We start from the raw sequence: 104,284 nt of genomic DNA, 5'->3' as shown, positions 1-104,284 counted from the left end.
AAAGGCAAAGGAAGGTTGCATAAGACTGCCATCTCTGGGTTGAGAAATTCCTGGAGATCTGGAGGTGAACCTTGGGGAGGGGAGGAGCTCAGCTAGGATGTAATGTCATAGAGTCTGCAATAAAGTCCACCATCCAAAGCAGCCATTTCTTTCAGGGGAACCAAACACTGTAGTTTAGAAATCAGTTTAATTCCAGGAGAACACCAGGCCCCACCTGGAGGATAGCAATCCACAGCCAACATACCACCTGTGCAGTCATAGGTTTTTGTTTCAAGATTTAGTGAGAATGCTGTTTCTCTTCAAAGCAGAACAAATTCAGTTGTGTAGACCAACATTCAAGCCTATTTCAGCCGGTAAACAGCTTGCAAAATCAGTTTTAACTCAGCATTACTAGTAGATTAGCCAAGTAGTCAAGCTTTAAACATCATCATCATCGATTAAACGATTAAATATGCTGGATGTGCTAAAAGTAGCTTTTATGTCCCTCTGCTTGTCTTATGCCTAAAGTATTATTATGTGTGTGCTGGTCATAAAGCCATTGTCTTATGCACATACAGATCACATATCTATTATATAATGTGGCTCACTGGATTTTTAAAAACCTTTTGCATCATGTAAACATACAACTGCTGTTAGTATAATATACTGTAATTGCAAACATAATGCAAATGTTTCTAATAAAGGAGTAGAGTGGGATGAGGGGCTAGAAATGAAAAGGGGTGGTGAATAGATTTACTAATTAGCTTGTTTGGACTTCATTAGCTCTTAGACAACAACTGATAATTCCACTTATAAAACCATGGATCCCATTAGGGAAGGTAAGAAATATCTGAATAATTATTTGAACTCTCTTTTATTCTCTCATGTTTTACTTAAAGCGACAAAACTGCTAAATATTTTCTGAGAGTAGAAACTCTGCCACGATTGGATTTATTTATGAATATATATGCTGCTTCATATAATTTGTTCATTATAGCTCAGAATCCCAACTGGATCAGATTGTTCTGTTCAAGGATTGCCAACCTCCAAGTGGGGCCTGGATATTTTATGGAATTCTGACTGATCTCCAGATGTCAAAGAACCTTTTCCCTGGATAAAATGGTTGCTTTGGGGATTGCACTCCATGCAATTATACCCCCCCCCTTCCCAAATGCCACACTCCCCAGGAATCTCCAGGTATGTCCCAACTCGGAGCTGGCAATGCTATTTTGCACTGACTATCGTTTGTGACAGTGGAGCCCCTTGAGAATCAAGGCTATATCATTCAACTATGATAATATTTCGTTCTATAACACTTTATACTGGCAGATAGTTGCCATCTTTGTGTTATACTTAGGCAGGCTACACTTGCAGCTGAAATATGTTATAACTTACCTTGATAAGAGTTAGCAAAGACAGCAAATAGCTTTAGAAAAACACATATTGTTCTGCAATGCTAAACATGCAGCACAAATGTAGATCAGTTGTAGAACCCGGCCTGCTGAGAAGCTTAGCTTTCATTTTTAATTTTTAGCCTGGAAAAAAATCAGGAAACGTCCATTGTACCTTTCATCTTTGTAAATAACACTTTTCCCTGTAGACAGGCAGCTAGATAGACAGATAGACAGGTGGGTGGGTCTAGTTGGTACATTCTAGATATAAAATTTCTACATTCACATTTCCCTGACATTTTCAGACCATTCCATCAAAATCTATATAAAAGATGTCAAAAACACATAAAAGTGATCTAAGACTAGGGATGGGCACGAACTACAAAAATGCAGTTTGATTCGTGCAAGGGTGGAATTCTAGCAGGAGCTCCTATGCATATTAGGCCACACACCCCTGAAAGCCTTGTAAGCTCTTGGAGGATTGGCTACATCAGGGGTGTGTGGCCTAATATGCAAAGGAGCTCCTGCTACAATTCCACCCCTGGGGTCATGGTATGCACGATTTGCAAACTATGAACTGTCACTAACATTTTGATGTTAGATGAACTGGTGAGGTTTGTGAAGTTTGTGAGATGTAGGGGGAGGGGGAACATGTGCTAGAGACACCAGACTTGCAGGAAATTTCTGACTGACTTTCCTCTACCTGCCCTCCAAGTTTGGTGACAATTGGATTTACAGGTTCTGAGTTACAGCCCCCCAAAGAAGATGCCCCCATCTGCCACTGTTTTCAATGGAGGGGGGAAAACAGCAAAAAGAAAAAGCAAGGGCAATAGAAGACCCACAGAAAAGGTCCAGCCCTTGAATCAGGGGAATGATTTACCCCATGCTGGCTATATGGGCATAGAGCCCGTCAGTGGGGCCCTGGAAGGGCTTGAGGATACACATCATTTGGGAGAGGATCAGCCAGTTATTGGAGCTGATACTGAGCTCCTCTTCCCTATGAGGATGGTCATGGAGGAGGTGACATCCTGCACCACACTCTTTTGCTCCGTCCAATGCACAATCATGACATAGGTGGAGTTCCAGTGGGTAGGTAAGTCCAGGATGAGCCAGCATTCAAGTTCATCCCTCTCCCCCTGCCTCTCACATGGCAGATGGGCAGATTTGATGCTGCACGAGAAGTAGGCAGCCAAACACTGGCAAGTCTCCAGCTAGGCCCACAGCTCAAGGGTGGCAGCTGACAGTGGTGGCGCTGACAGTGCTGCCTAGCCCCAGAGCATCCACCACCCTGGAGGCAGAAGCAGAAACAGGGAGTTGTGTGCAAAGGGAGGGTGTGTCCCCCCCCCCCCCCAGTCACTGCAGTCAGAGATTTCTCCAAAGAGTGTTAGCAAGTGCTGGTCTTTGGGTAGTACTAACAACTCTTTGTCCTCTGTGGAGAGTCCCAGGAACGGATCAAGGGAAGGAGGTGGCGAGATCTCTAGTGATGCCATCATAGGGATGTGCTCAGTGGGCTGGCAGGATGGGACTGGTGCCCAGGGACAGGGGCCTGGGATACGCAGGGGGTGGGTGGTGGATAGTTTGTAAACAGTTTGAGAGCGGACTATCTGGAAAATGTATCCATTCATGAACTGCCACAAATGGCATAAATGTTTGTGAAATGTTCGTGGCAGGCGCTCTTCCACAAACATTGCTTCATGGACCAGCCAAAATTCGTGGCAAACTTTACTTTGTGAGTCAATTTGTGTGAGAACATCTCAGCATTTTGTGTCTCTTTTGAATTATGCCATCTGTGAGGTCTTCTGCAATTAATTACCTGCTTCATAGAAGGCTGAGAAAGTATGTGGCCTTTTAAAGCTGACAGTCAACTAGCTGAAAGTCAAAGATGGACATGTGGTTAAATGGAAAAAGCTTCACATGCTGAACATCTAACAGTCACACAGTTATTCCAGACACAGGATTCCCACAGAAAGGGGGGAAATGGAGTTAAGTCCTATCTATCTAGTATATTTTTATCCCAAGGAGCTCAGAGCCATGTACACAGTTTTCCTTCCTCATTACAATCCTGTGAGATACGTTATGCAGACAGTGACATAGGGCTGCCAGCTCTGGGTTGGAAAATGCCTGGAAATTTTGTGGGTGGAGCCTGAGCTGGGGAGGAATATCAGCAGGGTTTAATGCCGTATTGCCAAAGCAGCTGTTTGATAGAAGGAAACTGATGTCTGTCCTCTGGAAATCAGTTGTAATTAATTCTGGGAGTTCTCAATGCCCTACCTGGAAGCTGGCAATGTTGAACGTGACACCTTATAGTGGATGTGTCTAGTCTATGCATATGCATATACCAACACGTTTCATACTGGATTTAAATCACATGTTCAGGTTTTTGTCCACTGAATGCAGGGCTTTTTCTGAGCAGGAATGCTCAAGAACGCAGTTCCGGCTGTCTTGGTGTCAGGGGTGTGGCCTAATATGCAAATAAGTCCCTGCTGGGCTTTTTCTACAAAAAAAGCCCTGTGTGAAACAAGGGTGATGTCAGGGGATGTGGCTTAATATGAAAAAGAGTTCCTGCTGGGCTTTTTCTACAAAAAAACGCCCTGACTGAATGTAAGACTGACTTAATACCCCTGCAAAGAAAAATCAGTCGTACACTGTACTGTCTCTATGTAATATGTGTAGAGGCCTCCTAATCAGTCTATGGCTACTTAGCAGGTTTCATGGCCGTGCAAAGTTGTTTATTCCTAAATCAGAACAAAGTTTGAGTCCAGTGGCACCTTTAAGATCAACAAAGTTTATGCAAGGTGTGTGCATACACATCTCTTCAGATACATTGAAATGGAAGTTATCAGTCCGCTCTACTCAAAACAGTTCAATGCATCATCAGTGACTTGCAGCCTCTAGTGAATAATGACAGCTCTCTTTCCTTGTGAAAGCACTGTGGGGGGCATGAACCGTTTCTTGCACACAGACAGCCTCTCAGTCTAAAACAACTTCTCATCCATAATAAGACATCATCCGATTTGAAGATGGACACTGGCACCAGCACTTGCAATAAACCTAAATACTAACTTTGCTGTAGCTGCATACACCCAGACAACAGAATCACTGAACCTAACATCAACTGCACCATCTCAGGCTCATTCACTTGCACATCTTCCAACTTTGTGTATGCCATTAAATGCCCACAATGCCCTTTGGTTCTCTACATAGGGCAAACAGGTCAAACCCTACACCAAAGGATAAATGGATACAAATCTGACATGAAGAATAGCAAGACTGAGAAACTTGTAGGAGAACACTTCTGCCTTCCAGCACATTCAGTGGGTGACCTCAGTAGTAGTGATTTTATTGCCAAGTAACTTCAGGAACAAACTAGAAAGGAAAATTGCTGAGTTACAAGTTATTACAAGACTCTGAACAATGGAATCCCCAGGACTTAACAGGGATATAGGTTTCTTGCCACATATGCTAACAGAACAAAGCAGGAGTCAAGTAGCACCTTTAAGACCAACAAAGTCTTATTCAGAATGTAAGCTTTTGTGTGCTAGAAGCACACTTCATCAGACAATAGGGTGGAAAGGCAAGCAGTCCTAAATATAGAGAAACTGGGCAGGGAATTAGTATGCAAAATCATGAAAATGTTTTTTAGCAGATTAAGAAGGCAATATAAGTCGGAATAGCAGGTTGATGTCCATGTCACCAGGTGTGTAGTGCAAGAAATAAGTCTGTTGCTATTCCAACTTATATTGCCTTCTTGTTGTTTCAGCCCAGTCAACACAATTACCAGACCTCAACTTGTGATTCTTTTAGTCTGCTAAAAAAAATTTCCATGATTTTGCATACTAATTCACTGCCCACTTTCTCTATATTTAGGACAGCTTGCCATTCCACCTTGTTATCTGATGAAGTGTACTTCTGAATAAAACTGTTGGTCTTAAAGGTGTGACTTGACTCCTGCTTTGTTCTACTGCTTCAGACCAACACGGCTGCCCACCTGGATCTACATATGCTAATATAATTTAGTCCTTTTATCTGTATTCTCACCAGTCCCCTAGAAGGGCTATGTATCCTCTTTATTTCTTAATTGGAATAGTGGACTGGAATAGTAGATTGTAATGTGATGAATGGTAGAATGGAATGTATTTCTCTGGTCTAAGGACAGCTAATCACGTCACCTCAAAGAAAAAGATGCTACACTATTGCCTCCACACTTGAGAGAAGGATAGATCTGATACCAGGGTCTCAGGTAATTACTCTCAACATACTACAGATTAGAAGGGTACATCTGTCCATCAATCTGGGATGTTGATATATTTATTTCCTTCGTTATGTTCCCCCCTGGAATTAAACCCAAACAAATGGTGACCATATAAATCGAGCTTGTTATTCCAGTTTGGTCCTTGCATCTGTTAAACACCTTTAATTTGCTGCACGCTAATTTGCTGCTCCCTTACTACCAATATGTATCGATTGAAAACTTCCATTTGAATGCATCTGAAGAAGTGTGCCTGCACATGAAACCTTATTATACCTCAAATAAAATGTGTCTGGTCTGGAACATGCCACTGGGTTCCAGTTTTCTTCTGGTGCTTCAGACCAACGTGGCTACCCACCGTTACGAGTACCTGCCATTAATCACAGTGAAGCTGCACAGGAACGTGCTACCCAGCGGCAAGTCTATTCCCACATGTCGGGAGACAGTCAATTGCATGCAACTCAGTGGGATTTACATCGGAGTAAACATTTAATTGTAATTTTTGGATTTATATCCCGCCGTATCTACCCCACAAGCTCGGGAATGGGTTTCCTGCGTGCGAGAGTCTGCCCCTTTCCTTAAGAATACTACTCCACGACTGAGTAGGAAAGCTGTTCGGCGAATGCAGTGTCTGCAAAGCCGAGGCCGCTTTAAGTCTCCAGCGAAAGCGGAACCTTGGTGCCAGGGCTCCGAGGCTGTGGGGAGAGACTTCACCGGCGGCCCTCGTAAAGGATGAGAAAGACGAGGCCTGCCGGGGGTTGTTGCTGAAGCCGCTTCCTTTTCCTTTCCGGTCGCTCCTACAGGCGGGTCGGGGTGAGTATCCGCACTGTCCTTCTCCCTCCTCGGCACCACTGTCTTCACAAAGCGTGCCGCCCGCTTCTAGAGGCCTTCTTTTGTGGCAGTGCAGGAGGGGTGGCAGGAAGAGGGAGAAGGTCACCGGGCAGCATTCCCGGCAAGCGGCCTCTTTCGCTTTCACATTCCCCGCTGGAGCTCATGTGGTGATCGCAGGGCGGCCTGATTGTCCCTCTTTTCCCGCGCAGCCCTTTGCACAGGCCTCAGAATCATGTGGCCTGGGACATGGAAAGCTGAATCTCTATAGGCCCTCCCCCTTATTCTTGCTTTGCGCGGTGTTTATCAGTCGCAGTTCTCGTCTCCTTTTCCCCTCAGAGGCAGGAGAAGTCATAGGCGTCCTTCCTTCGAGCAAGGCTGTGGCTAAGATCTCACCCTGTCGGTTTCGATTCTCTCCCCAAATCTTCCACAGAACTTCCCTTTGTAAGTATGCTGGTAACCCTCGCTTGCTGATAGTGTTGAAATATTTTGCTGTGATGTGCATATGCATTACGTCGGAGGTGGAAGACTGAAGCTGAGATTGAACGGGGCTTCTCTGAGGGTCATTTGATAAGTTAGTGACAAATGGAGGATTGAACAGGAGACTTCTTGGTTCAGAGCTGTGATCAGGAGGGTTCCCTCCACAGCTGTTTTAAGAGCAGTATGGTGTCGTTTCTCGGTTTGCCATTATTTGAATTAGATTTTCCTTATGTTTTCCTTAAGCATACTATGGTTAAAGAAAGCATAAGCCTTCTGCCATCTCAGACTGGAAGAACTTTCCTTGCACTTTTAGTTTTGCATTATAGGATTAAACTGAAAGTACATGAAGGTACACTTGCCCCACAGCAAAGCAGAAGGGAGGGATTAATGTGATCAAATGCAGTGCGAAGTTAGATGTGTACGGAATAGAACAGTACTAAAGATATTTTCTTGTGTATGTGGGTGGAATTAGATCACTGACCACATAACAGCAGTTCTGACCATGCCGTACTTTAGCCTATGGCCACATGTTAATCATGCCTACATCCCTTTTTCTTTAGATTTAGTTTGTCCGAGCTTTGTGCCTTCAGTTGAATAGAAGCTAATGGTTACCTGTCTAAGAAGCCAGATCCATTACAAAATTTTAAAAATTGCCACAATCTTAATGGTAGTTTGATTCTACCCATTAAATCAAGTGTATAAGAGGAATCTCATAAAGTAACTAGGGAAAGAAACAGGAACCCATATTGTCTACAGAACTAGTATATCAGGATTTCAAGACATTAGGAATTTATGAGATACACGGAGTGCTTGATAAGCCTTATTTTTGCAACCTCAAGTAGGTTATAAGATCAGTGACTTCACTAAGCAACTGCAGTATGTGGCTGGCGTTCCTTGTGAGGTACAAGGACTACAGTTCTGACAAACTTGAGGTCACAAGAGGGTTCATCAAGCACTCAGGTGAATATCTGGAAATCTGTTTAGATGACTTGCATTCTCTAATTGCGTCATGAGATTCCTCTTAAGTACTTTAAGTTTGCAGGTAATGCCAAACTGTGTATTGCTGTAAATCAGGGGAAGGAGGGATTGTGTAAACAAGCCAGAAAACTTCCAGGTTCGTTAATATACTGCCAAACCACAGTTTTGTGTTATATCTAAACCAAGCCTTACAGATAAGTTGTAAGTTTGATTAGAAATGTGAAAATCTGGAAATTGTGAAGCCATTAAAACAAAATGCCAGTTTGGTGGAGAATTATAATATATACAATACTAACTTGCTCATCAACTCTGCATTTATTTTGTTGCTTTAAAATAGAAATGCATTGGTTTTCTACAAGCAAAATTGTACAAATAACCAGTATTAGAAATAGGACTGCAAATTTCTCTGTTCTGTGCTACCTTAGAATATGTACCTTATTCTCTTCTATCTCTCAGGGAGCAAATAACTAAAAGTTGAAAAATATAAACACAAATTTTGTAGTAAACAAAGGAAAATGTAGAATTTCTCACAATAGGATGAGTGACATAATTTATTATAAAGTTGATAACGTTGAACTGTTCAATAGAGATGTTGTTTCTGTCATCCTAACCCACCTCACAGAGTTGTAGTAAGGATTAAGTGGAAGAGTGGAGACTGATGTATGCCACTTGAGTTCATTGGTGGAAGAACAGGATAACAATATACTGAATAAACTATTATTAGCGGTGGACAGAATTATTTTCATATGAATAAACATTTGCTAAAACAAATATGTCTACATAAGAATTATTCTTTAATGCTGTAGGTTGTCATGCATAACAATCTTCATAATACATGTTTTGTGCGATTAATACCTTGTCAAAATAATATAGCATGTTCTGAAAGAAAAAAAATATTGAAGTGTTTTAGTGCTCCCCCAAAACTTCAGTTCCCCCCCTCATTTGTAATAGTTTTAAAAAGACCCCCCCCTCCCCCGGGCTGCCTTTAGTCTCTAGAATTGATTTGTAAAAATAACAGAAATGTTCTTTAAATTTTATTTTCTCCCCAATATCCTTGGTATGGCCTGTGAGGCTCTTCAGGAAAAAAATACTCTTAATTGACAAAGCTATTTTTAATATTAGAACTTTTGTTTATAGTAAATTAAGCAACAGTTGAAGGGGAAAGAATGACACATATTCCTAGCTAGTGATTTAAAAAACCCTTATATTTAGTTAGCACAGTTTTGAGTTAAGATTAGGAGCTGTATTTGATCATCAGGAGTTGTGCTCCATATGTGAATGATTCACACTGCTTCAGAATACATGATTATCAATAATCATGTCTAGGTCAGCTGGAGGTAGGTAGGGGTTTCAGAGCTGTGAAGTGTGTAGTCAGTAGAATAATAATTCCTGGTTGCATATCTGATCTATCTACAAGGCAAACAGTGCATATCGCCCAGATGACAGGCTGATCTCTAGTTATGCCATTCATTTGCATTAGGCTGTGGGTTGACCTGGGGCATATGCATCTTTTGGTGACTTCAGCAGGTGTAGGCTGGAAGAAATGGGAAGGTGAGAACAGCCCCACTGTCAATGTCTCTCTTCTTTGTTTCTGCTGCTCTTTATTTTGCTAGTGCTTTCTCCATTTCTGTGCATGAGAGCATGACCTGCAGCTCTTTTTGGATTTCCTAGAGACAAGCAGGTGACCCGGAAGGACTTGCAGATGGCATTTCGTTTTCCCTTGTATTCATCTTCACACATTATTTCCTCTTTCCATGGCAGCCACCATAGCCTGTCTCCTGCTTCCTTTTCTTGAGACCAGCCACCCACCTTTATTTGCCACCCCCAATCTTCAGCTTTCCCTTGTTCCCTCCTCTGATAGCTTCTCCCAGGGAAAAATCTAGCCAGATTACCCAAATTGCATCGTAGCAAGTTCCTTAGGTGAGTTGTATGGTGGTTGCTGCAAGGCCAAGTCATGTGCAATAGCCAGATTACCCAAGTTGCATCGTAGCAAGTTCCTTAGGTGAGTTGTATGGTGGTTGCTGCAAGGCCAAGTCATGTGCAATAGTGATTTGACTGGGTGAATTGCTGGTGGCTGCTGGGCCTGGGTGAGGCATCCAGTGGCCAGGGCTCAGGCGATGTAATGGAGTTGTTCTGGCCTCCCAATTAACCCATGCTCTCTCTCTTTTCCCCACCACTCACTGACCAAGACTTGGCTATATTGTTGTGGTTACTTCACAATCTAAAATGGCCACAGAGATCTCAGAACATAGTCTTACAAGATCTTAGTGGGCATTCATTTGTTAAAGCTACTGGCATTGCTTCTATTATATGGGATGGTTTTAACCTCTCACTGTTTTGTTTTGGGGTCTGTTTTTTTTTGTTTTGTTTGTGGGTTCTTTTCAGATTTTTTTGAAAACCTAGTTTCCCCTCAGGTTTCTAGAACAAATATCTCTTTCATTCTCTGGCTCTATTGTGTAAGGGGGTTTTTTTTAGTCATATTCTATGGCATAGAATTAGATACAATAATGTAATGTTGTCATATGTTTGCAATGTATTGAAGCCATTTCAGAGATCATGTGGATGTAGAAAGTTACATAGTGCTAGGTCCATCCGTCAGACCATTTGCCTGTTCAGCAGAGGTTGGAGTAGGAAGGTCTGAGAAGAAGCATTTGCAAGTTGTCAATTGATTTCTTTGTCATTCCCTGCGCTGACCAGAACTTAGTAGTTGTAAATCTTATCTGGTAATGTACCTTAAAGAGACAATTATTGCAGCTTTCTAAGATCATACATCAGTCTGTAACCTTTTTTCATTTTGCATAGGCAAAACAGGCAAAATGGTACATGCTGAAGCCTTTTCTCGCCCATTGAGCCGAAATGAAGTTGTTGGCTTAATTTTCCGGTTGACAATATTTGGTGCTGTGACCTATTTCACCATTAAATGGATGGTAGATGCAATTGATCCAACCAGGAAACAAAAAGTAGAAGCTCAGAAACAGGTAGGAGCAGACAATTTTTTTTCTTCTGTAACACCAAACTGTGTTGACTGCAGAGTTACTTGGAATTCCAAGCTAGTCATGATTGTGAAGGATGGCAGAAAGCTGTGAGAGAAAGCATGGTTGAGAGCCAGTTTGGTGTAGTGATTAAGTGCGTGGTCTCTTATTGAGAAGAACAGGGTTTGATTCCCCACTCCTCCACTTGCACCTGTTGGAATGGCCTTGGATCAGCCATAGCTTTCATAGGAGTTGTCCTTGAAAGGGCAGCTGCTGTAAGAGCCCTCTCAGCCCCACCTACCTCATAGGGTATCTGTTGTGGAGGGGAGGGGAAAGGTAAAAGATTGTGACCGCTCTGAGATTCAGAGTATAGGGCGGGGTGTAAATCCAGTATCTTCTTACCTCCTATTAGACTGGAGTGATGCTGCACTCAAATTAAGACTGGAATCCTTGGCTGAGAAAGATTTTTATGTTTCCTAACTTACTCCTCCTCTGACAAAGCCTCAGTGCCACTCATCTGATCCCCTGCACCAGTCTTGATTAGTATGACACTGATGTTAGGCCATCATATCTTTATAATATGCTAGTGCAGGGCCTTAGTTCTTAGCCTAAAGTTCTCCAGTTTAGCTCTGTAGGTTTTACTTATTTAATCTCTTGCATAGTTTATCCGTAACAAGATATCTGCATTTTCATTTATAAAGAGGGAAGAGAGAGTCTATGTACAGACAAGCCCAGATTTTGGGATTCTGTTCTTAGAAGTCTTAAATGAAATTTACTGAATATTCACTTTCCCAAGTAACAGCATTCTTTTTAAGAACAAACAGTGTTATGATATGCTTTTTTTTTTTCTTTACAGGCAGAAAAGTTAATGAAGCAAATAGGTGTGAAAAATGTGAAGCTTTCAGAGTATGAAATGAGCATTGCTGCACACCTGGTAGACCCTCTCAGCATGCATGTAAGAGTCTCTCTAACTCATTTTTGCCACAATTTAAAGAAATGGTACTTGGGGGGTAGTAAAGTATAACGTTTTGTATAGATCTTGGCACATGTAACCGCAGTTGTTCTTGTAGGAATTTAATAAACTGAATTAATTTAATTCAGTTTAATTTAATGCACTTTAATAAACTGAAAATCACATAACAGCTTCCTAAGTTAGCAAGATCAAGAGTCCTCTTAGAATATCTTTCCACTAGGAAATTATCTCCTGTGTACCTTGGAACAGAAACAAGTAGAGAAGACTTCCTCAAGGCCAATTTTAGAGTGTATTTATACCTTGAAAACCATCATCTTTAAAATCAACATGAATCACTAATATAACACAACTTCCCTTCCCTTTTAATAATAATATTTAATTTATTTTTATTTTAGTTTTGTATCTCAGAGTAACCGAGCTTCTCTTATTTATTACATCTGCATTTGTATAATTACACCTTTGGCCATAAGCTTCAAAGAGCTCAAAGTAGAGCTTCTTTGGGAATTTGAGAATATGGCCCAATAATGCCTGTGCAATTTTCTTAACACTATATTTGTGCCTCAGGTAACGTGGAGTGATATTGCAGGTTTAGATGATGTTATTACAGACCTGAAGGATACTGTCATTTTGCCAATCAAGAAGAAACATTTGTTCCAGAACTCCAGACTCTTACAGCCACCTAAAGGTAAGGATGGAAATGTCCTAGACCATGTTTTCTGAGAGCCAGTGTTGTGTATTGGTTATAAGCATTGGATGCTAATCTGGAGAACTGGATTTAGACCTGTAGCCAGGATTTCAAGTGTGGTGGGGCACATAGCCAAATGTTTTGTTTGGGGGGGGGCGCAGGGCATCACCCAATTTGGTGCCCAGGGCTCAAGAACGCTGCATGCATTGCAGCATGGTGGCAGGGAGCCCCTCTAGCTGGCTGGCAGTATGTGGTGCACTGGGCACATTCAGTGCCACACTGTTCCACTCTGCTTGCTTGGGGCAGCTCACCCAGACCATGCTGTGCCCTGTGGGTTGGGCAGAGGGAGCAGCCCCATCGGGTCTGGGCCTATTGGGCAGAGCAAGCAGAGAGCAGCCTCGGTGCCGGCTGCATGCCCCAGGCTCGTCCAGAGGGCTTCCCATGTGAGGCCAGCACTGCAGCTGCCCCAGGCAGCTGAGCTTGGGTGGGCAGGCTGCTTGGCGATGGAGCATCTGCTACTTCCCATCCAAAATCCTTGGCCACTACCTCCTTCCCCTGATTTCTCTCCTTCGAGCCCTCTTGCTTGGGCAAGCCCAGGGCAGGGAGAAGAGGGCCTCTTGATTGCAGCAGAGGTTGGGTGGCAACACAAAGCATGAGAAAGTGGCAGTGGCTGCAAGTGGAGGGACAAGGTGCTTTCTAGGAGTAAGGGTGGAGGGGCCGGGACCATCTGAGCCCCACCATAATTGTGGGCCTGACTGGGTTCGATTCCTCACTCCTCTACGTAAAGTCTGCTGGGTGACCTTGAGCCAGTCACAGTTCTCTCAGAACTCTCAGCCCCATCTACCTCACAGGATGACTGTTGTGGGGAGAGGAAGGGAAGGGGATTGTAATAATAATAAGGTTTTTTTAATCCACTTTTAAACCACTTTGAGACTCTTTAAGGTAGGGAAAAATCAATGATTCTTCTGCTGCTGTTGCTATTTCTGAGAGTTTAAAAATATTTTTGAATGTGTGAACCTGCCTTATACTGAATCAGACCATTGGTTCGTCAAGTTTGGTATTGTCTGCTTTGACTGGCAGTGACTCTCTTCACAACAGTAATACCTGACCCTTCTGGTTGAATATATCAGGGATTGAACATGGGATCTTTCACATGCCAAACAGATGCTCTACTACTGAACCATGGTCCCCACAGCAGATTATATCAATGAAAACAACAACACTGAGCCATTCCAAGCTTTCCCTCTCAAGAAAAAAAATAGGGGAAAATCATGTCCTGAAAGTGATGTCATTATGTTCTAGTACCATAGAGTTGTTTCCCCAAATGCTAGAGCATCCCCCATGCAATGTGCCCGGCATGGTGACATCACTTTCAGGTGATGTCATTGTGCTGCATATGTGCTTTGAACACTTGAGATCTATCTCCCAACAGCAGCCAGGTAGAACCTGGCAACTCTAGTTCCCAGTGTCTTTTCTTCTGCCGTCATTGCACTCTTCATATCACCTCGAAAAAGGTGATGCATTTTGTTTTGGTAGATGAAGATATCCTAAACTAAAAAGAAATGTGTAGGATTCATTTGATATGAAAGCCAGGGTGTGTGTTGCAGAACAGTTGTTGCTCTTAAGGACCGTTAACATGCTTATTAATATTTAGATTAGATGTGACTGGAGGGGGGAGTGCTGTCTCTTTGACACTAAGCAGCAATAGAATGATAACATTGTGTTGCTTTTCAGGAGTCCTTCTCTATGGGCCTCCAGGCTGCGGTAAAACCTTGATTGCCAAAGCGACAGCAAAGGAAGCAGGTTGTCGGTTTATTAATCTTCAGCCCTCAACTCTGACAGACAAATGGTATGGGGAGTCCCAGAAGCTGGCAGCTGCTGTTTTTTCCCTCGCTATAAAGCTTCAGCCCTCCATCATCTTTATTGATGAAATAGGTAAAGCAAAGCATTAAGTTACGTGTAGTCATAGGAAAATGTTGCATTAAAACTTTTAAAAACGAGGGCAAACTTGCCATATGTAATAATCATTTATATTAATCCAGACAACTGTGCCAATAATCCCAAACGCTTAATTCAGAATACAAAAATATCACATTTTATACAAGCGCATAAGCATCAAAAAAATTATTCCGACAATTCCGCAAACAATTAAAAATAGAAAGTCCCACATAGAATACATCAATTTCAGTGGATGACTCCGAAGAAAAATTCAATCCTCAAGGGATATGCTCACTCCCGAAATTATTTGCAGAACGGAGTCCATCCACAAGTATCGGCTTCAAAGGAAAATTCACCTAATTCACGTAATTGCCAGCTTAATACCACGTTTCACTGATTACAGCTTCTTCATAAGCCGAACAAATAAACTTGCATAGTCATCCTGACTAACTCTTACACTCTTGGCCCATTTTCAAATTCTCAAATGACGGCCAGTTTTTAATTGTTTGTGGAATTGCCGGAAGAGTTTTTTGATGCTTATGCACTTGTATAAAGTGTGATATTTTTGTATTTTTAATTAAATGTTTGGTATACTTGGCACAGTTGTTTGGATTAATATATATGATTATTACATATGGCAAGTTTGCCCACAGTTGTTTGGACTAATTAATATTTTGTACTGTGCTGCCACTGTTTCTCTCCATATGTAATAATCAGGCATCAATGGGGAGATAGTGTTTTTTTTATACATTTTTGAGTCAGAAATTTAGATTGCTTTGAAAATTGGTAGCACAGTTTACCATCAAGAAGTAGAAAAGCTCTTTTACCAGTCCTTATCCTTACATTTAGTGTTATAAAAATAATATGAATTGCCTCATCTCTTTTTTTTTGAAGCATGGGACAAGAGTTCTTGCTCATCTTCATCCAGTCTAGTTTTGTTTATATGTTATGAAACCACCCCAGTGGGTGTTCAAAATTATCCTGATATGTTTTGCATCTTCTGCCTTTTAAAAATAATGCATGCCCAGTAGGAGCTTTTAAAATATACTTTGGATTGCTGATCTCTGTGGTAGATCACAGGAATGGGTTTTGCTGGTTATTTTTTTAGCTAGAATTATAGCGATCACTGGTGTGTTTAAATTTTCAAATTTGTCCTTAGGATCTCTTCATATCAAAGGCATATCCTGTGTGAAGTGATCTTGAGTAAATACTGGTTAGCTCTCTGAAAACAACCCACATTATTCACATAAAGCATTGTTTTGGTATTGAAATAAAATATCACACTTGTCTAAAGGTCAAACTTTATATGCCCTGCAATATGGTACAGGAAAGCATTTCCACGCCTGGACCATATTGGTACATGTGTTAATTTGCATAGCACTTTTGCACTCTTTATTTTTCAGAGTAGTTTGCATATCTTTTATTCTCATAAAGAGCAGTTTTATTGGTGGAGAAGAACATAAACAATTAGGTACTGTACTACTTAGTAAATATATTGGAGTCCTCATCCTAAGCATGGCCTGAGTTACCTAAGGCAAGATTAATCTTGCACATCTAACATGTGAAACACATGGCCACAACAGTAGGCAAGAAGCCTATCATGCCACAGTGTTTCATAATCTGCACTGGTTAATGTTCTATTAACATAGAGTTCAAAGTTGGGTAGGTATGCCCAGCAGGATTTTTTAAAATATACTTTGGATTGCTGATCTTTTTGCTAGATCATAGGAATGGGTTTAGCTGGTTATTTTTTTAACTATAATTATAGCGATCACTGGTGTGTGTTTAAATTTTCAGATTTGTCCTTAGGATCTCTTCATATCAAAGGCATATCCCATGTGAAGTGATCTTGAGTAAAATTGCTTTCTTTAGAACACAAGTGCCTTTCTGGATCAGGTCCACCTAATCCAGCATCTTTTGTGAGAATTCTGATAATTAGCGGCTACTGCATGCTTGACTGGAAACTGGCCTGTGGCTGCGGAGACTTCCCATCTCTGCTGTACTGGTTCAAAGGTCTCCTCTGTCTCAGAAGTATTGTGACATATGGCTTGGGAGGTTCTGAAATGCCACTTTCCTCATATGTCACCTGAATAATTTTAGTGCGTTTAGCTAGGGTGAGGTCACTGTATTTAGGAAGGTGATCAGTGCTTAAGTGAATTCTGGAATTGTCATTCCTGGTAGTCTGTAATTTTTTCATTGAAATATTCTTTGAAACTCAGATTCTTTTCTGCGAAGCCGTTCCAGTTCTGATCACGAAGCCACAGCTATGATGAAGGCCCAGTTCATGAGTCTTTGGGATGGCCTGGATACTGATTACAACTGTCAAGTAGGTACAGTATTTCAGTGATTAAATACATCCTGCAATATGCAAAAATCAGTAGCTGTCACCACTTACAGGATTATAGATCAACAAGACTCTTGTGATGGGGGAGAGGGGATCTTCCTGGGATACCAAAGTAGAACTCTCTCTCTTTCTCTCCGCTAACCACCCAACTCTTCTGAAAAAAGGAGCATGCATTTTCTTGGAGCTGAGTTAATGTTAGGTAGAATTCCTCCAGGTAAGATTTACTTATACAGATTGGGTTCAGTAACAAATCATGAGGAACATAAAATTGCAGTCAAGGAAATTCACACACATGTATGTATGTCTTTTGATAATAGCCATAGCTGATGTAATAGACAGATTACATCTGATATGTGCGGCTGTAGAAAATTGTCATCAAAATGTAGTTGTTTTAAATCCAAAACCAAAGCCTCCCTGACAACCTAGTAGCAGTAGATGCAATGTGGAAGTCAGACAGTGTAGTTTCTACTAATTCTTAGCTGAAGACAATTAAGACAAAGCTTGGCTGCACATTTATAGGAAATCAGGCTGTGAAATAGAAGTGAGACTCATAACTACCTTAGAAATTCTTCATGGTTACTGGATGTTTAGCAAGGACAAGTCTGGGCTTGTCCTAGTCTCTGCCTATTCAGTACACTCATGCCACTTTTCACCTTAGAAATGGAAGCTAATAGTGGGTTCTGCGCAGCATGTACCACTTTAAACATGTTGTCTTCCCTGACTTCCCCCTATGTAATGTTCTGGTGCATAGAATTGAGAACGCAGTGATTTATATGTATTCATCCCTATACGCAGACTTGTGTGAAGATTCTGTGGCACTGTTTCTTTACATCTCTAGGTGGCAGTGTTACTCTAAAATAGCTGAGAAATATCTTGAACACTGAATCCCACGGCTGCTTTGTACATAACACTTTTCCAATGCTGAGGAAGCTGGTGCAGATCAGGCATGCGCATGTGTCATACTAAATGTGAAGATCATTCAGCTTCTGTGTTACGTGCTTCATGTTATGATGGACACATTTTTTCTGCGCAGAGATCATCTCTGCGTAGGAAAACTGTTTTAAGTTGTGAAGTTGCCCTAAGTTAATGGCATTTATGGGGCAGAGTTTCAAACAAAGATTTAAGAAACAATCTTCGACAAATGTCCGACTTTTATAAATGAACGAATAAACATTAGTGGAGTTCTGTGAAAATTCACTGACAGGACCTAGGAAAGACAGTCTACAGTGACTAAATATGATTTTATTAACAATGCAGATAATAGAGTTTCATTCCTCTTCTGTTTTAACATTTTATGTCTCTCATATCATGTATGCCTTTGAAAATTTATGGCAACTGCATGTTTTTGTGCCAATCAAAACAATAAAGCTAGAGTCAGAATCAAAATGGATGTGCATAGTACCAAGCAGATTAGTTTTGAGGTAGAAGAAGTCTATGAAGCTGCAGTTCGTTAGTGGTTTCTTAAGAGGGTGTATAGTAAATTAGTCTCTATCTTAGAATGGTAGTATCTGTGCCAATAAAGGTTTTGACTGACTAGCATGGTTCATGATTTAGTTTTGGAGATTACTGGTCTATTTTGGTTTATAGTATGTGTGGCCTTTCAAATCACTTGAACTAAAACATCTGGGAAGAATTACCAAGGATGTTCCAGAACATGTTAATTCTTACCCTAAGAAGGGGGGGGGGGGAACACACTTGGGAAAAAACCCACACTATACAAGATTTATTGCCCTCATCTTTCTTACATGGAAGAAGTACTTTAATGGGGCTAAAGCAGATGCAGTTTTGTCTCAGCATTTGCAGGAAGCAGACTTTTGTTGATGCAACACCAGGTGTTTCTCTGCATTTCATCCATACCTTCCCCCAGTTCAGTTCCAGCTCAGAGCTGAAGGCTGGTGATTCGTTTAATGGCTCCAGAGGAGCTGTGTGGTCCCAGAACTTAGCCCATGGGGTACAGAAATCTCTCAAGAGAGAGAGTTGCAGTCTTTGTTTGACCTTATTTCCAATTCTGATAAATCTCCAGGTAATAGTGATGGGAGCTACCAATCGCCCTCAGGATCTTGATTCAGCTATTATGAGAAGAATGCCTACGAGATTTCATATCAACCAACCTGTAAGTCATTAAAGATTAACAGGATTGTGTTCTCTGTATTGTGTATTCTGTATTGAATGTTAACTATTAGCGTCTGTCTCTCAAATGTAAGTACCTTTTTATCTATATAAGTACTTCTTTTGTCCTTTATAATCGGGGACCTGAGTATAATTCCTGTATGAAAGCTTTCTCTTACTGTTCCCGGGATGTTCTGGCACTGTGGAAAGACGATTTATTTATTTATATATCGTCCACCTTTTTCACTGGGGGTCAAGCTGGATTACATAGAGCGAGTCAATACAATCAACAGGATGGACGTTCAGTAAACAATAAAATAGAATTTGGCCTGTAGAACCAACCAGAGGTCTAAATTACAGAACTGAAGCAAGGCAAAGGTGTTGTTAACAAGGTGTTGTGACACACAAAATGATACAAGATTACATACTAGGATTCAGTTTAAGCAAGCTATACACAGTAGTACAGTCCCTAATACATTGTCCAAGTAACTTTATGAATTATTTTGTACAGTGCTATCGTATTGCTTGTGTAGAAAAGCCCTCTTGAATAATTCAGTGTTGCATAGTTTGCAGAAAGCCAGGAGAATGGGAACGTTCCTGACCTCCTCTGGCAGACCATTCCACAAAGGGGGGGTTACAAGGGAGAGGAGGAATGTGTACAAGGAACAGGTTGTATTTTTTTTTGAGAGAGAGAGAGCACATTCCTCTCTGGAAATCTCAGTGACATGAATGGGAACTGTAAAACTGTATCATTACAAGTTGATCGGGAACTTGTTCAGTTCATACTAGAAAAAGATGAATGTGTGAGAATGTTGTCACATCGTTCTTGCTTTATAACAATGCCCTTTTAAAAAAAATTGCAGGCACTGAAGCAGAGAGAAGCAATCTTGAAACTGATTTTGAAAAATGAAAATGTAAGTTAATTGTTCTAACCATTTAGATGGGCGCATGGCATGACTTGGGGCCAAATAAGATGTGATGCAGGGAAATATCAGATTGCATCCCCTAATATGTAACTTAGCTGAAAAAAGCAACTGGTGGGGGCTGATAGGGACTGAGGCTGTGCATTGGGGAAGGGGGGGTTAGATGTCACTTTCCTGATGTGAAATAGCTGCTCTCTATTTCCATGTGCTGCTTTAAACCCTGTGGGGCGGGGGAGACAAAATACTCTTAGTGCAAATCCCCCCCCATTCCCCCCCCCCCCCCGCTAGTCTTAAAAAGTAGATGGATGGTGGGGAGAACAGAGATGCTTCGATTAGGATAGCGTAGTTAACCCTACTTTCCAGCAATGTATAGTGCTTTAAGTGTCAGACTAGGATCTAGAAGACCCAGTCTGCCATGGAAGCTCTTCAGGTGACTTTAGGCTGGTCACTCACATCCTAACTTATCTAATAGAGTTACTTTTTAAAGGAAAAGTTGAGAGAATGATAACAGCCAATCTAGGTTCCCACTGGGGAGAAAAGTGGGGCATAAGTATAAAAAAAACTCAAAACATCCCCAGCTTTCATCCCTGTCAACCCTCCCCCCCTCGGTCAACACACATAGACTTCTTTTTGCAGCTAAGTTACACATCAGGAATCATTTCGTGGACTCGTGTAGTTTGGGTCTTAATATAAGGTAGAGTCATGTGATTCTGGTCCAGCATAATTTAGAACTGTTATGTATTATTCCACTGCTAGAGCTGTGGTACTCCTGTTTGTAGACAAGGGCTCTTGAAAAGGCCGTTATATCCAAGGCCTTGTTTTTTAATGCTCTCCAGCTGGTAACTGTTGGGCTGAAAGGACATAACTTTTACTGGATTGCCCCATAATCTTTTGTAATCTCCCCCATTTTATTCAAAGTTCAGTTTGGAACAGAATCAGTAGCATCAAATTCATAGATTCTGTTCTAGTCTGGGAGTGTTCATTACGACTTAGAGGGAAATGTTGCCATTGTCCTTATCTGTGTTCCTTTTATTCTTTGATAGGTGGACAGGCATGTAGACCTCCTTGAAGTTGCTAGAGAAACTGACGGGTTCTCTGGGAGTGACTTGAAAGAAATGTGCCGTGACGCTGCACTCCTCTGTGTCAGGGAATATGTTAATTCCTCCTATGAAGAAAGGTACCTTTTAAGCTTTGCTGTGTCAGTAAGAATATTTGATACCTAGCAGCCGTTCTTTATGGTCCTTGTTACAGAAACAGGTTTTGAGAATTTCACCATGAGTATCTTTAGATCTAAGTGTGCGTGTATGTGTATGTGAAACAAGAGGAACCGGGAATGACCTTCCTCTACGCCTATAGTAAGATACATGTGTTCCTGGCACAGGGCAGCAGCTCACATTTTGCTCATGGGAGAAGGGAAGTTTGTCAGTTGTCAGAAAAGAGGAAGGTACTCTGGGAACAGGAAGTGAATGTCTGTCATACTACTTTCTGTTCCACATACCCGTATGAATGTCTGTAGCTACTTGGAAAGCCAGAAGCAAAGAACAGGTTGCTTGAATATTTTGTATTTGGAACACACTTAGCAGCTTAGACTTTTTAAAATTGTTTCTCAGCTCAGGGTTTTTTTCCTCTTGAGATATGTCTTTTGTTTAAATTTCTTATACAGCAACCTAAATCATCTTCACTTATTTATTTATTTGAAGCCAAGAAGATGATGAAATACGGCCTGTACAACAGAGAGATCTACACCGGGCAATTGAGAAGATGAGGAAGTCAAAAGATGCAGCAACCCAGAATGTCCTAATGCACGTTAGTTTAGATTAAGGCTGAGGGAAGGGAGTGTGTGTGTGTGTGTGTGCGTGTGCATTCCAATGTGGCCTCATTCAGTGGCTTGCTATGTGATTTAGGTAGCAGAAATGGATTGGAAGCAAAAATAGCCTTTTTAATAAGTGTTTCTGGAATTGTTTTTATATTCTGATATTTAAGTTATTGAAATCTAGTCCTGTTTCAGAACTGGGTATGGCCGCAGTAATAGATCATGGCATGGAAGAATGTGGTCCAGCTCAAAAGCAAAGTCCTGTTTCGTTGTTGCAGCCTTAAAAGCTTTTGGTAGGTTCTGGTGTGGCATACAGTTTCTAGGGGGAGGGGTTTCAGATTCATGTATATATGTATGATTGTGTGTGTGTGTATATGATATGTAAATATATATATATCCACACAGTTTTTATATATATAGACATAATGTGTAGATAATTTGAAAATGAAAAGCCTTTTTTCCCTTTTTTTAAAACTTAATTGCTGGATCAAACTAAATCAGAGGATTAAAAGATTCAATACACATTTACTTATATTTGTCCATTACCTTAATGCAAAAGCAGAATCTGCTTTTGGGTATAATGTTTCTGGAATGGAAATCAGACTCCTTGTTTTGTGTTAACTCATGGAATCTGCTGGTGCCAATCAGTTTAGGTAGAAAAGTTATATAAGACTCATGATTTTTTAATAAATGAATCCTATTACTAGATTTTTTAATACTGTCATAAATGTTCATAGCAGAACATTGCTAAAATTGCATTTCATTATAATTTATTTTTCTGTTTCTCAGTTTTGTGAGTCATTTCCTGTTTAATATATGTTGGGGGACTTTTGTTGTTAAATTTCCTTTAGCACTTGCTTCTTGTATGCCAGTGGTCACAACACAAAATATGATAGTATTGCTGGTGTAAGCTCTTGGGTTGTTTCCTTTCACCCCCTCACTTTGCTCATTTCTGTAGCTCTCCATAGCTCTTCCACTGAATAATAGGAACAATAAAATCTTTTTTTCCAGTGACAAATGTGTAATGGTGAGATACAGAACATTTCAGGTTTAGTTGTAGAAATCCCATTATTATTATTATTAAAACTTTTTTCTCCCTTCACTTATCTTGCAATACTAAATCATGAGCAGGTAGATATGTCTGCATTAATTAAAATGTCCAGCTATTCATTATATTCACAATACTGAAAGTTGGATTCTGCCAGTCCACTCAGTTAAGAGAAGGGCCTTCTTCCTTTATAGAGGGAACCTTTTCCACCCGAAGACTCCATGGTTAGCTGAGCAGAACATTACTCCATGGTTAGCTGAGCATTAGGATCTTAAACTGTGGTGATAACTGAGCCCTTTAAAAAAAAACTGTTCTAATCTCCTTATCCAAATGAAGCATTGGGCAGCCAGTTTGGTGTAGTTCGTTAAGTGTGTTGTAGTGGTTAAATGTGCAGGAGAACTGGCTTTGATTCCCCACTCCTTCACTTGCAGTTGCTGGAATGGCCTTGGGTCAGCTATAACTCTCACAGACCTGTCTTTGAAAAGGCAATTTCTGGGAGAACTCTCTCAGCCCCATCAACCTCACAGGGTGCCTGTTGTGGGGGAGGAAGGTAAAGGAGATTGTAAACTGCTCTGAGATTCAGAGTGAAGAGGGGGGTATAAATAAAATACCATCTTCTTAATGCTATGGATGATTATTTGGAAATAGGTCCCAGTGTAGTGAATTGGCTTTTCAGGTAAATGTGCATAGGAATGCAGCTGTGCATAGGAATGCAGGATGGTAGTGTTCTGTTACTTCTACTTATCAACCATGTCCATTGATACCATTGTTACAGTGTTCGCACATAAGGATGCTTTATATTCTTTTCTGCTTATTTTTTCTGTCCCAAGGCTGAACAATGGGAAGCAGAGGTGATAGAGAGAATCTCTGTCTGGTTTCCTCTCTAAATATAGTGGAGTTTGCCCAACTTTTTTCCTACTTTGAAATGAGAATATATAGATTTAAAAAAAAACTTTTCCAGTTTAAATAGTATGTTGAACCTTTTTCAATGCCTTTTCAGCATTTAGCAATAAATGAATATCATTATCTACCATTATGAGCCTGCCCTGACTGGGAAGGCGGGATATAAATCTAATAAATAAATAAAATTATCAGGATATCTCCGTCAGTGACCTCCCATTCCCTCTGCTCTTTCTATGGAATTCTGTGGTGACTTGGCCTCCATGCTGAGAAGAATGGCTGCCCTACATCTGGAATCATGCCAGCCTGTAGCAGGCTGTCCAGTTGATTGTCATGATGTTGAAAAAGATCTTGATTTGCTCTGATACGATTTGCATTTTATGAGGTTTCGAGAATATATTTGTCATGAACATAATCTGGCTTTAATATAGAAATCAGTGGACAGTATTACAAAAAGAGTATCATTATTTGGTTTCCTAATCATCACCCTTCATGTGTACCTCTGTCGTTTTTCTGTTTGTGTGGGTGGGTGTAGGGAAAGCGTTCTCCAAAAGAGCACTCTATTGTTTTGCTACCCTTTTCCAGTTCTTCTGTACACTTATTTATTTTATATTTTTAGAGGGATCACTCAGAACCTAGACACTCAAGTCATTTTTAAATTCTGATCCAGTGGAAGTTAATCATGCTTTGGCCCCACTGGAATCACCGTGACTTGACAGTTGCAGCTAACTGAATGCAGCCAACTTTGGATGAATTGGGACTCTCATTTGGTGCCATTATATAATGTACTATTTTAATTTTGATCTCGTTCCAAAAATGGAGCCCTGAGAATGTTCTACCTTTTTTCTGATGAAGCAGCTGCTTTTTTATTGTAACCAAGCACTTTCTCTTACAGTTCTACCTAATTCACAACCTAATTCTGATAATATGGATTATTTTTCCTTATGTGCATTTTGGAAGAATCCTTCCAAAGCTCTTTGGCTTGCCTTGAAATCTGATGTCTTGATGTAACCGGGAAAATGGGCTATCTCTCCAGTTGCCCTGCAAGTTCATTTCAGATATTTTCTTGGCAAGCAATCCTTGTTGCATAATGGAGGATGCTTTTGGAGAAACAGTTGCACTCCTCTGCTTTCTACTGTGCAAGTACATAACAGGAACTAGTGCTCTCTGTGGAGGTCTGGTTTCTGCAGCTTTTCCCTGTTAAAAGGATAGGAAACCAGGGCTTTTTTGGTAGCAGGAACTCCTTTGCATATTAGGCGACACACTCCTGATGTAGCCAATCCTCCAAGAGTTGACAGGGCTGTTATTACAGGGCCTACTAAGCTCCAGGAGGATTGGCTACCTCAGGGGTGTGTGGCCTAATATGCAAAGGAGTTCCTGCTACAAAGAAGAGCCCTGTGGGGAACCCTTTGCTTGGGAGCTTCCAACTGTGAATACATTAGTGTGTGTGATGTGTCTGCTTGGTTCTCTATCATATTGAGGATTGCCTATCTGGAATGTGTCTGAAATGTGGACCAATGAACAGTATTCTTGTCAACCTGGTTTTTCCATCTCCATTATGAAAATTGTTAGTGCTCTGCCCTTAACTGCATATCCATAGGAAGACATTTTTCTTTTACTTCAAGGCTTCATCAAGACTTAACAGATCTCACTTTTAACTGATGTGAAATTGGGATGTGTATGAACCTTGACTTGCTGCTAGGCTCATGCACCTCATTCTTCAGTGCTTGTCCCTTCCCTTTTCATGCAGAGACTTACCTGTAACTGTTGAATCCATATGCACCATGACATACAAGTTAACAGGGAGTTGGTCCAACACACACAAACCAGGATTCTAAATCAGAATTTAATCCAGGTTTAGAATCCCACTGTGTTGTAGAAACTTAACCATAGTTGCATGCCTGTATTTGTATGCCATGGGTTCTCTGTGCTAAAAGGAAAGGAGGGAGGAGTGAAGTGTGTGTGCAATTCCAGCAACAGACTAAATTCATACATGTCTTGGTGTAAAGTTGGTTAAAAGTGTTCTCTGAATGCTACCTAAGAGTCTTTGGTCAGGCTGTAAAATATAAGCAACAAATCCTTTGTCACTGGCAAACCTCAGCTGTTACTTAGTACCTTTTTCTTTTTTTTTTGCCATCAAGTTGCAACTGGTTTATGCTGACCCCATATTGCTTTCAAAGCAAGAAACCTTGAAAAAGGTGGTTTGCCCTTGTTTGCTTCTACGTAGAAGCCAAAACTTCCTTGGAGGTCCCCCATCCAAATACTTACCAGGGCTTACCTTGCTTAGCTTCTAAGGTCCGGCTAGCCTGGCCTATCCTGATCATGGCATCTGCTGCTGTTTTTGCACAAAGCGAAATTCCTTGGATTGCAAGAACACAATGACCGCTCTTCTGTAATAATACAATTGTGGCCAATGGTAAAAGACAGCAAAGAGTCCCGCAGGATTTGACTAATGTGATGGGGCTTTGGTTCCATTTAAATACTAGGTGAAGCCATAAATGTTACATGGCTGTAGCAAAACATTAGCAACTGTGCTTTTTTTTCTATGTGCTACTGCTACCTTTTTCCACATGGTTTTTAGGATCAAGCAAAATGATATGTATTATGACCACAATGGCTAAGTGTAAATGGGGAAATAAAATAAACCATCTGGCCTCTTTAGGAGGTCCAACTCTGTCTTTGTATTCTACTTCATTTCCTGAGCAGCGTCTTCACTTTTTTAGGTGAGGTAACTTTTTTCATGTTAGAATTGCTCAGTTTGGGATGTTTAAGTCACAAATATGTGATCATATTTGTTTCCCAGAGACAGGTTCTATTATGGAGTTCTAGATTATACATTTACATTACCCACAAGGTTTTGGTCTTCTCCAAATGAACAGTCGGTCTCTAAAGAGAACCATTTCCCACAAATCTAAGGCAACTAACGTAACCTGTTCGATTTTCTTGTCTACACATGCCATATTTCCCCTATCATAATAAAGATTTATCGTCTCATTAATTACTTATGAAATAAGAGCATTTATCCCAAAAGCATTATAGATACCATGGAAGTTAGACTTCTTCAGTTGTTGAGTGGGTCAACAGGAGTGCAAAAGCAAGTCTGGTTTTTATAGCTTCCTCTTTATATGGAACATGCTCCATGATTAGGCTTATACAAGCTAGTTGTATATGCCCCTTTTGTGATGGAACAACATATGCATATGTAGGGATGTGTGTCTGCAGTTTAGTCATGCCGTATGTTCTTGTGTGGTTGCTGCTGTTTCTTGCTAAGGAGTGAGTGCAAATTCATTCCTACTAAATATTCGTGCTGCTGTGCCAGTTTGGTGTAGTGGTTAAGTGTGCGGACTCTTATCTGGGAGAACCGGGTTTGATTCCCCACTCCTCCACTTGCATCTGCTGGAATGGCCTTGGGTCAGCCGTAGCTCTGGCAGAGGTTGTCCTTGAAAGGGCAGCTGCTGTGAGAGCCCTCTCCAGCCCCACCCACCTCACAGGGTGTCTGTTGTGGGGGAGGAAGGTAAAGGAGATTGTGAGCCGCTCTGAGACTCTTCGGAGTGGAGGGCGGGATATAAATCCAATATCTTCTTCTGTGTAAACTCCCTTGGGGTGGGGATATATATATATATATATGATCAATTATACATTAAATATGGGAAGTTAACAAATACAGAAAATTAGAATGTTTTAGTTTATCATCCAGTATCCTTCATTACAACCCCCATCCCTCAAGGCTTTCATTGATGCAGGTCCCGTGATCCCCGTTATAGCCTTTTTGGAGGTCAAATGGTATACACTTTCCACTCATTTTCAGCAGCAGAAAATCTGGTTGGATCCAACCCATAGGGCTAGATGCTATGGATTCTGTAAGAGAGAAGAAGGTAATCTCCATTCCCCAACCAGCATGACCTTTTATCTGTAAACGTTCCTCATCTCTTGGCCATGCTTTTTCTTGGGCCACAGGGGACTCTTGGGGAAAAGGTAAAACACAAATAAATTTAAACTAGAATTTTACACTAGCTAATAGCACTCTACATCCTCTGTCCTCATTAGGAGCTAGGGAAAAATGTTTCATCTTCCACCCAAACATCTGCTTCTCAGGCACTTACTGCTCTACCCCATCTTCCCTATGGTTTTCATCTGGCCTGGAGAAAAAAAGGCCTGTCCCTTTAGCAGAGGCTTAATGTGTAGAAATTGCCATGATCATAAAACCTCACCTAGTAAACAGCTATCCCATTAAACCTCAAAGATGTAGGGCATTTTTATCAGTTCAGTAGGCAATCCTAATTTCTTGTCATTTTCCTGTAGTCAGTTTGGTGTAGTAGTTAAGTGCAGACTCTTATCTGGGAGAACTGGGTTTGATTCCCCATTACTCCACATGCACCTGCTGATGCGACCTTGAGTCAGTCACAAGTTCTCACAAAGCTGTTCCTCTCACGAGCAGTTTCTGTCAGAGCTCTCTCAGCTCCACCTACTTCACAGGGTGTCTCATCGGGAAGGGAAAGGAGATTGTAAGCCACTCTGAGGCTCCTTCAGGTAGTGAAGGGTGGGGAATAAATTCAGTCTCTCCTAGTCATCCTGTCTCAGTGCTCTAGGTCCTCTTGAGTTTGCTCATGTCTTCTCTGCTCTGCTGCCAATCCTTAGTGTCCTCCTGCACCATGTTTACTGAGCAGCACTGCCTCTTTTCTTCCCACCAAGGGATCATTAAAACCCCATGAAACCTCCATGAGTAAAGGCCCAAAGTGAACCGTTGGTCTCCTCCAAAAGCTATCAAGATTCCAGTATATGCATTATTATCCTTGGCCTGCCAAACTATTATGACTATTCCACGACGTTAGTGGAATAGTGCTGGATTTGAGGTGTTACAAGTGATGGATTTGAGGTGTTACAAGTGATGGCTTTTGACCTTGCATATTATAAGGAAAGAGCAAGAAAATAGTGAAGCAGAAAAATTTATTGCTATTAAAGGTGAGTTGTAGTAGCAGAATGCCAAATTGAAGTCATATGAGGCATGAGATATACCAATTAGATAAGACCTTTCAGTCTCATGTCTGTAATAAATACACAATAAAATATAGGATATATACTTTTAAAAAAAAATTAAAAGGAACAGTACAACATATGGGGTGTGACCATTTGGAAAGATGGTAAGGAACAGAGCACAAGGTTAAAAACAAAGTACATCAGTGCTATTAAAATATTAATTAAAAATTATGCTTATATTCAAGGTCCCTTCCAGAGGGCTTGGGTATAAAAGGCACTATTGCTAGTATACATTAGCTCGTAATGTTACCATCTGTGCAATCTCTCTTTAAATCTGTGCTGCTTACAGGAGATCCAATGCAAGCCTCTTACCTAGAGTGTGGGTTGAGTATAGCAAGAACGCTTCATGTATCTTGCCAAGTGGCTACACATGGGAGGTATAACAACATCAGTTTGGTTCTTTTCTCCAAAGTATAAGAAGTATAAAAAGATGAAAAGGTATATGTAAGGCATTCCCAAACACACTTCTGAAACAGTAAAAATGCCTTTGCTGCATAACTGCAAGAGGGAATTAGAAAATCATAGCAGAATCTTCTAAAGAAAAATAATCACTGGACAAAACTTCTTGATTGGACAGACTTCAGACTATGGGCACTATTCAGCTGGTGCTGTGGGTTCTTTGATGGAGGTTCACTCATCTATCCACACATGAAAAGGAGGCTTACGCAGGGGTGTGTGGGGAGTGGAATTCTGCCATGGAAGCAAAATCCTGGCAGGAAGTTAAAAGGATTGTGGGTGATACTGGATCCTTTTGCATCTGTTATTAATCTGTGAGAGGAATCATCTGCATTAAACTTTCCAGTGTAGACTCAGTAAATCTCAAATACAATATTGGGCAAAAAGCTGATACAGTGTCAATAACTTCAAAAGAATGATATCCGTAGTTCTAGTTGGCAGTGAATTAGGCTGAGAATTTGTGGATATATTGTCTCTAATCAACATATAGGAAATTCACGTTACAAGGGAGTCTCTAGATCCTTTTGCCATGTTCTAAAAGTGTCCACATGACTCTGAAAGGGGGGGGGGGCTGTAAATGGAATGTAAAGTCTAACATCTCTGTATTCTGCATTAATGTTATTTGCATCTGAGTGGAAGAGACTGAGGACATTTTTAGTATCCTATGGAAATACTCTGGCATCAATTTAATAAAAGATAGGAATGTTCAAATTCAGTAACATATAGTGCTATCCTAAGCACATTACATCCTTCTAATGGAGCTTTGGGTAAGACTGTAAGCACCTTTGTTGATTGTAACTACAGCAGTGGGACACAACACAAGGAAGACAACTTAGCATTTCCCCCTAAGCAAAACCCTTTCTAGGAATTTAACATGTAAGTGCACCAATAGATGTGTTGGCACAAAGAGCCACAGCTTTTGTCAACATCCCTGTATTGAATATCAGTTTTCCAAGCTGGGAGTCTGTGGCTGTATGCACATGGAAGGATAAACATAGTGGAATTTTCCTCCAGCACAAGACTGCTGAGCTTTTTGGGGTAGAAGAGCTTTCTGCAAACCTAGCCCTAAACCTCAGCAGTCCAGCTCCATAGTACAATGCAGGGGAAATACACTTTCCCTTCCTTTTCAGTACAATGTATGGGGAAGGTTTTTTAAGGGGAGGGGGATGTGTGCCTCAGGGTTTCCATATACTTTTAGAGGCTTAAGCAAGTGAAGCTCCCCTCGCTCTCTTTTAAACTGATGCTCAGCTACCCTCAACATTCTCCTAGACAGCAATGAGCATGCTCAGTCCTAATCAGCGCATTTCTTTGGAGGTAAGGTGCTTGTTACATACACATTTCAGTATACCTGAGGAGCCTTCAGAGTATGCAGAAACCTTTGGGAAACCCTGCTTCATTTTGTATTGGAGGATTCAAAGTGCTCCATGTTTTTTTTTTTTAAAACACATACAATGACCCTGTAAGCGAAGGCAGTCTTATTTTTCTCCATTTCGCAACCGAGGGCTGAGTGACCTGCCTTCATGACCACCGGCAGAAGTCAGTGCTCAAATGAGATGGGCGATGTCCCAGTTCACAATCACTGCCCTACAGCAGGAAAGTTTCTCATAAGTGCAGAACAAGAAAATGAGCTGAACCATCAACTGTTGTGTTCATAAAACAGCAGTTAATAATCACAAGCTAATTGGCATTCATATTTAAGGGAATAACATTCAGTTAAGTTAAATACAGTTAACTCATACAAAATATCTGCATAGACTGATGCATTTGGATTCATCAGAATTTCAGCTTTTTCCTTGCTAGGAAGTTCACATTCTCATCATGATCGTGTAGGAAAATAAAGATTAAAATACAATAGCCAGTGTAAGATTTAAGGGCTTTTTAAAAAAGAGTAGGATAATTTAGGTGACTCAGGCTAACCCAATTTGATTCGATCCTGGAACCTATGCAGGGTTAGCTTTTAGTACTTGGATGGGAAACCACCAAGGGAGTCCAGGCTGCGATGATGGCAAAGAAAGGGATAACTGTGTTCTACATTGTTCCTCAGCACTTCCCCTTAGGCCTTGGGCAGCCATAGCTCTCACAGAGCTGTCCTTGAACGGGCAGCTTTTGTGAGAGCTCTCTCAGCCCCACCCACCTCACAGGGTGCCTGTTGTGGGGGAGGAAGCTAAAGGAGATTGTGAGCCGCTCTGAGATTCAGAGTGGAAGGTGGGGTATAAATCCAATATAATCATTTTCATCATCTTAGTGCCTTCACTGTGGCATGTCCTATCCTGATTCACATTGCTTGAGACTCTCCGTGACTTGTTTCCTCATGTAGAAAGATTGAATTAGTTGCCAGAGTTATGAGCCGCTTTATTTGGAGAAGACAAAGTGAAAAGAAACGAAATAAGTGACACTTCTTATGCAAACGTTTTGAGGTAACTTCCGACTTCAGTCCTTGCTTTCAACAGAAAGAGATGAATTTGAGAGAAGCCAGAAGTGAGCCAAAAAGATAATTAGGGGTTATTGCCTGGCCTGTCTCAAGTCAGAACACGTGACTGTCAAAACTTGTGTTTTTAAATTTCTTCTTTGAGGGAACCCTTTCCAGTGATCCCACTTGCCACTGGGCTCCTGATTATTGCCCAGGATTCCACGGCATAGTCTAGAATTGTGTTCTCTGTTCATGTGGGTTGGTGGTCATATCTGCAGCACTCACTGTAACACTACTTGGATTGAAAGTGGGCCTTACATCATACCCAACAATCTCTTGACTGGGTTGTGGTAGAAAATGTTTATCCTTCATTGTTAGTTTTATTAATGATGCACTGATAAGCTTTTGAACAACAATTAAAAATCACTGGGCTAAAAAATTGACATTCAAAACGGAAGTGAATTTTGGAACTCGCTGCCAGCACATTCTGACTGGTGAGATGCTAAGAAAAAGTTGTGTGTTATTCTGGTATTTCCTGGTCTCGCTATAAGATATCAATGAGTCAGGATCAGTGTTCCCTCTAAGCAGAGTTAGCGTGAGCTAGCTCACAGATTTTTGTCTTAGCTCAGGAAGGATGACCCTGGGAGCACAATAATTTATGCAGCAGCTCACAACTTGAATGTCAGTAGCTCACAAAGTAGACTTTTTGCTCACAAGACTCTGCAGCTTAGAGGGGACATCAGGATATAATTCCTAATAAAAACAAAAGCCACCATCAGTTGTGTCATCAAGCCCCTGAAAGAAAATGAAGGCCATGGTGGAGTTATGGTAGAAGCTTCTCATTCAATTTGCTGTTTCTCTCAAAAAAGTTGCTTCCCCTCTACTTGGTGAAAGCGACAAGTTAAAATCATGAAGGAAGATTCATGCCCTCTGTATTTTGTTCGTGTGTGTGCCTGGAAGTCATGGTGAATTCTGGCGACTCCTACTGGGGGATGGAAGACATTCAGAGAAGTGGCTTGATACAGCCTGCCTTTGCCTCTGATATTCCAAGGAAATCTCCCATCCAAGTACTTGCCAGGGTCTGCCCTGCTTTGCTTCCAAGATCTGATAAGATCAAGTTTGCCTGAGCTATCAAAGGCTGGGCAGGGCAGTAAGATACATGTCTTGGATGAGCAGTTGTACACTTATGATAGCCTCCCCTCCGAAAGAAGCTAAGTGACCAATTAGAATATCGTTTGGATACTTATCATTGAGATATTGACTTTCATATATACAGTTTAAAAATTCTTATGGCATTGCCCTATAAATAAAGGCCATTTAATAACTTCATTTTTGGGGGGTGGGGGTGGAACCAGGCCAGAATTAGGCCTGGGGGAAAATGCCCACAAATAAAAATAGAAAAATTAAAAGAAGCCAAAGCATAATAGCATATGTATCAATTGACAGAGCTCATTGTTAAACAAAAGCTTTCCAAGGTAAAGCAGAATTAATTAATTTTTCCCAGGGATGTGTAGTATTCTGTCAACACTTTCCAGGCTTTCAGTGCCATGAAGCCATCTGGGGGATTTTCACCTTCACGAGCCAGCTTCCTCATGCGTGTGCCAGAAATGAAGTCAAACTCGTTGTGCCTAGTAAAGAAAGGATAGAGTGTCACACGGTTAGTCCAATGACATTTACACAAAAGCCTGAAATTGATGGATTATATGACTAAACTATAGTTCAAACAATATCTCCAACTAAGTACATTTTTCCCTGTATAGTGTGACATCTGATAACATTCAGAACCAACAAGATGTAGTGGTTACAGTGTTGGACTAGAACAGCGGTGGCCAAACTGCAACTCAGGAGCCACATGTGGCTCTTTTACACATTGTGTGGTTCTCAAAGCCCCCACTGCCCTTTTGGCCAGCTTGGAGAAGGCATTTATCTTTTTAAATCACTTTTCCAAGCCAGCATTTAAAGTTAATTTTGCTTTCTTCCCACTTCTTCCCTTTCCTTCCTTCCTTCCTTCCTTCCTTCCTTCCTTCCTTCCTTCCTTCCTTCCTTCCTTCCTTCCTTCCTTCCTTCCTTCCTTCCTTCCTTCCTTCCTTCCTTCCTTCCTTCCTTCCTTCCTCCCTCCCTCCCTCCCTCCCTCCCTCCCATCTGACTTTCATGTCTTGCAGTTCTCAAACATCTGTTGTTTATTCTATGTGGCTCCTACATTAAGCAAGTTCACATTAAGCAAGTCCACCCCTGGACTAGAATATGGGAGCCCCAGGTTCAAAGCTTGCTGGATGACCTTGAGCCAGTCACACACTGGGAGACCGAGGTTCAAATTCCAGCTCTGCTGTGGAAACTCACCAGGTGACTTTGGCCAACCACACATTCTCAGCCTAACCTACTTCACAATGTTGTTACGAGGATAACATGGAGTAGAACAGAACAATGAAAGCCATTTTGGGTTCCCACTGGGGGAGAAAGGCAAGAGACAGACAGACAGGCAGATAAAATAATAATACCATGAACTGCAAATCACATTTCAGAGTGATGCACTTCATAAGATCATTCAATTGCAAGCCAAGCTCACAAATAATATTTCTATATGGGTCCTTTTAGCACATACACACGGTACAAAAAAAGCCTTACTTGTCTTGGTCATAGAATACCATTGCCTTTTGTAGTTTGTTGTATGCAGCTACTCGGAAGGGAATGATTTCTACAGAGGTGAGTCCCGGAGCCATGCTGAGCACCTTTCCGCCTTGTGTGGGTTCATACAGATCCTTCTTGGTTTCAGGGTGGGGCATCCCTGCTGGATCTCGCCCCACAATATAGAAATTGGCTCCAGCAATCATCCGAGCCCGGCAGTGCCACTGGACCTGAGAAAGTGCCATGCAATTAGAACACTGTTGACAAGGAGCCTCTCCATTAAGAGAGATTTTTAAAAGAACATTTTATACAGATGCAAACTAGCTCCCCAGTAAACATTTTCAATGGTACTATGATATGGCTCTGGATACACAAAAGACATAACTGAAGGGAAAGCTATGACAATAACGATAACTATTTTTGGAGCTACAGCTTTTCATTAACTCCACACAAGCACGCTTTTTAGTATGGCATTGTTTGTTTTGCTTTAATATGATGAAGTATTCATTATTACAGTTCTCAGAAGGACAGAGAGTCCATGTGAAAGAAATAGCTGGTGAATTCTCACATTCCTTCCAGTGATTTCCCACTCCTGGAAAAATGCATTTGGTCCATCAAATAACCATGTTGTTATTACAGGCTGCTGAGGAGAATTTTATGACTCTCCAATTTCCAGGGAGCAGAAGCAGAAACTGGAGAGCATTCTGCTTCACTCCTTGGCAGTAGGGTTACCAGACAGGGGATTCCCGGGTCTGGGAGGCTCCAATCTGCCACCCCTCAGCTGGCCAGTAGGGAAAACCCCACTCCCAAAAAGGGACATCATGGCACAACGTCCCTGACACAATGACATCACTCTGAAGGGCTTTGGGCAAACTCGATGGTTTTGTAACTATACTAAGAAGTAATTTACCACATTGGACATGCAGTCAGTTGGAAACTGGGGACCTGGCAGGAAGTTACAGATCCCCATTTTCCTACCTGACTGCGTGTCCAATGTGGTAAATTACTTCTTAGTATAGTTATCTGTAGTCTACCCATAGGACCCCTGAAGGGTCTTGCCCTCATCAGACCAACACCACTTAGTAGTTCCCATCCTGAAAGACATCTGCCTTGCCTCGACTTTTTCAGGGCTTTTTCAGCCCTGGCTCCAGGCTGGTAGAACTTGTTCCCAATCAAGATCAAATGTATACGTCTAGCAAGTTCTAACAGATGGTAGGATAAAACAGTTCCAGTAACCTTTAACGGCATAATGGATAAAATAGTCAAAATAAACAAATCTCTAATAAACAACTTGTGCAGGTAAGTCTGTAAAATGGAGCTATTCCACTAGGCCTTTGGTTCAGGCAGCAGATGTCAAAAAACATCACCCTCCCCTTAAATCACACTGGCCTCCCATGCTTTAAGTGCCCTACGGTGGTACTTACATATCGGGTGTCAGAAGCAGCATCAGTTCCCACCAGAATGATGGAAACCTCTCCTGGCATGAACTCCCTGCGCGTTGGACCGTAATTACTTGCTGCTACTGCCTTTTGGAAATTTGGATTAATTACTCTAATTTTACTTATCTTCGAATTTAACTTGTTATTTATTGATGTTTTAATTGGATTTTTGCTACGCGCTGCTTTAAAATATGACGTGAGCCACCCTGAGCCTGTTTGTGGAGTAAACAAACAAACTTTCTGTTCTTGCTTATATGCCTGGGCTTCAAAAACAAACGATGTCTCAAGGCCTCAGTATATGTCTAGCAAGTTCAAACAAATGGTATGATAAAACAGTCAAATATCTAATAAACAAATAACTTGCGCAGGTAAGTCTAACTGTTGGACTTACCTGCGCAAGTTATTTATTCCAAGTGTACCTTGGAAACAACTGAACTGAAGTAAGGCTGGAAATAAGAGTGGCCTAAGGCTCAGTAGGATGGAGGAAACTACCTTCAGGGAAATTACCCTGACATAGAAGTCACTTATTTCAGACTCCACAGGAGTCCATGGGGTGGAGACTAGCCTTTCAGGACAGAAGGATTGTGGGGTTGTGATGTATATTTCTCTGCTGGAATTGCCTGCAGTTCCCTCCTCTAACCAGCAGTTCCAGTAGCTCTGTGAACTGCTGTCAAATCTGCAGAGCTCCTGCAACCTGCAACCCTGCATAGCGCATAGCCTGGATCTATCTTTCTCTTCTACTTCCTGTCCCCATCACTCATAGTTTCTTATTTCTTCCCTGTTTCTCAGGCCACTACCGAGCTATCACATCTCTTGACCAACACCCTTGCCACCCTTTGCCCCACACATAGCACACAGCTCTCTCCATCTTGAGCGCACTGCAAGTTCTCTCTCCAATCAGCAACTTTTCCCTCAGTTCCTTGTCCGCCCTCCTCTCTTTTGCAAGTATTGTTCTCCATCTACCTATTTGTCAGGTTCCGTATTCCCAGATCATTGCCTACTCTATGCCCTTCCTATAGTGGGCTCCTCGTGCCTTAGCTTCCCTGTACCTTCTGGAGTTTCTTCCCAATCTTCAGCCCACTGATCTTTTAGTCAAACTGACAGCTCATTCATGAAAAGTGGGTTGTCTTCTTAGCCACTGAACAATCCAAGCCATTATATCAGTTCAGCAAAGTGGAGTCAAAAGCACCTCTGCCTCAAGTGCAATCCATTTAGAATTCTTTGAATCTCAGACCGGGTGAGATTCACAATTGATTCACTTATCCTGGAGCACCAGGCAGGTCACAGATGAAGACAAAGGCCTTATCTGCATGACCAACTTTGACGTTTGCACCAGATTATCTATCATGGTTTTCCCAAAAGGATCCTGGGAACAAAAAGCTGGTGAGAATACTGGAAATGTTATCAGAGTGCTACAGTACTCCTAAGAAACTGCAAGCTCCCAGGGCTTGCTGGGGAATTTAAGTCTCAACCCAAAGAGGCTAGATGTTCCTGCAGTAAGAATGAGCACGGCAATTCCTATTACAATTATAATTTATTATTTTCATATCACTCAAAATAAGCTAAGTACTTCACAGAAATTTTTAAAAAGTTAAATCCTAAACACATTTGCTAGGAAATAAGTCCCACTGAGATAAATGAAATTTACTTTTAAGTATTTCAGTTCAGCAAAGTACAGGCTGGAACATCCCTGCCACAAGTGTTTTGAATTTCATGGCTGATCAGAAGATGCCATTTATATAACCAGGGCTTTATTTGAGCAGGAACACATAGGAATGCAGTTCCAGCTGGCTTGGCATCAGGGGGTGTGGCCTAATATGCAAATGATTTCCTGCTGGGCTTTTTCTACAAGTGGATGGAAAATTTCTTTTAAATTCTTTTAAAACATGAAATTAAAACAGAATATTAGTGGAGGAAAACCAAGAGAAAACATTCAGAATATTTGAATAGAAGAAGAGTAAGAAGTGGGGCAGGAGGCAGAAAGACCCAGAGAGTGCCAGTCATATGAAAACTCACAAGAGGGCAGCATTATGCAAAGTATCCACTTGTTCTTATGGTTATTACCCAGGAAATGCCCTACCTCTGTTGGTCCAGCGTACAACATAGGCGAAGGGAAGATTGCTACAACAGTTGACTTTGGATCTAAGACATGCTCTTCCAGAACTGCGGCATGCTGCTTCATACGCCACTCGAGTGGCACATCATCATCCTTGGTCCAGCCACCAAGGGGATGCAGGAGCAGCACAGGATGCTTGTAGCCCCTTTCAAGCAGACGGCGTTTGGTATCCTGCATTAGCAGAGCATGCCCATTGTGCACTGGATTACGGAGCTGGAAAGCAAATACTGCATCTGAAATAGAAGAGGAGTCAAATGCAGAAATCAGAGCATTCAGAGTGGACTCACTGCACACCAAAGGGGAAACATGACAGACTGTCTGCATTAAATACGACAGAAGAATGTTGGAGTCCAGTAAAAGTTGTATTGGTCTCAAAGGTGTTACTGGACTCCAACTTTCTTCTATTGCTTCAGGCCAACATGGCTGCCCACCTGAATGAAATACAACAGCTTTTAATCTTTACCATCGTGGACATTTGTGTCTCAGCACATAAAAAGATGCACAAATCATGGCAATTGTCAAGCAATTACAAGCAGTGTCATTTTGACTTGAATATCATTTGTTCTCAGGAGGTCTTTCACATGGGTAGTTACTTTAACATGCACACTTTGTGTGTGTTATGAAACAATTATTTACTTAGGACATGATCTATCCAAAGTTAAGTACTACTTGGTTCCAATGGTATCAGTAAAAGAGAGTCAAGCTCTTTTTATTGTTTTAGAAGTGTTATGTCTCGCATTGTTAGCAGCATCTTAATTTTATGCAAAAAGTAATAAGCCATAAGACCTGGAGGAGAGTAGGAGAGCTGTCCACCACCTAACAATTATCATTGCTGACTGGTGGACTCTAGTGGGCCATAAATCCAGCAGGTCTGTTTAATACCTTTCCCCCAGCAGCTGCAAAATTGTCTTAGGAAGTATTCACTGGCCAATTGACTACAAAGAGCCACCACAGAGGAGACCCTGCTTCTTTCTCAACAAGTAAGACAGGTATTTAGCATTACAAAGAATATTCGGTATCACAAATGTGAATACTCACCTGCATTCATTTCCTTAAACTTCTGTCTCAGCTCCAAGGGTGTCAAGCGATATTGGTCCAACCCATCATTCCACTTGATTCTTTCTAGCACCACCAGATCTCCACCAGCTAACCAGTCTCCACTTTCCATAACCATCTATCAAAAGGCATCACCATTAATTAGGTCAAGATGATATAATATTTAAATATAAGAAATGGGTTACAGCCTTTTAGCTGAAGTAAATCTCAAAAATGGTGTCACGGAGATGGCATCCAGAATTATTTGGAGACTGGAGCACCTTTTCTACAAGGCAAAGTTGAAGTTTAGTCAAAGACATTACTATGGTGGGATTTAATGAAGGTTTATACAGCTATGCATGGAGTAGACAAAGTGGACTGAGAACATCTGTTCCTTCTTCAATTTTAGAATTTTAGGTAGTAGTAGTTTTGGAAGAGGCAAAAGAAGGTACTTCTTGGTAGTATGCACAAGTGGCTTGTGGAATTCTATGCCACAGGATGTAGTGATGGCTAAAATGGAGGACACAGCAGGGAATAATGGAGGATATGGCTATCAGTGGCTATTAGCCATGGTGACTGAGGGGAACCACAACATTCAGAGGCACTAATCCTCTGACTCCAAGAGCCAGGTGACAACATCAGGCAAAGGCCTTGACCTCTACGTCCTGTTGTTGACCCTCTAGAGGAACTAGTTGGCCACTGTGTGAGACAGGATACTGAACTAGATGGACTATTAGTCTGATCTAGCAAGATGCTCCTTATGTTCTTACTGGTTACTAGCCATGATGGCTAAATGGAAGCTCCATGTTTAGAGGCATATTCTAGTGAGTGCCTGCTGCATGTAAGCAATAACAGAAGATCTGAGGAAGACCTCCCACGTGCAGGGAACTTAAAGATCACGGGTAAGGGAGGAATGAAGCAGGATACTAGGGACTAGAGAAAAGGAAGAAAGAAGAAATCAAACCAGCTACTCTAAACTTTCACCAAAAATGTTTTACACAGGACAGGAGGGAAGTCTATTACTGTACCTCTTGAGAAAGGCTATTTAACAGACTGGGGGCACTACCAAGGAAGCCCTGCTTCTTGTTGCAGCCAACTTTACATTCTATATGTCAGAACAGCAGAGCAGATAATCTCAGCAGGTGCTATCATGGGTTCATATTACTACTGCAAAAATAAAAGAACATGTCCTGTGCTCACTTACTTTTACGTGTGGATGCTTAGCACAAGTGGTCCCCCAGACTCGCGCACAGCGTTCTTCCTTCCTGTGCTCAAAAAATTCAGGGTTTTTAAGTATTGCCACCCTCCGCCCATTATACTCCAGTGTAAAGGCATTGCAACCTTCCAGACGCTTCTTATCTTCAGAAGATATCGGAAGCACGATGGGAATGCTCAAGTTAATAACGCCATCTGTTAAAAGAACAATGTCATATTTTCAAATTAGATTAAAATATGTTATATTGGGGGCAGGGAGGCAGAAGAAAATTCAGTGGATCAATCTGAAAATACTGTGAAACTAGAAGGTGCTAATCATCAGGCAGTTTTTATCGATGTAGGCTTCTATGGAAACAGTTTCTGGAGGTAACCAGACAGAGGTTATTTGGCAATGCTTCAGAAACTCAGCTGAGCAGAGTAACAACCAAAGCATTGGTTGAACTTTGGAATATCAATCTATGTTAATATGCCTTTACTACCCAAATTACAAAGTTAACTATAATTGTGCCTATGCTAGAGCATACCATAAGGCTAGTTTAGCACATTTAATCTGCACTAATGCTTAACCTTGACCTATGCTGCACATGCATGTAAATGCTGTATTGACATCTTTATGGCAGCAACACTGGTGGTATGAGTGGAACGACTGTTAGTGAGTTATGCCATCCTCATATAAAAAGGTATATTATGTACCTTTCACCTTTGTCGGACCTGAAGTTTTCAATTTTACAGATGCAGTATAGTTTAACTCTTTTCTTCTCAGTATAAAATGTTTGATTCAAATGCTTCAGTAGGGACAGCAAACCATGCCCACTGTACATGCATGTTATTACCCCTGCAGTCTGTTTTCTTCTGGTTATCCTAGCAATATTTATGTGACACTTGCTTCTTCAGCCAGTTACCTGGTTGCTTCAGACACATTAAGGAATCTACTTCCACCTTTTTCCTAGCCTTGGCCTCTCCCTTTAATAGCAGCCCAACATGCTTAAATTAAATAGGTGAGCTTTTTCCCTTGAGTTCACCAGCTTAGACTTCACCTGCTTATGGTTTGTACATCAAACAAGTTATTGAAAGGACAAGATGAGAGTTGGTAAAAAGATTTGCAACTCTCACTACTATTCATAAAAGTAAAACATACAGTAAAAATAAAATTAACTGATCTGTAATAGCCAATACAATCTCATAGCAACTCTACGAATTGTATGAAAGCTGGATTCTTTGATGGAAACTTGGTTTGCTGGATGTGTCCCCGTACCCCCATCTTGTCTATTCTCAACTAAAGGTCTTTGAGTGGTAGTGGGTGGTGGAAATCACAGCCACCATATGGCATGGATAGAGTTACCTTTTGTCAGAAGAAACAATGCCCTGTCCTTTTAATAGAGACTTAATGGGAAGTTATTTACCAGGTTATGTTACTTATTTCCATGCCATGAAAAGAGCCCATTGCTCATTTCCACACATTAAGCCTCTCTTAAAGGGACAGGGTTGGCAGTCCTAGACTTGGATGCCATCAGTGGAAAAGGAAGCAAGGAACTGTAGTTCATCAGAAGAATCTGTTAGTCTACAGCTATGGCACAGGGTCAGAACTGTACTCCCTCCTGCCTCTCTAGCTGTGAGTTGTCTACTCTTTGGGTCAGCAGACAAGAAGAAAAACCACATAAGAGCCCATGAAGATTTGTCTATAGACTGTAGTGTACTCTAAAATGGGGGTAATTTCAAATTTTGATCTTGACACATCACATTTACTAACAAGGCTAAAGAGGAAAAAAACCCTATTCTCTATGCAAAACTTGTTGAACTATATGCATTTTCAAGCGATGAACTTCAGTGCCTGGCCTACTGCCTCAATCTACTTGGCCTCAAATCAAAGAACTTGCCTTTATCATTAAAAATATAAATTTAAAATATTGTAAAATATTTGTTTTCCAATGCAATCAAACTGAACTTACCCAACTTGATTTGCTGTGGGGTTTTCTCTCACTTTTTATTTGTTTGCAAATATAATGAACTATGTTTGACTATTTCAATTCATAATATATAATCACGAACAAATTAATAATAAGTACAGAACCTTTGCTTAACCATTGAATGCAGTTGATTTTCATTATTGATTTGTGAGTCAAATTTAATGGACTGTGATTATTTCTACTATTCTGTACTGTCCCTGAGATTGTCCACTAGATTATCTTGACACTATGGTGTCTTCCACACAGGGACAGGATTGTGGCTTCCTTATTACTGGTGTGGCTGCAGATAAAGCGCAGCAGCAACAGGGTTTCCACACCGCAGTTTCCCCCACACTCTCCCTGTTCCAGTCCCTTGTAAGTGGCTACTCACTGTCCACTGGGCCACTAGGGCTTTTGCAAATTTTTTAAAAAATTGACTCTAGAATATGGTTACATTAATCTACCATTGTACCTAAAGGTGTTAAGAGTTTCTCTGAATTCCCAGCTTTCATTTTTTAAAAAAACAAAATAAATCTTTAGCTTCTTCCTTTGCCTTTTTTTATATCTCTGCAAGGGATGGAACTATAGATTTGGGTTTGTTTTTTTTTAAATGAAAGGTGGGAATAGAATGCAGAAAAACTGTCACACCCATCAATACAACAGTGTATCAATACAGCAATATTATAGTGCCAATTTTTTTAAAAAAATTAAAAGTCCCTCCAATGGCAGGAAATGGCTGCCACATGAGCCAGAAAAGCCAAATTTTTCCACTCACACAACAGCAAGCAACCCAGGATTTACTGCAAACTTTCCCAAAATTTAAGAATAAAGCAGGTTTAAGAAAGACTGTAGAAAAGCCAGAGAAACCCTAGGAGGGGCAGGATTGCACCATACTGTTTTGGGAAAACGGGGAGAAATCTTCCCCAAAGCACTGCACTCGGGGTAAATAACCCATGTGGAAGACACTTATGTACATTCTGCGGCCCTTATTTAAAATTTTATGTTTACATTCACTAAAATGCTACAGGATGTATTGTTCATGAAATGCCTGTTTCAGATTTAATCCATGCACAATCAGCAACTTTTTAAAAGTGGCATATTCATACTGCGATTCAACCAGATAATTTTTTTCTGTACTGAATTTTTTTTGATAGAGTCACTGATCCAAAGCTCCTAGAAATACTTATGTTTTAAACCACAAAATGGTAGGCTACATTTGGTTCAGTGGTTGACAAGATGTTCAGACCTAGTATACACAACAGAATCACTTATAACAGAAGAATGTAACTTTATCATGATCTTCAACATAATCAGGATTGAAACCTGTTATACCCAAAATAGTCCCCTGTCTTCCAGCCAATCAAAACCTGTAGTGAGATCTGAGATAATTTTTTTTTAAACTGGTTGAACCATGAATATACTCATACTGATTCAATTATTCTACTTTGGAATTTTAATTTCCATTGCATGTGTTTTCTAACTTTTAGTGAAATTTTTATTTTATAATAGTAATTACTTTCATACCATTGTGGAAAACAACTGAATACATACCAAGCTGGAATATATCAACTCTACCCCTTCCTGGCAAAATACAAACACAGTTATCAAGCATATTTTAACTGCCACTCTCCCTCAAATAACCTCTATAATATCAATTTGATGACCAGTCCTAAAATGACCCTTCTTCCAAGATGCTTGTGCTGTAGTACATGTGATCCAACCTCTCGAGAGAGATCTACAGCTGATGTAGATACAGATATGCATTTGGTGCACAGCCTCATTTGTATCATAACGTTCATCTGGGACCCAACGGAACTGCCTAGAATTGTTTTGTGAAATATTTAGGGATTGTTGTTCTCATCCAAGGATACTAGTTGTATCACGAGACTAGTTGCAAGGCTGTAGCTGGCTTAGAGCTATGGACTTTCCCCATTTTATCCTATTTTAAGATCCTCTTTTAAGCTGTTTCAGGGTCCATGGTTTATTTGAGGCACCATGGTTCAGCGGCAGGGTAGATGCTTGGCCAGCAGAAAGTCCCAGGTTTAATCCCCAACATCTCCAAGTTAAAGGATTAGGTAGAAGGTGATGTGAAAAACCTCTGCCTAAGACCTTAGAAAGCCACTGAGATGTTAAGTAAACGTGCTGATCTTGATGGAGCAGTGGTTTCACCCATTATAAGGCAGCTTCCGATGTGCAATCTACAAAAATCAGTATTGACTAAATCCCTTTACAAGTAATTGAATGGGTGGTAGGCCTTGAACATACATCCAGAGGAATGGAGAACTGACTCAGTAGAATGGGGTGCAGCACTTCAGACTACATGTGGAGGATCACAGAAGATCACATTTTGGAATATCTCCTGGTATTGAAAACTCCCTGGAAACAGAAAACCAACACATAGTGTCAATTTTCTATTTGCATGGAGGTTTTTATGCAGTCTTAAGTATGGAATCTGCACCTTCAATCTCAAGAAGCACAATTCATTCTAACACTTGAAAGCTTTGTTACTTTGTTCATTCTGATGCTGTATGAAAGAGAAACCACCTATCCTACTTTCATTAGCAGTAAAAAGGTTTTAGAGGTCATACTGTTTCAAACCACCACTACCACTCCCAGCTGCAAGCCACGCTTGACAAGAGAGGACAATGGTACACAAGAAATATGTACAAACCCTACAGGAAGTGAAGCTTTCCACAAGCCACTTTCAGCTCTATTGTCTGTTCCCAACCTAATTTATGTTCCACTTATTTCAATGGGAGTCTGTCATAACTATTGCTAGAATACATCTGGTTAGTGACTCAAGATTACCCAGTGAGATTATAAGTAAATGCACCCTCCCATCCAATTATATTTTATCTGTTACAATATTTTATCTGCACAAAAGACATTTTAAATCCTGAGAATACATCTGGGGATATAATTCAAAGACATTCTCTGAGCATACTGAGCTTTTCTGCATAGTTCCCCCCCCCCCACACAATCAGTTCTGGCCCCATACTGCTTTCGTTTATCCCCCAATTTCTGCTTGCATTTTTCTTCATTTAGTTTTCACTTTGCTTCCCCCCCCCTCCTGTTTTTCTTTTGAAACCACTTTTACCCCTATCTTTTTCTGAAAGCTGATTTTGAGTTGGCTTCTTCTTCATGCGTAACATTTCTGTTGATGTTCTTTGCCCCACCCACTCCCACCCATCTCCATCCCACTTTTCAATTACTGGACTGTCATCATCATCAAACCACTCCCTCTCCTTCCCCTTAAGGTGAGTGGTTCTGTTTTTTTTTTAATGGCCCTAAAATACTGATATAATAATAACAGTGGAATCAACTACCTAGGGAGGTGGTGAGCTCCCCCTCGCCGGCAGACTTTAAGCAGCAGCTGGACACACTTGTCAGAGATGCTCTAGGCTGATCTTGCATTGAGCAGGGGGTTGGACTAGATGGCCTGTATGGTCACAGCACTACCAATGATGATAGCACCCTCTTTTGAAAGTCCTGATTATTTAAACCACATGCGGAATAAAGTAAGCTGATTCCACAACTGTGAAAATGCAGAGGGATAGCTGACATGTGGAAGAACAGTGCCAAAACTAATTCCAATGTTTGCAGATGGACTGCCAAGAAAATCAGGAATAAGTTGAGTGTATGGAAAAGCCCATTAACTGGTGTTTCTCAGTAGTTTTCTGGCAACAGTATCTGGGGCAGCACTGGAAGTTGATTCTCAAAATTATCCTTCATCTGAAGGACAGTTTGCCTGGCAGTATTGGGCTACTCACAAAAAAGAGGGCTAAGAAGCCTCACTGTGCACATGAGTTTCATACTGAAGGTAAGCTTTTCTTGTTTGGTTGTGGATGCATAACATCTAACACAAATGTCTTCATTGTAACCCATATATTATCCATATTTGTTATCAACATTAACATCATTGTATTCATGGGGCTTTTTTAACATAAGGAACTGCACCACATTCAGCTCAACATCTAAGTATTCTAAAGCATACTTCCATAACTGAAGTTCTCAAAATGCTCCTATAGTGGTCATAAGGTCTAAAGACAAACACATAGGAACTAGCAAATCATACCATCTAGTAAGGTGCCAAAATGCATAACTTGCAAGTATTCCTTCTCACGCATAAACCCTTTCAAGGGGGTGGCCCAGCCTTCGCTCAGGACTTGAACCCACTGCAGATCCAGCTGAAAAGGTAAAATAATAGAATTTAACAGAGAGAAGGACTTCATTCCTGTAGCATTTTGTAACAAAAAACCTTATCAGTATTTTCTAATTAACTACAAGAGGTCATCCACATTTCTTAGGACTAAACATACCAATCTCTAAATAATGGAAAACTGCACATTGCTTTAATAAAAGAACATGGTTATAATGCATTTTAGATTGAAAACAAAGACATAAAAACATTTGCTGGGAAATGCCAAGTTTTACAGGCAGGATATACATGGAAGGAAACCTATACACCATGAGACTTCCTAGGATTGTGGTGTGTCCTCACAGCCTATACAGATTTCCCCCAACAAGCTGCCTCTTGATTCGATGTACAGGGCCAATAGAGGCAGAGCAGGAATGAGGCCCCACCCTTGCCTACTATCATTCATGGTGATAAATCCTACAACTTGTAGATGGGAAATCAGTCCAGCATGCTTGCTCACAAGCAGGTTATAGTACCAGTCCACTCACTCCTGCTACTCCTTTATTTGCACTAAGTACATGGACACATATCATGGACATATGGCGTAACAGTGTCAGTGATGGTAGACAGTCAGCCTGTATTCACATAGTATCATCCAAAGTTCTGTTTCTTGGCCCATTTAGAGTGTGACAAAATGCTAGAAGGTTGAGAAGCTAGCTTTTACATATATCAGTATCTTAGGGGTAGTAACCATACCTCTGTTCAATGTCAGAATTAAGAAATACCAAGGAAAAACAGTAAGCCTGCAGAAATCCCACAGAGCATTTATATAAGGAAAAGAACACAACCACTTGCATTCATCCTCTGAGGCTAATAATGGTATCCAAATCCAGGTTTACCTTTACTTCTAGCTCAAGTTAGTTATCACTGCAGGAACTGAGGGGCAGGCGTGTAATATCTGGACCTCCATTTCAAAGGACAGAGCTGTGTAATAATGTGACTGCATCTGCAGATACTAACCAGTAGATGGCAACATGTAATCAGAAACATTCAAAGCACAAGACATTGAGAGGAAAGTGGCCATAAGAAATTTTTAGTGAGCAACATATGAACAACATATGAAGCTGCCTTATACTGAATCAGACCTTTGGTCCATCAAAGTCAGTATTGTCTTCTCAGACTGGCAGCGGCTCTCCAGGGTCTCAAGCTGAGGTTTTTCACACCTATTTGCCTGGACCCTTTTTTGGAGTTGCCAATGATTGAACCTGGGACCTTCTGCTTCCCAAGCAGATGCTCTACCACTGAGCCACCGTCCCTCAGGTTGCAGCCAACTTAAAACCACCATGTGGGTTTTTCTTTATATATATTAAAAATTATTAATTTTTCAAACAAAAAACAAAAAGAAACAGCCAAGAGAAACAGTGCAAGAGAAATGCACAAGGAAAGAAAAAACCTTCTTAATTACAAAACACAGATATGAGGTTACAACCCCCCCCCCCCAATACAAAAGGAACACAGTGTTGAAGCAGAGAATTGACAGATGGCTTAATATTTAACGGATTTTTCAATTCATCTTACAAAATATAAATTATATATGTATATGTACAGGGGTTGTTTTGTCGAAACATAGGTGGTGGAGCTCATCCAGGGATTGTTATACAGCTGCACCTACTATTCAATGGACAAGGTAGGTAGGTGGGGAGGAGGGGGGAACCCTCAGAAAGGTTCAGGAGCTGTGTTCCTGTGAGCTCCTGCTGAATTCATGTATATGTATGTCATCTTGAATTCCAAGAAAGGGAGGTGGGTAATAAATGCAATAAACGAGGAAACAGGTTTCTGCCATTATTATCTAAGAAGAAAACAGTTTCCTGGACCTTTTCCATAGCCAAAGCAGAAATATCCAATTACAGCATCAAGGCAGAAGAGACATGGCAGAGTTCACTAATGAAAAGAGATCCTAATTACACACTGATGATTACATACAGGGCAGAAGGATGAATTACCATCTAAAATATAAGTTTTCTTCTGTGTTCTATTCCTATCTTGCACAGTGGCCTCTAGCCCACAAAATCCTAAGACGCAGTGCGTTTGATCATCTTTAATTTGCCACCGGACTCACTGTTCATCTATTTACCACATTTACAGGTTGCCACTCTGTTAAGTTCTCATGCCAATTAATGAGCTCATATTTAAAAGCCAACCAGGATCACTTTAAAATGCAATACAACCAGAGAAACAGCAATAAAAGTAGTTGTTATTACAAGCCTGAACTAGTTAAAAGAAGCCAGTAAAATCTCCACTTTGAAAACTTTCAAACGAAAACCAAAAGACGCACCAAAGTGCACAGCTAGTAAGGCGACAGTGGTATTCTTTAGTTCTCTGTTAGAATAAAAGTACGTCAAACAAGCAGGTGTAGCAGGAACTCCTTTGCATATTAGGACACAGCCCCCTGATGCAGCTAATCCTCCAAGAGCTTACAGGGCTCTTAGTACAGGGTCTACTGTAAGTTCCAGGAGGACTAGTTACATCAGGGGTGTGCGGCCTAATATGCAAAGGAGTTCCTGCTACAAAAAAAGCCCTTCAAACAAGAATATCACACAGGAGGTCCTGCTACAAAAAAAGGAGTTCCTGCTACAAAAAAGCCCTGCAAACAAGAATATCACACAGGAGGTCTCATCTTTGAGAAGACCTTTGAAACTGTATGTACAGTCACTGTGATCAGTATACTAGGATGATGTAATCTTAGCTGAATCAAAATTTGTTTTAAGTCTCTTGCATATTCTGTTTCAATACCATTTATGAATATGGACATCAAAGCCACATATTTGGGTACATACAAGGTTTTATTGGTACTGTGTGTTTTTGTTTATGTATAATTCCTCATCTTCTTTTTAGTACTTATATGTAGCTTGTAGTCTCTAATTAACATTATTCCATGTACTTTTTTGCAAAAAGGAAAGGAAAAAAAATACAGCTCCTCATAGATAGCCTAAGATATTTCAGTGTCACTCTGAGGCAGAAAATGCAAACGTCACTCCGTCCCTAATAGTAAAAACATAATAATAACTTCACTGACAACAACATGCTACTTTTCAGCTATACCCTCAGACGAGCTACCAAAGCTTTTTAAACTTATTTATGTTTTGTTTATTAAAATATTTATAGCCCACCTTTCCTTTGAGGCTCAACACAGCCCTTACAAGTGGGTCATTGTAAGCAGCGGCGTCACTAGGGCGGGGCCAAGGGGGCCATCGGCCCTCCCCTAGAGCATTCTCATTGGCCCCAGGCACTGACCCATGGTCCCCCCCCAACAGGAAGGGGCTGGCCCTGGGACTAGAATGCTGCTGCTGTGTGTGGGCTGGCCGGGATTCTGAAACCGGGGCCGTGCTGCCGCCGGCTCAGCTAAAAGCGTGTGGGTGAGTGGGGGAAACTTAAATGCTGCAAAACTGGTATCTTGGATTACGGATGAGGGAGGGGCCATGTGAAGTGGGCGGGGTTGTGTGCGGAGGGGGTGACGCAGCCCTCCAAAAGGGGTGATGCCCAATGGGGGGTGTGACTTGAATCAGTTACACCTCAGGGTGCAACCCACCCTAGTGACGCCTCTGATTGTAAGTTCACTATGGCATGCAGTGACTCAAGAAAGTCTACCCTACCACATATTCCGTTGGTCTTCAAGATGCTACTGGAATCTTGCTCTTTTCTGCTGCTACAGAGTGGTAAGCTGCAGTACCGCAGTTCAAGCTCTGTTCACAACCTGAGTTCAGTCCTGGTGGAAGCTGGGTTCAGGTAGCCGGCTCAAGATTGACTCAGCCTTCCATCCTTCTGAGATAGTAAAATGAGTACCCAGCTTGCTTGGGGATAAAGTGTAGATGACTAGGGAAGGCAATTGGAAAATTACCCCATAAAAAAAAGTCTGCCAAGAAAACATCGTGATATCACATCACCCTGTGGGTCGGTAACAACTCAGTGCTTGCACAGGGGGACTACTACGTACAGACAGACTAATGCAGCTACCTGTCTTGATCTATCTCCCTCAACCAAGAAATTGCCTGCAGTTTAATCCCCTCACAAATGAAATGGCCTTATAGAACCTCCAACAGTTTTTAATGAAGGTGCCTTCCTCGCTGAGAGCCCACTTTTGCAAGGTGGGAGCCACTACAGAGAAGGTGCTGTAGGGAATATCAAGCAGGTTTAGGCCGTTCCACAGAGTGAATGCTTCTCTTAAGGATAACCTGCTCTGTACTGTGATGTTACCATGTATGGGCGGGAAAGCTGGATAATGAAGTAAGCTTGCAGGAAGAATGTTTTTTTTTTAAAAAATGTGGTGTAACAAGAGTTTTACAGATACCATGGATCACCATTAAGACAAATGAATGTGTTCTAGATCAAATCAAGCCTAAATTCTTCCTAGGATGCAACTGAATCTATTGTAATTTGGACACAAGGGTCACTGGAAAAAACAACAACAGTCATGCTAGGAAAAGTTGAAGGCAGCAGACAAAGAGGAAGACCCAGCATGAGAGGAACTGACTCAATAAAGGAAGCCATGGCCCTCAGTTTGCAAGACCTGAACAAGGCTGTTAAGGACAGAAGGTTTTGGAAGTCATTACTTCATTGAGTCGCTATAAAATCAGAAGTAACTTGACTGCATTTAACACATATACCGTGATGGACTGTACCTTCCAAAAGGACAGCACTAGAGATAAGTGTTTCGTTCTCAAACCTAAGAGTGTGGGAAAGAATGTATGGGTGAAGGTACTCTGTTTTTTATTTCTGTCTTGTTTGCTCCAGAAACTTTGTCTGTAGGCTCCATCTCCTACCTTGGTAATCTTTGCAGAAGGTAACGTATTGGCTTCTGCCCATGCTTGTTCCAACTTATTTTCTGGTACAAAGAGCTCAAGAACATCCTGGATAGCGGCAGGAGGCACAATGTTCTGGAATAAAAAAAAGCCGATTTAAGACTCAAGTGGAAAAGTTAACTGTGAAGAAAAGATCTAAAAAAAAAAGGCACTCGAATTTTGTGAGGCAAAACCAGAATACCTGTTCCTGCAAGAGATCCACAATCTGCTGAATGCAGTCTGATACTGAAGACACGTTGGTTTTAAGCACAAGCTCTGGCATTTCGGGTTTTTCATACTCTGAATCAATTCCAGTAAATCCTACAGAGAGTTAGCAATTTGTTTAGCTAGGATCATAATATAAAAATGGGCTGGTAACAAAAATCGCAAGTATGTTCTTATTTCAAGCCTTCAGAATGATGTTTATAATAACTATATAAGCTGCTGGAGACCACTGATCAGTTTTATATGCCCACTGTCCATGGAGAAACAGCTATTTCTTGATGCAGCATAACATGCCACATTTACAGTCAATCCTAAGAAGAGTCGTTCCCTTCTAAGTCCACTGAAGTCAGTAGGCTTACATTCCATCATTTGCTATCCAGGGCCATAGACAGGATTTTAAAAGATTGAGGGCTTTTTAAAAAGTTGGGAGACACCCTTTCCAATCCACTGCACTGTTCTTTGGAGAACTGGAGGAGGGAGAGGCAGTCCATATGGGATTAGGTGATGCAGCTCTTATGCGGAGAAGGATCATCTTACCTTTGATTTCTCCAGCTCGTGCTTTTTTGTAAAGGCCTTTCACATCTCTGCTTTCACAGATGTTTAGAGGAGCATCCACAAAGACCTCAAAGAAAGGGAGACCAGCTGTCTCATGAATCTTCCGTGCATTTTCACGGTCCTGTGTAAAGGAAAGGAAAAGTAGCAAATAATATAGTGGCAATAACATCAGGATTCTTTGTTCTGTCTGTCACTCTGCTTCACTTTCCTTATTGGTAAACCCCTTCTCAACACATCCTAGAGAGAGAGCATGTTCAGGAGTTACAAGTAGATTGGTTTAATAATGATTTTTCTTTATTACTCCTGCCTGACTCTCAATTACTACTCCACTTGAAACACTCTGCACCTATTCTGGTAGGCCACTCCAGAGGACTCAGCCTATCACAGAGAAAGCCTGTGACATAGCTGTTGCCATACAATCCTAAAACAGGGCATCACAAGCAGAAAGCTGTCTGAGGAACGTAACTGGCACTGTAACAGTATGCTCTATCAATGAGCCATGGCCTCTCCCTCTCATCTAACTATCCTTCTGTTAACATCTTACTGTTTTAGTTATTTGATATTTAGCTCTTCCTCTCTCAGAGCAACTTGGTTCTCAAGCCCAAACTAGATGTTATGTCTGACACAAGTTTGGTTAGGATTTGCTTGACAGCCAGACATGATGTCAAAGAACTGACATTCCCAAGTGCACTGGAGCTGAATTCAGCTCATGATTAACAGTGCAGGGGAGGAGGGGCTTCAGCCTCCCTCCTTGTGCTGACTTCCTGAACCAAAACAGCCATGGGGTGACATCTGTTTGCCCCACTGCAGTGCTCCACCTACGCTGACTGCATGTAGAAAAGAAGCAGCATAATAAAAAAGTGGGCCAACTCAAAGATAACTGGTCACCGTTAGTCCCTGTTGGGAAAACAAGGGCAGACTAGATAGCCCCCTTTTCATTCATGAACAGATCCCACCCCCACCAATGGTGACAGCATCATGTAGTGGTAGGGTTGTCAGATCCTACCTTGCGACCAGAGGGGGGATCCTGGGTCCTTAAGTGTTGCCACCATTGGGGGGTGATGCTCTAGTTTCTTGGCAAAACTCTTGGGTTTGTAGCTAATTTTACCACAGAGTTTTGCTCAAAAATGAGAGCATCACTGTGTAACGTTGTCAACGTGATGATGTCACTTCTGAGTGATATCATCATATTGTCTTTCAGGCCACTTGGGGATGAGATTTCCCCCCACCAGCCAGGGGGAAGTACCCCATAAAAGCAGAGGTTCCCCCACCCTGGTGGGGATCTGAAAACCCTATGTAGTGGTTAGAGTGTAGAACTAGGATCTGGAAGACCCAGTTCAGAATCCCCAGTCTGCCATGGAAGTTTGCTGCTTGCTCTTGGGCCATTCAGTCTACCTTACCTCACAGGATAGGATAAAATGGAGGAGAGTGACATAAGCTGCTTTGGATTTCCATTGAGGAGAAAGGCGGGGTATAAATGATGTAAATAAACTGTGATTATTGCAATTGTGATACAATTGCAGATGCTATATAAAAGTATATTTTATAACTGATCTCAACATTTGGTTATAATTCAAATTTCTCCTCCTTCATTTTAACACATCATACTGCAAATGCACTACATGGAAAGCAAGGACTGAATTTTATTTCCTAAATGTTGCTGTTTCATAAAGTCATGCGGAGATTGTTTCCTTAAAATGAGTCTCCCTCATTAAAAAAAAAAACCCGTAGAAAACGAAGACTTCTAAAAAGCATGGGAAGATACAGTACCATAAAAGAATTTTCACAACAGGTGTACCTTTGTGAAAGGAGAAATAAAACTAGTGATGCAAACCAGGCCGGCATCTGCAAACAGTCTGGCAACTTCGGCAATACGACGAATGTTCTCTTCTCTATCATCAGCTGAGAAACCGAGATTTTTGTTCAGGCCATGACGGATGTTATCCCCATCAAGGGAGTAGCAAGGAATGCCATGAGATACCAGGTACTCCTCCAGTGCAAACCCAATGGTTGTCTTACCAGCACCAGAAAGACCTATTAATAACAGGCAGCATATAAAACAAATGGAATTTTCCATATAAATAACACCTGAACACCTGAAGCTGTCTTGTCAAAATCAGTATTGCCTACTCTGATTGGCAGCAGTTCTCTAGGGTCTAAGTTAGAGATCCTTCACATCATTCATTTCATTTCATTTATATCCCGCCCTACCCCACCAAAGCGGGCTCAGAGCGGCTCACAACATAAAAATTCTAACAATAAAATTCAAGAATTAAAATACAATAATAATTTACATAATTAAAACAACTAATATCAATACGTCAATCAGTCTCAATGTGCTATCTTATGGTCTTCCGTCAGAATATTTCAATATTTCGATGTTTCAGTGTTTCAATTTAGTACTCGATCCTTTAATCAGAGATGCCAGAGGTTGTTCCTGGGACCCTCTATATGCAAAGCAGATGCTCTACCAAGCCCCAGCCCCTCCCCAAAGTGGGTGGGTCTAATACTAAAGAAGTTCTTGAGGCTGTCTATCCATTTGCCGAAGGCTCAACAACACTTTTATGTTTTTACAATACTTCTATCCCACATTTCTCTAAAACACTCTCCTTGGATATCTAACAACACAAACCTCATGAAAAGTCAGTTTCAGATTGTCTTTAAACAATCCACTACAAATAGTTTTCAGTCTTTTAAAATGAGATTTTGTTAAAACTGGATATTCGCTAACCAGGTGTGGGGTTTTTTTTATCCTTTAACTCGACTTTTTGGTCACTCAATCTGTTGTTATAGGTTGTGTTTGTTTTTGGTCTGAGACAATTTAGAAGAAGAAGAGCAGGAGTTTATACCCTGCTTTTCTCTACTGTAAGGAATCTCAGAATGGTTTACAATTGCCCTTACCTTCCTCTCCGCACAACAAACAGCTTGTGTGAGGAAGGTGGGGCTGAGAAGTTCTGAGAGAACTGTGACCGGCCCAAGGTCGCCCAACAGGCTTCATGTGGAGGAGAGGGGAATCAAACCCTGTTCTCCAGATTAGAGTCCACTGCTCTTAACCACCGCACCATGCTGGGTCTCCATTTACAGTATTTTGATTATTTAAAAGGCATTTTAGAACTTTGTTTGGTTGGTTATACTGAAGTGAATAGTGGAATTTTCTTTTCGCCCTTACATGTGATTTATAATAATGGATTCAATTACATGCTCTTGAGACACTAAATTTATTACAGATTATTAGGAAGGATTATTAGGGGATTGTTAGCAATGGGATTGAAAACGAATCAGCCGTATCATAACGCCCCTGTAAAAATCTATGGTGCAGCCTCATTTGGAATATTGTGTACAGGTCTAGTCACTGCATCTCATAAAAGATTTTATAGCATTGGAAAAACTGCAGAAAAGGGCAACTAAAATGATGAAGGGGTGGAACACCTACCCTTTTAAGAAAGATTGAAGAGATTAGAGCTCTTTAGCTTGGAGAAGTGACAACTGAGGGGTAATGATAGAGGTTCACAAAATTATGCATGGGTAGAGAAGGTAGAGAAAGAAGTACTTTTCTCCCTTTCTCAAAATATAAGAACTAGTGGGCACTCAATGAAATTAATGAGCAGTATATAAAGGAAGAACAAATAAAAGGAAGTAGACCAAATAAAAGGAAGTACTTCTTCACTCAAAGAGTAATTAACATGTGGAATTCATTGCCTCAGGAAGTGGTGGCAGCTACAAGCACAGACAGTTTCAAGAGGGGACTGGATAAGCATACAGAGCAATGGTCCATCAGTGAGAGGGCTTCTATAGTTTTGGCCCTGCTGGTGAATTTCCTGATGGTACCTGGGTTTTGGCCACTGTGTGACACAGTGTTGGACTGGATGGACCATTAATCTGATCCAACATGGCTTCTCTTATGTTATGTTTTATGTCTGCAATTTTCATTTCCCCCCCAGTGCAAATGTAATGGCAAGAAAGAACTCTGTCCAGTGTTAGTTTACTAAATTAATCAGGAATGCAATACCTGTTAGCCACACCGTACAGCCTCTGAAGCCACCTCTTGTTCCCACAACTTGTCCTCTCTTGCTTCTGCTAACATGATGGGCTTGGTACACCACATTAGTTGATTTCTGAAGATTCTAAAGGTACATACAAAAACAGGAGAAAACTATTTATTGATGTGATTGACAATAACCAAAAATAAATTCAAGCAAGACATTTGGAAATCTCCCCTTTCCCCAAATCTCCCTCTCATGAATTCTGTAAATTCTAAGGGACTTGAGCAGGCCAATTTTGCACTGTCCTCCTTAAGTGACTCTCAGCTGTTTATTACACTCTGCATCCTGGACTGTGCACAGTCAGACTGCTTTGGGGGACCACCACCCCCATCATAATTTACAGAGTTATGTTTTTTTCCTGTATACTGAGGGAGTCAATCAATTTCCCTTCTGGGTTTTGTTGCAATAAAGTCTGATTGGAGAACTATTAACTTCCCTTCCAAATTTATCACAAATTGTCTAGATAATCCCAAGGCAGACATGATACCCTCTGTAGACTAAACTATGATAGCACAACTAGGAGACTTATTAATCAGGAAGTCCAGGGGTGGAATTCTAGCAGGAGCTGCTTTGCATATTAGGCCATACCCCCCTAATGTAGCCAAACCTCCAAGAGCTTACAAAAAAGAGCCTTGTAAGCTCTTGGAGGATTGGCTACATCAGGGGTGTGTGGTCTAATATGCAAAGGAGTTCCTGCTAGAATTCCACCCCTGAGGAAGTCCATTCACAGACTAAGGTTCAAGTCTGTCAGTTTCAAGTGACAATCTAGCTTCTCTACTCACGATTGCATCTACTTATTTATTTATTATAATATATCACCTTTCTGCCTAACAACCACACAAAGCAACTCACAATAAAACCTATACATACACGAACACTTATATACATTCACACACAATATAAAACATAAATATTAAACTAAAAACTATAACAGCAACATTTAAAGTTAAGCCCCAGTCAGTGTTACCTCTAAGCTGAGTATTGGCCCCGGTATTGTCACAAGAGACTGATTTTTCCATTGATTCAATTGAATTGAGAACAATTTTTAAGTTCCTAAGTTTGCCCCCCTCCATGATTCCATTTTACAGTAAATTTTTACAGGCAAGTTGGAGTTATTGGGACCTATTATTAGCACAGAAAATCTCTTGATAAAATCTGAGGAAGTGGCAAAGCACGTAAAATTCGGAAAGCTGGAGAGTTGGGGACCTGCTCAGCAAAAACTCAAACAGATCAGACCTTTCCTGGTTTCTAAAAGATACCAAAGACGGTACCGGGCAAGCATTCCCTGAGAGGGAGCAGCAAAAGGCCCCAGTCTGCCCCAGCTAGTGGCAGGATAGTATGGCACGTGCATGAACACATTAAGCTCCCTTGTACTGAATCAGATCATTGGTCCAACAAGGTCAGCAGGACTTTTTTTTCCGGCGGAGCCCACAGGAGCAGAGCTCCACCTGGACTGGCCAGGGCTCCAGCTGGCCCGACCCACCATGTGGCAGCCACATACTCCCAGGCCAGGTGGTGTGGCCTAATATGAGCTTCTGCTGGACTTTTTTTACAAAATAAGCACTGAAGGTCAATATTTTCTACTCAGACTATCAGCAGCACTCTAGAGTCTCAGGGAGAGGCCTTTCACATCACCTACTGCCCAGTCCTTTTAACTGGAGATGCCAAAGATTGACCCTGAGTTCTTTTGCATGTTAGACAGAACCAATTCACAGAACCACAACGCCTCCCCTTAGGAGCAGATCTTCAGGTTGCTGAGGTGTGCAGATTGGAAGTTTAAACCACTGATGGCAATGTTAGTTTGATTAGCTGGAAGAGGAGGAAAACCAACAGGGCAAAGAAAAGATGCGGTTTTTTTTATTAAAACAATTTTTATTGGTAACATATGGTAATAAATCTATATCTTACATCTTTAAAAACTTCTTTTATCTATCCCATACATTACTTTCTACCCACCCTTCCCCCTGTTACTTGACCCCCGCCAGTGTTATTTACTCAAAAAGCAAATATTTAAAGGTACCCTTAACTATTAAAACAAAAATTTATATTCTTCTTTTTAAAACCTAATCATTATCAAAAATTGTCCAATGTCCTTTTATTTTTCACTCTTTTTCTACATATCTTCTAAACTTTTTCCACTCTGTCTTAAAAACGTCCAAATCATAGTCTCTTAATATTTTTGTTAATTTGTCCATTTCACTCCATGTCATAACTTTTATAATCCAATCCCATTTCTCTGGTATTTTTTCTTGCTTCCACAACTGCGCATACAATATCCTAGCAGCTGAGAGCAAGTACCAGATTAAAGTTCTATCTTCTTTTGGAAATTTTCCCATTTGTAATCCCAACAAAAAAGTCTCTGCAACTTTATTAAACTCATATCCCAAGATCTTAGAAATCTCTTGCTGAATCATCTGCCAAAACATTTTAGCTCTTTCACAAGTCCACCACATATGGTAGAAAGAACCTTCATGCTTTTTACATTTACAACATCTGTCTGGCATCTTGTTATTCATCTTTGCCAATTTTTTAGGAGTCATATACCATCTATACATCATCTTAAAACAGTTTTCTTTAATACTTTGACATGTTGAAAGTTTCATAGAGTTCTTCCACAAATATTCCCAAGTTTCCATCTGTATTTCTTTATTTACATTAATTGCCCATTTAATCATTTGATATTTCACTACTTCATCCTCTGTAGACCATTGTAGAAGTAATTTATATACTTTTGAAATTAATTTATCATTGTCTCCAAGCAGAAATTTTTTCATTTCTGTTTGCTCTTTCCTTATTCCTTCAGTTTTAATATCATTCTCCACCAAGCTCTTTGAAACCAATCATATTTATGATACAACTCTTCAGCAGTTTTCAGTTCTATTTGCCACTTTGTATTTTTAATAATTGATTATATGACAACCACTTTTCTTCGCCTATCTCAGCTGTTATTTTTATTACTTCAGCTGGCACTATCCATAACGGTCTTCTCTCATCTCCATATTTCTTGTATTTCATCCATGTATTTAACAAATTATTTCTTATATAATGGTCATAGAAAAAACTGTCCATCTTCTTTTTTCCATAATACAAATATGCGTGCCAGCCAAATTTATTTCCGTGACCTTCCAGCACTAAAAGTTTTTTATTTAACAATGTTATCCATTCTTTCATCCACACTAAACAAACTGCTTCCTGATATAATTTTAAATTCAGTAGTTGAAACCCACCTCTCTCTTTTGCATCTGTCAAAATTTTCATTTTAATCCTTGGTTTCTTCCCAGCCCACACAAATTCTGAGATTTTCCTTCGCCATTTATCAAATTGTTTGCCATCCTTCACAATAGGAATAGTTTGAAACAAATACATTATTCTTGGTAAGATATTCATTTTAATTGCAGCTATTCTACCCAACAATGACAAATTAAGTTTGTTCCATTTTAGCATGTCTTCATCCATTTTACGCCATAACTTCTCATAATTTTTTTAAACAATTTTTAATGTCCTGAATTCTTTAAAAACATTGTTTTTATTTTGACCTCCCAGCAATGGCCGCCGATGTTTCTCAATGGTATATATTCCTAGAGTAGGTTTTCCTTCCAATACTTCCTGCTTTTGTTGCCACGAAGTCTCATTCACACTGGTAAGGAGATCTCACGATACTTGACGTACTTCCTGTCTTGCTTGAATGTGCTGCAGGTCTGTGCAATGTGACGATGATGCTCCTTTTTTCAAAAAAGCAAGTAGACTAAACAATAAATTCCTTTCCACTTTTTAACACTGTCCTTTATATTTATAAAGTCCAAATTTCACCTCTTCCTCCCCTCTTCTTCCAAACTTTCCAGATTTTCCTTTCCCACCTTTTAAATTTGTTTGATTAAGCTGTAAATAATTCCAGAATGAAAGATGGTAAGGTAAGGTAAGGTAAAATTTTATTTGTATTCCGCCCTCCCCCGCCGAAGCAGGCTCAGGGCGGCTAAGTAATCTGTACCTTTTCTTCCAATTATCCAAGTTCCCACTGGTCTTGCAAAGCTTTAGATGTTTAGCAATGTCCAAGAAGGTTAGGATCCTGTCGAGCTTATGTCAAATAAATGACTCTGAAAACTTCTGCAGATGATGAAAATGCAACTCTTCCCTGAGACCTCAAAGCCTCAAAGGAGCCCCCCCCCCACCCAGGACTCCCTTTTAGCCAAGGTAAATCTCCTCAAAGTTTCCTGTGCATATCTTGGACTAATCTCTGACTGAGAAAAGTAGGTAGTAGGCATTAAATTGCCTTCCACAACCCCGAACAGAAGTTCCAGCCTGCTCCCGTAATGAGAAGCAGCTCAGCTTGACATTTTCCTCCCTTGGAAGTCCTGAGCAAAGAAAAGATGTGAAATGACAATTATTTAATCTTATGCACAAAAGAACCTGTTAATTTTGTTTGTTTGTTTGCTGGATCATTAACTTAAAATGGGCTAAATAACTCCTTACAGGAAAAGGATTAGTAAACATATGGTCTTATTGGCTGTTCTAGCCTAAATCAACATTATCTGATAATCAAGAGTGGAAACATGTTTTCCTTTCACAAAAAATGCTTGCCTTTTAAAAAGGCATCTCACGTAAAACAAACCACAGATATATTCAGGGCTTTTTCTGAGCAGGAATGCAGTTCTGGCTGGCTTGGTGTCAGTGGGTGTGGCCGAATATGCAAATAGCTTCCTGCTGGGCTTTTTCTAAAAAAAAAAAAGCGCCCTGGATATATTCATTATTTAGGCTGCAATTCTTTCCAGTATTTAGATTATTTAATATTAATAATAATGGCAGTACTATTGTGAACCTTACAACAGTGAGAAGCATAGTGTGTCACATACACTGTCTCAGTAATTTTTACAACCACTCTGGATAGTCAGTCAACATTGTTATCCCCATATTGTAGGTGCAGTAACTGAGGTAAGGTTGTCAGGTCCCCCTTGGCCACTGATGGGGAATGGCAGGGGTTGGGTTATCAGATTCAGTTTGGGAAACTCTTGGAGATTTGGGGATGGTGCCTGGGGAGGACAGGGACTTCAGTGGGATACAATATCATCGAGTCCCCACTCCAAAGTATTCATTTTCTCCAGTGGAACTGATCTCTGTAGTCTGGAGATGACCTGTAATTCCAAGAGATCCCCAGGTCCCACCTGAGGGTGGCATCCCTGACACTGAGGCTAAGATGCTGGCTAATTTGGACAACACAACAAATCCTGCTCTTCCTTTTGTGAGTATGTATTGCATGCTTCCTTCTCCTCTTGTCTCCTTATAGTTTGTCATGATTTTTGACTGTACAAACTATGGTTACTGCCAATTGCAATTTTCCTCTAAGCCAGATGTAGAAACCATTTCAAACTGTGGTTTCCACTTCTGGTTTTAAAAGCAAATCGTGGTTTGTAATCATTAACAATTCACACAGTTTACATGCCACACCAAACGACAATTGCCATAAACCAAGAGGCAAGAGAGGCTCTGCAGTCACAAAACAATACTGTAAAGGGAGCACTTGAATACAACTTAATTCATACCAAACCAAGGTTGATTGTGATTTCTGAACCAGGCCATGGGCTTGGCAAACGCTAAACAGAAGAAATTTGAAATGGAGACTTCTCAGCTCAAACTCTTTACTACTATACTATAGCAGCTCCCAAAAGTTACCAACCTCCAGGTAAGACCTGGAGATCTCTTGAAATTACAGCTGATCTCCAGATGACAGGAATAGTTTCTCCTAGAGAAAATGGCTGCTTGAAGAGTGTTTTCTATGTCATGAACTGCCTCCCAAGACTCTGCCCCTCAAGAACTGGAAACCCTAACCTAAACGTTATCATTTTCCAAATGCCAACTCAAATCAGTATCTTATTATGCAGTTCCATAAGAAGGTTGAATTTAAAGATACCACAAATTTCCCCAGTATATTCACAAAAATGTGTACAGTATTAGAATTCTTTAGCTCACAATAAATTCCAACCTGAGCTCTTTTTTTCTTAGTTCATGTTTTGCTGTATCATTCTTAAAGAGACAAGACTCCTTAGACAACTATCTTTTGTGTAGAGTGAATCTGCATCTCATTTCTTCCTCCAAAGAAATCCCTTTGTAGTTTTAGTGCTAAAATTCTGAAATCTTCCTGTCAGGCTTGCAGATACCATACACCAGTGCTGTGATTTTTCCCCCCCAGTCTGGGTAAGTTGATCAGGGGTTATGCAAGTTGATTAGGGGTTATGCAAGTTTTAATTGTATAATAGGAAATATGACCTTAATCCATAATTGTCCAGGATCTTAAAAATGGGATTGGAAGCCAAACCTCAAAAATAATACCAAAAAAAGCAACTAGAGCATAGCCAAAAACGTCATAGCAAATATCTGAAGAGAGGGCCTCGAAATAATTCCAGATCTAGATTACAAACAAGATTCAGATTACAAATACAAAAATATGTGCTCTGCCAGAAATAATGTGTTTCTTGAAGCTTGTTGACTTAGATCTTAAGAACACTGTTATGTAATTTTAATTATATAACAAAATTTAGCTTTCCAAATGGAAAAATACATTCATATGTATTATGAATGTCATGCATTCATCTGCCTTGAGTCTCAGCAAGAAAGGAGGGTTATACATTAAATAAATTATGTATTAAATATATAAACATGAAAAGTCTGATAGTGATCAATGTGCATTTTCATTCTGTTGAAGCCTGAGGGTGACTGAATGCAGAAGCATAGTTTACCACAGGAGAACTGAGGGAAGTTTCCTTGGTTTCTTAAAAGTGTGCTAAAGGCTGTGAAAAGGATGAGGGAGCCACATTGGCTCAGTGTTTTATCACTTGTGGTGGCTGGGACTGTCCTCTTTCCCACACCTCACTGCTGAGGCTCCCAACCCCATACATCAGGTTAGGGTTCCCAAGTCCAACCCCCAAAATATCTGGGGACTTTGGGGGTGGAGCCAGGAGACTTTGGGGGTGGAGCTAGGGGGGAGGGGGGGAAATGGCGAGCCGCCCTTGCGCAGCTGACGCCTCTTCTCCGCTCGCCGTGGTTGCTCCTCCGAGATGGGCTCAACCTGAGCCCATCTCGGAGGAGCAGCCACGGCGAGTGGAGAAGAGGCCGCCGCGCCACTGCCGCCTCGCCCGCTCTGCCTCTGGGGTGAAAGCGGAGGGGGGGTGGAGGCGGGCCGGGGGCGTGGCGAGCCGCGAGTCTGGGTCCTAGAAGGGCCCGGATTCACGGCTCGCCATGCTCCTGGCCTGCCTCGCCCTCCCCTGCGCTGCTGCTGCCTCTTGGCTGCTCCTCTGAGATGGGCTCAGCCTGGGCTCATCTCGGAGGAGCAGCTGCGGTAGGAGGGGAGGGGGCAGCAGCGGCACAACGGCCTCGCCAGCTCCGGGATGCGGCGGCTGGCCATGCTCCCCGGCGCCGTTTCTACCCCCTCCCCCCGCTTCCGTTTTTTGGGGGAGCGGGGGAAGAGGGTGGTAATCCTGGGGTCCCCCGCCAGGGTGGGAGGGTTGGGAAGCCTACATCAGGTAGAGGAGATAACCTTCCTTACCTATGGCCTCCTGTAGGCCTCCCTGATCGTTTACAAGAGTACCACAAGAGTATGTGCACTATTTTGACTGCCTTGACAATGAATGTTCGTAAAAGAATATGGTATGCGAAAATGGCTTTTAAAGAGGACAGGGAGCAAGGAAGATTATCTCTTCAGCACTCAAGTAGGGACGTCATTGGAGTGGGTGGATGGATAGTGGCAGCACAAGAGGCTACCACTTCTCTAGGGTGTCAGGTCTGGGGTGGGAAATTCCTGGAGATTTTGGCATTGGAGCCAGGGAAGGTGTGGGTTTGAGGAAGGGAGGAACTTCTTTTGGGTATAATGCTGTAGATTCCACTTTCAATGATGCCATTTTCCCCAGGGGAACGGATCTCTGTCAACTGGAGAGCAGTTGTGATCCCAGGAGATTTCCAGCCGCCACCTGGAGATTTTAATAACAAAAGAGGACCACCGTGTGGAAAGCTTAACAATAATAGCGCCTTGAAAAGAAAAAAAAGAATTGTCTTTATTGTATAAATATGTTGTGTTGATATTACTATAGAAATAAATCCTATGCCAAATAATATGTAGAATATTTCTTATACAATGGTATTCAAACACTAGTACAATATTTAAAAAAATTCAAAACATAAACAAAAACTCATGTAATACAAATGAAATGCCCCGTATGTCTCTGAATGAACCAAGCTCTCTGGAGCAGAAAACAAGATGACAAGACAGTGGGGATGGGTGGGTGGATCCAACTCCCCATTTCTTAAGCCTTCATCAGGTCTTCATCAGTATCTTCAAAGACAAATATCTAAAAAATTATACAATGAATATCCAAATGCACAGCAATACACAGTTGTGCACTGAAATGAAATATAAAATGAAATAAATAACCCACTTTTGATGTTTTCAATGTTACATTTCTTCTATGAAATAGAAATTGCAGGTTCTTCAATGCTTTTTTATAACTGCAATAAGAGTGCCCGTTGTAACATTAAAGTGATAGTACTATTATGAGCATTAATTTTCAACTGTTCTGTTATTCCATTTATAAAAAAGCACTGAATAATCTGCAACTCCTATTTCATAGAAGTAATGTAACATTGAAAACACCAAAAGGAGGTTAGTTATTTCATTTTAAATTTCATGTCGGTGACTTCCTTGGGGCTGGCAACCCTACACCCCACCTTTACGCTGCTTTCTGGGTTGACTTCCTCAGGTCACCTTATTATCTAATCTTATGGCTTTGGCTGGCTTTGCAACATTCCATGGTTGCTGTTGCTGCACCCTTAGTTATTGTCACATCCAGGCCTGATTTTCAGGCAACACTGCTAGGGGGGAAAGCCTATAGCTGCGGGCACCTTGTTTAGACTGGGCTGCTATCCATGCAAAGTAGCAATGCAGGCTTAGAAAGCATGCCAAAGGTCCATAGCCAAGGTGCATATTGTGCTGGCATGCTAACTAAACATGCTTGTTTGCTTAGAACAGGTAGCAGCCCTGTTTTAACAAGCTGCTGTGCAAATGCCAAGTCCCAAGGGCAAGCCCTTTTGTCCTACCAACATTACAATTCAATCAGGCCTTATTCTCTTGCTATGAAGGCATTAGTTGTACATATCATTCCATGTAGCATTGCAGCTTTTTGGTAACTCTTTCCTGGTTCTTCATTCACAGACATAGACAGTTGAATTAGAGGTTAGAAAGGTCCAGGGCTTTTTTTTAGCAGGAATGCACAGGAACACAGTTCTGGCTGGCTTGGTTCCTGGGGTATGTGGCCTAATATGCAAATGAGTTCCTGCTGGGCTTTTTCTATATAAAAAAAGCCCTGGAAAGGTCCTATCATGTATAATTTAAAATACCACGTGACTTCTCTTTATTGCTTCTTTTAAAAGTTTTGCTTCATTTCATCTCCCTGCATATGTACCCATGTAGACTCTGCTTCTGCAAAATGGAAGAGGAAATCATCCCAAAATTTTCAGTTTACCCTTTAAAATCAAAACAAAGTTTAGCTAGTTTCAAAAACACCAGTGCATAAATGAGTTAAACATAAAACCTCAAATTGCTACTCAAATCTTTCAAAAGTACATAAACAAAACTTGGGATTGTGAAACTAGAATACCATGGAGACCAGGCAGGGAAGACAAAATGTTCCTTAGAAGAAGACTTTGGCTTTTTTTAAAAAAAATTCACAAAAAAAATCTATGGGCACTGCAACAGGCTACCAGCAGCTACGGAACCTTATATGAGATTTTAAAGAAAATGATGGAGAAGCATCAATACAGCTTACATTTAACACAGGGCATCCAACCTTGGGATAGGAAACAAGGACAAGATGTTCCCTCAGGTTCCTTCACACTCTGTGATTCACATATGTGTTCTTTTCATTCACTGCATTCTTTAACAGGCAGTTTATATTTGAACAGCAATCTTCCTCAGCCTCTCCAGTGCCAAGAGACCGCCTTGTAGTCTAAAACCAAGCAGTCTGAAATTGTGACACAGAATACCCTCATTGATTCCATGGCCTCAGCTAGGGTTACCTACCCTTGCCAGGGCAAATTGCTGCCCCAAGATCTCATTTTTCATTCAGTCCTCTTTGAGCAAAATGAGGAAAAACCACTTTCATCCACTGGTACAACCTTTGCACTGGATACCTGTTAATTTTGGCACCACTCTAGCAATATTTCCACTCCATGAGGTCCGTAGCACGGAACGTTTTTCAAGGAGTCCCACAGAGGCAGCCTAGTTACCTCAAACAAGCAGTCTTTCAGGTTGGAGACAGACAGAATTAAATGCCAAAACCTGACATTTCACCTCCTAACAACAATTCAGCTTTTAAAAACTGAGCTTTAATGTGCCCTTGATGTTCAACTGTGGCAATGGAAGTTCATTTTATGAACATTCTCCTCACTCTGCCGGAAGAATAGGATTGTAGGAAAAATACAGCCAAGATAATGTATGAGCTAAAACAATTATTCATTCTAAAGTGAACATCCATAAAGTATGCCATCCATCAATGGTGGAGGGAGAAGCAAGCTATGATAAAGGACAGTTTAAGACTGGTTAAAGGGAAGTAAAAGTGTGAAAAGGAACGCAATGTAAATGAGGCTGGATTACAGAAAGGGGCTTGAAAAGTGCAATATGCTTTGTGAAAGAATGGAATCACAAGCCGTTTCCCTGTTCCTTTTTGTTGGACTTTCAGGAGGTTGGAAGAATGCTGCAGCCACCTGAAAACTCCATTTGGCAATATTCCCCTTCCCCTCTCCCCCCACAGGTGCCATTTACAAGCTGGGTAACAGCTTACAAGTATCTCCTGCCAGACTGAGTCATATTGCTAACACTCTGTACCTGTACTGTTATTTACAAACTCTACCTAGCTGCTGCACCTCCTGCTGTGGTTCTACAAGTCAGCATAATAGTGAAATCCAGTGTGACTTCACAATATGGAGCTATCGTGCTCCAGAGATGATGCTCCAAGGATGGTGAGTTCCCTTTCCATTACCACACTTCAGATAGCAAGACTGAATAGATGTGGTAATTTTCCAGAGATCAGACTTAGAGAATCTAAATCATAAGAGAGTCTGACAAATGAATAAGAGAATATGCATATTCTGTTCAAGCTTTCTTTTAGGCTGAGTTAGAGAACAAAGAAAAGGTGAAAACACATGATCTCCTAGCCCTCTAAAATGATGTTTAATTTAGGACAAGGTAGCTTTACTTGAAGTTGCAACAAGTTTATTATTACCTTAAATCTCCAGGTTGGGACTCCTCTCCATTATCCTCTGCTTTATGGGCCAGATGAAGTCCCAAAGTGAAACCTCAGTCTATCGTGGATGGTGTGCATCCAAAGAGCTGCCCATCATAGAAGAGCCCCCTCTCTTTTGTGTTCTGAGTGTTTATATTCTCTCTCCCCACTTGGGATGACCTTCCTGTTCCAAAAGAAGAAGTTTCCTTCTCCCACTTTAGTCTTCCAAGCTTTAAGGCTCTAGGTGTGGCTTACTAGCAAATGGTGGAGACATATGCTATCAACATAACTCAGAGCTTGAGTACTCTGTGCTGGGAGCTTGATGGTTCCTTCTGCCAAGGTGGGCTCCTGTCCATGGACAGAGAGCAGTTTCAAAAACTGAACTATTGGGGTGAATTCTTGGGTGGAGGGCTGGGTCCAGGAAGCCATCCACCTCCATAGGAGCAGGGTTCCTTCCAGGGACAGAGACCATGCAAGGTTAAAGCTCAGGTGGGATGTTTGTCCTAAAGCTCTGGTGGAATTAGGGTGGCCAGACTGTCCCGGGCGCCCGGGAATGTCCCGGTTCTGGCCCCCTATTCCCGCCTCCCGGGCTGGCTATACCGGGACCATTTAGAGGTCCCGGTTTAGCCAGCCCCGGAGGCAGTGGGCCGCGGGCGCCGGCGGCAGTGGCGGAGGCCTCTCTGCGGCCTCCGCTGGTCGCTGGAGGCCCTCCAGAGACTCTGGAGGGCCTCCAGCGACCAGCGGAGGCCGCGGAGCAGCCGGCGCTGGTCCCTGGAGGCCTCCAGAGGCCAGCGCCGGCAGTGGAGAGGCCCCTGCGGGTCCCTGGAGGGCCTCCAGAGGCCCGTGGAGGCCGCGGAGAGGCCGGCGCTGGTCCCTGGAGGCCTCCAGAGGCCAGCGCCGGCAGTGGAGAGGCCCCCGTGGGTCCCTGGAGGGCCTCCAGAGGCCCGCGGAGGCCGCGGAGAGGCCCTCGCGGGTCCCTGGAGGCCCTCCAGAGGCCCGCGGAGGCCGCGGAGAGGCCGGCGCTGGTCCCTGGAGGCCTCCAGAGGCCAGCGCCGGCAGTGGAGAGGCCCCCGCGGGTCCCTGGAGGCCCTCCAGAGGCCCGCGGAGGCCGCGGAGAGGCCGGCGCTGGTCCCTGGAGGCCTCCAGAGGCCAGTGCCGGAAGCGGAGAGGCCGCCGCTGGTGCCTGGAGGGCCTCCAGAGGCCAGCGGAGGCCGCGGAGAGGCCAGCGCTGGTCCCTGGACGCCCTCCAGAGACCAGCGCCGGCCTCTCCGCCGCCTTCCCGGCCTCTCCGCCGCCTTCCCGGCCTCTCCGCCGCCTTCCCGGCCTCTCCGCCGCCTTCCCGGCCTCCGCAGCCGCTGCCAGCCCCGCCAGCAGCCCAGAGGAGAGGCCGCCACCGCCCTGGATCAAGGTAAGCCAAAAGCGGGGGGGGGGGCGGCTGGCCTTCCTTCTTTCCTTCCCTCCTCCCTCCCTCCCTCCCTCCTTCCTTCCTTTCTTCCTTCCTTCCCTCCCTCCTCCCTTCCTTCCTTTCTTCCTTCCCTCCTTCCTCCCTCCCTCCCTTCCCTCCCTCCTCCCTTCCTTCCTTCCTTCCTTCCCTCCTTCCTTCCCTCCTTCCTTCCCTCCCTCCTCCCTTCCTTCCCTCCCTCCTCCCTTCCTTCCCTCCTTCCTTCCTTCCCTCCCTCCTTCCTTCCCTCCTTCCTTCCCTCCCTCCCTTCCCTCCCTTCCTTCCCTCCTCCCTTCCTTCCTTCCTTTCTTCCTTCCCTCCCTCCCTCCCTTCCCTCCCTCCTCCCTTCCTTCCCTCCCTCCTCCCTTCCTTCCTTCCTTCCTTCCTTCCCTCCCTCCCTTCCCTCCCTCCTCCCTTCCTTTCTCCCTCCCTTCCTTCCCTCCCTCCCTTCCTTCCCTCCCTCCCTCCTCCCTTCCTGACTTAATGGGCCACTAGCCTGATCCAACAGGGCTTCTCTTATGTTGTTATGTGACACAGTGTGTTGGAGTGGATGGGCTACTGGCCTGATCCAACAGGGCTTCTCTTATGTTCTTATGTGACACAGAGTGTTGGACTGGATGGGCCACTGGCCTGATCCAACAGGGCTTCTCTTATGTTCTTATGTGACACAGAGTGTTGGACTGGATGGGCCACTGGCCTGATCCAACAGGGCTTCTCTTATGTTCTTATGTGACAATACTGACTTTGGTGGACCCAAGCACTGATTCAGTGTAAGGGAGCTTTGTGTTTGTGACTGGAGTGGACAATACTGACTTTGGTGGACCCAAGCACTGATTCAGTGTAAGGGAGCTTTGTGTTTGTGACTGGAGTGGACAATACTGACTTTGGTGGACCCAAGCACTGATTCAGTGTAAGGGAGCTTTGTGTTTGTGTCTTCTGGTGCAATTTTGTTCTCAGATCCTGTATTTACTTCATCAGTATATGGGATAAGGCACTTTCTCAACTGTGCTGCATAATGCAGCCTATTTATTTTGTCCTGTTTGCTCTGTTGGCTCTATCTGCGCCACCTTCATCACTTTCGGGGTGTGGATCCCCCAGTGGGGTGGTCTCGCGACTCCCTCCGCCGGCTGTTTCTGAAAGGGGGCCGGCGCAGCGGCACGCTGAAGCAGCCTGTCGGTCACTTCCGGGTTCCTGTCCTGCATCTCAACCTGTGTTATTAGTGACAGGCTGCTTCGGCGTGCCGCTGCACCGGCCCCCTGGGTCCCACAATGATGGGACCGATGCCACAGGGACGGGCTCGAAACACTCTATAACCCCTCAAAAGAACAGCAGTCTAGCTCGCTTCCCCCGAGCCCTGCCGCCATAAGCCTCAAGGGGGCTCATTTTGCGGCATCTCCTGGCGGGAGGGTGGCACCCGCACGGGACACATATCAAATGAAAGAGGGGGCGCAGGGCTATCAGAAACAGCCGGCGGAGGGAGTCGGGAGACCACCCCACTGGGGGATCCACACCCCGAAAGTGATGAAGGTGGCGCAGATAGAGCCAACAGAGCAAACAGGACAAAATAAATAGGCTGCATTATGCAGCACAGTTGAGAAAGTGCCTTATCCCATATACTGATGAAGTATATACAGGATTTGAGAACAAAATTGTTTCCGGTGGTGATATTTGGGGGATTTTTGGGGACGTCACAGGAAGTGCTGTGAAGTCACTTCCTGTTTCCGGCAGTGGCATTTGGGGGAAATGATGTCATTTGGGGGAAGTGATGTCACAGGAAGTGATGTCACTTCCCGTTTCCGGCAGGTGGCGTGGGGAAATGATGTCAAGGAAGTGGTGTCACTTCCTGTTTCCGGCGGTGGCATGACGTCACCGGAAGTGACGTCACCGGAAATGACGTCACTTCCCCTACCTTCCCCCCCAAAAAGGTGTCCCTGGCTGGCCTTCAGACATTATGGTCACCCTAGGTGGAATGTCTGTCCTTGTATATTTAAAATTTGTGGCCATTATGATGTGTTCTTTTTTATTCTTTGCCAATAAAGGTTTTGATTGATTGATTGGTTGATTGATTGATTGACAGAGAGCAGTTCTAATAATTGTCAGTTCCTGGATGGAGAGCATTTCTCCACACACTTTGTGGACAGTTCCCTGATATGCAGGGAAATGCATTTAAAACACCAAGTTAAAAAAATTCACACAGTTCAGTTCTAGACTTGGCCCACAATTCTGAGTCAGCAGTTTAATGAAAAACATTATAACCCAGTCTTATAGAATTGTGTGATAATAAAACCTAACCATTCCCTCTACTAACATGACAATGCCCAGGAAGTAAATTAGGCTCTTGGAACTATAAACTTTCAGAGAAATTTTGTAAGGGGTTATTAAAATCATTTTGTTTTAGTTGTCTGTTTTCAAGATACGTCAAACAGATGCATATAAGGGACATGTTAAATCCATGTTTGTTCTAACAGGAATTTGCCAAATTTGTTTCAATAAGAGTATTGCTCATACTACTATTCCCCTCCACTTCTGCTGCTGGTGGAGGGCTGACCTCAGTAAATTGCTATAATTTGTGTAAAATAGATTATTTTAAGAATTTAAAAGTAAATTTGCTTGAGCACTGAGGGTGATTACACATCAACCTGGGCCTGTTCCAGTGAGGCCCTGCTGGCCTAAGGGACCAATGAAAACATTTAAGGCATTTGCTAATGCTACAATAAAGACAGAAAACAGAATAACACAAGTGATAAATTCAAACTGGATCATACAAATGATGCTTGTAAAAAACGTAATTCCAAATTCAAATTGTAATACTAAAGCTGTTTAATTGCTCTGTGATCATTTCAAAGTGGTTCTAAAAATGGTCACTAAGATTACGGTAATTTAGAACTGCTTCAATGCATTCCACTGCAGTTGGCAGAATGGCAGTTGGCTGATCCCTCTTACCTGGGGTCGTTTTGTAGAAAAATAGGTGGTGGAGTTCATCCAGGGGTCATTATGCAGTTGCACCTACTATTCAATGGACAAGGTGGGAAGGAGGAGGTGGAACTCTCAGAAAGGTTCAGGAGCTGTGCTCTTGTGAGCTCCCACTGAAACCGAGGCCTGCCTCCTACTCCCACAAAATGGCAGTTGGCTGATCCCGCCTGTTTAGGGTTGCCAATCCTCAGGTGGGGGCAGGGGATCCCCCGGTTTGAAGACCCTCCCCCCGCTTCAGGGTCGTCAGAAAGCGGGGAGAGGGGAGGGAAATGTCTGCTGAGAACTCTATTATTCCCTATGTAGATTTATTCCCATAGAAAATCATGGAGAATTGATCTGCGGGTATCTGGGGCTCTGAGGGGGCTGTTGTTTGGAGTAGAGGCACCAAATTTTCAGCATAGCATCTAGTGCCTCTCCCCAAAATACCCCCCAAGTTTCAAAAAGATTGGACCAGGGGGTCCAATTCTATGAGCCCCAAAAGAAGGTGCCCCTATCCTTCATTATTTCCTATGGAAGGAAGGAATTCAAAAGGTGTGCCGTCCCTTTAAATGTGATGGCCAGAACTCCCTTTGGAGTTCAATTATGCTTGTCACAGCCTTGATCTTGGCTCCACCCCAATGTCTCCTGGCTCCACCCCCAAAGTCTCCTGGTTCCACCCCCAAAGTCCCCAGATATTTCTTGAATTGGACTTGGCAACCCTAATGTGCAGCAGTCCGTGGAGATGTTCTTGAAAGAGACTTTCTTACTTAAGAACAATCGCCAGTGGAACAGCGAAAGAAAACAGCTGGCTGATGGGGAAACAACTGCTTCACTCCTATCAAGGGATCGTTCAGCAATCAGCCCCTGCCAAGGGGAACACAAACATTTTATTCTGCCATTATGGACAATCAGGAAGACATGCCTTTTTTCCCCACTGACTAAATTTGAAAGCCCTTGATTTATCACTTTGTACTTGGATGACTTTTTTTTTTGAGTAAGCGTAAGTCCGTTGGGGTGGAAATTGGGTTGCCAGCCCCACCCACCCTTCAACTGAGGCAGGGCCTCCCACAGATGAGAAATTGCTTTTCAACAAGGACAGCTTTTCCTCCCATTAGTGGATGGCCAGCAGAATTCTGGCTTGAATCCCATGAACAAGTTCCATACGAGCCAGGCAGCCCCACAGTCTCTGCTGTAAAAACTTCCTTTTGTGCGAAAGGCCCGAAGAAAGCCACTTGCACTAATAGGCTTCCCAATCCAGAGGTCCCAGCGGGGGATCCCCTGGTTTTACAGGCTTCCCCCCTCCCCCTCCACAGCCATTATGCACCTCCAGGAACGATTCCCATAGGGAAAGATGGGGAATTGATCTGTGGGTGTCAGGGGCTCTGGGGGGGGCTGTTTTTTGAGGTAGAGGTGCCAAATTTTCTGTATAGCATCTCGTGCCTCTCCCCAAAATACCTCCCAAGTTTCAAAAGGATTGGACCAGGGGGTCCAATTTTATGAGCCCCAAAAGAAGGTGCCCCTATCCTTCATTATTTCCTATGGAAGGAAGGCATTCTAAAAGTGTGCTATCCCTTTAAATGTGATGGCCAGAACTCCCTTGGAGTTCAATTATGCTTGTCACACCCTTGCTCCTGGCTCCGCCCCCAAAGTCTCCTGGCTCCACCTCCAAAGTCCCCAGATATTTCTTGAGTTGGACTTGGCAATCCTACGCCTGTTCATTGGTCTCCTGCTTATGTATAACTGCACTGACCATCAGTACATTGGCAAGCTCCATTTGGTGTATGTTCTATGATCTAGTGAAAAACTGGACCAGTGGATTTCTCTTATTTCAGAATGTAACTCATTCTAAAGCTGTTGGAGCTCTAAAATATCCCCATCGTTTCCTCAAAAGTTCATGTCACTTTCCCTTCTAGAGAAAAACTTTGACTGATGGTACACACTTTCACAAAGTTGCATTAGGGAGATCCTAATCAAATTATTATTTTATTTACAAGCCTTTCTACCCAGTCAAGGCCATTATTTAATATATCTACAAACAACAAGTCAAATAGCACAAAGCAGCCAACAGTTAGAGTCAGGTCAAACTCAGGAAATATCTGGGGACTTCGGGTGGAGCCATAAGCAAGGTTGTGACAAGCATGGTTGAACTCCAAAGGGAATTCTGGACATCACATTTAAAAGGACTGCACTTCTTTTAAATGTCTTCCCTTCGATGTATTATAAATAATGGAAGATGGGGGCAACTTCTTTCGGGGCAAATAAAATTGGACCCCCCAATCCAATCTTTTTGAAACTTGGTGGGGGGGGCGGGGTTGAATAGAGGCAACAGATACTATGTTGAAAATTTGGTGCATCTACTTCAAAAACCAGCCCCCACCAAGAGCCCCAGATACCCACAGATTCTCTATTATACCCTATGGGGACTGGTCTCTATAAGGTATAATGGAGTGCCCAGTCAACTCCACCCTGATGCTTTCTGATGACCCTGAAGCAGGAGGAGGGCCTCCAAACAAGGGGATCCCCTGCTCCCAACTGGGTATTGGCAACCCTACAAACAGCATTGGAATATGTCAATATTTGCTAAAATATACAGGAGTCTTGGACTGGAGCCTCACTCAGGATTTAGTCCAAGCTTATGCTAGAATTAAAATTTGTTATCTTTCAAGTGCCACAAGACTACAATTTATTTTTGTGGCAACAGACCAACATGGTCACGCCTCCAGAATGATTATCATGTGTCCTAAAATAAAGATTTGCATTTCCAGCAACTTGCATGATTCCTGTGCTTATAATTGGGGGGAGAAGAGGAGCATATTCCTCTCTTTTCATTACAATTAAACTGAGTCCGACAATGGCCTTCCAAACAGGCTGAGCTACAGTGAAAACATTCATATTAAGAATTCTGCATAACATCACCCATACTAGTTTAATGTGATAATATAATATTGAAAACCAGTTGATATGGCACTTTTTTTTCCTTCAGAAGATTTTCTAACGATAAGGTTGCATGCTGCCATAAAAATTAGCTAGAATACTACTGGCCAAGCTATGGCATGGGTGTTACATGCAGCACAGAGTTGTGGAGCTCCTAGAAAGAAAGCAGGCTTCTATTCCTGCCTGCCTCTCTCCCATGATGCTGCCTCCTGCCTCCATTATCCCCAGATTCAGTAGCAAACACACACAATGGCACTGTGGGCTTCCTGATGTACTGTAACATACTTGAGTGGCACTCAGGCCTTGTCTGCACAAGCAGCATGACGTGGTGACAATGTGGCAGAGGGCTAAGGTGGTAGAATGGACTTTACCACTTCAAATTGAAGGGAAAGGTTTACATTTTTCAGGTTTCCTAAAAAAAAAAAAAATTCCCTGAAAGTAGAAAATTAGCCAAGCAAGAGAAGGCTAACCTAGAACTTTTCTCCTTGATGTGCTTTTAAAAAAACATATAAGAAATTTTTATATGAAGTAGCCTCCTCTTATCTTCCTCTTTGGAGGTTTTTAAACAGAGGCTAGATGGTCCTCTGACAGCAATGCTGATTCTGTGAACTTAGACAAATCATGAGAGGGGAGGTAGGAAGGGCTGCATGTGCTTAGTTCTCGTGGCCCCTTCTTACACACCCAAGGAAATGCTGAACACTACTGTGGAATCAAGAAACAATTTCTCCAGGTCAGTTTCTCCAGAGATCCTGGAGGTTTTTTGCCATCTTCTGGGCATGGAGCAGGGGTCACTGGGGAAAAGGAGGGAGGTATTTGTGAGTTTTTTGCATTGTGCAGGGGGTTGGACTAGATGACCCTGGTGTTTCCTTCTAACTCTATGATTCTACTTTGCTGAATGTGTAGATCAGGCTTCATACATACTTGGGATCCAATTTGCTAAATGTATAAACCACCACTGATCTAAGATGTGCTTCCTGTCAAATTGTCCCAGCTCTTTTCAGCTTTAGATAAAATGTATTACAAAGAAACACCAAGACACATTTTTTTTTAAAAAAAGAACTCTATTTTCCAAGTTAAATAAGTCCTATGTTTCCTCAGTTTTAAAGGCAGCTAATAATTACTTTCATGATACCCTTTCATGACAGTTAAGCAGAGAGAGGTGAAAGTGGGTGGGAAATCCACACAGAATTAGTTTCCACAAAGCATAAAAGATTCAACAAAATAACCATGTGTTTCCAGAGATTAATCTGGGGAATGGAGAAATATTCCCCCTTGCTGTTCTTGTCCTACCAGTGCATGAATATTAGTATTTTTAGATTATACATGCTGTGGTGCCAGGAAGAAATGGGGGCATCTGAAAGGGTTTAGGACACCATGGAGGAGGAGACTGCTGGCGAGAGGGCTGGAAGGAGAAAAGGGGGCAATGACCTGAGCAACCTGTGGGACAGCAAGGCGAGGATGGCTGGTCTGTGCAGCAGCGGTGCCTGGAGTGCCTCTAGCATTAAGGTGGGAGTGGCACTGTGTGGACAGATCATGGAACTGGAGGGCTAACCCTAGTGTTTGGGGCAGGAACAAGGAGGTGGTATGAAGGAGCTGGGCAGTGCTGGACTAGAAGAAGAGACTGGATAACCTCAGTGAAGACAGAGGGCAGTGAAAGGAGGGTGAAGTGGCATAGATTCCCCTGGGCCCATATTGTGAAGGAACTCATGATGAAAGAACCTCTCCAGAGTGAAGTATAGCAAGATTGACTGACCAACTAAAAGTGTTGCTGGCACTTATGTGGGTGAGTCTCATCCTTGCAACAGAAAGGCATGGACCCCAGAACTGCACCCAGACTGCTGCAGGCCACGACCTTATGAGTGGTCCTCCCCACAACCCCAACCAAAGTCCCTGCCAAAGCCCCAGTCACACATAAATTTATTATTAGAAGAAGTCTGCAGATTTATACCCTGCCCTTCTCTCTGAATCAGATACTCAGAGCGGCTTACAATCTCCTATATCTTCTCCCCCCACAACAGACACCCTGTGAGGTGGATGGGGCTGAGAGGGCTCTTACAGCAGCTGCTCTTTCAAGTACAACTCCTACAGGAACCCAAGGCCATTCCAGCAACTGCAAGTGGAGAAGTGGGAAATCAAACCCGGTTCTCCCAAATAAGAGTCCACACACTTAACTACTACACTAAACATTTAGGGGAGGGACGGTGGCTCAGTGGTAGAGCATCTGCTTGGTAAGCAGAAAGTCCCAGGTTCAATCCCCGGCATCTCCAACTAAAAGGGTCCAGGCAAAATAGGTGTGAAAAACCTTAGCTTGAGACCCCAGAGAGCCGCTGCCAGTCTGAGTAGACAATACTGACTTTGATGGACCAAGGGTCTGATTCAGTATAAGGCAGCTTCATATGTTCATATTGTTCTCTTTAAAATGAACACAAAGATCAAGGAATAGCTAATTATTTGGCTTTGAAGATACAAATACAATGGCTCCTTCAGCAAGGACAGCTCCAGATTTTTATAAGTACCTACACAAGATACCTGCCATACTCAAAGACAAGAGACTGTCCCTTATCCCAGCAAAAATATATCACCCACATACTTCTGATCCCCCTCATCCATGCCTTCCTGATGGATTCCTGAGCTCTGGAGGTTGTGGTTCAGTTTCAAAACTCCATGGGCCAAACACTTCCACTTCTCCCAGTTCCCTGGACCGCACATTCCTGGTACGTCTTCACATTTGAAATTCCATCCAAACATTTGTAGTAAATTACAGGCAACTTCATACTCAAGAGTCAGAATAGCTTTCTCCTCAATGGCAAGCGACCAGAAGAAAGATGTCATATGTTCAAATCATTAGGCAAAGGTTCATCAGCTCAAGCGGATGGGGTGTGGGAGGAATTTGCTCAACTGTGACAGTTGCAAGAGTAAGTTTAAGGAAAGATCTAATCGTATGAAACTCCTATACAGCTGACCTGGCCTGGGAAAGGCAATTCTTTTTTAAAAGCAGAATTGTAGAATACAATGCCAGCTTATGTCAAACAATCACAGTCCAAGCAAGGAGCGGGGGTTGAAGGCCCAGCAGAAACATTACAATGTACAGTGCCTAGCAAACCTAGTGACTTCTGTTCATAATATTAACACTACTACACTACTCTTAAATACATTCTGTCACCAAGCAAATAGGAATGAGAAGGTCTTGAGACCAAGAAGTGAAAATAAGGTGGTGGTGAGAAGACACATAAAAAAAAATAGGTGAAGGGAGACAGATAAGAATAAGAAAAGTGTGGAAAAGAGGGAGAGAAATTAAGAGAGTGAAAGGTTGTGTTATCTTGCTGCAACACCTCAGTTACTGCTTTACAAGATCTGGTTGAGCTGAGTACAAGGAAAGGGAGGGAGAATGGATTGGAGAAAATGATCCACAGGCTATCAATTACTGAAGCAGCTAGCAGCCTGCTGGCTCAGATTATTAAGCAAATTTGCTTCAGTTTTGGAGAAAGGGAAGTCTAGCTCAAGGGTGTCAAACATGCAGCCCAAGGGCCGAATTAGGCCCTCAGAGGGGTCCTATCAGGCCCTCAAGCAAATGGCTGTCATCTGCTTCTTTCTTCCTCTTTCTTGCTTCCTTCTGCATCACAGCTTCCTTTGTCAGGCTTGCTCAATCACACAGGAGCTGTGGAGAAAAGCCTCTATTTTCTCCATTTGCTAAGGCTTCTCCCTTGGAGAGGAAAGGGGGGGAGGGATAACTTGCTTAGCCAGGCTCTCTCAATCACACAGCAGAGCTACTGAGCCAAGCCTCTCTTTCTTCTATTGGCTGAGGCTCCTCAGTGCAAGAATTGTCAGTTACCAGAGACTGTTAAATAAACAAAATACTGCAAGAGTGCTAATGCTTCAAGCATATTTTAAGTTTTTAAAAATCTTTGTGTTGTGTCCTTTATAAAAATTTACTTCACTACCTGGCATTACATTGTATGACACACATGGCCCAGCCCAACAAGGTCTAAATTATATCAGATCAAGCCCGCCTAACAAATGAGTTTGAAGCCCCTGGTCTAGCTAATCCTGGAGTGGTTTTTTGCTATGCTCAGACCCTGTGCCTCTAGTGGCTGCAGCCAGAGATGCATTTTAAAAATAAACGAACTTGGGCTGGATCCAGCGGGACCCTGGCTTTGAGGGCCCCCTTCACAGGCCTTCCTCAAGCTGTGCCCGAGGTGGACTGCACCCCTGCCCTGCCCTTGGTACTCCACTGCTTTAGTTGTAGCAGTTCAAGTTACCACTTGCAATTCTGCTGCCAAACCAAATATAAAGGATGAAGATGGAAGTAAAACTCTCATCAAGAAGTGAAAGGTTAACGTTTTAATAGCTGGCTTGTTTGATGAACTTTATATTGGATGCCTCAACATCAGTTACTGGGTATGAACACGTAGTATACATATACATAAAACAAGAAATGCAGACATTTCCACACAATTTACCTTGTTGACTCAGAACTGCTCAGCAAAGCTGGTAGTTATAAAGCCATGCTGCTTGTGAAACAGGGATTATATAAAATTTTCCATGTTCTATTTTGGATACTTCTGACTTTGAGAAAGATGGGGCATGAAAAAAAAAATCTAAACTGAACAATAAGCAAAGTTATACATATTGTAGACAGATGTTTATTCTGCTTTGCAAGTTACAAAATTTCCGCTAACTTGAAGCAAAGCCAGTCATACCCATACTGTGTAATGTGAGGGCACTGCATTTCACAGGAAGCAACCACACTGGTACAAGTCATCGGGGAAAATAATTCCATCCTATACCATTTCAGTCAAGTTTTCCTCTTAAGCTACTATTTCACCATTGTGGACTACTCTCATGATTAGTTCAAATGCATATATCACACAAAAACAAAGCAATTTTATAAAGATGTTTCGGTTCTGCTTTACCTAAATATTTATAGCAAACCCAATAAATGTTATACATACTACTCCTTAAGAAATGTACTTTAAACTTAAGGTGTTCAGCTGATCCATAAGGGGTAGTACATTGATTTCTACAGTTCATGAGAATACAGTGCCTATTTACTTTAATGGCTGTTACTAGCAAAATGTTCTTTGAAAAGCCTGCATAAGAGAGCCTTCTCTTTCACCTCAGTATAGAAATACTTCAAGTTACAAAGCATGGGCTGCTTTCACATGGCGGCACAAAACCACATCTCCATCATGGCAGCAACAGCAGCTAAGAAGTATAGCAGCAGGTCAGAATGGTGGCTCCATGCTGCTTGATGTTGCTGTCCTATACCCCTTTTCCTCTTTCATCTGTTTGCAAAATCACAAACATAACAAAATCTGTGCTCCACCATCATCACCACCACCACCTACCATGGCGTGGCACTCCCCTTTTTAGCTCAGCTAGAAAGAGGGAGGGGGGAGTTGGGAATTCTTAAAAGGCTAAAGGAGGGAAGGAAATGTTGACCTGAGCTCTTCACCCCCCATCCATGCAGTAGCTGTGGGTAAATAGTTCACATGGATGTTCTGCCACAGCCACCCTGAAGTTCCTCCTTGGAATTTAGAGGGGAAAGTCTTGGGGAGCCCATGAATCATGTTAATAATGAGCAAAAGGCCAGGTGAACATTCCCATTTAAGTTGGGGGCTTCCTGCATTCTGCGCAGGGGGGAAAAATCCCAGCCTAGAATCAATCCTTATTTTGAAATCCTGGTTAAGAAAGAGTAGGGCTTTTTTGTTTTTGGTAGCAAGAACTCCTTTGCATATTAGGCCACACACACCTGATGTAGCCAATCCTCCTGGAGCTTGCAGTAGGCCCTGTACTAAGAGCCCTGTAAACTCTTGGAGATTGGCTACATCAGGGGTGTGTGGCCTAATATGCAAAGGAGTTCCTGCTACAAAAAAAGCCCTGAAAGGAACATTAAGTATTAACTTTAACATTAAGGATTTTGTAGCAATGTAGCTGTTAGTATGCTCCATCTACGCTCTTAGTATCAGTAGTTCAGCAAGTTACACAGCACATAGATTTGTATCTTATGCTGTATCCTATACTGCAAAGGCTATATATTCTGACACAATGAAAAGGCTAGAAGTGATTTAAGGAACTGCCAGTACAATCACAGTACACGTATTGCCTGTAGCAAGTAGGTGCCATTGGAAAGAACAAGTTATGAATGTTGTACTGTGTAAAATATAAAACAATAAGTGAGTCAAGGTCTGAAGGCACACATGACTCACGGCAAATATTTCCAAACATTCCTTCAGCATGAAAACAGAACACAAGCACAGCTGTACCTGATGGCTTCATTGCTAAAATCAGAGGTTTTTTTGTATCATGAACCGTGTAAGCTCTTGGAGGATTGGCTACATCAGTGGGTGTGCGGTCTAATATGCAAAAGAGTTTCTGATGTTTGCTGATGATGCTGCACTTGTCTCCCACTCGGTATCAGCTCTGCAGCATATGATGCCCTGCTCTGCAGAGGCTGCCAAGCTATTTGGCCTAGAAGTTAGTCTGAAGAAGACAGAAGTTCTCCACCAGCCTGCACCGCAGGAAGATTGTCACCCTCCTTGCATCACTGTGGGTGAATCAGTTTTGAAGACAGTTCAACTACCTGGGGTGCATCATCTCCTCAGACGACAAGATCGACAAGGAGATTGACAACAGGCTGTCAAAGGCAAACCGTGCATTTGGCCGACTGCACAAAAGAGTGTGGAGCAACAAGCATCTGAAAAAAGGCACAAAGATCAATGTTTATAAAGCGGTTGTGATGACAACCCTTATCTACAGCTCCGAATCGTGGGTTTTATACCGTCATCACCTGCGACTCCTTGAGCGCTTTCATCAGTGCTGCCTTTGCACCATCCTTAACATCCACTGGAGTGACTTTGTGACCAACACTGAAGTCCTCAAGCGGGCAGAGGTTATAAGCATCGAGGCACTGCTGTTGAAGATGCAGCTGCGCTGGGTAGGGCATATTTCCAGGATGGAAAACCACCGCCTTCCCAAGATTGCCCTGTATGGCGAACTTTCCACCGGCCATCGAAATAGAGGGGCACCAAAGAAGAGGTACAAGGACTCCTTGAAGAAATTCCTTGGCACCTGTCGCATCAACCATCACCAGTGGTCTGACCTAGCCTCAGATCGCAAAGCATGGAGGCACACCATCCACCAGGCTGTCTCTTCCTTTGAGAACGCACGCATAGCTGGTCTTGAGGACAAAAGGAGATTGAGGAAGAATTGCACTGCTACAGCACCAACCCCAATTCAGACTTTTCCCTGCAGCCACTGTGGCCGGACCTGCCTGTCCCACATTGGTCTTGTCAGCCACCAGCGAGCCTGCAGCAGACGTTGACTACTGCACCTTTCTTAAATCTTCGTTCGCGAAGTTAAGCCGAGAGAGAGAGAGGGGGGGATACATTTTTGTTTAAAACATTATTATTTTTTAGTTAAAGTAGGAAGATCAGTTGGATTCAAACTATGAGGCTGAATCCAAAGGTATCTTTCAGGCGTGGAAAGGGAGGGGGAGGCTATGGTTTAATGGTAGAGCATCTGCTCTGCATGTTGCCAATTCCAGGTTGGCAAGAGATATTTGAGAGCTGGAAGGGAGGGAGGGAGAGAGAGAAAGAAAGCAACTTTAAATGCATTTTCCAAGCCACCAGCTGCCTTGGCTTAGAGAAGTGAATTAAAGAGTCAAATGCCTTCTCCAAGCTGGCCAACAGGTCAGTGGGGGCTTTGAGAACCACACAATCTGTGTGAAAGAGCCACATGTGGCTCCCAAACCACAGTTTGGCCACCCCTGGTCTAACTCAATATAAACAAAAAAGGGAAGCAGTACAAAATAATAAAAATGACAGAGAAAAAATGTACATGCATAGCTAAATATGAACAGAACAACACACAATAATGAATATTGTGAGCATAAGATAATTAAACATGCTATGGCTACACAGATAGTACTCTCATTTTGATGGCTTACCTAGTAGTGAGAAGATTCAGATCAACCTTAGTAACTTTATTATGGAATTCCTGTTTTTTTTTTTTTGCCCTTGGCATTCCCAGTGATCCCTCCCCAAAGTTTTTAGCTGGTTTTATTCATTAACTTAATCATTGGGTTTATATCCCACCCTCCCCCACAAGCAGGATCACAAAAAGCAAATAACAATGCAATCAATACAATTAATTTTTTTAAAAACATCACACCACAAAACTATCTATGGCACCCATCAATTCCTCCCACTGGCACAGGACATGATGGACTGATAATAGGGCCCATTCAGTAGATGCCAGGATGGTTCTAGAGAACAGTTTGTCCAATCAGCATGGGCAGGGGAGGCCAAGGTCTTCAGGTGTCTGCTGCCTCACGCAAAAACCTGGCAGAACAGCTCTATCTTTCAGGTCCTGTGGAATTGCACTATATCCTTTTGTACTTATGGTATTTATCTTCTGTACTTATTTTGATCTTTGGTTTTAACTTGTTTTAATGATGTCTTTGTGTGTTGGTTTTAATAATTAAGATATTTTAGTTTGTTATCTGCCTTGGTGGCCCTACAGTGCAGAAAGACAGGGTAAAAATCTTGAAAATAATCAAATGAAATAATTTCCCCTCTGCTGCAAATTCACTCAAGATTACAGATCTGAATGGGATTCAGCTGCTTCCCACAGCAACTCTTGGTTTTACAAAGAAGAGGAAGATCCAAAGAAGAGGAAGGAAGATCCAAAGCAAGTGCATTATCTGGATTCTCATCTTGTTTTAACATCTTGCATATATTCATTCAATAGATTGCTCATTGGCTGCTGTTGGCAGGGCATAAAAATGCAAAATTTCATGATTCGGGTTAAGTATTACTACACACAGAATAGAGGGGGAAGAACTTGAAATGTTGAGTGGTGTTTTCTACAGCAGTCCTATATGCAACTCTTATATGTAGTTCTGCTTTTAAACTGCTCGTTGCAACACTATCTGCCAATCAATGGCTGCCAGAGAGGTGGAAAAGAAGATGACTGTCCGGTTGAAATGTCATTCCTGTAATTTTTCAAAAGTGTTAGGGTCACTATTTAGCAATATCTAAAACTGTTAGTCGAGCTCAAGAATCTAGATGAAATGCTAATAAGAACTGCCGAGAACAGTGCTGAAACACAAGAGGTGTTGGGCACATTTATCTTACCCTTTTGTCTATAGGGTAGCAGAAATACCTACAAAAAACTGCTGGGAGAAATCACCTGGGAATTTGGAGTACAATAAGAACATAAGAGAAGCCATGTTAGATCAGGCCAATGGCCCATCCAGTCCAACACTCTGTGTCACACAGTGGCCAAAAAAAATTATATACATATTATATATATATATATACACACACACACACAGTGGCTAATAGCCACTGATGGACCTCTGCTCCATATTTTTATCTAAACCCCTCTTGAAGGTGGCTATGCTTGTGGCCGCCACCACCTCCTGTGGCAGTGAATTCCACATGTTAATCACCTTCTGGGTGAAGTACTTCCTTTTATCCGTTTTAACCTGTCTGCTCAGCAATATCATCAATATGATGATCCTCAAGTCCCCCTTCTAATGTAATTGCAAGGAGGTGATGGAGCAGTGTTTGGATGTGGTGAAACCCTGAATTTATGTATATATGTGCTGTTGTCACTATCATTTTATGACCCCAGCAAGGGGCTTCCAAGTCAAGAGAGAAGCAGGGGTGGGTTGCCATTGCCTTCTTTTACCAAGTCTTCCTTGGCAATCTCTGATCCAAGTACCAACCCTACTTAGCATCTGAGATCTGACAAGACTTAGCTATACCATGCTTCCTTCCCTCCAAAGATAGAAACAAAAAAACTGAACCCTAATCCAGTCAAGACAGAGATACAATGGGTTCAAAGAACCTAAAGGACCATTTTCACATAGTTGGCTTTGGTCCTAACATTCTCTGGGGATGACTTGTTAAGACAACATATCCCTTCAGAATTGTGGCGCTTTCAATCAAACTCCTAAATTTTTTAAATGACATCCAGACCTTGAATTCAGCAGGAGCTCACAGGAGCTCAGCTCCTGAACCTTTCTGATGCCCCCTCCTCCCCACCTACCTACCTTGTCCATTGAATAGTAGGTGCAGCTGCATAACAATCCTTGGATTAGGAGAGCGGGCAGCCAGGCAGCCACCAGGAGCTTTACCACACCCCCAGCAGCCCTCATTAACCCCTGGAGAAGCCCACACCACCCTTTCTCCACTACTTATGTGATTTTGGGTGGCAAGTGTCTTGCTGACCTTTTGACTTGGGGAGGCAAGGAGAGCCCCAGGTGAGTGAGGCCTGCTTGGGCTGGCTGGATCTCTAGCCAGCCCAAGCAGGCCTCTCTCGCCCAGGGCTCTCCTTTCTTGCAACAGGTTGCTTTTGGCTGTTGGGGAGGGGGCAGCATATGCTAATGAGTTATGCTAATGAGCTTCACTACCTATTTTTCTACAAAACAACCCCTTGATGACATCCATATGTAGGGAACTAAAGAAAATGGAGTTTCCTCAAACTCAAACTCTCAAACTGGGGCTGTGATCACACACACTAATCCACTTTCAGTGCACTTTCCAACTGGATTTTGCCAATTTGCACAGTAAAATCCAGTAGGAAAGTGAATTGAAAGTGCATTGTTTAGTGTGTGTGATCACAGCCTGGGATTCTAGACTGGATTAATATGTGCGAGAGACAGAGGAACTCATATTTGGAAGCCTTAAAAAACCCTGGAGATTTAAAAAATGTGCTTTAAGCTTAAGGTTTAAATGTAAACTGTAATTTAATGTCAGGCTGATCCATAAGGAGCAATGCATTTATTTCTACAATTCATGAGAACACTGTGCCTATTTACAGTAATTGCTACTACTACTAATATAACATTCTTTGAAAAGCCTGTGAAAGAGACACATTCTCTTTTACCTCAATCTAGAAATACTTCAAGTAACAAAGCATGCTCCAAAACATGGTGGCATAGAAAAGAATCCCCATCATGGCCACTATAGCAGCCAGTGGTATGGGAGCAGGTGGGAATGATGTCTACCTCCCCTATCCCCATGCTGCTTGATACTGCTGCTCCATGCCCCTTTCTCTCTACCATCCATATGCAAAATCACAAAGGCAACACAGATTGTGCTCCACCCTACCTCTTCCCACCATTATGGCCTGGAACTTCCCTTTTCAGTTCAGCTGGGAAAAGGAGGGGAAAGTAACTTTAAAAGGCAAAAGGAGGGAAGGAAATGTGGAGTGGAGCTAAGCCTCCTTCCATGTAGAGGCTGTGGAGAGAGGTTCCACATAAATGTCCTGCCACAGCTGCTCTGCAGCTCCTCCTTAGGATTTAGAGAGGAAAGTTCTGTGAAGTTCATGAGTCATATTCAGAATGAGCACAAGGTCACATAAACATTCTCACTCGATTGAAGGTTTCTGAAACCAGGAAACCCAAAACTAGGAAGAGGGAGTGAGTATGCAAGACTGGCAACATTTAAATTTGTGCCTGTGATATCACAGGTCAGTACATGACATCAGAATGCATTTTAATACACTTTACTCTTTTCACACTCACACTGAATAATGCACTTTCAATTCACTTTTACACTTTAGTGATTGTTTACTAGTGATTACTTGTGCCATTTCACACAATAAAATCCAGTTGCAAAATACACTGGAAGTGCATTTTATCAGACTGTTTACTGCACTCAGGCTGCAATTTAGAAGGCATTTTTGTTACTTTGCAAAGTTTCCTAAATGATTCAAGGACATTTAATAGCAGAGGTGCCAATTCTTTCCTGGCTTTGCTGCTGTGAGACCTTTAATACGCAAAGAGGCAGTCCTGATTTACCTACTGTTGAACTAGCAGTAGGTTAAAATCCTTACATACCTATTAAGCTTATTCAATGACCTTGGTCCATCATTCTTGCTCTGCCTGCCTAAGCTACCTCTCAGGGTTGCTACAAGGATAAAATTGAGGGAGAGAGATTCATGTACACTGCTTCAACCCCTTTGATAAAAGGTGGAATAAAAATGTAATTAGCAGTAATACCTCTCAAGCATCTTCAGAAGTTACAAAACTGGATCTTCCCTCTGTTATACCAGTGCTCTTAAGCTTAGGAAAGGATGTTGGTGAAATGATTTGCCACAATTTTTACTGGTTAGCTGTTTGTTTGTTTTTAAATCACTAACAGAGGCTAATGAATCAAATATCATCTTTATGCTGCTGTAGAGAAAACTGGCTGCAGAGAAAGCAAAATGCCTTTCGAATTGTTTTGCTACTTGCAAAACACTGTTTTTTTTTAAAAAAATCACTAACAGAGGCTAATGAATCAAATATCATCTTTATGCTGCTGTAGAGAAAACTGGCTGCAGAGAAAGCAAAATGCCTTTCGAATTGTTTTGCTACTTGCAGAACACTACAAATTCCTAGTGTAGCTGTTATCTTGCCTGAGAAAGTGAACTCCCTTTTGATTCATCCTATGTGTTTGTATAAAGAATCTGAGACTGGAACCAAGTTAAAATTTTCATATGGCTACAGAGTCATAAACTCAGAACTTTCTTAGTATCATTCTGTTTACCTCTTAAATAAAATGGAGCCCATAAACTTTAAACCACAGTTTGCCATAGCTACTTCTGAAGCATATGAGATGTTGTAATCTGACACAAAATCACAGCAGGATTGCAGAACATGTTTGTTATGAAAACTTATTGGCGTTGATGTTTAAGGATGGAGAAACCTGGGGTAAGGCTTTGGTTTGGAGCCATTCCCCATTTGGTAAAGAATGGGGGCAGTAGGCTGAGGTGGTCAACTTTCTAAACATTTCCCAATGTAAAAAGCTCCCTTTGTGTATTTAATTTAAATATTTATTTCACACTTTTCAGTAAAATTCTCCAAGGAGCTTATAAAAAGATGTTAAAAATACATCCTCATACAATGAAGTATAAAGGACAAATCCGTCAGCCATGAGATAAACTAGCACACCAAGAAAAGGACCTCATTAAATGTCTATCTCTGGCACACTAGCTTACAAAATGCATAAAAATGTTGTCATGATTATACAACCCCTACAGTCATGGGTAACATAATCCAGAATACTACCTCCTTGGCCTGTCTCATTTGTCTGCAACTTCTGTAGATTAGCTGTTCTGAACTCCCTGAATGGCCTTGACCAAAATTATCTCAGCTCTCTGTCTGACAAAGAGTGGCTTGTGGTTTCCTAGAGGGGAGCTGGATCAGATCATTTCCTCTTCCTGTTCATGATGGTACCTCATCAAAATAGCCATACCTGGTGTCTGTCTAAGGTATCTGTGGACCACGCATGGCTGTGGCTCCATTGTGTAAGCAGCTGAAGCCACTGACTGCAAGGTCAGTCCATTCTCAATTGCAGCTCCTATTTTTCAGAATAACTGGCCAGAGAACTTTATTAACCTCTAGGAAACTGTAAAGCTGAAATGTTTATGGACATCTTATCTTAAAAGATAGGGCATTTAGTGGCTGATTTTAATGCAGGCTGAACACCATGACTTCTTATGGTAGCCATGACATTTAGTGTCAGGATGGCTTTGAATTTATATGGTCTTGTACTGTTTTATAATCTATTTTAAGTCTTCAAATAAGAATAAAGAGAGAGCAGAATGCAATCAATTAATAATGTAAGGGATACTTTGTAACAACGGAAATAATAAATGTGAATGTGTAATATTTTGTCAACAGAATCAGCACTAGGACCGGCTGTAATTTCTCCATATGCCAGTAACGGGGGGTGGGTGCAGGGGGGAGGAGTACATTCTACACTGCCACCAAAAAAACCCTGGATCATGTTTTTAGCCATTGCAATTCTCTGTCCAGCTCCTTTAGTACTGACTGTTCCATCTTTCCTTCATGTAGGTGGTCCCTTAATGCACTCTAAAGAGGCCAAAAACTTTTAATACAGTATAAGGTATGTGCTATCAGGCTGTAGGGTTGCCAGGTCTGTGTTGGAAAAATACCTGGAAACTTAGTAACTTTGAACTTATTTGCAAGGCTGTGGTAATACCTGGCAACCCAGAACAGCTTTTGCTTTGAAATACAAATACTTTTACAATTTTGAATGTTTTAGTCTCTCTCTCTATGTCTCTGCATGAGGATAAGCAAATATATGGGGCAATGCTCTCCAGATTTAATTATTTTATCTATATTAAAATTCAGACTGCAAAATAATGTATAGAACAGCTATGAAGCTTAATAAGTTCAGATCTCTGGATTTCAAAATAGCTTTTCCCAGGCAGGAGAAATATCTTGAAGTGTTTATGTTCTAGAACCTGATCTATATATTTATCTCACCTACAGTGACAGTTTTTCAGTTCAATATATGTGCTACATGACAATTTTTTTGTATGAATGGACGCTCACCGGATTATTTAAATGTGTGCGAAACAAGGAACAATCCACATTCGCACAGCAATGAATTAAGCAGATTTTATAGCCTTCAGACTGCAACAGTTCCTATGGGGACCCTTCTTTAATTATTTATTTCCAGTCACAAGACTTCCCTAATGAGCAGAGGCTAGAAAACAGATCAGCAACAAATTATCCCTATGGAAGAATTACAAAACAAAGCAGTTTCTTTTTACAAAAAAATATAAAGGTAGAATCAATATTGTTTTATTGCTAACTAAGCATATATTCACTGTGGGGTTTTTTAATCTGGTAAAGTATATTGCTATGGTTGTGTACTGATTATCAGCCTGCCAGACCTAACAAAAAAAAATTTACAAAACTTGTAAGTACCTGTATCTCTTCCCTGAGGGACACGCATGAACTCTGTCGAACTGTTTCATATCAGGAGAATAGTGGGAAGGAGTCTCAACCCCCCTTCAGGTCCCGATATGCCTGCTACTCAAGGAAGAAACACTGTGGAGCTTTAATAACATCTGGCTGGATGCTTACAATCTAGAGCAGGGGTGACCAACGGTAGCTCTCCAGATGTTTTTTTTTGCCTACAACTCCCATCAGCACCAGCCAGCATGGCCACCCCTGATCTAGAGAATAGTCTTGAAAATACTTGGGGGGAAACCCTTCGCACATGCTTTTCTCACAGCCCAACCAACTCCCTTCTCCTGCTGCTCTGTTGTATTCTCCCATTCCACACTATTTCCTCAGATGGAACAATCACTAGAACATTCTCCAGCTAGGTGTCTCCAGATAACCCCAGATGAGTAACTGAAGAGGCAAACTGCATCTCTGATTTTAAAGCTGCAATTTATACAGTGAAGGAGGAACGATTAAACCCTTTAAAATCACAGAATAATCTTGAATAAATGGTTTGAGGACAGTTGTTTGGGGCTGCAGTCCACAATCCATGTGCCTTACTTCAAAGCAGTCCCACTGAAATCAGTGGGCGTGAGCCTGTTGAACTGCCAGCAGCAATCCAAGTGTGAATTGGTCCACTTTTTGAAAAATTACAAAAAATCCAGTTCCTATGACTAGATTGCTTTTGTCAGACTCCATACTGAATTTTTGAAAGACAGTTTTTATTTAGCTCACAGCTGAGGTGTACAAGTGGCTCAGACAGACTTAAAAGTACATGTTGGTCACATCCTCCAGATAGTGTTTCTGGACTCTGACAATTATTCACCCTCTGAGTTCATTGTCCTTTGACTTCCAGGCTGCCAACAGTCTGTCATTTAGCATTTATTGTGGTAGCAAATTATATCAGGTGAACAGTTTTCCCTATGGAATAAAACTGTCGACTCATTTCATACATGATTACTTATTTATATCTGTTACTAGATGTTAACTGTCATCCAGAGAGCATCAGTCAGGCAGTGTCATCATGACTCTCATACACTGTGGTGACTGAAGAACACCCAAGAACATTCCTAGCTAACATCGGTCAAACTGATTTTTCATCTAACTAAATATCGTTAACCCTCTTTGGAAACAGCTTTTCTGTCTCTCAGTTCAAGATGCTGTTATGGGATATGCCACTGGTTAAACATACATATAAAATGACTATGCGCTAGGATTGCCAGCCTCAAGGTTGGGCCTGGAGATCTCCTGGATTAAAACTGATTCCCAGAGTGGAAAGAATGGTTCCCCTGGAGAAAACAGCTACTTTGGAGGGTGGACTGTATTGCAATTATATCCTACTCTGAGTTCCCTCCCTTCCCCAAACTACACCCCTAAAATTCCCAGGAATTTTCCAACCCAGAGTTCGCAATTCTAGGTGCCACTGAGTTATGATCTCTTATCTATGATCAATTAAGAGGCAATTAATCCATGCTCTCTGAACTAATAAGTGATTATTTTAATCCATGAATGTGAGAACCAAAATCTAAGGGTGGTATTTCTGCCTGGTTAATAAATCCACAATAAAATATCAGATAGTTTGGCTATGCTTACTATATACAGATATCAGGCATCAAAGGAAAGAAACAGTTTTTCATCTATTAGTTAAAGACACTCATTCAGAGTTTTTTGAGGGGTTTTTTGTAGCAGAAACTCCTTTGCGAATAAGGCTACACATCCCCTAATGTAGTCAATCCTCCAAGAGCTTACAGGGCTCTTAGTACAGGGCTTACTGTAAGCTGTTGGAGGATTGGCTACATCAGGGGGATGTAACCTAATATGCAAAGGAGTTCCAGCTACAAAAAAAGCCCTACACCCATCCAATATTGATGCAGTACTTGTGTGAATATGTACATTATCTCTATTACATATATTTGGGGATGTTATCTGAAAAAGAAGATGAATATACAGACTGCACTGCCTAGCCATTAAAGTTCCATTGATATTTAAAGCAAAATATAAAAGTACTTTTTATTGACTTTCAGTGCAGCTTCTTTTAAGGGGAAATTCCCTGTAGGTGGCTGTTTTAGTCTGCTGCAGCCATACTAACAATAGGGTCCTGAAGATCGGTAAAGACCAGCACATTTAATTATGGCAAATATTTTGGGAGCCAGAGCCAACTTCATTAGAGACATGGGTTTTGTCAGATGCCTACAACCTACAAAGTGGGCTCTGGGTCACAAAAATTATGCCACAATATATGTGTTACTCTTTAAGGAGCCAAAAGAGGGCCTTTGGTTTGCCAGTGCTTTCTACTTAATATAGAAATGTTTTCTCTCCTGTGGCTTGTCTCAGAGGAACAGAATACCCACATTTCCAAATGATAGAAGGAAAGCAACACATTCACAATTAGGTCCCCAGAGATCTATGATCCACAAAGCAGGAAAGCCTCTTTCTCTCTTCTTCCCATTTTAGCTTTTCTTTTCCATATAAAATACATGGCAGTAGCTTTCAGCATAAAGCATTAGAAAACAAAACATTCTTTTAAAATTTAACCAGTTTTAAACAGCAGCAAGTTATAAATTAACAAAAAAGCAATTAAAAAGACAACAATAGTTGCTTTAAAAGAAACAAAAGAGCCAGACATAGGTAAATAAAATAGCAGAAATCATGGAACAGGAAGTGAGTGGGATCAGCAAAAATTACTGGGATTTTTAAAAAGGATTTTTAAAACCTGGTATCTAAAGTTTAAGTAAAGTTTGCTAGGCAAACCTGATCCATTATATCCAAACAATGTAAAAAGCCCCCTTTCCCTATTAGAAATTCCCTTTGTAAAAAAAAAACACACCCATGTTTTTCCTCATGCATGACTACAGTTTCCAGGCTTCATGGTTTACAGCCCAGCCCTATGCATGTTTACTCAAAAGCCATTATACTCTACAGGGCTTACTTCCAATAATAAGTGTGAGTTCAGGCAGGTGCTTATCTGAAGCCCCAGAATAAAGTTTGAGTCCAGTGGCACCTTTAAGACCAACAAAGTTTTATTCAAGGTACGAGCTTTTGTGCGCATGCACACTTCTTCAGATCTACCCTTCTTAATTGTGGCGTGCTGAGAGTAATTAATGAACAACAGAATGTAAATGTAATTTGGAATGGTAGACTGGAATGTATTTCAATTACCCGCCCTGAGCTTGCCTTGGCAGGATGGGCGGAATATAAATCCCTAAATTAAATTAAATTTCTCTGATCTGGGGACAGAAAAAATATATACTACACAGTCAATTACCCCACCTCAAAGAAAAGGATGCTGCAAAGGTACCTCCAGGCTTGAGAGGAGAAGGATGGATCTGATAGCTGAGTTTCAGTTAATTACTCTTAGCATTCCACAGATAAGAGTATATCTGCCTATCAATCTCTTGATTTTGATATATTTATTTCCTTCACTATGTCCTCCCTCCGGGATTAAACCCAAACAAATGGTGACCATATAAACTAAGCAGTTCAGGCCAGGGGTTGATTTCTATTGGGGAAATGACACAATAAGGAAAAGGATAAAAATCTGTCTCTCTCCCATGCCACAACACCAAGCCCAAGTGCCCCTTCTTCTCTGACTGCCCTCTAACACAAGGGTGCCGATCTCATGAGGGCTGGATCTTCTTGGGCCCAGCCAAGTGAGTCATAAAATGTAGTACTGGGTAGCAGAGATATAAACTTTATAAAGGACACAAACAAACACAATTAAAGTTTTTTTTTTAAAAAAACAACAACCTTAAAATAAAACATGCTTAAATCGTTAGCACTCATTGGTCTTAAAGGTGCTTTCTTTGTCTCTCTCTCATGCAATCCAAGGAACTGGGCAGAGGAAGGTCTCACTCTTTCCTTCCTTCCCCAGGGGACCAGGAGGGGGAGGAGCCTCAGCCAATAGAAGGAAGAGAGGCTTGACTCAGTAGCTCTGCTGTGCAACTGAGAGTCTGGCAAAGCAAGTTCTCCCCCTCTTTCTCCCCAAGGGAGAAGCCTCAGCCAATGGAGAAAATAGAGGTTTTGCTCTGTTGCTCTTATGCGATTGAGCAAGCCTGGCAAAACAAGCTGTGATGCAGGAGGGAGCAAGAGATAGGAAGAAGGAAGCAGATGATAGCCAGTTGCTTGGGGGTCTGATAGGAGCCCTCCAGGGACCTGATTTGGCCACTGAGCCGCATGTTTGACACCCCCGCTCTAACATCAAAATGTCAGGAGATCCAATCACTGACCTCTCATATAATGCACATTGGTCTGGAGGCAAAATCTCAGTGTCCCCTAGGATTGCCCAATAGCCAGGGGTGGGGGGTGGGGATGAGCATGTCACCTCTTGTACTTTTAATATTATAATGATATGGGGAAAAAGAATCCCCCACACCATTTGATAGCAGTGGAACTAAATAAGCTGAAGGTCACTAGAGTGAAAAAAATGTAGTTCTTTACACAACATAAAGATGGAGCACTATGTCTGGGCAGTGTTGTTCTATATTCTTGGGGCTTGGGGGGCAACAGTGGGAGGGCTTCTGGGGTTCTGGGCCTGCTGGTGGACCTCCTGATAGCACCTAGTTTTGGCCATTGTGTGACACAGAGTGTTGGACAGAAGGCGCCATTGGTCTGATCCAGCATGGCTTCCTTTATGTTCTTATGACATCTAACCAATTTACGTAGTTCATTGGCACAAAATGCATGATGACTTTAAAAGGGAACTAGACAAATTCATGGAGAACCAGTCTATCAATGACTATTGCTAAGTGACATTAGGGGAAGACAATCGTCTGCATCAAGGCCACTGAGATGGGCCCATTAATTTCAATGGGGGGAAAGAGAAACACATGCTTAAATGTACTTAAATCAATGAAACTTAAATGTAAAGAATTAATAGTGACGACAAAAGCAGAGCCACGTCCTTCCATGTCCTTCAAAATTGGTGGGAGTAACTCTGCTTATGATGGCACTGTAAGTTTGGATGGGACTCTTGTTTTCAAACTTAAATACATTACCAAAATTCTTCTGACAAGACTATTCAGCAGGAGATTATAAATACTTCAGATATTTTACTTTTTAAGAAGTTTAAATATTTCTCTCTTTCTGAAGTAGTGGCACATAATGGTGTGGGAACCCACCTAGAGTTTCTACAGAATTTGGAGGGGCTCTCTGGGCTGCAGTAAGAATGGGGAGACCTGAAAATCCCATTCTGCAGGCTCCCCTCTGCAGACAATACTTAAGATCCAGCTACTTCATACTTCTTGTATTCCTTTTGCCACACAATATAGACCAGGGTATTTGCTAACATGCTTCTTGCTACACTGCTCACACACCTTGAGATGATGATGATGATGATAATAATAATAATAATAATAATAATAATAATAATAATAATAATAATAATAATAATAATAATAATAATAATAATAATAAACTTTTATTTATATCCCGCCCTCCCTGCCAAGGCAGGCTCAGGGCGGCTCACAAGACATGGAATGTACCATGATTATAATAAATACATTTATACAGTAAAATACAATTAAAATACATTAAAACTGTCCTTTTTCAAATGGCCTATAAGATGGAGATGATCCCTCTGGTACTATCAAACACTTAAATTGCTTTGAGGCACAGTTAAGTCTAACCAGCTGTGGTTAATGCTAGCAAGTGATATGCTTTGTTAAAGCATATAATATTTAAGTATTTTATCCCAGACATTTAGAACTGCTGTCTGACTAGGGTGGCCAGACCGTCCCGGTCTCCCGGGACTTTCCCGGTTCTGGCCCCCAATTCCCGGCTCCCGGGCTGGGTATACCGGGACCATTAAGAGGTCCCGGTATAGCCAGCCAGAGAGCCGGGGGCCGCGCGCCCGGGCGGGGAAGGCGGCGAGTGAGGGAGGGAGCGACCCTGCGCGTGCGCAGATCGCTCTGCGCACGCGCAGGGACGCTCCCTCCCTCCCTCGCCGCTTTCCCCGCCCGCGCACGGGGCCCGGCGGTGGCGGCGGAGGCCCGGGAGGGCGTCGGAAAGGCCCGCGGGGGTCGCTGGAGGGCCTCCAGTGACCCCCGCGGGCCTTCCCGAGGCTTCCCGGGCCTCGCAACCCCCACCCCCCGTCCTTCCCCGCCCGGGAGGGCGTCGGAAAGACCCGCGGGGGTCGCTGGAGGCCCTCCAGCGACCCCCGCGGGCCTTCCCGAGGCTTCCCGGGCCTCGGAACGCCCACCCCCCCGTCCTTCCCTGCCCGGGAGGGCGTCGGAAAGGCCCGCGGGGGTCGCTGGAGACCCTCCAGCGACCCCCGCGGGCCTTTCCGACGCCCTCCCGGGCCTCTAGCATTCCCCCCCCGTTCTCCTCCGCCCGGGGGGCCGTCGGAAAGGCCCGCGGTGGTCGCTGGAGGCCCTCCAGCGACCACCGCGGGCCTTTCCGACGCCCTCCCGGGCCTCTAGCATTCCCCCCCTTCTCCTCCGCCTGGGGGGGCGTCGGAAAGGCCCGCGGTGGTCGCTGGAGGCCCTCCAGCGACCACCGCGGGCCTTTCCGACGCCCTCCCGGGCCTCTAGCATTCCCCCCCCCGTTCTCCTCCGCCCGGGGGGGGCGTCGGAAAGGCCTCTCCGCCGCCGCCGCCGCTGCTGGACTCGCCGCCGCCGCCGGACTAGCCGCAGGTAAGGGGGCCGGGGGGGGGGCTGGCGGGAGGGGGTGGCCTTCCTTCCTTCCCTCCCTCCTTTCTTCCTTCCTTCCTTCCTTCCCTCCCTCCTTTCTTCCTTCCTTCCCTCCTTCCTTTCTTCCTTTCTTCCTTCCTTCCTTCCCTCCTTCCTTCCTTCCTTCCCTCCTTCCTTCCTCCCTCCCTCCCTTCCTTCCTTTCTCCCTTCCTTCCTTCCCTCCCTCCCTCCCTCCCTCCTTATGTTCTTATGTGACGCAGAGTGTTGGACTGGAGGGGCCACTGGCCTGATCCAACAGGGCTTCTCTTATGTTCTTATGTGACCCAGAGTGTTGGACTGGATGGGCCACTGGCCTGATCCAACAGGGCTTCTCTTATGTTCTTATGTGACCCAGAGTGTTGGACTGGATGGGCCACTGGCCTGATCCAACATGGCTTCTCTTATGTTCTTATGTGACGCAGAGTGTTGGACTGGATGGGCCACTGGCCTGATCCAACAGGGCTTCTCTTATGTTCTTATGTGACGCAGAGTGTTGGACTGGATGGGCCACTGGCCTGATCCAACAGGGCTTCTCTTATGTTCTTATGTGACGCAGAGTGTTGGACTGGATGGGCCACTGGCCTGATCCAACAGGGCTTCTCTTATGTTCTTATGTGACGCAGAGTGTTGGACTGGATGGGCCACTGGCCTGATCCAACAGGGCTTCTCTTATGTTCTTATGTGACGCAGAGTGTTGGACTGGATGGGCCACTGGCCTGATCCAACAGGGCTTCTCTTATGTGACAATACTGACTTTGGTGGACCCAAGCACTGATTCAGTGTAAGGGAGCTTTGTGTTTGTGACTGGAGTAGACAATACTGACTTTGGTGGACCCAAGCACTGATTCAGTGTAAGGGAGCTTTGTGTTTGTGTCTTCTAGTGCAATTTTGTTCTCAGATCCTGTATTTACTTCATCAGTATATGGGATAAGGCACTTTCTCAACTGTGCTGCATAATGCAGCCTATTTATTTTGTCCTGTTGGCTCTATCTGCGCCACCTTCATCACTTTCGGGGTGTGGATCCCCCAGTGGGGTGGTCTCCCGACTCCCTCCGCCGACTGTTTCTGATAGCCCTGCGCCCCCTCTTTCATTTGATATGTGTCCCGTGCGGGTGCCACCCTCCCGCCGGGAGATGCCGCAAAATGAGCCCCCTTGAGGCTTATGGCGGCAGGGCTCGGGGGAAGCGAGCTAGACTGCTGTTCTTTTGAGGGGTTATAGAGTGTTTCGAGCCCGTCCCTGTGGCATCGGTCCCATCATTGTGGGGCCCAGGGGGCCGGCGCAGCGGCACGCTGAAGCAGCCTGTCGGTCACTTCCAGGTTCCTGTCCTGCATCTCGACCGGTGTTATTAGTGACAGGCTGCTTCGGCGTGCCGCTGCGCCGGCCCCCTGGGTCCCACAACGATGGGACCGATGCCACAGGGACGAGCTCGAAACACTCTATAACCCCTCAAAAGAACAGCAGTCTAGCTCGCTTCCCCCGAGCCCTGCCGCCATAAGCCTCAAGGGGGCTCATTTTGCGGCATCTCCCGGCGGGAGGGTGGCACCCGCACGGGACACATATCAAATGAAAGAGGGGGCGCAGGGCTATCAGAAACAGTCGGCGGAGGGAGTCGGGAGACCACCCCACTGGGGGATCCACACCCCGAAAGTGATGAAGGTGGCGCAGATAGAGCCAACAGAGCCAACAGGACAAAATAAATAGGCTGCATTATGCAGCACAGTTGAGAAAGTGCCTTATCCCATATACTGATGAAGTATATACAGGATTTGAGAACAAAATTGTTTCCGGCGGTGATATTTGGGGGATTTTTGGGGACGTCACAGGAAGTGCTGTGAAGTCACTTCCTGTTTCCGGCAGTGGCATTTGGGGGAAATGATGTCATTTGGGGGAAATGATGTCACAGGAAGTGATGTCACTTCCCGTTTCCGGCAGGTGACGCGGGGGGGAAATGATGTCACAGGAAGTGATGCCACTTCCTGTTTCCGGTGGTGGCATGACGTCACCGGAAGTGACGTCACTTCCTGTTTCCGGCGGCGCGCGCACACGCTTCGCGCGCGCACACCCCTACCCACCCACCCCCCGGTGTCCCTGGCTGGCCTTCAGACATTATGGTCACCCTATGTCTGACAAACACAATTCACATTTAAGCCAAAGTCACATTTTTTTGGGGGGGGGGACTAAATCCTCTGTTATTTGTGTTTAAGCCAAAGTCATATGATTGGGGGTAGACCTAAATGCTCTGTTATTCTATGTATCTGAGTTTTTATTCCTTCTCCTGCAGGAAAAAAATGGCATCTTTACAGAGATAAACATAAGCAAGATTTATAAGACTTAACCTATGTTGGCAATTGAACTACAAGTTTCCCAGATCTCTTCTCTTGAAGCAGATCTATTAAGCCTGGAAACGCACACTATTACCATTTTCACACACAGCTTACCTCGCAGTCACAATCCTGTTCCCTCCGCAGCATCCGGTCGGATTTCCCACCATCTGCGCCGGAGTTACAGGAAGTGCCACGGCTTTTGTGTAGCAAACGTAAACCGCTAAAACCCAGTTTATGTTTGCTACGCAGAAGCTGCGGCACTTCCTGTAACTCCGGCGCAGATGGTGGGAAGTCCAACCGGACACTGCAGAGGGAAAAGGATTGCGACTGCGGGGTAAGCTGTGTACGAAAACGGTAAAAGACCGATTTCGCACTATGCTTGTTCCAGGGTGGAGAGCCCTTTTGCTACCGGGGCTTTGCTCCGTTTTCGCACAAGTTGCCCCGGAGCTAAGAGATGGAGATTCCGTAGCAAGCGCCAAGTGGGATACGCTGACAAACAGTTTCTGCTTGGTGCAGAATAAAGGTAAAGGTAAAGGTAGTCCCCTGTGCAAGCACCAGTCATTTCCAACTCTGGGGTGACGTTGCTTTCACGTTTTCATGGCAGACTTTTTACAGGGTGGTTTGCCATTGCCTTCCCCAGTCATCTGCACTTTCCCCCCAGCAAGCTGGGTACTCATTTTACTGACCTTGGAAGGATGGAAGGCTGAGTCAACCTGAGCCGGCTACCTGAAACCAACTTCTGCCAGGATCGAGCTCAGGTCATGAGCAGAATAACGGCATGCCAAATGGCAGCTCCGGGGCAACTTGTGCAAAAATGGAGCGAAGCCCCGGTAGCAAAAGGCCTCTCCACCTCAGAACAAGAATAGTGCGAAATCAGTTAAAGTAATGGACATCTGAAGCTATTCCAAGACTATCAAGTCTTGCTTCCTAGGGTTTGCAGGATACCCACCACCACCAGTTCTGCTTCAGAACTTGCTCTTCAAGTGTGACACTGATTCCAAAAAGTTTCAAACCCCCTTTTCCCCTCTGGCCTGCTTCCCTGAACAATATAAATCTAATAAAGATTACCATCATATTTATTTTGACTGTAAACCTGCACAGAACTGGGTCACAAATTTCGTTCACTTGAACTGCTTGTGAGCAAGAGCACTTCAATTTTTTGATCTCAGCCACTCTTATGGTGTCCTAAAAGTGTGTGCTTTTAGTCACAGAGAATCCTCAAACAGCCTAAGTGACACAAATTTCAAAGTGCCACTTTGTCAAACCATGATGCAGAACCTTTAAAAGCAAACAAATACAATCAGATAATTTTCTAGGCTGCAGCCAACACAGGGGAAAAAATGGTCTGGATAGGAAAATGGAGGAGAGAGAGGGTCTTGTAAGCTTTTGCTCTCTCATCAGTTTTTTTCTCTTAGCTGCTTCTTGAGCAATACACTGCAATAACAACAAAGAGCTAATGCTACAAATCAATGAACTCTCTCTGAGGGAGCCCAAGAATGCAACAGGATCTCCTGGGTACAAGGTCGAAGATCAGCCCAGTCTCATGGGAGATACCTCTGTCTTTCATGAATGAATCTAATAGCTTCAGTCCAAACCACCAGAGGCACATCCCCAATATCTGGCAAGGCTCCTATTGCACACAGAGAACTGGTGTGTAACTATTTGTAAGTCTTTCGCAACACTGACATTTCTCTTTGCAATCCGTGCATGTGCTTGTATATGTTTAGGGATGATAGAGGTTTGCTTGCTTGAAACATGTAGGTATCTCTTACTGATATCATTTCTTCTCCAGCAGTACTTCTGACTTGCTGTACTTTGGTTCTGCTCTCTGCTCTCTACACACCTATATAATCTGGATGACAGTCATTAACCTGGCCAGAAATCCATGGTACTCTTTCCATGCTAAATGAGGTCACTTATGGAGAAAGAGAGCTGAACTGTATTTATTGTACTGCATTTATAACCCACTTTCTCTTGCAACAGGGACTCAAAGTAGCTTACAGCATCATCCCCCTTCCCCATTTTATCCTCCATGAGTGGAGAGCTGGGCTTCTAATATACTGAAAGGCATCACAATGATTTTAAACAATGCTCTGTAGCATATGAATGATGGAACAGATCACCTGGACAGTTTATCCAAATCAGGAAATGTGATAGTTGTGGAGTCCTTTCTCAATGCACGCAGCACACCAAGCCACTATCTTAAGAGCGATCCCACCCCCACCCCCATTAATTCAATAGGTACATTTGTGCAATGGATCAAAGAAGTTAGAATGCTGAATCAAATAAAGTGGGATGTTTGAAATGTCATGAAAACACAAGCACAGGCAGACAAACAAACAAAAAAGCATGTTCAGTATTTACTCCCTACCTGTTCTACTGATGATAGTGGCGTACCCACCTGTACTGGCTTCTGCATTGCTGAGCAAAACAATTGTCAAATAAAGATGAGTGGGGCAACAAGATGGTTTATTCCAGCAATGATAGCTGGTTTAAGCCAGGGATGGCCAAACTTGCTTAACATAAGAGCCACATAGAATAAATGTCAGATTTTGAGAGCCGCAAGACAGGAAGGAAGAGTGGTAAGAAATGTGGAAAGAAAGCAAATAGATGGGGGTGGTGGAAAGAAAGCAACTTTAAACACCTTCTCCAAGCCAGCTGACAGTGTGGTGGGGGCTTCAAGAGTCTCATGATATGTGTGAAAGAGCCACACATGATATGTGTGAAAGAGTCTCATGATATGTGTGAAAGAGCCACTGTTTGGCCACCCTTGGTTTAAACAGATAATTTATTCAATTCTCCAGCCTTTCTAAAGCAGGCAAAAGAACAGAAGCTAATACACAGGCTTGGGTTGTTCTTGGTTAAAATTTAACAGGAGATGAAAATTAACAGGTTGAAAAATGAGATTAAACTAGAGTTTTACTTTCTTTTGAGAAGGGAAGCAGCAGGGAGAATTAATGGGGGAATCTGACCTGGATGGCCCAAGCTAGCCCGATCTTGTTAGATCTCAGAACCAAAGCAGGGCCAGCCCTGGGTAGCATTTGAATAGGAGACCCCCAAAGAAATCCAAGGTCACTACACAGAGGCAGGCAATGGTAAACCACCTCTGTTTGTCTGTAGCCTTGAAAACCATACAGGGTTCCCATAAATTGGCTGCAACCTGACAGCAGTTTCCACCACCAGAGGATGGTTTTCCTGCAGGGGAAATGAATTTAGGAAAACCAACACTTTGGAAATAGGCTTGGGAGGAAATTAATATGGGGAGATCTAGGAGGTAAACAAGAACATTCTGGAGGTAAATTAATGACAAAGGAGATGATTCAGGAGATTTAGTGCCCGAGGAGTAGACTTTACCTCTTCTTTTGCACAATCTGTGGATTTGAGCAAGTTATGTCTTCATCAGCACTAGCAGACTGGACAGCTTAGAAACAAGATAACGAGGACAACGGAGTTCCCTTTTAGTTTGTCTCTAGCAACTCTAAGCCTGACATGCAAACTGCCCTTGAACATGGTGGTAGGGGGGAGGTGTATAATTTTGCTATGATAGCTGAGGAGAAAACATTCAATGGAAGCAGATAGGAAGGCCTTAGGACGGGGAGAGTAGAGAGTGGCTTGGTGCCCCCTCCATCGAAGCACACACCCCAGGGGCCTTTTGGCAACCTTAGAAATCCTGGAGGCATGATTCAGCCAAAGTTAAGCAAGCATGTATCAAGCTTCTATGCATCTCTGTGTGTAATGCTCCCTGAATACACAGGACCATATGACAGCTGTACCAGTGTTTCCAGCAGTAATATATACCGTATTACTTACCTACCATACTATAATATAACATGTAGCTTGCTATTAGATATGTGTGTACATCTACACACATGCAGAAAATCTGGCCCTTTCTTTGACTTGTGTAATACCGACATTTCCAGCAGCAATCATCATGTATGAAAGCACATCTCTTCCCAGTCCCTATTTGCATTGGACTGCAGCCTGGTTCCATTGATTAAACTACCAGTACAGCTACCACAGCCCTCAAAATCGCTTCTATCTCCACTCCTGGCAGGGTGGGAGAGGGAGAGACACGTAGGCGCACACACAGCAAATAATGCACTTTCAACCCACTTTCCAACTAGATTTTGCCAATTCACACAGTAAAATCTAGTTGGAAAGTGCATTGAAAGCGCATTATTCCGTGTGTGGGAGATCGCAGCGCAGCCATAGAGAAAGACTTCAGCCCAAACCGAAATATCATTACTGGGTATGTTAAACCCCCCTCGACTCCTGCGGGGCAGGACCGCATCCTTCAGATGGGGTGCGCAGTGGCAGCCAATCAGGAGACAGCCTACGAGGGGCCAGAGTAAGCGCGCGCGCAACCGGGCAGCTGGGCAAGGAGGTGCCGCTTTCTGCGCGCGCGGAGGGAGAGGAGGCGAGCCAGCCACCTACCATCCTTTGCTTCTTGTTCTCGGACATGTTGCTGGCTCGAGCTGCGCGGCGCGACCCCGGTAGTGACGGCTCTCCCTCGGCTACAGGCGGTCAGGAGAAGACTTAGCGGCTCGCACCCGCGGAGCTGGCTGCTGAGAGAGAAAGACGGTAGGTATAAAGGGGGCTGAGGAGACACGTAGCACTTCCCTGGACCGCCTTCCCCAGCCCACACCGCTGAACCCTCCTCCGACTCCTCCCCTCGCCGCTTCCTCCTGCACGGACGCGAAGAGTTCCGAGCAAAGGGAGAGCGCAGAAAGGCAGCGGCGAGGGGGGGGGGAGAAAAATAAGTGAATTGGGGGGAATTGGGTTGATGCGCATGTCCCTTTTTGCCCCCTTGGTAACCGCGCGGGAGGGGAGAGCGTCAGAAAGCCACCGAAGCCACGCAATTACTCCGGTTTAAGCCTGTTGAGTGCGCTTCAGGATTGAGTAACTCAGCTTGAAAGTGCGTCGCAGATCTCGCGCTTTGGTCTCAGGAAGCCCTCGCAGAGAAAACGCCGCTCTTTTCTCTGTGGGGGAGCACTCGCCCCCTCTCCCCCACCCCCGGGCCCCGCAGCCGCCTGGCTCGAAGGTATGCCGAACGGCCTGCAGGAGGAAGGCGAAGTTCCGTCTCTCCTTGCGGCTCAGACTTCGTATGGCCTCTTGCAAAAGAAAAGAAAAAAGCGGGGCTTTCCCCCCAGGCCTTAACTTCCTGCAGGAAGCCCAGTTGAGGAACGGCTCCGAACCAAGTAGGCGAAAGGGTGCCTGAGCTCAGATGACTCCTCGGCGATTGCGCCATGGGGATGGTGGGGCAGATGCTGGCAGGGCTGCCCGTGCCAGGCTGCTACAGGAAAGGGAGTCGGGGAGGACGGCGCTGTAGTGTGTGAACCATGAGCCGGTGCCCTCGAGTAGGAATCTGGCCGGTGGGCGCTTACGTGCAAGGATGCCCTCGGTGGCATTGGTGTTAGGAGCCCCGGGATCGCCGGCAACCTGCGGCGCGGAGGGAGTTGCTCCGGCAAAAGCACCAGACTGGTCGCTGAGGCAGTGGGGGGCTGGGAGAAGCTTGGATTTCCCTAGGGCGCGGGGGAAAGAGCAACCCGGATGCGCCAAGAGCCGGTTTGTAGGAATGGGCTGGCTTGCTCCACGACGGCAAAGGCCTAGCTAGACCAGCAGTTTGTGACACTTTCTAGTGGGAGTGGAAGGTGGAAACAAGGCAGGCCCATAACTACGGGGGGAGCACGGCCCCTCCACCCAACCCCCCCCCCTTCCACCTGTATGACCCCTCCTTTCCCCACCGTTCTTGCCGCTGCTGCTCTCCCCACCCCTTTCTTGCGCCCACTGCTCTCCTCGCGGCCCTCTTCCGGCTGCCGCAGCTCACCCGCCGCTCTCTTGCAGCCCCCACTCTCCCCACAGCCCGGTTCTGGCCACCGCTGGTCCTCTTGAGCTCTCCCCACCCGATTCTTGTGCCCCCCCAAAAAAATTTTTATGCCCTGCCCCCCCCCCCCCCCCCAATTTCTGTCTACAGGGCTGAAACGAGGGGTTGCCACCTGGTCATAATTTAAGAAGTAATTTTCCTGTATAGGTGACTTGATCCATAGAAAGTAGATCAAGTCATGGGTGCATTCTGTGTATGGTGTCATGGGTGCATTCTGTGTATGTCTTACTTGTTGTGAGGTTCTTTTATGAAACAGTTTTGTATGAATTAAGAGTCAGGTGGGTAACCAAGTCAGTCTGAAGCCATAGAAGAGGGGTAGCCAAGCTATGGCTCAGGAGCCAGATGTGGCTCTTTCACACATATTGCATGGCTCTCA

The 104,284-nt window shown here is 42.9% G+C and overlaps 2 protein-coding genes across 6 annotated transcripts; one reads left to right on the top strand and one right to left on the bottom strand.

Annotated features, from left to right (window-relative positions):
- The first annotated feature begins 6,301 nt into the window (after positions 1–6,301).
- Positions 6,302–22,680, top strand: ATAD1 (ATPase family AAA domain containing 1). Of its 4 annotated transcripts, XM_060241259.1 has the most exons (11): positions 6,302–6,432; positions 6,787–6,891; positions 10,708–10,883; positions 11,734–11,832; positions 12,415–12,535; positions 14,270–14,470; positions 16,693–16,799; positions 18,841–18,930; positions 19,790–19,840; positions 20,893–21,026; positions 21,550–22,680. In XM_060241259.1, exons 3-11 carry the CDS (start codon positions 10,722–10,724, stop codon positions 21,668–21,670), a joined length of 1,086 nt encoding a protein of 361 aa, XP_060097242.1. In that variant the 5' UTR covers positions 6,302–6,432; positions 6,787–6,891; positions 10,708–10,721; the 3' UTR covers positions 21,671–22,680. The 4 variants fall into 4 exon arrangements, with proteins under 4 accessions (XP_060097242.1, XP_060097241.1, XP_060097243.1 ...); XM_060241258.1 differs by lacking the exon at positions 6,787–6,891; XM_060241260.1 differs by lacking the exons at positions 6,302–6,432; positions 6,787–6,891 and adding an exon at positions 6,537–6,617.
- A 5,860-nt stretch (positions 22,681–28,540) lies between these two features.
- On the bottom strand, positions 28,541–102,624 carry PAPSS2 (3'-phosphoadenosine 5'-phosphosulfate synthase 2). 2 transcript variants are annotated; one of them, XM_060241256.1, is made up of 13 exons: positions 102,459–102,624; positions 55,655–55,769; positions 53,444–53,679; positions 51,628–51,766; positions 51,068–51,186; positions 50,848–50,961; positions 45,965–46,076; positions 43,441–43,470; positions 39,933–40,138; positions 38,732–38,867; positions 37,658–37,926; positions 34,139–34,368; positions 28,541–33,141 (listed from the first exon to the last, which is right to left on the bottom strand). In XM_060241256.1, the coding sequence occupies exons 1-13, from the start codon at positions 102,483–102,485 to the stop codon at positions 33,000–33,002; spliced, it is 1,875 nt and encodes a 624-aa protein (XP_060097239.1). In that variant the 5' UTR covers positions 102,486–102,624; the 3' UTR covers positions 28,541–32,999. The 2 variants fall into 2 exon arrangements, with proteins under 2 accessions (XP_060097239.1, XP_060097240.1); XM_060241257.1 differs by lacking the exon at positions 43,441–43,470.
- Between the last annotated feature and the right edge of the window lie 1,660 nt (positions 102,625–104,284).

This window comes from Heteronotia binoei, chromosome 6 (assembly GCF_032191835.1).
Source record: "Heteronotia binoei isolate CCM8104 ecotype False Entrance Well chromosome 6, APGP_CSIRO_Hbin_v1, whole genome shotgun sequence".
Lineage (NCBI taxonomy): Eukaryota > Metazoa > Chordata > Lepidosauria > Squamata > Gekkonidae > Heteronotia > Heteronotia binoei.
This window is presented reverse-complemented; position numbering and strand designations above follow the sequence as displayed.

Excerpts from the sequence above, each read along its gene's own strand:
- ATAD1 (XM_060241258.1), top strand. The coding sequence starts at position 10,722 with ATGGTACATGCTGAAGCCTTTTCTCGCCCATTGAGCCGAAATGAAGTT. Across the intron at positions 14,471-16,692 it reads CATCTTTATTGATGAAATAG|ATTCTTTTCTGCGAAGCCGT; the intron begins GTAAAGCAAAGC and ends TTTGAAACTCAG. Across the intron at positions 18,931-19,789 it reads GATTTCATATCAACCAACCT|GCACTGAAGCAGAGAGAAGC; the intron begins GTAAGTCATTAA and ends AAAAAATTGCAG.
- PAPSS2 (XM_060241256.1), bottom strand. The coding sequence starts at position 102,485 with ATGTCCGAGAACAAGAAGCAAAGGATG. Across the intron at positions 53,680-55,654 it reads CTGTACGGTGTGGCTAACAG|GTCTTTCTGGTGCTGGTAAG; the intron begins GTATTGCATTCC and ends TGTTATTAATAG. Across the intron at positions 50,962-51,067 it reads TGGATCTCTTGCAGGAACAG|AACATTGTGCCTCCTGCCGC; the intron begins GTATTCTGGTTT and ends TTTTTATTCCAG.